Source organism: Pavona decussata, unplaced genomic scaffold (genome assembly GCF_977016875.1).
Source record: "Pavona decussata unplaced genomic scaffold, jaPavDecu1.1 SCAFFOLD_300, whole genome shotgun sequence".
Lineage (NCBI taxonomy): Eukaryota > Metazoa > Cnidaria > Anthozoa > Scleractinia > Agariciidae > Pavona > Pavona decussata.
In genome coordinates this window covers 3,482,867-3,611,561 of record NW_028145697.1, presented here as the reverse complement: position 1 = coordinate 3,611,561, position 128,695 = coordinate 3,482,867, and the positions used below count along the sequence as shown (strand labels likewise).

Below are 128,695 nucleotides of genomic sequence, written 5' to 3'. Positions count from 1 at the left end.
CAAGTTTGGCGAGAGCTAAGTTTTTGACGATGGCAATTCTGCCTAAGATCGTTAAATGTCTACTTGACCAAGTATTTAGAACTTTTTTGAGTTTGGCAAGCCTCTCGTCGAAATTGATTTTATTCCCAACCTGAACATGATAAGGAAAAGCGATTCCAAGCGCAATGACGTATTGCTTCGGCCATGAAATGCCAAAAGGTTCTTCTTTGCCTAATCGGCTTTTCAAAGGACCAAGCCAAAGACCCTCGGTTTTAGACTTATTGATTTTCAAGCCGGAAAGGTCACCGAACTGATCGAGAAGAGTTAGTAGGGACACCGCGGATGAATCGTTGCGAATGAAAGCGGTGGTGTCGTCAGCGTACATACTGAGTTTAGTGATCTTATTTCCGTTTTCAAGTCCTTTGATTGATTCATCGATTCTTATTTGGTGGGCGAGTGGCTCCACAGCTAGAACAAAGAGTAAACCTGAAAGAGGACAACCCTGTCTAACACCCCTTTGGAGAGAAAAAAATTCCGACGAGTAGCCATGTCGTAATCCTCGTCATCTGCCGGAACAGCAGTGTTCTGGGGCAGTTTACGCGCATGTGATATGTTGCGCATGAATACAGTTCCTTCGCGCTGCAGAATCAAACTCGGACCCTTACGCTCTAGCACAGTGTAGGGTTTAGGGTCGTACGTCGTCGACAGCTTGTTCTGCCTCGCCTGTCGGAGCAGCACTTTGTCACCCGACTTGATGTCTGAAGAACGTGTTCGGTTTTTCTTGTCTGCATACGCCTTTGTGCGCTGCTTGGCTTGACGGTCCTTGACCTTTGCAGACTGTAACGCGGCTGACAGAACACTAGACATTTTTGTCTCCACTTGTGGTACTTTGGTTCTGAGCTCTCGTCCCAGATGTTGAAGTGCTGGCGACGCTCCGGTAGTCGCATGAGGTGTCGCACGATAATTCAGTAGGAAGGTATACATGTCTGTGCGCCAATCCTTGCCTTCCGCGTGTGCAGTTCGGATTGCTTTTTCAATGGTCCTGTTGAATCGTTCAACTTCTGCATTGGCCTGTGGCCAGTAGGGTGTCACTTTCCGATGCTGGACACCATGCATCTTTAGGAAATTCTTAAATTCCTCCGACACCAGATTGGTACCATTGTCAGTCACCACTTTCTCCGGCAAACCATGTGCAGCGAATATCTTACGAAGATGTCCAATTATGGTTGCAGAAGTAGTCGAACGTATGATGACTACCTCTGGCCAGCGCGTACATGCATCTTCACAGACTAATAAACTTTCCCCAGACGGAAAGGGTCCACAGAGGTCTATATGTACCTCCTGCCATGGTTTGTCAGGCATTTCTGTGGGTCGAAGTGGTTCCATCGGTGACTTGCCAGCAACAGACTGACAAGATAGACACGCCTTAACCATTGTCTCCACCTGCTGCACAATGCCTGGCCACCACACTTTCTCCCTGACCATCTGCTTTGTTCGCACGATCCCTTGGTGTCCCTCGTGTGCAGTCAGTAAGGTAGAATGCCATAGGGTACTCGGCATGACAATTCGTGTCCCTCGGAGGATGACCCCATTGCTGACGCAAAGTTCAGCCTCGACCTTCTTGTACGGTCGGAGGGCTGGCAGATCTGGCCACTCAGAGCCATGTAAACAACTTTGAACTTGTTGGAGGACTGGATCCTCTGCAGTGGCCTTCGCAATCTGCTCAAGGGTTAATGCTTTTGGCACAGCATTCAATGTTACATAGTTAATGTATTCTTCAGCAATGTTCCTTTCCCGGAACGGTTGGTCGTTCAGCGGCAACCTGGACAACACATCAGCCGGATTTGTCTTTCCAGGCATGTGAACAACATTAAATGTGTAGGGCTGTAGGCGAAGAGCCCAACGTTCAATTCGAGGTGGTGGCTTGGACTTGGGACTGTAGATGATCTCGAGCGGCTTGTGGTCTGTATACAAAGTGAACGGTTTGCCGTACAGGTAAATGTGGAACCGCTCGCAAGCCCACACAACAGCCAAGGCCTCTTTCTCGGTCTGCGAGTATCGCCTCTCCACATCAGTTAACGTACGACTAGCGTAAGCGAGAGGACGAGCAGTGTCCCCGCTTCGCTGCAGTAAAATCGCACCTAGTCCGACTGGACTAGCATCCACTTTCAGTTCAGTGTCCGCTGACTGATCATAATGTGCAACAACACAGTCACTAGTGAGAATCACTCGAAGGCGATCAAATGCATCCTGTTGGGTTTTACCCCAAGTCCACTCAGTGTCGCTCCTAGTAAGCTGTCGTAGCGGCTCTGCAAGTGTCGCGAAATTCGGGATAAAACGCGCACAGGAATTCACCAACCCAAGAAAACTGCGCACTTCAGCTGGGTTCTGTGGTGTTCTCGCATTCCTCACCGCATCGACCTTCTTGTCATCCGGCGCCAGGCCATCCGCAGAAATTTTGAACCCGAAAAACACTAATTCCGAGACACTGAACACACACTTCTCTCGATTCAGTGTAAGTCCCTTGCTCTCAAGGCGTTCTAGTGTCTGTTCCAGGCTCTTGTCGTGACTTACTTGGTCAGCGCCAAACACAATAATGTCATCAGAAATGTTCCTTGCTCCGGGGATTTCCTGTAAAGTTTGCTGAATCACGTATTGGTACATTTCAGGTGCAGATGACAAGCCAAATATTAAGCGTTTGTAGCGCTTAAGTCCCTGGTGTGTAGAAAAGGTAGTAAGAACCCTGGAATCTGGATGCAGTTCGACCTGGTGATAACCCCATCGCCGGTCGAGTTTTGAGAAAACCGCGGCGCCATTAAGTGCGTGCAATGTTTCCTCAAGTGTTGGTATCGGATGTCGCTCTCTTATAACAGCTTCATTTGCTTGCCGCATATCAACACATACGCGTACATCCCCATTGGACTTTGGAACAGCAACTAAAGGCGAGACCCAACGCGTTGGGCCTTCCACATCTTCAATAATATCGAGCATTTTTAACTCCTCTAGCTTTTTCTCCACATCTGTGCGAACGTGAAATGGCACGCGACGCTGTGGTTGGGCAACTGGAGTGACCTCTGGGTCAACGTGTATTTTCAGCTGATAATCTTTCAGTTTGCCGATTCCATTAAAAACGGCATCATGTTTGTCCACAATTGCTTGGACAGATTGCACTGTAATCTGGTTCACCTCACACGGGTATTCCGGTCCAACTCTTAGCAAACCAAGCTCTGTTGCTGTTTTCTTGCCCAGAAGAGAACCCGCGTTGGAATTTTCAACAACCACAAAGTCGGCACGCGTGTGGAGTTGAGGTGTTGACACATTTGCACTGAATGATCCTTTGACAGGAAGCGGCGTTTCCGAGCCGTATGGATAAATCTTAACAGTGGAATTTCGAAGCACAATGTTCTCGTCCGTTAGTAGATTGAACGTAGCTCTATCCAGTACATTGACACTCGCACCAGAGTCAATAATCACAGGAATCAAGGTACCGGCAACAGTTATTGGAACAGTGTTGTTCTCCTTATCACCGTCAATCGCAAACAAATACTCGTCATCGAAGGTTTCAGGTTCGGTTGTCACATACCGAAGTCCATTGCGTTGTTGCGTAACATTTCTGGTATCCTTAGTAGCTGGTTTCGGAGTTCCCTTGCAAACTCCAGCAAAGTGTCCTTGCTTTCCACAATGACTGCACGTTTTTCCATTCGCAGGACACGAAGGATCTTTGGCTTTGTGACCAGGGCGGCCACAACAGAAACACACAAACAGCTTCGTGTCCTGAGTCTTAAATTTCGCATTCCTCGCATTCCGTGGTCGACAAGCAGTATTTTCCTTCGTTTGTAATTGTTGCTTTTGAGACCCGTTAGAAATCCTATTGAGTTGCTGCCTCGAAGTCCCCGGCGTAGTAGCCGCGTGTAGATCGGACGCTTCAATCGAACGCGCGATTCGTAGAATTACTTCGAATGTCAAGTCGGCGACGGCGAAGGGCATTGGACGCGCATTTATCAACCACTTGGTCCCGAATCATCTCGTCGATGTTGGCATACTCGCATGTCCTTGCAAGACTTCGTAAGCGAGTCACATAGGCATCAATGCTTTCGGCCGGCCCTTGCACGGCTTGACGGAAAGCATGTCGTTCGAACGGAATGTTCTTTTTTGGTTCAAAGTAGGCGGTCAGCGTGGCCAGCGCCGAATCGTAGTCCTCTCCCGTGTCGCTGAGAGTTTCGAAGATCGTTTGTACTTCAGCACCCGCCAAATGTAGTAGAACGGCCCGCTTCTGCTTCTTATCGGTAACATTCGAAGCCACGAGAAAGTACTCCAACCCTTTTATCCATTTAGACCAGCGCTGCCCGAGCGTCGTTTGATCTGTAGTGACCGAAAAGGGTTGAATGGCTGGGAGTTGTAAAGGAGTTGCCATCACCGCGACTGCGACTGGTTCCGCGTCCTCAGAAACCGCAACAGAATCCTCGGCACCAGGCATAAAGTTCGAGAGAGTATCCTCGTCGCCAAATTTAGTGTTTATCTAGCAAACACTAGCAGTACTGTAAAGTAATGAACCAGGCCCATTGGATTCGCATTGCAACTGCTTTATTTCACACACACCCCAAAACTATATACACATCAATCCTGTACTTTCAATCATGTCGCTTACGTCATTGTCAATATCATGTTACTGTTCGCACAAACACTAAAACTACCGCGTTGAAAATGTTATAAAACAATTGGTTCATGAGTCAGCTGTGCGTTCATAGAGATATGAAGCACACAGGAAGTTTGGAGAGCACTCAAGAAGCTAGAGTTGCTTTAGGCTACGCCTCGAGCAACTCTTACGCATCTTTCGTGCTCTCCAAACTTCCCGCGTGCTTCATATCTCGATGAACGCACGCTGACGCGTGCAAGTGAAAGGAAGGAAAGCAGCACTTATGAAACTTCTTTCCTTTTTACTGAATTATTAGTAGTTGCCAGCGAAAATGACAAGGGTTCGGATGAAATGTAATAAGTTTTAAAACAAAGAAGGCAAAATTCCAATGATGATTGAGGAAATAATGAGCTATCACCACAACATTTGAAAAACTGATCAATTACAACAAATTGAAGACTTCACGACGCTTTATAACAGTTACAGTTCTGCAACTCTGCGGCGCTTCCTGTACCCTGCGAGCAGACGCCCTTCGAGTTCCTAGATAAGTCGGACTTATCTAGGAAGATCGAAGGGCCTCTGCTCGCAGGGTACACTTCCTGAGGCAATGACATTATAATAAAGTCATTGACGTTCAACGTCTGGATTAATCAGATTTAGCTAAAAAAAATATTCAAAAATTCATAACTCAGGCTGGTAACAGATAAAATAACTGTGAACAAACCAATAACTGTACTATCACAAATCCATCAAAATGTTTCTTTCACAGGAGACATCTTCATGAGGAATTTCTCTGCAAACTCGGTCGGAAATTTGCATCAAACAGGGGAATGCCGGCTCATTTAGGATATCTGCCTTATTAAGTTTTGTTCGACAAAAATGTTAGCTTAAAATTTCGTAAAACGGAAAACCCTAAATTCCTCTCGTTTTCGGTAACGCAAATTTAGGGTGCGTATCTTTGAGAAAATCCGAATCCGGATTTTCGATCCAAGATCACTCGGATCATGGTGAATCAAAGGAACCGACGAATCCACTCTGGGTAACGATTCATCGGTTTCTTTGAGGCACCATGATCCGAGTGATCTTGGATCAAAAATCCGGATTCGGATTTTCCCCAAGAAACGCACCCTTACGTAGAAGAAGAGATTTGTTGAACAATTTAACGTTGAACTTCAACGTAATGACGTTAAGCAAACGTCGAAACGTCGTCGCTTTTTAAACTTTTAACCAAGATGGTTTTAAATTTTTTAAACTTTTCAACATTATCGCAATTTTTTATAGTTAAAACGCACCCTTAATGTCATTAAAAAATGCAAATAAGGTAAGCTGGCATTTCGTAAGGCCAACAACAGCTCGTGGATTCCGTTTCCTGAAACTTTGTTCAATTTAATTTTTCAGCTAAAGCATTCGAACATATCCATCTGTATTAGCTTACACAAATTGCTTTCTAACCCAGAAAACGAGCTGGGAATACGGGAGAACATTTATTTTGCTTAAAAGTTCTTGTTGGGCGCCCCTGGACCAATTTAACCCGAAAGATGGTTTTCTATCAGCAGTCTAAATATCAACAATTCAATCCGCAAGGCTTTCTCTCTTTTGATCGCCTGTATTCATAAATGTAAACATTAACATTAAGAAAGAGTTTGCTAAATCTTAAAATCCTCTTGCGAAGTAGTTAAGAGCGGCTGCCTAAGAATGGACCATTAAACTTGGTCTTCTTCTTCAGGTCATTGTTGTATTTTGTTATTCAGAGATAAGTGACAGATTTTCTCAGATATTAAACTTTCAGGGCAGACTGATGTCGAGCTACTTTTATGCTTTCAATCCTGTTTGTTACACCAGTTAATTAAGGGACTGGTTATTTAACCTAACCGTCTTCAAAGGGTTGGAAGGGCCGAGACAGTGCACAATCCTTTGTCTTAACGTTCACACTGCAGATGGATATCTTAACATTTAAGGCCCGTTTAACGGTTTCAGTCAACATTTGATCAACATTCGTTCAGCAAAAGCTGAACGGATGTTGGACAAATGTTGGATGAACGGAGTCTTCAAACGGTTTCAATTCAATTCAATATTTTCAAGAACAAAGAAAACATTCAATCGATGTTGAATGAAAGTTTAAACCAATTTTTAAATTGGTTTAAACACGCTTTCAACAGGCTTTCAACATTTTTGTACACTTCCAACAATGTTGAACGACCTGTTCAAATGCCCCCGACATTTGGTTCAACAACTGTGTTGAACGCATGTTGAAGCAAATGTTGAAACCTGTTTAAACAGGCCTTTACGTTTCTATTTGTCTGTTCGACCAACACATTTCAAAATCCATTGGTCTGTGCACGGTCAAGGTCGAAAATGCCAACAAAAACATATAAGAAAGAAGTTTGATTCATAACCATTTCCTAACTTGCTCAAGGAGATGTTTAGTAACAAATTGATTCAAATATGGCATTCCCATTTGATTCCAATGCCCATGTTGGGGTTGTTATACTACAACCTTGTTAAAGGGAACCTCCACTCGCAGTTGGAACCCCGCCGTTTACGGACACCCCCTTAATACGGACACCTAGTTATTATGGACAGTTGTGTTTGTCCCGATGAAAAGCTTTTACATTATCTCTTACATTAGTCCGCTTAATAGGGGCACCGGTTAATACGGACAACAGAAAAGGCGGAAACTTTTTCTTCGTCTATAGTCTGAGTGCCAGGTACCTTTTCCATACTTTGTTTGGCAAGAAAGATTAATGTTTACAACACGTGCACCGGACAAAACAAGTTAACATCTGGATGCATACGAACGCAAAATACACACGCACTTTTCCATACCCCTTGAAGAAATCCCAGACTGGCCCGCAGAACAAGCGGTTGAGCACAAAGCGCGAGGTGAAAGGACACCACGAGACAAGCGCGAAGGGAGGGAGTGAGGGCGTGTCACCCACCGTTCTGATGGATAAAAATTAATCGCTGACTGGCTGAATACATTAGCGTTTTTTATGTTACACCAGACCGTTTGAGGCGTGTCACCCGCCGTTCTGATGGATGTATATTGACCGCTGGATTGTTGTTTTAGCGTCTTTTTTATTTCACACTAGACCGTTTGAAGCGTGTCACCCACCGTTCTGACGGATGAAAATTAAGTGCTTAAATTGCTTCATTAGCGTTTTTTATGTTACACCCGGACCGTTTGAAGCGGTCGTTTGTATGGTACATCAGACCGTGTGAGGTGTGTCACCCGTCGTTCGAAGAGAAATATATTAAGCGTTGGCTGGCACTTGTGTTTTTATTTTGCATTAAATTGTATTTACGATTAGTAGTGTCCTCGGCATATTGGCTCATTATAGGTTCTGTATCATTCACAACAATTTCTTTGACGGTCGGGATCCTTGCGAATTGCACTTGCCAATACTCTTTTGTTTTATTTTTTCCACATTACAAAATACAATATAAAATGCAGGTTTTCGTGTCGAAGACAGAAAATGGCGAATAAACCTAAGAGAAACCACGAGGCTTATATAAAATTAGTTCTCCTCACAAAATACAAGATTGAATGATCAGTTACTTAAACTATGGATGAACAAGAGGAAGAAGATCTGAGAACGAATTATATATATCTGCACAGAGGATAATAGATTGGTGATAGTGGACATACGACTCTCGATACCGGTGTAGAAAAGTTTTATCCAGCGTAATAAGACCCAAACTTAAAATGTCGCAATGTTTCTCAATGAAAGACTACTCCACTCTCTCAAAGTCCACAAACAGGAGAAATTCGGGGTGTAGCCTATAATTGTTGGGAATTGCCTCCAAGATTTAAAGCCCAACACACTCACACGAAATCCCGATTTGTTTCTTTATTTTTCACCACGAAGATCTCTCCCTAAGGTCTTACAAAGGTTTTCCTTCTAATGTCTTCTATTGTCTTTCCTATCACTATCAATCATCTGGTCTTGGGTTTCAATTACAAGGTTCCAAAGTTCAAGGCTATTCGATTTCCACGCGTTGTCTGTCACTTAACACCTTCTCAAATCACATCGCTTATAATCAAAACAAAGACAAAATCACGTAATCTGCAACAAAGATCAATCCTAACGACACATCGCATAATTCCCGACATAATGTTTCGCCAGTGAAAAGGCCCTGCGGGATCTAGTGCGATCATTGTTAACTATCACTTGTGATGCTCTTTTGTAGTCGCACTGAGTTAATTAATGAAATTGGTCAACAGTTCTTTAGATAATATAATATATTCTCTTTATAATCTCTTTGGGGTATAACAGAAATGATGCCTCTTCTTTGGGCAACCGACAGCAAACCTTTTTGATACTGAGGCGTGTTAATGGCGTTGACGAAAAGTGATGAGATATCCAGAGTACTTTATAAATTCTATCGGTAGACCATCGCTTTCTGGCGATTTTCCTGGTTGTGCTTGTTTCATAGCCTTCTTGCATTCTTTGGGCTTATAACACAATCGCAGCTTAGTTTTGCTTTTTCATTTATTAACCTTAGAGATATAAATGTCTTACTGACCTCGTTTTCTAGGTCCGTCGGTACTGTAAATCACGGATCCTCGTTTTTTCCCGTTGATTTACGGTCTGTACCTTACAGTACAGTAGGTTTCCTTTTAACGAATTTGAGAGCAGAAAGGAATGAGCTTATTGCTCTATTTTTAGCTATTTTTACGAATTTGAGACCAAGAAAGGAATGAACATGTTTCTCTATTTTTGGCTGTTTTGGCCAATTTGAGACGATAAAAGATAAAGGACGATAAAGGAGTAAAACTTTTCTCGGGTTTAGGCTATTTTCCCGAATTTTGGACCAGCAAACAGTGAATCTCTCGCTCGCTCTCTGGCCATTTTTACGAATTGGTAGCAGAATGGAGTAAACCTCTGACTCGATTTTTGGCTAATTTGGCGAATTTGACACCAAAACGTACTGTACCTCTTGGTACATTTTTGAATATTTTGGCAAATTCTAGAGCGAAAAAGACCGTACCTTTTGCTCGATTTTCAACTGTTTTGGCGAATTTCTGGCCATAAAGGAGTGAACTCATTGCTGGAATTTTAGCCGTATTTTCACGAATTTGAGGCCAGAAAGGGGTCAACCTCTTGCTTCATTTTGGGTATTTTTGCCAATTTGAGATTTAAAGGAATGAATTTATCGCCCGATTTTTGGCTATTTTCACTAATTTGACACAAGAAAGCAGCAATTTCTGGCTATTGTTTACGAATTTGTGACCAGAAAAGAAAGAACTTATCGCTCGATTTTTGGCTATTTTCACGAATTTCAGACCAGAAAGGAATGAACATTTGACGGATTTATAGCTATTTTCAGGAATTTGAGGCCAGAAAGGAATGAACGTATTGCTCGATTTTTGACTGTTTTTCCGAATTTGAGAACAAAGAAGAATGAACTTATTTCCCGATAGGAGTGAACATATTGCTCGATTTTAAAGATTTTCACGAATTTTACACCAGAAAGAATCGGCCTTGTTGCTCGATTTTTGGCTGTTTTCTCGAATTTGAGACAAGAAAAATGAACTTATTTATCGTTTTTATTTGCTATTTTCACGAATTTGACACAGAAAGGAATAAACTCAGTGCTCGATTTTTGGCTATTCTCACGAATTTCTGCGAGAAAGGAATAAACTCCTTGTTTGATTTTTGGCTGTTTTCACTAATTTAAGAGCAGAAGGGACTGAGCACATTTCCCGAATTTTTTGCCATTTTCACGAATTTGAGACCCGAAAGGAATTAAATTATTGCTCTATTTTTGCCTTTAGAACATAGAGGGAAAAATTACTGAATGCTGATTGGTCGAAACAGAGGGCATTTTTTCTTATTTTTTCCTTTCATTAAGGTTCTTAACTGACTCTCAGCCTGGGTACTGTTCTTAATAGGCTTATTATTTAGTTATTCTCAGCCTCAGCGTTCTTATAAAAAAGGTTGTTATAAAAATAGAGTGTAGTATGGCTGATCGACCAAAAGTTCCGATCATTACTGCCCCGCCGGTTATTTAGCCACTTAAAGTCCTCGACATCTGTAACATTTTAATTTCTTTTTTTTTGTCGCTACTGTTATGCATTTTTATCACAGTAATCGTTTTTCTACTAGTTTTCGTAATCTCTTCACAACAGGTTCATCAGTACGAAACTCGAATTGCCTCTCCCTATAGATCATATTTTTGTACGAGTTTAACATCCTTTATCAACGGGTAAAATCTGGAATTCATTCCTCATTTCATTGATTAGTTCACCGTCCATTTCTGTTTTTTTTTTTTAACATAAACAATATCTCATTGAAAGCTGATTTCAGTGTGACATAAGCTCGATGTGTGTTTTTTTTTTATTTATTTTTGTTCACTCTGCATTAAGCTACCTTTTTTAATTTTTAATTAACTAGTCTGAGGAATTAAGTCTATTGATATAAGCTTACAGCTTCCTTAGGATTCCTTGTTAAATTTACTAATATTTTTTTAAAACACACAACAAATTTAAGTTTGTAAATCCTGTCTCGACATTGCTTTGTCATTTTTAGTTACAATAGTTCGTTGTCATTTGAATTTTCTTCATTGTACAATACCGTTAAATGTAATTACGCTAGTTGTTGCGTAACTATTATTCATATATTTGTTTATTTAGAGTTCTTATTTGCTTTACAGTATACTTATGGGATCTAAATTGTTAACGTACCAGTAGAGCGCGCGGCGTACTGTTTCTCTGCTATTTTCCCTACCATTTACTAATATGTAATTAACTACGATTTCTGTTCAACCTGTTTTATATGCTCTGTTTGTGTGGGTGACTAAACAAAATAAATAAATAAATAAATAAATAAAAAAGATTTCTAGTGATGAGAAAGTAATCTACTCTGCAGTGTAGTTTGAATCTTTTTTATCTCTATGTATAGCATTTAGGGTTTGGGTTTATGTCCATCCAAATATCAATTATATTTAGATTGTCTTTACTCTAGCAGGGATGGCGCAGTTGCATGCGAGAGGACTCGCCTCCCACCAACGTGGCCCGAGGTCGATTCCGAAGTTGATGCCTTACGAAGCTTGAGTTTGTTCCTGCTCCGAGGATTTCTTCGGGTACTCCGGTTTTCCTCCCGTCACAAAACCCAACATTTCGAAATTCCAGCGGCAACCTTGAAACATTGGACGAATAGCCACTCTGTGTATGTGTCAATGAAATTCCCACTTACTTCTTTTATTTAGTTCTTGGACGACCCTTCTATCTTCACTCGCCGACTGTCAAATAGCGATCGGCCTACAAATCACTCCAATTTATAATCAGAATATTTTATTCCAACTAGTTCCAAATAAATTGTACCACGATGTGATCAATATTTGCACTCATATTTGTCCCTTTTTGTGTCCTCTTTAATTCTTTAATTAATTTGCCTCGGGTGTTAGCAGTGCTTCCCTTAAACCGTAGTTTGAGTTGATATGACTTGATCTTCCGAAGTGGTAGTGTAAGCTTGATTAACTTTACCAAGTGACGTTTCCGTGACGTAAAACTGACGGACTTCCATTGTAACTACTATGATACAAAGGAAGACTGCGTGTTCCTTTTGTCATACTTCTGGCTAGAGTGGTAACTGGCTCTCTTGTTAGGGGCAGAGTTTTTAACGCGACCCAAAAGTCACGTTTGAAGAAGGTGTAAAGCAGAGGGTTGGTAACGGATGTCATGAATCGAATGATGCCAAATGCTTCCATAGCTGTTTCAATCGATTTCAAGTTATCTAACTTAAGATAACCTCTGACATTTACAATTAACATAATAGTGAAATACGGAAACCAGCAAATTGCATATATTGCTGCCATGGTTGCAAAGACCAAGATGCATTTCTTGTCGTTCAACTTCTTTTTTTGTAATTTTGATCTGGTGATGCTATTTGGCACCTTGGGAATTTCACGGTTGGAAATAGCTCTGAACATGACCGTATAGGCATAAACCATGAACATATATGGCACAAAGAACACCATAAGCAGGCAGATCGCAGAGTGGATAATGCTATAAATTAAAAAAGAAGGGTTCGTCCGCCACGCAAAGGGAATGAGAGCAAATCCTGCAGAAATCATCCAAACTCCCAGTAATAGCTTGTATATTGCTGATGAAGCTAGAAGGTGGTGTCTTAGCGGTTTAACAATAGCAAGGTACTTTTCTGCTGTTATGGCGAGTATATGATAACCAGCCGAGATGGACATAAGGGTATGTAAAATGAACATGAAGTAAGAGGAAACGGAGTTGTAAGGCAAAACATGGAAATTGAAGATTATGAAGTAAGGAATATTGACTGTTCCTGTTAAGAAGTCGCACACAGACAAACTAAACAGCAGGTAATTGGGTGCAGTGCGAAGGCTTTTTCTTCTGGAAAACATTACGAACACGAGTCCGTTTGTCAGGGTTATGGCGACAGCGATTGGCAGAAGTTGGCTTAACGCCTTTAAAGCAATATTGTGATACGTCTGTGTCTGATCCTCAAAAACAGTTGAAGCTGTGCTGCTGTTATCCATATCCACTCTGGGCAGAATTATTCTTTATGAAGTCTGTAAAAGAAAATTGATATATCTATATTATTATTAGTTGTAACTGAAATTAAAATTAAATTCGAGAATACCCGTAGTATTCTATAATACCGCCGACAATAAAATACTCTCCAAAAAAACATCTTGCAAACTAAAATATAATAATAGGTCTGATCAAACAAAAGAAAACGGATTATTTTGGTTCCTATCACAATACCACAATGAAAAGAATAGAATAAATAATATCACGCCGACTTATAGAGAAGCCCAAACATAGATTTTCTGTCAAAAGAGTGTCATGGAAAGTAACGCTTCTTAGCGATCCTCCCATTTTTCGACCGAAAAAAGTTTCCGTAAAAACTTTGTAACTGACATATACTGAATCATAGTTCCTAGCTTCTACCAAAACCAAATAGAACACTATCAAGCATATTATCAACAACAACATTTTCAAGCTAACACAGTTACTATGACAATCATCAGTCAGGTAGGAATTGTCTCTCTCGCTTTATTAAAAACTGGATCACTGCCAATTCCAGGGATTTGATTGGCTTAGCGGCCATGGTATATGAGCAATTATACCATGCCCAAGAAATAGTGACCATTAAATTGTCTTCTGGTTGTTCTTGCAACGCAGAATCAGTAAGATCTAACAACATTTCTCGATTGTTTTTAATAAAACAATTATTCCGCTCACGCTTGTTGGATATGAGATGAGGCGCGTAGCGCCGAGTTGGCTATATCTATCATCTCATATCCAACGCGCGCTCGTGGAATAATTGTTAATTATACAAGTTCGTTATGTAAATCGCAGTTGATATAGCAATAAAAAGATGTTAAAAATAAAATAAAAATTGACTCATCAACTGAACCCAGTCATGTTACACTGAATCTTGCGCTGAATCCACTAAATAATTAATTGGCTTTTAAGAGCGCCTGTCCGTAAAAATCAAACATATCGTGGCAAGGGTGGAAAATTCGATTTCTTTCATATGTTAATGTTAGATAGGCTAGGATATAACTAAAATCACTGTATAGTTTTTTCGGTGAAACATCCTTTTATTTCAAAGAAAAATGCAAATAACGAAAATCCGTTAAAATCGTCATTTGAGGCGCTAAATCGTTACACGGGTTTGAGAGCCTCGCGTGCGAGAACAAATCATTCTACCGCTTTTAAAACACTAAAATCTTTTCTTACTATCTTTAAATATCTGTTGGAATGATTTTGGGACAAATTGCGTCGTTCTGTGTATGCGAAATAATTTAATTTCGAAGGCAAACAATTCACTGCGGTAAAAGTACTTCGTGAATAAAATTAATTTTCACCATGTGCGAAACCTTCAAATCGATTAAGCTTCTGGTGGTTGAATGTTAGAAGGGTGGTCTATACATTCCTGTAAAAATTTCTTTGGGCAAATGATTAAGAGCGACGCGAGAGCTTTTCAAAGTCCGTACAAAATGCAAATATTTGACCCCCGGCGGTAAACTTTGAAGTCGCGGGTCAGACATAATTTTTAGTCCGTGTTCATGTCTTGACCCATATTAGGTTAAAATAAGCACATAGAAAAACATTTCGAAATATTCTAACCTTATAATATGGTAAAAGACAGGTCCAAATGCCATTTTAGCACGATTCTCTGGTCGTTCGTCGCATAAGTTTGAGCCGGCTGTTTGTATTAAACGTCCGATGTACACCACGCAAACTGGTCGAATTCAAATCTTTGATCAACTTTCGGCGCATTTCATCAAGACTGCATCTTCTTCGATGGCTAAGTCATTTGTGAAGTATTGCTTGGTTAACAGTGCACGAAAATATAACATCTGATCGCTGCTAGAATGACAAAAAATGTCGGCGCTTTCAGGATGTTCAGTCCATCTTGCATTTCAGGGATTCGTTTGTTCGTCACGGAATACCACCCCTGCCCACTTTAGGGGGGTGGAGGAGGGTAAAAATGCGAAAATGCATTAAGATAGTGATACCTTTAGTTACGTTCTTTTTTCCTTGCTAAAATCCAGATTATTTATTCATTTGCGAATTCGTTTGCGCGCGCGGGCTGGCTTGTTAGGAGCGTTCGGGGGGGGGGGGGGGGGGTAGAGGGTGGATATTACATTTTACGAAAATAGTATCAGTACTTACTGATGGAGATAACTACATCCTTAAGCTAGTTCTTTCAATTTTTCAATACAATAGATCCTAGCATGAAACCAAAAAAGGAAGAGAAAGGTCCTTTTTTTCTTCGCGCAGATGACCCCAAATAGCGCATTTCCCGTACAAATAGTTGATAAATAGCAATGAAAGAACGCACCCCTGCGAAAAATATTGCCGTTCGTTTGCTTTCCTAAGTTAGTGGAATCCTAGGAGGACATTGAATCACCCATTCTTTCATTCTTCCGTAAATAAGTCTGGGTTTGCTGTGGCTTCTGGCGTTCATTCATCTGCGTGTTACTTCGTTAGGTGTGTTGTTTTTCAAATACTATCAAATTTATGATCTCTAAATTAAACAATATTTCATTCGAAGATCTTTCTATACTTAAAAATAAAATCGCTAAAAGATTTCTGTCGCATTTAAGGCTGGTTTCCATATGATTGCAGATCGCAGATCGCAGATCGCAATAAGGTTTGCGATCGTCTGCGATCATATGGAAACCAGCCTTTAGATAGAACATGGTTCTATCTTCTGCGATCGTCTGCGATCGCGATCGCAGGATCGCAGACGATCGCAGAAGTGGTTTCCATATGATCGCAGACGATCGCAGACCTTATTGCGATCTGCGATCTGCGATCATATGGAAACCAGCCTTCATGGCTATGGCTATGGTCATTCGGCGTGAGAAAGAATCGCCAAATAGTTACCAAGTAAACAAATTCTCGTCGTGGTAGTTACTTGGCGCCGTTTGTATGTTTAGAGGGGGGCACAAGTGAATTTTTTTGAAGTCAAGTTTGTTACACAGAAAATGGAGGGTTGTAGTTCTTTTAAGGCCCTTGTTGGTGGTACAACACTACGACTACGCGGTACAAGCCACCAAACGTGTGTGAATACTACCTGAAGGGAATTATGGTGTTACGTAACGTTCGTGGGCCACAACATCATCCGTCCCGAGAGCACCCCTCCTGTCAGAAGCCCCACCCCACGCCAGCACCACATAAACATCGGTCATTATTATCAACTGAAGGATCGGAACATTTTTTTTGTGAGGGATGGGAGAGACGGTATGGGGTGCTTACTTGTTTTCAAAATTAGATAAATGGAGGAGCGGGGAGCGTATCAAATTTGAGGCCGAAACCATCATGTAGCATGATGATTGGTTTATGAATTACGCAAGGAAAGTGAAGGTATAACAGTAACTCGAAGGGAGATAGGTTATTACAGGCTGGTTTTATACCAATCTCCTCCCATGCCCTCCCCTGGTCCGTAAGTAATACGGCATTAACTAGGCCCTAAGTGTCGCCCATCAGGTTGGAAACAGAGCACTCTTTCACATTTCAGACTGCATTCATTGGTCAATATAAAGGAGTCGATTCTGTTCTTCCCTTGAGTTACATCAACAGACCGCCATAACCTGTTACTAGCCCTACAGCACACTTACCTGCAGCAGGAGCTTATGAGCTCCTGCCTGCAGCGATCAGAGTCATGTCCAGTCGATTAACCTACCACTTACAAGCTCTTATAGCAAGCTGTTTAGTTGAGGTAATTATTTTCAAGTTTTGGTGAACGGACTAGCATAACTAAGAGGAGTAAGAAAAATAAAGGCCCGAAAAGCTGTTATCAGTCTAACACTGTCTAAAAATAGTGCTAGCCTGCAACCAGTGATAACTTAATTTTGGGGCTTACCAAATATGAAGCAAGCAAGGAAAGACGAAATTCCTTAAATAAATCGGGTTTTTTTTTTATAATTTGGCAGTTTTGTGTTTCAAAGCAAGAGTATGTACTAGTTCCGGGACTAGTACCGAGTACAGCTTTCAAGCATTTTAGTCCTCGCCCATGGCCGTGACACTGAGTATGACAAACAGATGCCTGCAATGAGGGATATTTTTGGTTTCATACTAGGATCTATTGCATTTAAAGATGGAAAGAACTAGCTAAAGGATGTGTAGTGACCTTCATCAGTAAGTACTGATACTGTTTAGCAAAATCTTATCCCCCCCCCCCCCCACCCCACAACGGCAACGCTCCCAACAACCATGCCTGTGCGCGCAAACGAGTTTGCGAATACATAAATTATCTGGATTTTAGCAAGGGAAAAATAAAATAACGAAAGGTATCGCTTTTTTAATTGTTGTTGTTGTTGTTGCCTTGAGCATGTTCATGTTCAGTTATCAAGCATTCGCATTTTCACCCTCCTCCACCCCCCTAAAATATCCAAGACATTGTATTGCGTGACGAACAAACAACTCCCTGCAATGCAATAGACTGAAAGCGCCGACATTTTTTGTCATTCTAGCAGCGATCAGATGTTTTCGTGCACTGTAAACCAAGCAATACACACAAATGACTTAGCCGTCGAAGAAGATGCAGTTTTGATGATATGTGCCGAAAGTTGATCAAAGATTTGTATTCGACCAGTTTGCGTGGTGTACATCGGACGTTTAATACAAACAGCCGGCTCAAACTTATGCGACGAACGACCAGAGAATCGTGCTAAAATGGCATTTGGACCTGTCTTTTACCATATTATAAGGTTAGAACATTTCGAAATGTTTTTCTATGTGCTTATTTTAACCTAATATGGGTCAAGACATGAACACGGACTAAAAATTATGTCTGACCCGCGACTTCAAAGTTTACCGCCGGGGGTCAAATATTTGCATTTTGTACGGACTTTGAAAAGCTCTCGCGTCGCTCTTAATCATTTGCCCAAAGAAATTTTTACAGGAATGTATAGACCACCCTTCTAACATTCAACCACCAGAAGCTTAATCGATTTGAAGGTTTCGCACATGGTGAAAATTAATTTTATTCACGAAGTACTTTTACCGCAGTGAATTGTTTGCCTTCGAAATTAAATTATTTCGCATACACAGAACGACGCAATTTGTCCCAAAATCATTCCAACAGATATTTAAAGATAGTAAGAAAAGATTTTAGTGTTTTAAAAGCGGTAGAATGATTTGTTCTCGCACGCGAGGCTCTCAAACCCGTGTAACGATTTAGCGCCTCAAATGACGATTTTAACGGATTTTCGTTATTTGCATTTTTCTTTGAAATAAAAGGATATTTCACCGAAAAAACTACACAGTGATTTTAGTTATATCCTAGCCTATCTAACATTAACATATGAAAGAAATCGAATTTTCCACCCTTGCCACGAAATTTAGAATTTGTCCGATTTTTACAGACAGGCGCTCTTAAGAGTGTTTTCGTCGTGCGCGCTCTGTGGAGTGTAATACCGTCTGATCGTGCGTCTGATATTTGAACTCATTTTGGTGCAATATTTTTACTCACTCTGCAAATGTTATATCGATCGTTAATACCGACTCATGTATCTATTGACTGCCGGGAATTACCACTATATACAGTTCATGCTGTTTCCTACCGATGTACACAATTGATGACAACTTTAATTTCAGACGATGGCTCTCACTTATACACAAGTGTTTCACATATGATTAGATTTGCCATATATATTGTAGTTCCTGTGCGATGCGGATAGTTTGTGTTTACGGGTCTGTTGTTATAGTTTGAATTGAACCTTTCACTGATTAACTGACCTCACTAACCGCACAGGTCTTCTATAGTTTAGTAGTGATAGAGCATTCCAACCGGCTGGAAGGTCATGGGTTCGATCCCTCACTGGGGACTCGGAAATTCCCTTCTGCGAGTAAGACCTTGACATTTAGAACTGTTATTTATAGCTAAATACCAAGGTGTTTATAACATGAGTAACGAACAGTGGGTAACTTTTCTTTTAATCAGTACTGATATCATGGTGGAATAATCTAAAGGCTACTGGGTGATTTTCAATTGATTGCCAAACGGAGTAATTTTGTGTTTGCTTTCAGCTGATGAAGACTCTTTCAAACGCGGAAGTTGATCTTATTTATATCTTTGAATGGCCTTTAATTAAGAACACTCCTGCAGATATTTTTCTCGAATAGGAATTCTATAAATCAATAATACCGTGTAAAAAAAAAAGCGCACATAAAGCTACCCTAAGGAAGAGTGGGTTAACCTCCAGGCTAAAGTTTGGCCAGATATGCATCATATATATAAAAAAGCACTTTAGCCTGAAAAAAAAAACGGGTTCTTACATATGAAAAATTATTTAAGATCAGAAAACACTGGTGCAGACCCAAGTGGCTCAGTTTAGCTTTTTTAGCTTTCCATTGCATATTGCATACATTTATTCTACAGTATATGCAGGCTTTTACTGGGGTATCTCAGTAACCGAAATAGGGTTTTAAGATTCCTTAACTGATAATCTTATAGAAAAGGAAGAAGTAGTAAGATGGATCGTTAATTGAACTCCACAATCTTGGCGTTTGTCGATGTCAATCGAAGTACTTTATTTCATCTAAGCATCCTATATCTCTGTATCATGTGTCATGTGACGAGGAATAGCGCCTCAAAGGAAAATAAGAGTGTAGTATTGAAAATAATAAGAATGCAGTATTTGAAAGTATGACATAGTACTATGAGATTATTCCGGCTATTAATTTTTCTCCAGTCAATTTCTACCCATCAAAATTCTTAAACATTGGTCTGCAACGACATTCACACGATCTAGTGTCCACGGTCGACATAGGTAAGGACAAAGATAGCCGTGGAGTCGAGAATTTGAACTCACCGCGTCGGGGTCTTCTGAAACCGTAAATTTTGACTTCTTCTGTATCAGCTTTATGGTCTTACTCTGCTACCAACAGAGAGGACTGAAAGTGATATAAACTTACCATCAGTTATTGTATGATACTGCACAAGCGGTCGTACGTAGTATTGCAAATTGACTTCAAAGTCGGAAAGGCATGGCGTCATTGGCGAGAATTATTTATATTACAATTACCGCAGTTATCGGGTCCGACATTGTGCGATCAAACGATAAACCGTCACTTGCAACGAAAGGTACACGCTAGAAGTAATCCTGGGGGCATGGGAGCCTAATTTATTCAGAAAAGATATTTCCAGTTTCTAATTCACAAGCCCATCAAATGATTGAGGATAGACCGACCCCCAGGACTGACAGCTCGGAGGGAAATGAGTGCGGTGTGAACAGCGACTAATGCATAACTAAAGGTCTTACCACTGACGCATGAATTCACGTCGATGATGAAGATGTTGGTGTTGTGAACGCACTAGAAACCGACGGTCTGCAGAATGTTAGGAATTTTGTTTCTTGTGTAACATAATACTGTTTATGAGTAGAACTGCATTACAACACAGCTAGTAAATTCGTATAATCAAATTCAATTGCGCGCGCGTGCTTCATATACCCATTGTGCACGCTGATGACGTTGGGTGAGTGTATTGGAAAGTCTCTGGTCAACCTAGGATCAATTGGTTGAACTACTTTAGTGTTTATGTAGCAAACACTAGCAGTACTGTAAAGTAATGAACCAGGCCCATTGGATTCGCATTGCAACTGCTTTATTTCACACACACCCCAAAACTATATACACATCAATCCTGTACTTTCAATCATGTCGCTTACGTCATTGTCAATATCATGTTACTGTTCGCACAAACACTAAATCCCTCCCTTGATTAGATTTGAAAATCAGCTGTGAATCATAAGGCTATTTTCTGGCTAATAGCGAAACCAACAAAACTTTCAGTTCTATGTCTCTAGGACTCGTAAACGTAAACTCCAAGCTATATATATGTCACTAGGACTTGTAAATGGTCAGTTCACAATTGGAAATCATTGAGACGCGCAGGTGCATGTCTCACACGACTTGATCTCCGGACAACTGGATCTACTGCCTCTGGAGCATGTTGGTCCACAGCTGCCTATTGGTCATGTGTACTAGTGTCCATGTCGTAATCCTCGTCTTCTGCCGGAACAGCAGTGTTCTGGTGCAGTTTACGCGCATGTGATATGTTGCGCATGAATACAGTTCCTTCGCGCTGCAGAATCAAACTCGGACCCTTACGCTCTAGCACAGTGTAGGGTTTAGGGTCGTACGTCGTCGACAGCTTGTTCTGCCTCGCCTGTCGGAGCAGCACTTTGTCACCCGACTTGATGTCTGAAGAACGTGTTCGGTTTTTCTTGTCTGCATACGCCTTTGTGCGCTGCTTGGCTTGACGGTCCTTGACCTTTGCAGACTGTAACGCGGCTGACAGAACACTAGACATTTTTGTCTCCACTTGTGGTACTTTGGTTCTGAGCTCTCGTCCCAGATGTTGAAGTGCTGGCGACGCTCCGGTAGTCGCATGAGGTTTCGCACGATAATTCAGTAGGAAGGTATACATGTCTGTGCGCCAATCCTTGCCTTCCGCGTGTGCAGTTCGGATTGCTTTTTCAATGGTCCTGTTGAATCGTTCAACTTCTGCATTGGCCTGTGGCCAGTAGGGTGTCACTTTCCGATGCTGGACACCATGCATCTTTAGGAAATTCTTAAATTCCTCCGACACCAGATTGGCACCATTGTCAGTCACCACTTTCTCCGGCAAACCATGTGCAGCGAATATCTTACGAAGATGTCCAATTATGGTTGCAGAAGTAGTCGAACGTATGATGACTACCTCTGGCCAGCGCGTACATGCATCTTCACAGACTAATAAACTTTCCCCAGACGGAAAGGGTCCACAGAGGTCTATATGTACCTCCTGCCATGGTTTGTCAGGCATTTCTGTGGGTCGAAGTGGTTCCATCGGTGACTTGCCAGCAACAGACTGACAAGATAGACACGCCTTAACCATTGTCTCCACCTGCTGCACAATGCCTGGCCACCACACTTTCTCCCTGACCATCTGCTTTGTTCGCACGATCCCTTGGTGTCCCTCGTGTGCAGTCAGTAAGGTAGAATGCCATAGGGTACTCGGCATGACAATTCGTGTCCCTCGGAGGATGACCCCATTGCTGACGCAAAGTTCAGCCTCGACCTTCTTGTACGGTCGGAGGGCTGGCAGATCTGGCCACTCAGAGCCATGTAAACAACTTTGAACTTGTTGGAGGACTGGATCCTCTGCAGTGGCCTTCGCAATCTGCTCAAGGGTTAATGCTTTTGGCACAGCATTCAATGTTACATAGTTAATGTATTCTTCAGCAATGTTCCTTTCCCGGAACGGTTGGTCGTTCAGCGGCAACCTGGACAACACATCAGCCGGATTTGTCTTTCCAGGCATGTGAACAACATTAAATGTGTAGGGCTGTAGGCGAAGAGCCCAACGTTCAATTCGAGGTGGTGGCTTGGACTTGGGACTGTAGATGATCTCGAGCGGCTTGTGGTCTGTATACAAAGTGAACGGTTTGCCGTACAGGTAAATGTGGAACCGCTCGCAAGCCCACACAACAGCCAAGGCCTCTTTCTCGGTCTGCGAGTATCGCCTCTCCACATCAGTTAACGTACGACTAGCGTAAGCGAGAGGACGAGCAGTGTCCCCGCTTCGCTGCAGTAAAATCGCACCTAGTCCGACTGGACTAGCATCCACTTTCAGTTCAGTGTCCGCTGACTGATCATAATGTGCAACAACACAGTCACTAGTGAGAATCACTCGAAGGCGATCAAATGCATCCTGTTGGGTCTAACCCCAAGTCCACTCAGTGTCGCTCCTAGTAAGCTGTCGTAGCGGCTCTGCAAGTGTCGCGAAATTCGGGATAAAACGCGCACAGTAATTCACCAACCCAAGAAAACTGCGCACTTCAGCTGGGTTCTGTGGTGTTCTCGCATTCCTCACCGCATCGACCTTCTTGTCATCCGGCGCCAGGCCATCCGCAGAAATTATGAACCCGAAAAACACTAATTCCGAGACACTGAACACACACTTCTCTCGATTCAGTGTAAGTCCCTTGCTCTCAAGGCGTTCTAGTGTCTGTTCCAGGCTCTTGTCGTGACTTGCTTGGTCAGCGCCAAACACAATAATGTCATCAGAAATGTTCCTTGCTCCGGGGATTTCCTGTAAAGTTTGCTGAATCACGTATTGGTACATTTCAGGTGCAGATGACAAGCCAAATATTAAGCGTTTGTAGCGCTTAAGTCCCTGGTGTGTAGAAAAGGTAGTAAGAACCCTGGAATCTGGATGCAGTTCGACCTGGTGATAACCCCATCGCAGGTCGAGTTTTGAGAAAACCGCGGCGCCATTAAGTGCGTGCAATGTTTCCTCAAGTGTTGGTATCGGATGTCGCTCTCTGATAACAGCTTCATTTGCTTGCCGCATATCAACACATACGCGTACATCCCCATTGGACTTTGGAACAGCAACTAAAGGCGAGACCCAACGCGTTGGGCCTTCCACATCTTCAATAATATCGAGCATTTGTAACTCCTCTAGCTTTTTCTCCACATCTGTGCGAACGTGAAATGGCACGCGACGCTGTGGTTGGGCAACTGGAGTGACCTCTGGGTCAACGTGTATTTTCAGCTGATAATCTTTCAGTTTGCCGATTCCATTAAAAACGGCATCATGTTTGTCCACAATTGCTTGGACAGATTGCACTGTAATCTGGTTCACCTTACACGGGTATTCCGGTCCAACTCTTAGCAAACCAAGCTCTGTTGCTGTTTTCTTGCCCAGAAGAGAACCCGCGTTGGAATTTTCAACAACCACAAAGTCGGCACGCGTGTGGAGTTGAGGTGTTGACACATTTGCACTGAATGATCCTTTGACAGGAAGCGGCGTTTCCGAGCCGTATGGATAAATCTTAACAGTGGAATTTCGAAGCACAATGTTCTCGTCCGTTAGTAGATTGAACGTAGCACTATCCAGTACATTGACACTCGCACCAGAGTCAATAATCACAGGAATCAAGGTACCGGCAACAGTTATTGGAACAGTGTCGTTCTCCTTATCACCGCCAATCGCAAACAAATACTCGTCATCGAAGGTTTCAGGTTCGGTTGTCACATACCGAAGTCCATTGCGTTGTTGCGTAACATTTCTGGTATCCTTAGTAGCTGGTTTCGGAGTTCCCTTGCAAACTCCAGCAAAGTGTCCTTGCTTTCCACAATGACTGCACGTTTTTCCATTCGCAGGACACGAAGGATCTTTGGCTTTGTGACCAGGGCGGCCACAACAGAAACACACAAACAGCTTCGTGTCCTGAGTCTTAAATTTCGCATTCCTCGCATTCCGTGGTCGACAAGCAGTATTTTCCTTCGTTTGTAATTGTTGCTTTTGAGACCCGTTAGAAATCCTATTGAGTTGCTGCCTCGAAGTCCCCGGCGTAGCTGCCTCGATAGTAGCCGCGTGTAGATCGGACGCTTCAATCGAACGCGCGATCCGTAGAATTACTTCGAATGTCAAGTCGGTTTCTCGCAACAACCGACGGCGAAGGGCATTGGACGCGCATTTATCAACCACTTGGTCCCGAATCATCTCGTCGATGTTGGCATACTCGCATGTCCTTGCAAGACTTCGTAAGCGAGTCACATAGGCATCAATGCTTTCGGCCGGCCCTTGCACGGCTTGACGGAAAGCATGTCGTTCGAACGGAATGTTCTTTTTTGGTTCAAAGTAGGCGGTCAGCGTGGCCAGCGCCGAATCGTAGTCCTCTCCCGTGTCGCTGAGAGTTTCGAAGATCGTTTGTACTTCAGCACCCGCCAAATGTAGTAGAACGGCCCGCTTCTGCTTCTTATCGGTAACATTCGAAGCCACGGGAAAGTACTCCAACCCTTTTACCCATTTAGACCAGCGCTGCCCGAGCGTCGTTTGATCTGTAGTGACCGAAAAGGGTTGAATGGCTGGGAGTTGTAAAGGAGTTGCCATCACCGCGACTGCGACTGGTTCCGCGTCCTCAGAAACCGCAACGGAATCCTCGGCACCAGGCATAAAGTTCGAGAGAGTATCCTCGTCGCCAAATTTAGTGTTTATGTAGCAAACACTAGCAGTACTGTAAAGTAATGAACAAGGCCCATTGGATTCGCATTGCAACTGCTTTATTTCACACACACCCCAAAACTATATACACATCAATCCTGTACTTTCAATCATGTCGCTTACGTCATTGTCAATATCATGTTACTGTTCGCACAAACACTAAAACTACCGCGTTGAAAATGTTATAAAACAATTGGTTCATGAGTCAGCTGTGCGTTCATAGAGATATGAAGCACACAGGAAGTTTGGAGAGCACTCAAGAAGCTAGAGTTGCTTTAGGCTACGCCTCGAGCAACTCTTACGCATCTTTCGTGCTCTCCAAACTTCCCGCGTGCTTCATATCTCGATGAACGCACGCTGACGCGTGCAAGTGAAAGGAAGGAAAGCAGCACTTATGAAACTTCTTTCCTTTTTACTGAATTATTAGTAGTTGCCAGCGAAAATGACAAGGGTTCGGATGAAATGTAATAAGTTTTAAAACAAAGAAGGCAAAATTCCAATGATGATTGAGGAAATAATGAGCTATCACCACAACATTTGAAAAACTGATCAATTACAGCAAATTGAAGACTTCACGACGCTTTATAACAGTTACAGTTCTGCAACTCTACGGCGCTTCCTGTACCCTGCGAGCAGACGCCCTTCGAGTTCCTAGATAAGTCGGACTTATCTAGGAAGATCGAAGGGCCTCTGCTCGCAGGGTACACTTCCTGAGGCAATGACATTATAATAAAGTCATTGACGTTCAACGTCTGGATTAATCAGATTTAGCTAAAAAAAAATATTCAAAAATTCATAACTCAGGCTGGTAACAGATAAAATAACTGTGAACAAACCAATAACTGTACTATCACAAATCCATCAAAATGTTTCTTTCACAGGAGACATCTTCATGAGGAATTTCTCTGCAAACTCGGTTGGAAATTTGCATCAAACAGGGGAATGCCGGCTCATTTAGGATATCTGCCTTATTAAGTTTTGTTCGACAAAAATGTTAGCTTAAAATTTCGTAAAACGGAAAACCCTAAATTCCTCTCGTTTTCGGTAACGCAAATTTAGGGTGCGTATCTTTGAGAAAATCCGAATCCGGATTTTCGATCCAAGATCATTCGGATCATGGTGAATCAAAGGAACCGACGAATCCACTCTGGGTAACGATTCATCGGTTTCTTTGAGGCACCATGATCCGAGTGATCTTGGATCAAAAATCCGGATTCGGATTTTCCCCAAGAAACGCACCCTTACGTAGAAGAAGAGATTTGTTGAACAATTTAACGTTGAACTTCAACGTAATGACGTTAAGCAAACGTCGAAACGTCGTCGCTTTTTAAACTTTTAACCAAGATGGTTTTAAATTTTTTAAACTTTTCAACATTATCGCAATTTTTTATAGTTAAAACGCACCCTTAATGTCATTAAAAAATGCAAATAAGGTAAGCTGGCATTTCGTAAGGCCAACAACAGCTCGTGGATTCCGTTTCCTGAAACTTTCTTCAATTTAATTTTTCAGCTAAAGCATTCGAACATATCCATCTGTATTAGCTTACACAAATTGATCTCTAACCCAGAAAACGAGCTGGGAATACGGGAGAACATTAATTTTGCTTAAAAGTTCTTGTTGGGCGCCCCTGGACCAATTTAACCCCAAAGATGGTTTTCTATCAGCAGTCTAAATATCAACAATTCAATCCGCAAGGCTTTCTCTCTTTTGATCGCCTGTATTCATAAATGTAAACATTAACATTAAGAAAGAGTTTGCTAAATCTTAAAATCCTCTTGCGAAGTAGTTAAGAGCGGCTGCCTAAGAATGGACCATTAAACTTGGTCTTGTTCTTCAGGTCATTGTTGCATTTTGTTATTCAGAGATAAGTGACAGATTTTCTCAGATATTAAACTTTCAGGGCAGACTGATGTCGAGCTACTTTTATGCTTTCAATCCTGTTTGTTACACCAGTTAATTAAGGGACTGGTTATTTAACCTAACCGTCTTCAAAGGGTTGGAAGGGCCGAGACAGTGCACAATCCTTTGTCTTAACGTTCACACTGCAGATGGATATCTTAACATTTAAGGCCCGTTTAACGGTTTCAGTCGACATTTGATCAACATTCGTTCAGCAAAAGCTGAACGGATGTTGGACAAATGTTGGATGAACGGAGTCTTCAAACGGTTTCAATTCAATTCAATATTTTCAAGAACAAAGAAAACGTTCAATCGATGTTGAATTAAAGTTTAAACCAATTTTTAAATTGGTTTAAACACGCTTTCAACAAGCTTTCAACATTTTTGTACACTTCCAACAATGTTGAACGACCTGTTCAAATGCCCCCGACATTTGGTTCAACGACTGTGTTGAACGCATGTTGAAGCAAATGTTGAAACCGTTTAAACAGGCCTTTACGTTTCTATTTGTCTGTTCGACCAACACATTTCAAAATCCATTGGTCTGTGCACGGTCAAGGTCGAAAATGCCAACAAAAACATATAAGAAAGAAGTTTGCTTCATAACCATTTCCTTTTGTTAACTTGCTCAAGGAGATGTTTAGTAACAAATTGATTCAAATATGGCATTCCCATTTGATTCCAATGCCCATGTTGGGGTTGTTATACTACAACCTTGTTAAAGGGAACCTCCACTCGCAGTTGGAACCCCGCCGTTTACGGACACCCCCTTAATACGGACACCCAGTTATTATGGACAGTTGTGTTTGTCCCGATGAAAAGCTTTTACATTATCTCTTACATTAGTCCGCTTAATAGGGGCACTGGTTAATACGGACAACAGAAAAGGCGGAAACTTTTTCTTCGTCTATAGTCTGAGTGCCAGGTACCTTTTCCATACTTTGTTTGGCAAGAAAGATTAATGTTTACAACACGTGCACCGGACAAAACAAGTTAACATCTGGATGCATACGAACGCAAAATACACACGCACTTTTCCATACCCCTTGAAGAAACCCCAGACTGGCCCGCAGAACAAGCGGGCGAGCACAAAGCGCGAGGTGAAAGTACACCACGAGACAAGCGCGAAGGGAGGGAGTGAGGGCGTGTCACCCACCGTTCTGATGGATAAAAATTAATCGCTGACTGGCTGAATACATTAGCGTTTTTTATGTTACACCAGACCGTTTGAGGCGTGTCACCCGCCGTTCTGATGGATGTATATTGACCGCTGGATTGTTGTTTTAGCGTCTTTTTTATTTCACACTAGACCGTTTAATAATATAATATATTCTCTTTATAATCTCTTTGGGGTATAACAGAAATGATGCCTCTTCTTTGGGCAACCGACAGCAAACCTTTTTGATACTGAGGCGTGTTAATGGCGTTGACGAAAAGTGATGAGATATCATACCAGAGTACTTTATAAATTCTATCGGTAGACCATCGCTTTCTGGCGATTTTCCTGGTTGTGTTTGTTTCATAGCCTTCTTGCATTCTTCTGGGCTTATAACACAATCGCAGCTTAGTTTTTCTTTTTTATTTATTAACCTCAGAGATATAATAAATGTCTTACTGACCTCGTTTTCTAGGTCCGTCGGTACTGTAAATCACGGATCCTCGTTTTTTCCCGTTGATTTACGGTCTGTACCTTACAGTACAGTAGGTTTCCTTTTAACGAATTTGAGAGCAGAAAGGAATGAGCTTATTGCTCTATTTTTAGCTATTTTTACGAATTTGAGACCAAGAAAGGAATGAACATGTTTCTCTATTTTTGGCTGTTTTGGCCAATTTGAGACCATAAAAGATAAAGGACGATAAAGGAGTAAAACTTTTCTCGGGTATAGGCTATTTTACCGAATTTTGGACCAGCAAACAGTGAATCTCTCGCTCGCTCTCTGGCCATTTTCACGAATTTGGTAGCAGAATGGAGTAAACCTCTGGCTCGATTTTTGGATAATATCGCGAATTTGACACCAAAACGTACTGTACCTCTTGGTACATTTTTGAATATTTTGGCAAATTCTAGAGCGAAAAAGACCGTACCTTTTGCTCGATTTTCAACTGTTTTGGCGAATTTCTGGCCATAAAGGAGTGAACTCATTGCTGGAATTTTAGCCGTATTTTCACGAATTTGAGGCTAGAAAGGGGTCAACCTCTTGCTTCATTTTGGGTATTTTTGCCAATTTGAGATTTAAAGGAATGAATTTATCGCCCGATTTTTGGCTATTTTCACTAATTTGACACAAGAAAGCAGTGAACTTATAACTTGTGACCTATTTTTTTTGGCCATTTTTACGATTTTGAAACTAGAAAAGATAAACTTATTTCTCAATTTCTGGGTATTGTTTACGAATTTGTGACCAGAAAAAAATGAACTTATCGCTCGAGTTTTGGCTATTTTCACGAATTTCAGATCAGAAAGGAATGAACATTTGACGGATTTATAGCTATTTTCAGAAATTTGAAAGGAATGAAAGTATTGCTCGATTTTTGGCTATTCACCCGAATTTGAGACCAGAAACTGAATGAAGTTATTCCTCAATTTTTGACTGTTTTTCCGAATTTGAGAACAAAGAAGAATGAACTTATTTCCCGATAGGAGTGAACATATTTCTCGATTTTAAAGATTTTCACGATTTTGAGACCAGAAAGAATCGGCCTTGTTGCTCGATTTTTGGCTATTTTCTCGAATTTGAGACCAGAAAAAATGAACTTATTTATCGTTTTTATTTGCTATTTTCACGAATTTGACACAGAAAGGAATAAACTCAGTGCTCGATTTTTGGCTATTCTCACGAATTTCTGACGAGAAAGGAATGAACTCCTTGTTCGATTTTTAGCTGTTTTCACTAATTTAAGAGCAGAAGGGACTGAGCACATTTCCCGATTTTTTTGCCATTTTCACGAATTTGAGACCAGAAAGGAATTAAATTATTGCAAGAGAGGATGAAGGTGAGAGAGGTAATCCCCCATATAGGCCCTATTCCCATCGTAATCCCTCTGAAGTTATTTTTAGAAGGTATCGATTTTCTCGCGGATAATGTTACCTCGCGCGTTACGTGTCTTTCACCGTTTTTAATTTACAGCGGCTAATCACAATCATACACTTCCATAAAAGAAATTGTTTCTCGCGTTACTTCCATCCTCTCTTGATTATTGCTCTATTTTTGCCTTTAGAACATAGAGGGAAAAATTACTGAATGCTGATTGGTCGAAACAGAGGGCATTTTTTCTTATTTTTTCCTTTCATTAAGGTTCTTAACTGACTCTCAGCCTGGGTACTGTTCTTAATAGGCTTATTATTTAGTTATTCTCAGCCTCAGCGTTCTTATAAAAAAGGTGTGTTATTAAAAGAGAGTGTAGTATGGCTGATAGACCAAAAGTTCCGATCATTACTGCCCCGCCGGTTATTTAGCCACTTAAAGTCCTCGACATCTGTAACATTTTAATTTCTTTTTTTTTGTCGCTACTGTTATGCATTTTTTGATCACAGTAATCGTTTTCCTACTAGTTTTCGTAATCTCTTCACAATAGGTTCATCAGTACGAAACTCGAATTGCCTCTCCCTATAGATCAGAGTTTAACATCCTTTATCAAGGGCGTAAAATCTGGAATTCATTCCTCATTTCATTGATTAGTTCACCGTCCATTTCTGTTTTTTTTTTTAACATAAACAATATCTTATTGAAAGCTGATTTCAGAGTGTGACATAAGCTCGATGTGTGTTTTTTTTATTATTTATTTTTGCTCACTCTGCATTAAGCTACCTTTTTTTAATTTTTAATTAACTATTCTGAGGAATTAAGTCTATTGATATAAGCTTACAGCTTCCTTAGGATTCCTTGTTACATTTACTAATATTTTTTTAACACACACACCAAATTTAAGTTTGTAAATCATGTTTCGACATTGCTTTGTCATCTTCAGTGACAATAGTTCGTTGTCGTTTGAATTTTCATTGTACAATACCGTTAAATGTTATTACGCTAGTTGTTGCGTAACTATTATTCATATATTTGTTTATTTAGGGTTCTTATTTGCTTTACTGTATATAATACTTACGGGATCTAAATTGTTAACGTACCAGTAGAGCGCGCGGTGTACTGTTTCTCTGCTATTTTCCCGACCATTTACTAACATGTAATTAACTACGATTTCTGTTCAACCTGTTTTATATGCTCTGTTTGTGTGGGTGACTAAACAAAATAAATAATAAATAAAAAAGATTTCTAGTGATGAGAAAGTAATCTACTCTGCAGTGGAGTTTGGATCTTTTTTATCTCTATGTATAGCATTTAGGGTTTGGGTTTATGTCCATCCAAATATCAATTATATTTAGATTGTCTTTAATCTGGCAGGGATGGCGCAGTTGCGAGAGGACTCGCCTCCCACCAACGTGGCCCGAGGTCGATTCCGGAGTTGATGCTTTACGAAGGTTGAGTTTGTTCCTGCTCCGAGGGTTTCTTTGGGTACTCCGGTGTTCCTCCCGTCCCAAAAACCAACATTTCGAAATTCCAGCGGCAACCTGGAAACATTGGACGAAGAGCCACTCTGTGTATGTGTCAATGAAATTCCCATTTACTTCTTTTATTTAGTTCTTGGACGACTCTTCTAGCTTCACTCGCCGACTGTCAAATAGTGATCGGCCTACAAATCACTCCAATTTATAATCAGAATATTTTATTCCAACTAGTTCCAAATAAATTGTACCACGTACCAGAAAGGAACTAATATAAGGAGATCTGACGATGTGATCAATATTTGCACTCATATTTGTCCCTTTTTGTGTCCTATTTAATTCTTTAATTAATTTGCCTCGGGTGTTAGCAGTGCTTCCCTTAAACCGTAGTCTGAGTTGATATGACTTGATCTTCCGAAGTGGTAGTATAAGCTTGATTAACTTTACCAAAGCGCACTAATGTGACGTTTCCATGAAGTAAAACTGACTGACTTCCATTGTAACTACTATGATACAAAGGAAGACTGCGTGTTCCTTTTGTCATACTTCTGGCTAGAGTGGTAAGCTCTCTTGTTAGGGGCAGAGTTTTCAACGCGACCCAGAAGTCACGTTTGAAGAAGGTGTAAAGCAGAGGGTTGGTAACGGATGTCATGAATCGAATGATGCCAAATGCTTCCATAGCTGTTTCAATCGATTTCAAGTTATCTAATTTAAGATAACTTCTGACATTTATAATTAACATAATAGTGAAATACGGAAACCAGCAAATTGCATATATTGCTGCCATGGTTGCAAAGACCAAGATGCATTTCTTGTCGTTGAACTTCTTTTTTTGTAATTTTGATCTGGTGATGCTATTTGGCACCCTGGGAATTTCACGGTTGGAAATAGCTCTGAACATGACCGTATAGGCATAAACCATGAACATATATGGCACAAAGAACACCATAAGCAGGCAGATCGCAGAGTGGATAATGCTATAAATTAAAAAAGAAGGGTTCGTTCGCCACACAAAGGGAATGAGAGCAAATCCTGCAGAAATCATCCAAACTCCCAGTAATAGCTTGTATATTGCTGATGAAGCTAGAAGGTGGTGTCTTAGCGGTTTAACAATAGCAAGGTACTTTTCTGCTGTTATGGCGAGTATATGATAACCAGCCGAGATGGACATAAGGGTATGTAAAATGAACATGAAGTAAGAGGAAACGGAGTTGTAAGGTAAAACATGGAAATTGAAGATTATGAAGTAAGGAATATTGACTGTTCCTATCAAGAAGTCGCACACAGACAAACTAAACAGCAGGTAATTGGGTGCAGTGCGAAGGCTTTTTCTTCTGGAAAACATTACGAACACGAGTCCGTTTGTCAGGGTTATGGCGACAGCGATTGGCAGAAGTTGGCTTAACGCCTTTAAAGCAATATTGTGATACGTCTGTGTCTGATCCTCAAAAACAGTTGAAGCTGTGCTGCTGTTATCCATATCCACTCTGGGCAGAATTATTCTTTATGAAGTCTGTAAAAGAAAATTGATATATCTATATTATTATTAGTTGTAACTGAAATTAAAATTAAATTCGAGAATACCCGTAGTATTCTATAATACCGCCGACAATAAAATACTCTCCAAAAAAACATCTTGCAAACTAAAATGTAATAATAGCTCTGATCAAACAAAAGAAAACGGATTATTTTGGTTCCTATCACAATACCACAATGAAACGAATAGAATAAATAATATCACGCCGACTTATAGAGAAGCCCAAACATAGATTTTCTGTCAAAAGAGTGTCATGGAAAGTAACGCTTCTTAGCGATCCTCCCATTTTTCGACCGAAAAAAGTTTCCGTAAAAACTTTATAACTGACATATACTGAATCATAGTTCCTAGCTTCTACCAAAACCAAATAGAACACTATCAAGCATATTATCAACAACAACATTTTCAAGCTAACACAGTTACTATGACAATCATCAGTCAGGTAGGAATTGTCTCTCTCGCTTTATTAAAAACTGGATCACTGCCAATTCCAGGGATTTGATTGGCTTAGCGGCCATGGTATATTAGCAATTATACCATGCCCAAGAAATAGCGACCATGAAATTGTCTTCTGGTTGTTCTTGCAACGCAAAATCAGTAAGATCTAACAACATTTCTCGATTGTTTTTAATAAAACTATTATTCCACTCACGCTTGTTGGATATGAGATGAGGCGCGTAGCGCCGAGTTGGCTATCTATCATCTCATATCCAACGCGCGCTCGTGGAATAATTGTTAATTATACAAGTTCGTTATGTAAATCGTAGTTGATATAGCAATAAAAAGAGGTTTAAAATAAAATAAAAATTGACTCATCAACTGAACCCAGTCATGTTACACTGAATCTTGCGCTGAATCCACTAAATAATTAATTGGCTTTTAAGAGTGTTTTCGTCGTGCGCGCTCTGTGGAGTGTAATACCGTCTGATATTTGCACTCATTTTGGTGCAATATTTTTACTCACTCTGCAAATGTTATATCGATCGTTAATACCGACTCATGTATCTATTGACTGCTGGGAATTACCACTATATACAGTTCAAGCTGTTTCCTACCGATGCACACAATTGATGACAACTTTAATTTCAGACGATATACACAAGTGTTTCACATATGATTAGATTTGCCATATATATTGTAGTTCCTGCGCGATGCAGATAGTTTGTGTTTACGGGTCTGTTGTTATAGTTTGAATTGAACCTTTCACTGATTAACTGACCTCACTAACCGCACAGGTCTTCTATAGTTTAGTAGTGATAGAGCATTCCAACCGGCTGGAAGGTCATGGGTTCGATCCCTCACTGGGGACTCGGAAATTCCCTTCTGAGAGTAAGACCTTGACATTTAGAACTGTTATTTATAGCTAAATACCAAGGTGTTTATAACATGAGTAACGAACAGTGGGTAACTCTTCTTTTAATCAGTACTGATATCATGGTGGAATAACCTAAAGCCTACTGAGTGATTTTCAATTGATTGCCAAACGGAGTAATTTTGTGTTTGCTTTCAGCTGATGAAGACTGTTTAAAACGCAGAATTTGTTCTTATTTATATCTTTGAATGGCCTTTAATTAAGAACACTCCTGCAGATATTTTTCTCGAATAGGAAATCTGTAAATCAATAATACCGTGTAAAAAAAGAAAAAACGCATATAAAGCTATCCGAAGGAAGAGTGGGTTAACCTCCAGGCTAAAGTTTGGCCAGATATGCATCATATATTTAAAAAAACACTTTAGCCTGAAAAAAAAAAAGCGGGTTCTTACATATCAAAAATTATTTAAAATCAGAAAACACTGGTGCAGACCCAAGTGGCTCAGTTTAGCTTTTTTAGCTTTCCATTGCATATTGCATACGTTTATTCTACAGTATATGCAGGCTTTTACTGTGGTATCTCAGTAAACGAAATAGGGTTTTAAGATTCCTTAACTGATAATCTTATAGAAAAGGAAGAAGTAATAAGATGGATCGTTAATTGAACTCAACAATCTTGGCGTTTGTCGATGTCAATCGAAGTACTTTATTTCATCTAAGTATCCTATATCTCTGTATCATGTGTCATGTGATGAGGAATAGCGCCTCAAAGGAAAATAAGAGTGTAGTATTGAAAATAATAAGAATGTAGTATTTGAAAGTATGACATAGTGCTATGACATTATTCCGGCTATTAATTTTCTCCAGTCAATTTCTACCCATCAAAATTTTTAAACATTGGTCTGCAACGACATTCACACGATCTAGTGTCCACGGTCGACATAGGTAAGGACAAAGATAGCCGTGGAGTCGAGAGTTTGAACTCACCGCGCCGGGGTCTTCTGAAACCGAAAATTTTGACTCCTTCTGTATTAGCTTTGTGGTCTTACTCTGCTACCAACAGAGACGACTGAAAGTGATATAAACCCACCATCAGTTATTGTATGATATTGCACAAGCGGTCGTACGTAGTATTGCAAATTGACTTCAAAGTCGGAAAGGCATGGCGTCATTGGCGAGAATTATTTATATTACAATTACCGCAGTTCTGGGGTCCGACATTGTGCGATCAAACGATAAACCGTCACTTGCAACGAAAGGTACACGCTAGAATTAATCCTGGAGGCATGGGCGCCTAATTTATTTAGAAAATATATTTCCAGTTTCTAATTCACAAGCCCATCAATTGATTGAGGATAGACCGACCCCCAGGACTGACAGCTCGGAGGGAAATGAGTACGGTGTGAACAGCGACTAATGCATAACTAAAGGTCTTACCACTGACGCATGAATTCACGTCGATGATGAAGATGTTGGTGTTGTGAACGCACTTGAAACCTTCCGCAGAATGGTAGGAATTTTGTTTCTTGTGTAACATAATACTGTTTATGAGTAAAACTGCATTACAACACAGCTAGTAAATTCGTGTAATCAAATTCAATTGCGCGCGCGTGCTTCATATTCCCATTTTGCACGCTGATGACGTTGGGTGAGTTTATTGACAAGTCTCTGGTCAACCTAGAATCAATTGGTTAAACTACTGCGTTGAAAATGTTATAAAACAATTGGTTCATTTGTCAGCTGTGCATTCAAAAAGATATGAAGCACACAGGAAGTTTGGAGAGCACTCAAGAAGCTAGAGTTGCTTTAGGCTACGCCTCGAGCAACTCTTACGCATCTTTCGTGCTCTCCAAACTTCCCGCGTGCTTCACATCTCGATGAACGCACGCTGACGCGTGCAAGTGAAAGGAAGGAAAGCAGCACTTATGAAACTTCTTTCCTTTTTACTGAATTATTAGTAGTTGCCAGCGAAAATGACAAGGGTTCGGATGAAATGTAATAAGTTTTCAAACAAAGAAGGCAAAATTCCAATGATGATTGAGGAAATAATGAGCTATCACCACAACATTTGAAAAACTGATCAATTACAGCAAATTGAAGACTTCACGACGCTTTATAACAGTTACAGTTCTGCAACTCTGCGGCGCTTCCTGTACCCTGCGAGCAGACGCCCTTCGAGTTCCTAAATAAGTCGGACTTATCTAGGAAGATCGAAGGGCCTCTGCTCGCAGGGTACACTTCCTGAGGCAATGACATTACAATAAAGTCATTGACGTTCAACGTCTGAATTAATCAGATTTAGCTAAAAAAAATATTCAAAAATTCATAACTCAGGCTGGTAACAGATAAAATAACTGTGAACAAACCAATAACTTTACTATCACAAATCCATCAAAATGTTTCTTTCACAGGAGACATCTTCATGAGGAATTTCTCTGCAAACTCGGTCGGAAATTTGCATCAAACAGGGAAATGCCGGCTCATTTAGGATATCTGCCTTATTAAGTTTTCTTCGACAAAAATGTTAGCTTAAAATTTCGTAAAACGGAAAACCCTAAATTCCTCTCGTTTTCGGTAACGCAAATTTAGGGTGCGTATCTTTGAGAAAATCCGAATCCGGATTTTCGATCCAAGATCACTCGGATCATGGTGAATCAAAGGAACCGACGAATCCACTCTGGGTAACGATTCATCGGTTTCTTTGAGGCACCATGATCCGAGTGATCTTGGATCAAAAATCCGGATTCGGATTTTCCCCAAGAAACGCACCCTTACGTAGAAGAAGAGATTTGTTGAACAATTTAACGTTTTACAATAACTGTCCAAATTCCCGCGCGCTGATTGGTTCGTAGCTATTGTCTATCAGAGTACAGACAATAAAAAAGACGTCAGATGTAACGCGCGCGCTTTCTCAACAAAAAACATTGCCAATTTCGCTCGTACTTTTGCCATGTTATTGTAAAAAACAAATCGACGGCAGTTTTCTATGGTCTATACTCTTATAGACCATAAAATGTCCAAAACTTGGCAGTGAAACCACTCGCCTGCGGCTCGTGGTTCCACTTGAGTTTTGAACATTTTTTGACGTCATTTTATGGTCAATAAGAGTATAGACCATAGAAAACTGCCGTCGATTTGTTAATTGAACTTCAACGTAATGACGTTAAGCAAACGTCGAAACGTCGTCGCTTTTTAAACTTTTAACCAAGATGGTTTTAAATTTTTTAAACTTTTCAACATTATCGCAATTTTTTATAGTTAAAACGCACCCTTAATGTCATTAAAAAATGCAAATAAGGTAAGCTGGCATTTCGTAAGGCCAACAACAGCTCGTGGATTCCGTTTCCTGAAACTTTCTTCAATTTAATTTTTCAGCTAAAGCATTCGAACATATCCATCTGTATTAGCTTACACAAATTGATCTCTAACCCAGAAAACGAGCTGGGAATACGGGAGAACATTTATTTCACTTAAAAGTTCTTGTTGGGCGCCCCTGGACCAATTTAACCCCAAAGATGGTTTTCTATCAGCAGTCTAAATATCAACAATTCAATCCGCAAGGCTTTCTCTCTTTTGATCGCCTGTATTCATAAATGTAAACAACATTAAGAAAGAGTTTGCTAAATCTTAAAATCCTCTTGCGAAGTAGTTAAGAGCGGCTGCCTAAGAATATCGAGAACTCGCGGTCAAAACTGAAATTTCGGATTTCCTCACATTTTGTCAGAAGAATCCCTTTAGAGAACTATTTACGAAAATGACATTAAAACTTTCCAAAGATTTTTCGTTTTCGAGAATTTCGGCATAATGTGAAATGCCGTGATTGCGGCGCAGCCGGCGTTAAATTTTGACGAGATTTGGTGTATTTTCAAATCGCTCGGGAAGGAAGACGGCTTAGCGTATTAAAACGATCTTTTGAAGTTAAGTTAGGCATCCTTCTGAGAATACGGTCTTACGAAAATATTGCTGGAAGATTCTTATTTACATGCAGTTTTCAAAGTCCGAAGAATCCTATTTTCAGCATTTTTGTTGACACTTGAAATTGTGGAAACTTTGCGGACAAATATCGTGTCCTCACAGGTACATCGAAATTTGAAGCAAGTATTATACTTTAGGAAAGCTCTATTCATGTACTGCAATATATAAAAAATCCAGCTTGGGTAATTTAAAATCCAAGTGTTGACGGAAGTAAACACATAGGGAATTTTAATCTTTTTTTTTTTTCAAAAATGGCAGTGGTCACGCTTGCAAGGACAAGTTTTAAAATAAGTTTAAAATAAATTTATTGTTTATGTTTCAGTTCTGGTGGAATAAAACTAAGTTGTTATTCGGAGACAAAATCTCATGCGTTGATGGGTTTATCCCTATGAAAAATAATTTCATTCCTAGTAGGTGATCACCGATCGCAAACAAAAAAATGAAACGTTCAGGTGTTATGTCACGCTTTCCTCGGTACGCCAGCGTCAACAATGCGAAGGATACGAAACGAAATCAGTAAATATTTCATGTCAAAATGTATCTGAAACCCCCAACAGGCGATAATGTTTCATTAAATTACTAATCGACTTGCGTGAAAAACGGCTTTGGTTCAGAAAAGTTGCGCAAAAGTCGCAGTTTTTATAAATCCTAGGTTTGTCAAAGATGCATCTCATCCTCACTGTCAATAAAATGTCGTGACAGGCAGACGAGAATTCTAAAAGCTGAAGAACAAGGTATCTGTGTTTTTAATTTGCAGGTCCTAGACTATATATCATAAACAGAACTGAGATATCAGAGCCGGTAGAGAAAATCATGCTTTCACTTTAGTGCAAGGCTGGCCATAATATTATCTTTAACGGCTACACTGCGGCTATCATATATTTGAATGAGCACTTACCGTTCCAATGCCTGCAAAATAGGCATTTAATGAACCATCCCCATTAATGCGAGCAATAGTCCACCCTGCTCAGTCCGATCCGGATAGAAGAGCACCAGAAAATAACCAAGGCTGTTTGCATATCATGGCCATCACTGTGCACATAGCTATTTTAAACTTGCTATTTATAAACAATGACGCAAAATGGTTATAAATAGCTATGTGCGTTCTTGGTTTGGAGTGGATTGCTCGATACTAGAAACTGTATTTCTTCTTCCGCGATGTCATATTTTGCAGTTTTTATATATTTTCGGTTGCATTTATGGCTCCGTGCTCATTTTCGTCCTTGATAGACGACGAGTCCGGTTGCGGTCAAAGTTCGTACTATTACAGCAACCTGCGTTTCTTTGGGTGAATGCCAAAAAGATATCTCCAGTCATCCAGGTCCCAACGCCAGGAAGGTGTTTGCTGACGACAAAACTGTCAGTGAAATGTAATGAATCCTCGCGCGCGCATGTTAGTAAAGTTATCGATCATCTGATGTTGTTGGTTGAACATATGAAGTTAAGTTTACTGAGTTTACATCGATGGAATACAAACAGTGGTGATATTTCTGATCAACCTACGATGACCCAAGAACAACAGTCTTTACATTGATGGAATTTGATATTCTGAAAGGATGAGTCGAATAACAATCAGACCATCCGGCCCGCGCCGTCGAGATGTCTACGGTCTTCGTTGGCGGTAGCCTCCAACGCAGTCGTTTTTAGGGGACTCGTATTAACTCCTCCCCGAGTCCCCTCAAAACGACTGCGTGGGAGGCTACCGCCAACGACGACCGTACACATCTAGTTAAGACGTCTAGTTTAGTGGGAAGGGGCCGAGAGGGAGAAATCTGCGTGACTAGCATTCCGCAAGCGTTGCTCGTCTTCGCGCTCGCGAAACTCATATATGCCTGAATAAGCCCTAAAATCATCATCATCACCATTACCATTATCGTTATCATCATCATCATCATCATCATTGGTGAATCGAATAAAGGCCTTAGAGGTACGGCATGTTGCTTTGCTTTTTTTGTGAGCATGAGAAACCTGCAGTTACTATTAAATGACATCTGTAGTGCGGAAATACTTCGGATTATTGTTGAATACCTTTTTCGTGCAAGGGTATGTGTGTACTGAAGGAGATTCAAAATTCGTTCAAATTAAAGTAGCCACAGCGATAGAATGATTGCTGAGACCATAGCGGATTTTGAATATTATTTTCTCTCTCTTTTTTTTTTTTTTTTTTTTAAGTTTTATCAGTCACCTTTCAGAGTATTGTGTCTCTATACCACATGGTACTCTCCTCTTAGATAAAACAATAGTTTCCCCGCTTCCTCTTCTCCCCGCATTAACTTCATTCATTGTCCTCTTTTTTAAATGCCATATTCACTTAAGATTGTTTGAGGGCCGGTTGGAAAAAGCAAGCGCCTGGGATCTAGGATTATTTTCAGCAAACTTATATATCTATTAACAAGTTGAATGCGTTGTAACCAGCTTTAAATCAATGTTATTTTCTTTACTATGGAAGAAAATACTCAAAAAGACTCAGAAAATGCTGTTTAATTAGCTATGATAAAGGTCGTTTATTGACAGGCAGACAGACAAACAGACTAGTAACACGGGCTAGTTGAACTCCTCAGTGCGAAAAAGATGAAAATACCGCAACGTTTGTTTGATGGAAGTTTCGTCTTCAGTGAGCAATACCACGTGTAGGTGATCTATCTTCTACTCGAAAATATGCCAAAGCGCCGGGCAAAATGGAATTTTATCTCATATCAGCGGTATCGAAGCGGCAGGCAAATACAACTCGGATACTACACTGTAGTTGTAAAAACGTAAACATGTCATTAACCCTAGCTATCGACTGTGAGGTAGAAAATGTCGCTGTTTCGTACAGATTCATTTAAGAACTGAGCAGATTGTCACCCTTCTGTTTAGTGAAAAACGTACTAGTTGCGTGAAGTACAATAATGAAATTTGTCGATCATTCTGACGTTGCGTTATATGCCACGGCAATCGGCCTTTACGAATTTTGCTGTGGCATTAGTTATCACTCACTCTAACTGTGAATAATTTTTTGTATAGGAATATTCAGCAACGAAAAACTGTTTAGAGTATTACATTTTGTATTGTAGCGATAACTTTGTCATTCTCTCGGGAAAATATATTATACAAACTATAAACAGCTATAAAATGTATTTCAAATGTGTTAACTAGTACTTGCGTGACTGACCACTGACTGACCATTTTGTTAACACTTGACTATAATTCTGTTATACCCAAACTAGATTTCTTACATGTTGCAGTAAAATAACAGATCGTACCTCAAGCATACCTGTTGTTGTAAGTTTCGATGTACCAGGGCAAGATTTTGCCTCGAAATATTTCCTCATTTTCAAGTGTTCACATGCGAGGAGTTCAACAGTCAGCATGTTGTTGATAGGCTGTGATCTAGAAAACGTGCCTGCTTTGCACAGCTTCACAAATCCAAAAGTGATTTTGACGCCTGTAATTAGCTTTATTATTGAAACAAGTCCTTATTTAGTAAGAAATATCATAAATACTTGGTTCTAGAAGTACTTCTAGATGCACCATGTGACAATGAAAAAAAAATTGGTTGAGATCTGGACGAGCAGAAAGGTGACATGACACTTTGACCTTTTCAAATTTGGGGTTACATCTCACTCCCAAGTTACACTTATTTTATTTAAGGTATATAAAACAATTCAAAACTTATAAGATCATTAGATTTAGTTTTGGAACAAGAATTTTATAATTCTCTGGTAAAAATAACATACAAACAATAATTTATTGAAACATGTCATCTTGTCCTTGCGTGACCGCAGGAATTTTTTGAAAAAATATGTCAAAAATTCCCTATCTGTTTTATTCCGTCAAAGGCTGGCTTTTAAATTACCCAAGCTGAATTTTTGATATGTTGCAGCACAAGAATAGAGCCTTGCGTTACTGTAACTTTCATTGTAAATTTCGATGTACCAGGAAAAGAATTTTGTCCGCAAAGTTTCCACAATTTCAAGTGTCGATAAAAATACTGAAAATAGGATTCTTCGGACTTTGAAAACTGCATGTAAATAAGAATCCTCCAGCAATATTTTCGTAAGACCGTATTCTCAGAAGGATGCCTAACTTAACTTCAAAAGATCGTTTTAATACGCTGAGCCGTCTTCCTTCCCGAGCGATTTGAAAATGCACCAAATCTCGTCAAAATTTAACGCGATCACGGCATTTCACATTATGCCGGAATTCTCGAAAACGAAAAATTTTTGGAAAGTTTTAATGTCATTTTCGTAAATAGTTCTCTAAAGGATTCTTCTGACAAAATATGAGGAAATCCGAAATTTCAGTTTTGACCGCGAGTTCTCGATATTCTCAGTCAGCCGCTCGTAAATAGTTCATGCCGTTGCTGTGATAAAATATTCGGCATCTTGGCATTATAGTATTCATACTTTGAAATTTAATTGATATCTCTTGTCAAAAGAGACGATTCGCTGATAATCTCATTTTTTGGGCCATATCTTTAGAAACTATGCTCAGTTCCTAGCTCGTTGTGTCCTTTCGGACGCTGCGGAATCTGTTAAACCTATGACTTAACACAATTGACTGCAGTGACACAAAAGCATCATGCCGGCTCTATTAAAAGATTTTTTTTTTATCAAAATTTGAGAGAGACATAAAAGAGAAATGATTTACGGTTTGTATCATACTAACGGCCCCAAGCTAATGTAAAAAAACCACAATGTCAATTTGTTCAAGGCAACAGAACTAGTCTTTAGGAAAACATTTGAAAATTCAGCCTGTCAGAACTGTTGCTTCGTCACTACTGTTGAAATAAATTAACTTCACTTTGCTGGTAGTCGAAAGCCGGCCGTTCCGTCCGTGAACAATTTTTATAGAGAACTAGTCGATTGTATTTATGTCTGAGATGAGATTCATTTCAATCGTTGAGTGTCTGTTTGCTACGTCGTTCGGAAACTTGGAACTGAAAAAGATTTTTTTAACTCTACTGTTCTGTAACTACTACAACCTGCTACGAAACGAGACGCGGGTATTACATGTTAAGGCAAGAACATTTAAGAAAAATACTTGGGATGTCGCCTTTCCCTTAACACATAACACATCTGCCAGGTTCTTTAGCTTTGTGAATTTAGAAGTCACTGAAAATTTTTCGGGAACAAATTCCTAGTACTGAGTTTACGAGCTGTTGTTGGCTTTCCAAAAATTCTGGCTGGCCTTATTTCGCTCTGTTGAAGACAGTTTCGTCCCCCCGACAAGGGGAATTAATTTACCCATATTACTATATAACAGTGGCAGGCGAAAAAACATGAAACAAGGCTCATAGTTTCTCTTCACATTTCAATCTGAATTTCTAAGGCAATTCAGTTGGGCTTTCTGAACAGATATTCACCGAAATTAACCGTTGGTTGCAGCCGACGAGAGCAAAAACTAATTGCTTTAATATATTGTTCTGTTGCGCAAATTTAGCCAGTACTAACAGTCAATGAAGAGTCGAACTTGCTCTGCTTTCCTTTGCTTCTGAATGTTCGTAAGTAATTCCAGCATTTAATGAATGTTTTATATCTTTAGACTTGATTCATTGTGCTTGACGCGAATGCACGAGACGCCTGGAAGGCAAAGCCGGCTTTACAAATTTAGTTGCTTTGTCACAGTGAACAAAACGGGTTACGCCTATTTGGCGGCCATAAAATTCGGCGGTGGTCAGTCTCTGAACATTTTCTTTAACAATATGAACTCTGCTGAATCTTTTCTCACTGGGTTTCACTTCTCACTTAAGTATCATCTGCTCAGAGATAAATACTGATTTAAACGCATTATTACCTTTTACTGGTCGTACGAAAACCGACAGTTTCAGTTCCGAATACGGCAGAACTCCTGCACATATTGGCTAAATTTTTGCTACCACGAATCAGATTTATATCGAATAACCATGAATTAAATAGTGTTGTGTTGATGGAGCAACAGAGGGACGGAAAACAATGTTCTATTTTCTTTCAGCTGCAAAGTGGTACCATCTTTTTGTTACGTGCTAATGAGATGACAGCATCTTTTCAATACTAACAATGTCATTATTAGTTCCTTTGTTTTTGTCTTGTTTCAATAATCTGAATCGAAAAACGAAATTGATTGTATGGCTGAAAATGTGGTTGTGGAAGTTCAAGTTTGATCAGAATCCTCCACTCGTGTTTGAGAATAACTCCACCAAACAAAGAAATCAGGTTTGAATGTTTGTATAAAGTCTTACCTTGTGTTTAGCTTCAACACAGTTTGATACTAAGATCACCTTTTGAGTATTGTACCTAAAACAAATGGCAAGCGACTGAAACATCCGCCGCTTTAATACGTCTTTGCTTTATATTGATATCCACGCAAACGTGTTTCCTATTATAATTAACCATGTACAGTATGCCAACATTATTGACGTCTTTGTGACATCCAAAAAAAAAAAAAAAAAAAGGCGTGAGAAGTGTTTGCTATCATGTACAGTGTGCGGACATTTTTGACATTTTTGTGACATCCACGAAATCGAAGCCCTGAACAGCGTTTCCTACTATGATTGTTTCTGCTATAGGTGTTTCCTACTTTAATTAACCATGTATAGTATGCGAACATTATTATTGGCACTTAGTGTCATCCAAGAAATCAAAGGGTTGAGCAGTTATTTACACACCTGTCTTGTCTAAAGAGACGACACTCTTTAGTATATACGGATTGTTGACACTGAGTGATATTCATTCGTGTACCTTTCAGTTGATAATTTGTATGTCAGAGTATAGATTGGTTGTCGCTTAGGGCTTTTAAGACCTACGTAATACACTGAGCTATTTCAATTAACGTTGTCGGATCAAAGTATAAGGCTATAAGACAAGACCTCAAGATTCTGTGGATTTTTATGAATAAGTTCATCAAAATCAGCTATGCCTCGTCTGTCCAGTGAAGATATACGATGGCGAGCCATTTGGATGAAAGAAATGTTAGGATATCAAATGGATGAGGTGGCAGCCTCTTTGAATCTTTAAGCTTTAAGCTTTGATCTGACAAAGTTAATTGAAAAGCTGTAAACAATTCTGCCAATACGTCAGTAGAAGCGACTTCAGGCTTACCACGCAGTATTGGAAACACGTATTCAGCATTTCCAATAAAAGTTCCTTGTATCTTTTGTAGCACGTTAGGTTTAAATTTTTACATGAATAAATGTAAATGTAATATAAATGCCCTCCAGTGGGCAGCTCCGCAATTATGAATCTTCCGAGACAACTGAGCAGATGGCATTCTACTATCTTGATCATTTACCACTAAGGGGTTGTGGACAAAACATACTTATTCTTTGCCACCAGCCGGTCGGTAGAGTATTTTAATCCAGGGACTGCGAAGTGTGTCAATAAGGGGGATATGAATTATAATATTGTAGACTAACAAGTTCTAGTTAAGGAGGCTTGGCCAGTTGGCAATTTTTAGCTTCAGCAATTTCCGTAAACTTGCCTAAAATATTCAACAACATGTTATCTCAGTCTTCGTTCGGCAAAAGAAGTCACTGGAAGCTAACTGATTTTAGTAAGCCGTCTTCCACTACGGTTTCTTTGAATTAAGCCTTTGGTTTTCAGTCTACCTATTTAAACGGTGATTTATTTGTGTATCATCAGCGAATTGATCTAACTCGGTACCTCTTAGGGGTTAAAATTCGTGGTTAGGTACGATGAGGCCACTTCTTGTGGTGAAAGCTGATATTTAACATTTGCGTGGCATTCAAGTTATGTATGGAAAATCCGAATAAGAAGGAAAACAAAGTGAGTTGGGTTTAGAACGGCTAAAATGAAGAACCTTGACGAAAGTTACTGAACGAATCACAAATACTTATACTACCGTGTGTGTGAGTGATTAATACACTCGTGTCAGCTGTCGTGTACTGTCTCAGCTAACAAATTCCCTCCTGTATATGCAAAAAACCTTAGTGTAGTTTAAATTGAAATGGCCGGATACTCAACTTTAAACTGCTACGAACTTCTTTGTGAATTTCTGTTCCCTTATCACTTTGTCGAGAACATTTCCTGAAGAACGAATTCATACGTAAATCGTCGTCTTGTTGCTTGACGAAACAGCCATTTGCTGCACGAGATCTCACCGTGATGTTTACTTGTACTATAAACTAAAAAAAACGTGCCTGTTTTAACTCAGTTTATTATGACGTCTCTTTTCGGGCGTCGTAATCACGCAAGATATATACAAACGCACATACGGTTTGCTTTTGTTAGCATGAAAGGGCGCCATTTTATTATTTTCAGATAGTCGCCACTAGGTCTCACCGACTCTCAGACGAGTTTTCTTTTTTTTTTCTTTTTTTGCATTAAATAATTTATCGTTTTAATTTAAGCCGGAAAAATATGAGGCGCGTGTTCTTCTTGTGGCACGTCATCATATTCTTGTGATTTCTTCATTGAACTAAGGAGTGTTTCAGTTGATGCTCAGGTCTATAGACAGATAAACGTTATTCCGGCCCAAGATAGGAGGGTTGCTACTTTTTTACTTTTTTGTACATGTAGTCTAATGTATGCATTTGTCGCTCCACTGAGTCTAGTCAAGATCTTCATCACAAATTTAAATCATTTCTAGAGGCATGACCCTATCCCTAATTAAATTGAACAAATAGTCCGTTTATTATTTCCAAGAAATACAAACAAAAGGTAACCGGATATATTTTCAATTTTCTTTCAAACCCCGTCGGGTAAATATGCTATTTTCTTTTAGGTTTGGGATTTTTATTTTTGACAATGGAAAAAAAGGTATCCTTTTGGTCGGCCGTTGTTAATGTCAGTCACCTTGCTTCTGGTACATGATTATTTTGATCAAGGACGCTATTACTCGCGATTGGTCCAAAGCATGAGATGAATTACTTAGCCAAGCTTACAAATGACTTCCATAAATAAAGAATCAACAAATGAGTGTAACAACAAACCTGAGGACGTATTCGTCCCGAGAAACTCGTCAAACGTGGCTCCCGGGACAAATAGTTGCTAGGAGAAGAACGCACTTTAAAAAAGGAACTTCAGTGGAAGTACCTTGAAGTCACACAAGAAGTTATTGTTTCAAAAACGGCATCGATTTCAGGTGGCACGGCTGAGAAGTCCTGCAGGAGAAACGACAGTGCAGCTGACAATATTTACAACAAAAGGGTCAAGAAAGAAAGCGGAACATGTGGAAAGAGTGTTGGATCTCATCTCCCGGGGGGGGGGGGGGACTCTCATATCAAAGGGGCGGGGATGCTCGCTGGAAATTTTGAATTAAACCCCTAAAGGAGACCAATATTGTCGTGGCCCAAGCTTTTTTGACCCCTAAAAGACACCATTATAAACACACACAAATACATCTTTTTTTTAATATTTCTTCGCGTACAACCTAAACGAGACCTTCACGGCTAAATGTACTGTGGCGTTCTACCCAGAACACCATAAGTGAGACCAAAATCCGAAATTTTCACCCCTAAGCGAGACGACGGGCATCCCGCCCCTTTCATATGAGAGTCCCCTCCCCCCGCGGGCTCATCTCGCCTTTCTACAGAAATGATATCGATCTCAGTCAAAAGAAGTATGAGATTCAAAGGAAGTTCAAAAGTATGAAAGAATTGAAGATAGAAGTATCAGTATTGGAGGAGGCAGACATGACAATATCACCCCATTTGAAGCCATCATTTCATTCTTGAAATGCTACAATATTACCTCGCAGCCTAACACTATGGTTAGTCTTGCCGCGCAGGATCACGCTTCAGTTAACACGGCTGGGTTTTGATGTTAAAACAGCGTACTCTATACAAATACGTTTATCCTCACGAAATATGAATAAACTACACAATACAATCGTCCGAATAAATTTATTTTTTTACCCGGCCTCGTCATCTTATTGACAAAAAATACCTATACTCGTCATTATTGCGTACGTTATTTTCCTACCTGTCAATTCCTGTAAACAACGGACCAGTCCCTTATAGTTGCTTCGAAAAAATTTATTCGGGGTAGATAGTAAAATGCAATGAATATAGTCTACCAAATCCGCCTACGCTCACTCGCCCCAGGCTCCCACCTCCCAGCTGTTCTAACCGTAGATTGAATGAAGTTGTGCTATGATATAATCATTAGAACTTAAAGTAGCGGGTGTTCTTCAGAAAAACAATTCGTACCCATGCCGATTTTGAAGAAACCTTAACAAACTATATATCGAATATTAATATATGTAAAATTTGAAAAAATATTTATAATATAGGGGGTAACTCCACTTCGAAATCTAAGGGAGAAGATAAACGCGAAACGACCGACGATCGTTGAACGAATTTATCGGTTATCAAAAGAAGCCGCTCAACCAACGCAACTGGTAAAGCATCAATTAACAAAACGGTGTGAGACTTTCCGATATTGTGGTTGGTTATTTAGAAATCCACGTGTAAAAATCGAGGAGCTAAAAAGTCAAAACATTGGCAGGTGTTAACACTATAGTGTGCCACAGGACGAATATTTCAATTCCGATTCTGTTTTTTCTTTATTATCACAGGAATGTTTTTGGCCTAAATTTTCACAAAAATCCATCAAATCTACGTACCCTATTAATTCGCTCAAAGTCGACATATCGGCTGCGGGCAGTCAGGCTTCTGAAATTTTGCGAACTCCTCCAGTCTCCGCAGGAAGATCACCTCGTTATTCCGCAAACCAATAAAACAATCAGCTTTGCACGTGCTAACTATATTAGCTACAATGGGAAGAAATTCCCGAGAAGGCTTTGAAACATTCCAGTCACGTACTGCTTTTTCAATCTTTATTAAAACGAGTCGAGTGAATGTTATGCTACAGTTACAGAGCTTGAAACGATGTTATGCTCCAAAGTTTGTTTCAGTAAAAAAAAGTAGATTTTATTGGTCGTCTGATATTGTTGATAATGTTCCTATTGGCTTGGTTATTTACTGTCAGATATTTTTTCTCTGTTTTCTAGTCTCCTCAGTAGTGAAAGTATATCCATTTCACGCACTCGCACCGCGTTGGCTTCAGGTTCTTTGTCTCTGGCATTCACTGATGGACTGTTCAATTCCTGTATAGAAAACATAGAAATTAATGGATTGGCTTCATTACCACCAGATGATGTATATTTAGTGTAGATACGAAAGGAAGAAAAAAAGCACAAGTAAAATTATCAATGAAAATATTTTCGAGATTTTTAAGTGATAGAAGTGAAGCGTAGAGCTTTTGGCATCGTAAATCAGACAACTAACTTGGCTTCAAAAATCCAGGAAAAACTGAACAAATTGAAAGCTAGGGAAACACCAAAAAGAGTTAAAGTCTCAGTCCTCTAAAAATATAGCGTTGGCGTGGCCAAGCTGACAAGCTGTCAAGTTATGGTTACGGCAATCACCAACTAGCCGTCCATTTCATGTTTCAGGATGAAAGGAGAAGGGTCAATGTATTTTCTCTCCTCAATCGAGGATGATCTTTTAATAGCAGCATTTCGTCGGTAGCCATTCATGCGCCTGGGTGTGTCCTGTTTGCCGAGGACTTTAAGTCATGGTTGTTTGATTGACCTACGACCATTCCCCCAGCACAAAATGTCAAAGGATGTTATTTTTTTTTGGGAATGGAAAAATAGAAGCTTAGAAACATAAAACCAAATTGAATTTCAACACGAATTAGTAATGGAGCATCTGACATCTTCAGGTCTGTCGTGATGCTTAAATGACTTTAAAGCGCTACATGTCCAAGACACTTACAAATGTACAGTTCTTATAATTGTACATTTCACAACATTTTTGACATCTGAAATTTTTGTAAAAAATGACATATGCTAACTTCACTGATCTTCACAGCAAGTTTGAAACGGGATAACTGTCGGACTTCTAAAAATTATGTTGTAAACTTCTATATTTCTAATCTTGAGGGATCTTAAACCCAATACAACTCGATGTGTGCAGTACTCTCAACATAAAATTGTGGATTGACAAATACCAATGAATACTGTACCTGTTTTGTGATAAAAGAACGACCGCCAACAGGGCAAGCCATTGAACCAGGAGTACATCGAGGGCTTGCATGAGTCAATCGACAAACAAATAGAACTGCGCAAACAACAGCTACCAGAGTAACCTTGGTTGGATATTGGTTCATATTTGAAATATAAACAAGAAAGGCAGAGAACACAGCTTAAACGTCTTTGACAAATGTTCAGTTAATGTAACTCAAGTTTTGAGGAAGTGATTTCTCTTTATAGAGTTGTAAAAGGTACTGAGGCATAAGAAGATAATCAATATATATTTTACCCCCAAAATTAAAAAAAAAGTTTTTTAATTTTTTGGTAAAATATGAGTGCTAATTGTGCCTTTTTTCTTTTGAGTCTTTAATTGTACTTTTTCCTCTTATAAAAGAGTTGAATTTCCTCTGCTATATCAATAGAACAATACTTTGCTAAAAGTGTTCTCGAAGTTAAGACCAATTGGACGTTTTGCTTCTTTTGAGTCACATGGAAACTTCGTCGTTCCTGTAATTATTATAGGACAAGAAAATATATTGAATTTCCTTTTCCTCAAACTGGCCCTATTGTACTAGCTTCAACAAATTAAAAAAGTATTCACAAACGTGTTAGATGTTAGTGAGTGCTAGTGTGTGAGTGGTTGTTCATATTGGTTTAATGTCCCACAACTGTTGTTATTATGCATTAGCACTCCAAGTGATCCATGATTAATTGTTACGGAAAACGATCTTTTTTGCTTTTGTGCGCAAACTTCAATGTGAAGCCGACATCGAGTGCAGCCAGCTTTTCTCTCATCATTGCCGCAGCGACTTTTCAAATTAATTCTTTTCGACATCATTCAAAAATGTCGTGATAGACATTATTGCTTCAATTTAAAATTAAACCCTTAAAATGAACTCTTCGCCTTGAATGTGAAGGGCTTTGCGGGAGAAAAATAATGAAACTGAAAAAAACTAACTTTCCAACCACAGTTGCACTCTGAACGTACTGTAAATTTTAAATTTAATATAATATTCAGTTTGTGTTATACTTGTTTTTATTATAAATTTTGTAAACTGTTGTTGGTAGATTACACAAAAGCATGTCAGAATTCACGAACTGTTCACTATAAACTTCAAACCGTTAGGCCGCGTTCCCTGTCATCTACCTGCCATTTTCAACTTTGTCGCTAAAACTAAAAAAAAAATAAAATAAAATAAAATAAAATAAATACCAAAGCAGATGACAAACAATGGATCATAAGATCAGCCGAGAGACAATGAAATCTTCGAGCGCGGCGTAACAAGCTGCTAAACTGGGTTTTGCTTGGAGTCATGGCACTCTATCGAGTATAAATAACGAGGTCAACGAACGGAGAGAGTTCCCGCGCGCGCTTATATCCCTTCAGGACCCTTAAAGCCCGAACACTAACGAGCGGCTATCAAACCCTGATGATGGTGAACAGATGCCACCGAAAATTCAGTTTAGGCACAAATATCGGATTGAAAAATTGTTATCAGGCTTAAAATATACCGTTACAGACATAAGACGCTTTTAGCAGTTTACTTTTTCTTGATTTCATATATTTTCAGTGTATGATTATAAAGAAAAAGATGCTTCGGATGCAGTTTGATGTAGCAGGTAAAAGAACGCAAATAGCAGGAAAAGAACATCGCTTGAATGCAAGAAGTGATTCTACATCAGTGAGGATCTTCTTTTTCTTTTTTTCTTTTTTAAGCTGTCACTTTTTTAACCTCGCCGATTTATTACACTTCCTGCCAAAAGACAATCAGCAGCAATAGGGCAAAGCTTCCTTTGTTTAATTTAAAATAGCCGGCGAAATTGAAATGTTAAATGACAAATCAACGTCTTGGAGATGCATTTGAATTAATTTCCTGCTCTAAGTGTAATATTTTGTCTAGCTGTCAAGTTAAGTGTATAGGGAAGACCAAATTAAAGGAAAATAAAACGACGCCAACTCAAAACTATTAAAACTTTTATTATAACAAGTTACCGGTATACCTTTTATGGTATGAAATGAAGAAAGACCTTCACATCAATATTTCAATTAACACCGGCGAAGTGTGTGTTTCAACGTTTAAATTTATCTTCGGTAATGGCCAAAATTAAACCAGCCAGCTAAACATACAATTAAAATCGAATCGCAATCAGATTGCCTTCTTAAAGAAAATGTAAATATGTACGTGGAATTGTCATAAGCGGCAACCCACTCTAACGGAAGCGCGCCAAGAAAAAACTGAATCAACCTGATATTTAGATATACCGAGTACAAGCAGACGGGAAAACCCTGACAAGTTAGGCCTGTATACAGCAAAAGTGAAAACTCCTATTCTCCCCTTTATCTTTAAATTTTACATTCTTCTAATGGAAAGTTTAGCCGTAATTTCAAAACTCACTTGCAGTAAGCAACAGTGACGAATTGTTACTCGGATAACTGCGAGGTGACGTAAGAGGTTAACAGAAACACGCCGAATTATGCTCGCAATAAAATGTCTCCCTGATCACAGATTAAAATGAAGAATTCTTAAAGTTCAGCGTATTTAAATTGAAGTAAGTGTATTAAAACCTGTATTTCATGAGGTGTTTCTGCGTTTTGGCTGAAAACAATTAAAGCATTCGAAAAAGAATTTGAGGCTATGACGTGCAGTGTTAGAACTGTATACAGGAGGTATGAGTCCTTTAACGTGATCGGCACATGTACATAAGAGCTTCAGTGTCGGAGAAAATCTATTGAGTATGATTGAAATTTTCCTCAGATGAATTTAAACTTAACGGAACGTAAATCGGAAACTAAAAATGAAAGGACCGGAATAAAAAATTGGAATTAAAACAAGGTGGTTCTTGTCAGCCGCATTTAAACAATAACAGAATACGTGTAGCCTTTTATGTTTTTCGCTCCTGGTTCATGTAATAACTCTTAAAAACCGTTTACTTTGTGTTACCCTACATGCGGTGTAAAAGACTTTTGAAATTTTAATAAATTGGAAAAGTTCCAAAAAATTTCCTTCAATTTTCCACACTTTTACTGCCGTATATAAAATGATAAAAATGAACGTCTTGGATTCTCCAATGAGTATCAAGCATTTTAATAAGACACATTCATAAAGCAGTTGATAATCAACCTTGCTAGGGAGCCAGTGAAGCTAACGTAGATAAAATAGGAAATACAGAAAGAAACTACAGAAAAGGCGGAAATCAAAGTGAGTTTGTTTTTGAGCGTAGTAAGCCGTTATAAATAAATTTCACCCCGGAGTGATTTCTTTTCCTTTCCCTCTACTTTTTGTTTTGTGCCGACTTAAACTGCAATAAAAGGTTTCTCGGAAATTACTGTGTGATATCTCTGGTCGGTTCCTTTTAAACATGAAGTACCTCATTGCTTGTTTAAATACTAAGCAAATGGTGTCTATTATGTTGAGTTTTCCGATTAAAATGAAGTTGAAACGCCATTATATTATCAAGATAATTACACACAGGAGTACCTCACATCCATACGAAGAAAAAACTCGCTTAAAATTCAATCGAGTTTATACAATCAGTTCAATGAACACGGCTTGTGAGATCTGAAGGGTGTGTAGACCACGTATGAATTCCGGCCTGACAAAGTTCTCGTTGACGGTCGGCAAAAAGTTGTTGAAACTTAAAATCTCAATGATAGTGACTATCTATTTGCACGACAGAAATTGTCAGGTGTCAAAAATAAATAATCGCAATTAAGTCATTTTACAAACCAAACAAGCTTGACCGCAAAATCGATTGCTTTCCATTGTGGAGGCAATGCTCTTTGCTGCTGTAAGATTAAAACTTTGCTTGTTATTCATTACTTTACGTTTGATTGGATTTTCTTGATTAAAATAAAATTTTGATCAACCAACCGCCATCAATTAAAGAAGGAAAAAAAATTGAACAAAACACCTCTACTTTTCGTTGGTGTGTTTATTACTTATATGTCAAGTCTTATGCCGCCAAAGTAATTCACAATTCCCCCATTTTAGCGTGTTACCTATTAAAGCCTCGCCAAACCAAACGTTGTGCGTCATCCACCGACCTTTTAACAACATATCACAGTATTATCAAACCGTTATCGCTTTGCTGAGAAATAGTACATATATCTTGACCAGTTTGAATTGAGAAAATCTCAGCTTTAGAAAATCTCGGTAGAAAATGAACCGCAAGATAAGACTGTTTGTGTCAGCTCTGCTCCTCGCTCAAGTACTGTTTGTTCATCGTGTAGAAAGCAAGCCTTGTCGACCTGGGGTAGTAATGTGCAACCGCAATGGCAAGCGATTTCTCCCAAGCAAGGTTGGTACAACACAATTTTTTTCTTAGTTGTGAAGTGCTTTAAAACAACCCAGCAAAGCTATGTTTGAATTGCGCTTCAGGATATTCAGTCATGACAAACACAAGCACAATGCAGTGCATTCTTGTAGGTTAAACTTTTACCTGTTCCTTGAGCCTAACACTGAATCCTTCTCAAACTGTTTGCCAACTCCAACATAATCCAATTACACACCCAAAATAAGTACATTAAGTTCGTAATAACAGCAAATTCAACAAATGATACTCGTTTTGCACTTTTTTTTAATACATTTCTCGCATATAAATACGTCCTAGTAAACATCAGGGACCGCGGAGTCAGGGGAGGGGGTGATATTACCCCTCGGATAATACATTTTTAGGCGTATTCCCCATTGCCAACTTGTAGTTCATACTTGAAAACCTTCACCCGCGATTGTATTGTGCGGTAAATCGATCAAAATCTCGCGCACAACCTCTTTCCAAAAAGTCATCGACAACTTTGAAGAATTGTGAATGATTGATTTGAAACAAGACTATTGAAAATTATATTTGTGGTAAGTGCAAATAAAAACGTTGACTTTTTCTTTGGATTAAATCTGGATGACATTTTTTTCCCATTTCCCAGACAATCTATCGGAGATCTTACAGAAAGCCAGCATGTCAGCCGTTAGTGGGCAACATAATGCCAATAGAAATGATGCATGATTTGCAATTTTTTTTATCAACAGTGCTACGCAAAAAACCCCCAACAATAACAGCTTCATACTTCCATCACAGAGCCTGAAGTACCAAAAAATAAAAAAGCTCCTGCGAGATTTGGGGTTGAAAAATTGAAAAAATATGTCCCCGCCCCTACCTCTTACCCTTCCCTCGCCCATGCAGAAGGCAAGCGCCGTGAATTAACCTCCCCCCCCCCCCCCCAATCCCCAATGGAAAAAATGCTCTGCGGTCCCCGAACATAACGGCACCAAAACGTCATCCTTTCTTTTTGAATGAGAACCCCTGAGGCTGAGATTGGCCAAAACTTTAAGACTATCGCAAGCTCATGGCCAGTCTGAGAATAAGGAAGAAATTTGTATTGTGTCCACTTATTTTGAAGATTAATAAGTCTGATGTTAGTAAATGTATACAGTGCACTGTCCATTTGACCGAAATGTTAATGTACATACCGACTGAAATCACCTGAATTAAGCACGTACAGTTTCGGTTCAGCACTAGCCGAAAACGAGACTATCTTTCAAAGAGTTCAGTTAGGAGTAATGGATATTAAAAAAAAAACAACAACAAAAAAAACAGAAGACCATGATAGAAGTATTTTTTCAGTTGGTGACACAAGCATACTACTTTCCGATAAGTATAGTTTGGATGCTGATCTATAGGAGACTTGTGGGAACTAAGCCATTAAACTAGGTCCATGGGACAAACACCCTGTCCATGAATGGCATATGCGGCGTATTGAAAGAAATGTGATGTGGCATAAGCCCTTGTTTGAAAGCAGCCCCATCAGTCGCACAACGAAACACCAGCACTCAGTTTTATCCCTGGCAGGGTGTGGAGCAAAACAGTAAGGTTATCCAAATCGGAGCTGCATGACTTTTTCTCTTTCTCTTAAGAAGCTTCATTTGCGAAAATGTCGATTGTAAGTGACGTGAAACGCTCTACTTAAACCGGCTAAACGTCTAAACGGTGCAGTACAATCGATTATAATCATTCCGGAGGTAAAGCCTGGTTTACACTTGTGAGATAATTAGAGCTAACATGGCACAGGCAGTGCTTGTGATTTTCTTGTGCTTACATCATGCCGGTTCCCAGTGGTGGAACTGAGTACAGAAACAAAGCGACACACGCACACGTAGTGCTGCTTAGTTCTTATGCTTGTGCTTATCTCAACGCACCTGCTCACATTTGGTTTAAGAATAAGCATAAAGATAAGCTAGCGATTACCGAGTAACTACTAAGCATAAAGTCAGGCGAACGCGCAGAAAACTAAACCAGCTCCTCTCAAGATGGCGCACGAAACGGTTGACTGCCTTGTGCTTATGTCGCCCCTGTTTTCATTAGTGAAGACGGCGACATAAGCATAAGTAAACGCACAAGAAGAACGGACGTGTTCGTCCTTTTTGTGCTTATGCTCATGCTCATTATTGTTTCAGGTGTTCTCACTTGCTTAAGTGGCGTTTGTGCTTATGCCTATGCCTTGATGAAAACATGTCAGATTCTTGTGTTTGTGTTTGTGTGTGTAGCATTCTGCGGTAAGAATTGAATGGAAAACAAGAGACGTCGACGTCTGTTAGTGGAAATCACTTTCAGCTCTAACTTGGTCAAGTAGACCAGGCAGAATTAGAGAAATGCATTCTGTTTGGCGACAAATCCTGTTTACGTTCAGAATGAAACCTCATCCACTCGCCCTATCGTAAGTATTAAGTAGATCGAAATTCCTTGTCGATTTTACGGCATCGCTGTTTCAATCGACTGAAGAACTTACATTCATTTAGACTAAAAACGTAACACATTTGTGCTATTGAGTCTCTGTGCCGTGATGTTTACAAAGGGTAAAGGTCTTTATTGCGTTCATTTAAATCTGTCTCGACTAATGTGAAAAATTATTATCGAACAACTTATAGGTATAATAATCAGTTTTTAAACAATAATTTCGAATAATAATTTTGGCGGACGAACTACCACGGTATAACAAGTTTTATGAACTTCAAATGGATCATTGGATAGCAATTCCAGAGTTTTGATTGGTTTAGCGCTAGCGGACATGGGATATCAGCCATTATTATACCATGCCAGAATGGTAGCTTCTGTAGGTATTCTTCAAGTTTTTCTTGCAAATGAAATCAGCAAGACCTAGCAATATTTCGGGGAGCAGGGATGGCGCAGTGGTGAGAGCACTCGCCTCCCTCCATTGTCGCCCAGGTTCGATTCCAGGACTCGGCGTCATATGTGGGTTGAGTTTGTTGCTGGTTCTCGTCCTTGCTCCAAGAGGTTTTTCTCTCCTCTCAAAAATCAACATTCCCAAATTCCAATTCGATCTGAATTATTGCCAAGCACTTTATCATGAGCTCGGAAGATTGGTCAAGCACTCCCCGTGTTATATTGGCATTAAATAAATTACTTTACTTTTCAATAAAACAATTATTCCACTCTCGCTTGTTCAAGATTACAACCAATACAGCGCTATGCGCCGCGTTGGCTATCTATGATGGGGACTTTACGCAACCACGACGGCAACGCCAACAAAAGCGTCGCTTGAAAACTTAAGTTCGTGTTCCTTGTACTACTTTGCACTTATTCCAATTCGTTCAACTTATACAATGCGGCCGAACTATCCAATAACAGAACTGGTGGGAACAGTCTTCAAGTTAGCACAGAAAATGAAAATTCACTGTCATGTGCTCACGCTCTCCATAAAATTAAACCCACAGGGCGCCCACACAAACGGTGTGACTGGTACCTGTTTACAAAATTTAGAGAGTCTCTCTATATAACGCTTAGGTAAACGACGAAAGCAAAACCTTCAAAATCACCCAAATTCGCCGTTTTCAGGCAAAAGAACGACAAAGCACAACGATTGAGGTAAGTTTACATTTATTGTGACTTTTCTGATAAACAATCTCCCTAACATTTGGCTTTAATACGAACCTTATAATATTTCCATGCAAATGCTCTAAATTTTGTAAACAGTCACCAGTCACACCGTTTTGTGGGCGCCCTGTGTAAAACCTTGAATTTGGGCATTTCACGTTGTTGTTTGGCCGAAGATGGCGACGAAATGTATCAAAATTTGTAATGCACGTGCACAGCATTGTTTAGCTCATTAAGCCTTTTTTTTATTGACGTTTTCGTTGCCGTCGGCGTCGTGTTTGTGTAAAGTCCCTGATCTCATACCCAACGCGCGCTCGTCATATAAGCGTACCGTAAATTACTTGCGCAAATTCCGTATAAGGAAAAGTTAGCATGACGTGTACTCACCGTAAGTTGATTGCTAGCTACATCAGTGTCTTCACTCTGTTAAGTTTTTGTTGAAGCTCATGGACAAGAGTCGAAGTCGATGATCTCTATTAATATTTACATTCTTGTTTTCTTTATATTTTTTTTATTCTACCGTAAACGTAATGTTGAAAAACCACGTTCATCACTTAAGAAGAAATCCAACGCAATAAAAAGTTGGTAGCACAAGCTGCTGATTTTAATCTTCTGGTTGCTGAGACACATTTTTTTAAAGACGTTAGTTTTTATACCGTCATCTCTATGAAAAAATATGTTTTGGAAGTTTGAAGTCTTTATATTGTTCAACCCACACGCCATTGAATGCCACTAACACGAATTCTTAAGAATAACGGCTTTAATTATCTTATCAACTCAAAATCGTGAAATAATTTTTAATAAATATTTATTTTCAATGTGCTCTGATTTGGAAATGAATTGCTTTTTCATCAATTGAAGAGCTCCTCTATTGACATTATGAAAAACGTTTCAAAGCCGTTATTTATCATATTTCTTTCTTGATGTCGGAAAAGTGAGATAGCCTTGAAATCACCTTAACAATAGAAACATCAAATACTGTCCTTCAAAACATGTTAATTACAAAAATAAGAACAAACAGAGCTATAAGTGAATTCTACTGATTGTTTTGAGGTCCTTAAATTGTTACACAGCCGTTATTTCATCGCATAGAGTTAGAATGAGTCGCCAAATCCATTTGCGCGTTAATTACTGTTATGTGGGTTGTGTTGCTGTGTTCTGTACTGTTGGAGGTCGCATCTCCTAGATGTAAGCTTGGGTCGATGGCCTGCCGCTTTCACAGTGGTCGCAGTGTAATCCCTGATATTGTAAGTGGTAAACAGCATTCAGCAGTGTAATGTAACTAAACCTCTCTGCAGCATATGTCGACGTCTAATATCATAGTTAATTGAGGGACTGGTTATGAAACCTTGCATGACAACAGTGGTGCTGCAATTTATGTTTGAAGGGCCGCGACCGTGCACGATCCTTTGTTTTATCGTTCACACTACAGCTGAACATCTTGACAGGAACGTTTCTTTTGGTCAGTTGCTCTAACACATTTCCAAATCTATTCAGTGTTCTCTGTGCACGGTCAATGCCAAAAATGCAAACAAAAACATATAACAAAGACGTTTGACCGTTTTCATAACGATTTCCATTTATTAACCATGCTAATATGAAAACATGACAAGGATATCCTTCACCTCTGAACTGAGTAAATGACTGTTGTGTAGTACTAGTCCAAAAAGTCTACAAGTCACCTTAAGGTCAACAGAGAGCAACATTAATTTGTTATCCCTGTACTCATAAATATGGTGCTTCTACCACTCATAAAAAAGGACGTTGTGCTTACCAATAATGATTGTTTATCTTTGACTGGGAAATCGCTAAAATTCATGCAACCCTGTAAATAAAACAATAAAACCTCTGCGGTTAAGGCTAAAGCGAAATTTCTTTCCTTGTTCTTAGACAGAGAAACAAGTGCATCAAGAAAGAACATTGGCTGCAGGTGATGTTCCATTTAAGGTGAGTCACGTGACGGGCTTGAACCAGGATGTTTGTTGCAAGTCAGCCAGTCCTTGATTCGATTAACGTGCATATGCAGTCTGACAGCGTTTTTGGTCTGAGAATAGAAGTGAAAAACTGGACCAAATGTTTCACTTTGATTACTTTTGTGTTGTAAAAGTCCCTTGAAACTGGTTATGATTTGTCCTCTCTAAGCAATCTGGGTCTCTGGCATTTAAACCGATAACAACTTTTTAAGATAAAGCATACAGTATTTCCATTTGCGTTACATAATTACATCCATATGAAAACATTGACAATTTCCTAGGAAATGCTGAATTCATTTCCTTTTTTTTTTTTTTTTACTAGAAGCTCGAAGAGAAACAGTACAAATTCCAACGGAGCAGCAGATATGGAGACTGGGAAGAAAGGAATCCGACCAACCTCCAAAAATGGACTTTCTAATCTGAATCTGAGCTAAAACCAAGTCAACAATTTTAATCTTTTTCGCCACTGCAAATCTATATAAATAGTAAAACATTTCGGCAAAATGTAACATGCTAATGTCTGTAAAATGGAAAGGAGATTCCCAAACAAAGGTGAAATTATTACATCGTTAAATTAAATGTAGAGATGTCAGGCTATATTTAGAATAGGTACTTGCTGATTATAATAAAATAAAATAAAAAAAGTACGCGGTGCGGATTATTACAACAGTTTGATTTTAGTATTTCTTTCTTTCACCTCCAGCGTGCATGCAAGATAAGAACCGCGGGTGTTAACTTTTGTGGACAGACTGCACATAGATCCCGTCAATTCCATTGGTGCCCCAAAGCATTTCGCAACATAACTATCGTTTTACCAGATTGAAAACCTCAATCGTTACTAGAACAGTACAGTGAACAGTATATCTTGTTCCCCTAATCACGATCTTGGCAAAGCACACTTGTCCTCTTCCCAGCAATCACTGAATCGCCAGCTATCCCTGATGCGCCGTTACTATTACGCACTCACCAACCAACCATGAAGTGATCTCTTTTTACTATACTATACTATACTATACTATACTATACTATACTATACTATACTATACTATACTATACTATACTATACTATACTATACTATACTATACTATACTATACTATACTATACTATACTATACTACACTATACTGTACTATAGGTTTCGATCGTCGTCAGTTGCTTACGATCGCCCCATGTTTATCCAGAACCTTTCCATGCGATTGCTCAATAGACGGTCGTAATCTTTGTTGATGGTTAATTACCATGTGGACTCCAGGCGTTTAAGTCGTTTTTACCATCAATGTTGGTCCTTGACGGTTATAAGACGATAAGGGCAGCCCTCTGATATGATATCATCCGTCACCCAATTCTTTCGACGAGGCCAAAAGAATTTATAACATAGCGCGCGTGCATCCTTATCTAATTCCTATTGGCGTCATCATAGTACATTTCTCAACATACGCACGGCCGTGCGTCCATCCGATGGCGTGTGCAAGTCAGAAGGGGGAAGCATGCGTGCGCTGTGTTATTAAAAACTTTTACAGAGAGACGCCAAAAAAAATGTATATTTATAAGAACTTGAAGCTAAATGAAACGTTAAGATTAAAGCGACATGAGAAACCATTTTCGCCTTTTTTTATACAGAGAATTTTGTAATTAATCGGGAACAAAACCTGTTTTCCAGGAATCATTTACTTTATTTTCACCATGTTATAAAAGAATTGGTTTATACTTTTAGCTGTGGGTATATCGAGTTATGGATGCACTTGGGAAGTTTGCGGAGCACTCAAGAAGCTAGAGTTGCCCTTGGCTTACGCTTACGCTTCTCTCGTGCTCTCCAAACTTCTCAAGTGTATCCATAACTCGATATACGCACGCTAACATAATGATATTGAGCAGGAAGTCTTAGAATTCTTTCTAGGCTTATCTAGGAGATACCCCTTACCCCGCTTATTTATAAAAGGTACTACCCATACCATGGCTAAAATTATATTTTACAGCTAAAAGAGAGCTTTTCTATAACAGAAATAACAATACTCAGTAAGAACAAAAGTAATTGTATGAAAAGAAAACTCAGCAAGGTTTTCTCTCATGAAATTGATAAACTTGGTCTCCAGACGTCTCTCCAGTTCCTCGTCAAGTCTAAGTAATCTGATTTTTTTCTTACGTGAATACATATATGTTATTCACAGGCCTAGGTTGGTCTGTATAGGTGGTTTGCAACCAATCCCTAGAAGTCCAAAAGACAACGGTATGGCAGCCATGCTGGATGACAGAACCTTTTTATTCTATCATCCAACATGGCCGCCATGCCATTGTCTTTTGGATCTCCAGGGATTGGTTGCAAACCACCTATTGAGAAAAACTGTGCCCTCTCTTCCTCTCTCTTGAGTACTCAAGTACTCAAGAGAGAAGGCACAGTTTTTCCCCAATATAGACCGACCTTGACCGGTGAATAACGCTTTTATTTTTTTTTCTGCAAGAACAAAAGGTTCTTGCAACCAATCACAGAATCAATCAATCAGACAATCTTTCAGCCTCCAGTATAGAGCGTTTTCATTCACGTTCCTACCGGCCATATTGGTTTACTGAAACAAAAGAAATCATTTGCATAAAAATAGAGTTCAATTCCCAGAGGTTTAGCTTGTGACACCAACATGGCCGCCATTTCTTTGTTTTGGGACACCAACATGGCCGCCGTGACGTCATGTGAAAACACTCTATACTGGTCGTCTGAATGGGTTATTCACTAAATAGTGCATCACAAGAAAATTACATAAGACTAATTTTGACTTATGACTAATGACTAATGAGTAATTTTCAAACCTACTTTCGGTCTTTATTTCACTCTATAAAGACTTAGGGATTTCATTTACCTTTATACTCAACACGCCTGGAACTAGCATAGAAAGTGTTTCTTTGCCTTGAGGCCGTTTTACGTTTCTTGGCCGCGCTAAAGCGAAAACCCCTTTCTAGCACGCCAAAGAAACATGGGAAGCTCTTGCAGTTGACCCTCTGTACTCAGTAAAAACTTATAGTAGTTGTGTATAATCAGAAGCCATAATCAGTGATGGAGACTGTAACGAGGTGCCATTTTGACTTGTGGGCTTGTCCCCATGTGTTGTACCAAAATATCTATTTTAAAAAAAAATTGCGCCATACGCGCTCGACGCGCAAGCGTGTAAATGGTGAGGATCGCGCGTGGAGAATTGAAATTTTTCCCATCAGTTCAAAATGGCGTTCAATATTTTTAAAATTTTGCCAATGAAGAGATCTCATCGGTGCCTACATTTAAGGACTAAGACTCTCACAACGAAAAGGTGACAACTGAAAGAAGACGCGAAAAGTTGGAATAAAAGCATAATGATCACATGACTCTCACAGTAAAGTCAAAAAGGCGCCAAAACGGTGGCACTGCGTGCGTCGCTATGGTTTAATGAATGAAAAAAGCTTACACTCTACGGACATGTACTCAGTGACTTAACTTTAGTGATTTTTTTCTCCGCTGCTTCCTGTCGCTTTCACCAGTATGATATGGTTCAAACAGTAGCCGAAAAATGTCTAAAGTTCAGTTATTTGTTGTTGGAGAAAAGCTAAACAGTTGTGGAAAGTTATGATGCTGCAAAGTTGTTACGCTTTCACTGTTTTCTTGCTCGTGTTGAACTGGAAAAACAGTTTTTGCTGCAAAGAAGAAGCAAAACAACGACCGGCTAGGTGGATGGACTTTCGAACCAAGAAAAAAATTACGCTAAGAAAATTATATCAGCTTTATACCTACTCACATTCGTAAAACCGCAGCCGGTTTCTTAGCTATAAGCAAAGCTTATTACTGATGCCGGGATAAAAAGAAAACAGCGGGGTATGCATTTGACTGTGACCGAAACCGAGTTGAAACATTTGGATTGGTTCTGGGTTTTAGTCAAGATATGTACTTCAAAATAAGGCAAAAAATCTCTACTGCCGTTTTAGCTTATGTTTTCACTCCCGCGGAAAACTTGTCGTTTGTCTGCTAGTAGTTTTGCGTTTTCACCTCTTCAGTTCGTAAATTCTGCCGGAGTCATTCTGTGAATTATTAGCTGATATTTTGGTCGCTCGAGCTTTGATCAGTGTTTTAACCCCCTTGCTTGTGGTAAGTATAAGCGCCCAGGAGCCTGTTTCTCGAACGTCCCTTAAACAGTCAGGGCCCGAAAACTACTTTATGAGCAGAATAATAATCTTTTATAAGTACTCCCTCAACATGGAACCAATTTTGGATGATTTTGAAATCTCGAGTTTCAAATATTTATTTTATGGAACAAGTTGGACAAATTTTCAGTAAAAAATACCACTAATCGACAAAAACGAACTGGAAAAAAATTTTATTGCCTGACTTTTCGAGAAACGAGCTCCAGGGCGCATCTTTTTTTCTGTCCCTTTTTAAAACATCAACGTTGTCGTTTGAATTTAACGTCTTTTTATGACAAGCGGTAGGCGGTTTAACCAGTCTTTCGAACCCTAAGCGCTGATTTAAGAGAGACCGCGGTGTGCGCTCAATCAAGGTAATTCAATGTTATGGAAAACGGCAAACAAATTGATTCTTAATTATATTTCAATTCGATTTTAAACGGAGGCAATATATAAACAATTACACCGTAATTTGCGACGGCATTTCAGCTCTTATGATGTTACCTGCAGGTAAAAACTGATGGATAAAGGTAAATTATTTCACATCAAATCCTTACTAAAAGCTGTTTATTTCAACACGGAGTTTCTTAAATTACAAATGAATTGTTTTCCGAGAAAGCTGTGTACAACTTGAACATCGATGCAGCATATAGTCAAAAAAATGTTTGAGAATAAAAGTAAAATGTGTGTACGAACTCTGGTGGTCCGAGTAAACGTAAGTTTTCCTGAATGATTCCAGGGAATGCTCTGCCTTTGCTTTAAGAGTAAGAGAATTCCATAATTGGTAACAAGATAAGAAAACTCTTTTTAAGTCAGTATTCAGTATTAGGTTTCTGGCTGGAGGGCCAAATTATGACTAGAATTGGTTGTAGGCAGTGCGGTCGCGAATCAGTCGATTCAGGGTAGATGTTTCGTTAATCTGGAGCCTCCTTATTTAGGATTTATGCATCATAACTGCATAACTCCAAGGGTGTCCCACTTCAGCATTTTTAAGATATCAGTTGATCTTGTTTCCAAAGTCACTATGAGTAATGATCCGAGCTGCTCGATTATGGAGTCTATCTAGTCTATCAGAGAGGCCTCCGACCCAAACCACAACACAGTGGTTAAATAAAGGAACAAAATAACGATTTATACATAATGAGTAAAGTTTCCATACGGACAAAAAGTCTAACCTGTTTTAAACCAACAAGGTCCTTAGCTAGCTCGTAAATGTGGATCGATCAGGACAGATTCTCGTCAATATAAATACCTAGAGATTAGTAGTCAGACGAATACAATTTTAGTAAAGAAACTGGAAGTGTGTTCTAGAAGTTTTTTTTTTATAAAACAAACCGTCTTTAACAAACAAAAGCAGCAATCAAGGTTTCCCTTAAAATAAATGTCCTTCTAGAAGTTTTCTTTTCATAAACCAAACCGTCTTTCACAAACAAAAGCAGCAATCAAGGTTCCGCTTAAAATACATGTCCCTAATTTAACACCGGTTTCTTTTGACTTTTATTTCAATTTTCTGTTTTAATGGCATGAGTGGTACGGACGAGATTATACTGCAACCTCTTTGTAATTCTAATGAAGGCTGATTTTAAGTGAAACATGGTGTATTAAAGAATTTACCACGGGTAAAACTGAGAGACAAACCTCAGTTTCTATAACCTCTTCAGGAAAAATTCTTCAGGACACACCGCAGGTCCTGGTTACGATTTTTTTTAAGAAACGTGTTTGCGTCGTCAGCAAGTACAGATTCCAACGTTCTGAAGGCGTTTTCCAGTATTTTGTCCCGTTCGCTTATGACATAAATTAACTTAAATAAAATGCAAATAAACGTTTACTTTGATGAACTGATTAATGCCGACACCGATTTCTTTTTTAAATGAATTTTAGTTTAATTTTTATGGCGACCTATTTGTAATTTCAGAGAAAATTGTTAATAAATAAAATGTTAAAACATGTCTTTTTTTTCGTGTGTAAAACTGCATGATAAACCTTCGTTTCAATGATCTCTTCAAAGAAAATAATCCAAGAGACACTACAGATCCTAGTTATAGATGTTTCAACGAAAGCGTTTGCGCCTTTTAAGGGGGCAATTAACCTAAATTTGAATGAAATTTAAAGAGGTTTTAAGAAGGGATGGAAGAAAAAAAATGATTTTTGGAACACCAACAGACAGTTGATACCCACGCAAGAGCACCCCGGGTTGTTAGTGGGCTAACTTGGTAGTCGTCTATTAATTATTAAATACAAATTCTAATTTAAAACTTCACTAAATCTTCAATATTTCTTATTTCTCTTAATTTAACCAATCCTTCTCAAAAAAACTACTCCTCCCAAATATATCCAAAAATCACCCAAAAATTCACAAAATACCCCACAACACAGATTCACGGGATAATGATAGGGTTTTTGGATGGCTTGAAACGTGAATGAGAAATTTCCATTAAAGCCATGTCAAGTGGCAGAAAAATGGCGTTTAGGTGAATTGCCTCCTTAATTTAATACAGATTTAAGAGGCGTTCTAAAGTGTTCTGTCCTTCTTGTTTATAGCTTGAACTAATTGACTTAAAATATAAAAACGTTCGCTTTGAAGTACTGATTAACGCCGCAGAAACTCGTTTTCAAACAGTAAGTAGACATCAAAGGCTTATTCACTGTATGCTGTTGATGACTATTACGAGTTTGCTTAATTGGCACTTCTTGAAGTAAAAGGCTTTAATCACCTGCAATTACAGAACCGGTAGCCGGATATAAACATTTAGAGAATTGATTAAAAATCTGAAGATTTCCGTATGACTGCCGGTCAAAGTAATTGAAATTATCCGCCCCCGGTGCGTTTGAACGCGACATTTCCTACGTCTACAAATAACGAAGGTACTTCTCAAGACGTTTCATCAATACTCGTGCTCTTATATAAAAGTAGCATTTCTCAAGCATCCTGCAAAGTCTTCAACCTGTTAAGCTGAATTCCAAAAACCAAGGCAGAGTATTTAAAGGGGAAAAATGAAACTCAGAGTCTATGTTTGTAGCGTTGTACTTGCTTTGTTTCTAGAGATTTTATGTACAAAGTTGGTGGAGTCCGCCGAGACTAGTCAAGAGTTCAACGGAAGATGTCGCCCTGGTGCAGCCCACTGTAACCTTCGCCTCTACTCCACAAATAAGGTATGACAAGATCATATAACTGATAATTTAGTTTGTACGAAGCTCTAAGAATTAAACCGAGTTGACAATGGCCACTGGATTAAAACTGTTGGTTTTTTTTTTAACCAAACCGACAAAGAGTACCCGGTAGGAAACCCATGTCTGAAACTTCAATCAAGCATTTAACTTACTCGAACGTATTCTACCTAATTTTTACTTCAAATGTTTAGCTGAGTATTCTTTTATGATATGAACGGAGTTTGCTACTAAATGGCTTGACTGTCTCTAAACAAGAATGTTTTAAGCTGCATCTTTTGTGATGTAACAAACGACACTAAATTAAGCCGTGAAAATAAACTATTTTTTCTTTTATCCTGGGGCCGGAATAGCTAAATCGGGACAACTTGGCATGAAGTCGGAAATAAAAATTCAAGGTATAAGGTTAAACACGATATTTTATTCTAAAGGTCCATTTATTATCCTAGCCACCTCTTTCCCGAATGTGTACGTACTTCTTCCTTCTCAGCCAATCAGAATCCATTGGAAACTAATCCTTCGATGCCATCCTTGATGTCCCTTCCTTTCACGACAGTATTCATGACAGCTGCCAATAATACCATGCAGACGAGTAAAGCCAACCATTTCTTAAAACGGTTAAAAGTGCCTTACGCTTATTGTTTTATTGTTGCTAGGTTTATTTTGCAAAGCCTAAATAGATGGGGCAATTTAAAATAATTTAACTTTTTTCCTAGTTCGTATTCAAGGACCAAGACTCAATGAGATCTAGAGCGCCAGAAAAACGGATCAGACGAAAACACAAGAAACCAAATGACCAATGGATGAGCCGTGTGTACTAGTGGGGTCCACAAATATCACTTCTTTTCAGTATTACATTGGAGCGCAAGTTTTCTTCGCATTGTGGAAATTATGTCGATTAAATTCTGGTCTGTATAGTTCCTTGAATAAAGAAACAGTGAAGGTCAAACGTTCATGTTGGTGTTTTTCCTATAAACGAGTTTTGGTAGTCTAAAATGTCAGCCGTCTCCTCAGGGGGAGGAGACGGCTGACATTTCAGACTAGAGTTTTGGCTGTTTGCTATACTTTCAAAGAAGTCCTCATAAAAAAGTTTGCCTCGCTCGCCAAACTCGCAAGGACGATTTGTGAAAAGTCTAGCTGTTTGCGTCCGGGTTTACTTTGACATTCTGCCTGTATAGGAATTAACTGGTTCGCCAGTAAAGACGTTTAGACGAATGGGATTTTACTTTTTCCACAACACAATAAATATGGACAGTCCCCAAACAATTTAACTATCCGAGTACATCATGTTCTCAAAAATAAATATAACCTTTGATTCAATCTCTGTTGTTTTTTCCTTTAAATTCTCACTTTCTTTCTAAAGCGCCTCCAACTTGCCTTCAACTGGTCTCTCATCCTCAAAATGTTCCTTGCCAAGCCAACCGTCAACCGATGTAATCAGCCCTGTTTAGGAATCTTCGCCCATATCTTGTGATGTTTCAGTTCTCGACATTTCCAGGATCGGAGTTCGTTTATACTTCTATTAAATGCACTAACTTTGTCGTAATGTAACGTCGGTCAGTACTGCAGCTAAACAGACATTGAACATAACACATCAGTCCCTCATATACAGTGGAACCTCGATTCAACGAACCTCTGTATATAAACGGACGATATTCTCCAGCCCGGCTTTTTAAAATGTATAGAACAGAACCTCTATATAACGAAGTCCTCGGTATGACGAACAATATTCTTCAGGCCGGCCAAAGTTACAGTTCCTTTTTTCTTCCTCTCGCATTTTTCGACTCAATACCCTAAAAGGTACCACCACACCTCTGACGGAAGTCATTTTAGATTTTAGCACCCTGAGAGGTACCAAAGAAATTTTAACCCCTAAAAGGTACAAAGATCACCCCCGTTACTTTTATGTGGGAGTCCTCCCCATCCCCCGGGCTATATACAGTGTACTGTAGCTTCATACAGACATTTAATCCACAAATGTTCAATATTTAATCGTTCAGATCCGGAAATCCTGGGTGGTGCAACATAATACCGGAACGAAACAACTGATTAACTATACCCCGATATAACGAACATTTTAGTTGTTTTTCCGGAGATTCGTTATAACGAGGTTTTCAATACAACGAACCACTTTGTTTTGTTTTGTTGTTTTTTTAGTTTCATAATTCTAGTTATGTAGATAGATAGTTAGTTGATAATGATAATTATGTAGTTGATGGAAATACCGTATAAATTAAGTTATCCTATCCTAATTTCCCTAGTTCCGTTGCACATCGTTAAATCGAGGTTCGACTGTAAAACAAGAAATCCAAAGGATAAAGATCTGACACGATTACGTAAAGATGGCCGCCGAATTGCCGTAACGCTCTCGCTTGATCAAGCTCTTAGCGAACACTGTTTCGGTTTCCACCTTTTCCCATCCACCGACAGTCGTAATTTCTTTGCTTGTTTTATGTGTAATTATTTCTTTATTTCTGGGTCTTAGTTCTATGTATTTGCCATGCTTGTAATTGCAAAGGGGATGTATAGAGATGTAGTGGTTTTCGTGTAACTCCCCTAACACAGACTACAAACTCTATTTCACCATTTTCTTCAATCTCCTTAGTAAAACTGTATGTCAGCGTTTTTCCTGCGAGAATGATTTGCATATAATAACGATTTCTGCTGCAACGCTTACAGACAGGAGTCGGCAAAGTATGGAGATCAAAATTAGTTGCATTTGTAATTTTGTAATTTGTCGCATTTGCAATTGCTTTGTAAAAATAATGTAAAATCCCTTGACTTGAAAAAAAATAAAATAAAAAAAAAAAAATAAAAAAAAGTATGGAGATCAAACCATTCTGAAAATCTCGTAATGTTAACTGAATAAAATTTAACACAGCTAGCGTTTAGTTAGGGTTAAATCTGCGAGATGCCTGTGGCATTTTGTGTTTGTTCCTGGTATGGTACTGTATCGTTACCTTTTTGGTGTTCTAACGCAGTGCTTTGATGTATTAACATGTAGGACTCAGATAATGCATAGCAATACAAGTAAAACACGCATAGATCACCTACATGACGTTCAAAGTTACCTTATTGTAGAAAATAAACGCGAATTTAAGTCGCTTTTATTTTTTTTAACGTTAAATTTCCTCGTCGTTAGTCTATTGCATGAGACTGCTAGTGATCTGAATTCCATATCTGGTTTCCTGCAATCTGACAACGCTGCTCTAGCAGATCGAAAATAACATCTTATGTTACGTAACAACATAATGACGAACCTTGGAGTTGTCCCCAGCCTGTGTCAGTCTTTATCCCAAAAAGAAACCATCTTGGAATGCCCAAAACGAAAACACCGAGACCGAGGTTCACAACTACCGTTCAAGCAAACATTTCACTTTCAAAGTGTTGACTTTTAAATAAAAATTAATGCAGTGAAAGCTATGGTTTTTTTGTTTTTGCACTCCTGGTAACACTAGTCAGTAGAGATGAATGTGAGTGCAGTCCCTCAAGTTTTTCAGTTCCTTGCTTGATCTTTTTATTTTGTTTTAGCTTCTTTTCCTTTTCTTATCTAACTTATCCAGGAGTTCGATGTGGACTGACTTAGAAGAGACTCAGCCATACAGTATATGTAAATCAATCGTTACATCTTGTTCACGATCCTTCTTGATGTGTTGTAGAGATCGCTTGCCTGTATGCCTCATATATAATTATTGCCCCCGCCATTGCTGCACTCAAACTATCCATTTTGCTTGCCATTGGTACATGAACAATTTGTCCATTGTTTTCGTAAGCTAAGTTCTTGACAGTTTCCCCCAGGCCTGTAGTCTCTCCACCAACTATGAGAACGCTGGGTCCTAGTGTCCATTCTATTTGATAGTGCTTTGATGATGGAATGTTTTGCTCTCCTGCAGCTGGAAACATAACGAAGTAATATTAGTATTGAACCACAAGAAGGTATTACAAGCGTACATGAGGCCAGGTAATTGAACACAACAAAGCCTACGTCAGGTACACGAGCCCGATGCAAGCATGACCACAGGTATAATACGCACACAAAGAAAAGGAAATCTCTCCTTATATTTCTTGTCCTAATGCTTGTGCTTGGGTTTTAGTATCAGATTAGTAATTAAACCGGGAATTAATGCTAACATAAGCACTACCATAATGCACAGGTGATCAAAATTCAAAGGCACTGAACCTGTGTACAGGATGTCACCTGTGACCGTACAAGTAAACAAACTTGTGCACGCTTATGCTTGCACTTATCTTGCATCATGCATGCAAAACAGACTCTATGTGGCAACTCTTTTAAGTTACTATACACTCGATTGAAACATTGTCATGTAATTACCGTAAAAGGTATAAGCCATGAACGATAAGACCCAACACCTTTCTATGAGCTTAACTGCATTCTTCTAGATAGAACAAAGGCACGCGCGGCTTTTAGGACTGAAAAAATTACCTACTTCTAGCGGACAAAGAGTCAAAACCGAGAAATACGCACATGCTAATTTGATCACCCCACAATAAGTCATTTCCTTGTTGTTTTGAACCTCATTATGAAACAGAGGCTAAGTTTTTATTATGAAAATTTGTTGTCATTCAAATGCAAACAAAACTAAATTTGAGAATGATGTGTTACTCAGTGAGTGACACAGGCGTACTCGGAAAAAAGGAAATCCGAGTCGGTTTCTATCAGAAGTCGAAAATAAGACCTTCTGATTACTAGTTCGGATGCTCTACCACTGAGCTACAGGAGACTCGTGGGAGCTAGGGCCATTAAACTAGGTTTATGGGACAAACATCCTGCATACTGCTAGGATTTGAATGCCAATGTGTGGCATATGCCGGCGCAGAGGAATAAAAGTAAAAAGGTTGACCCAGACAGTTCTACACGCTGTTGAAAGGTTCTTTAAAAGGAAAGGTTCTTTGGATGGTACAACTTTTGCTTGCAACTGCCCTATACAACTAACCGGCATAGGATGCTCTCGGTTGGTTAATGTTAAAAGTCGTATAGAAATCTCATCATTCATAACTGCCTACGCCTAGAATGATCATACCGCAGGATTTTACAGTGCAACGAACTCAACTGGGCCCACCAAAAAAACCGACACTTGGAAATTTAAAGAAATGCTCTCGTTTTTTATTTGTTTACAAACTACCAAAGCCAAACTCCTTTGTTGTAAACGTGACCTGTGATTGGCTGATCAATGTTGGGTGGCCCCAGTTGAGTTCGTTGCAATGTAAAACATGTTTCAAATTCCAACAAGAGTTTACATGTCATACACGACAAGTTGTAGGTTTAGTTTATTTATTACTAAATTTGTTGTCAGCATATGTCGCATACAGCAAAGTTCTCTGCATACTGTCTACAGTGTAAATAAGCATGTAAGCAACTACAATGCGTTGCGAAGCTCTCAGTCCTAATCCTAAGGATAGGGCTACAAATAATTTGGAATCCTTTCTTGAAAAGGACTTGAGTCCAACTAAATCACTATGATTGTCAAACAAAACATTATTCTCAAGATGCATGTAGATTTTTATTTAGTTGCAGATGTCATTCTTAAACTGGTTTTTTAAACAGTTACAACTGATCCGCACACAATAGAGTCCGGAGTAAAGTAAAGTGAAAAAAACATTCTACATTATGCCCCCAAACATCAGTGATAACTAACTATAATAGGACACAGTTTTCAGCGTTTTCCACAGAGGAGCGTTGATTGCTGTCAACTGAGTCGTGCTCAAAAGTGATCTTCAAACTGTTATTTTAATCACACACTCTTTTTTACAAGAACCTTTTACATAAGAACCTTGACGCTGAGATTGATTAAGAACATACTTAGAACATTACCCAGGCTGAGACTCAATTAAGAACAGTTTTATCTTGGATCAAATGTTTTCAAAATGAACAGTATAAAATACGGATAAAACAATACATGTAAAAGTTCAATCCATACATCTTGTACCCAGGACTAGAGTTCATGCAAGCCGCACAACAGAGCCTGTCACAAGCAACTTGACATCACATTGTGGTACATAACTATTGCTCTTTGATTGGTGTCTTGGTCAATTGTCCGCATAGATTTATTGAAATGCTATGACAGGTAACTTAAGAACATCTTGAGAACTTTTTCAGGTTCGAATTGCCAAAAAAAAAAAAAATGAGAAGAACGTACAGCCTCAGCTCAAAAATTACACGTTCTTTAAAATTCCTCCTTATTAGTATCCTCCTTATTATCAGCTGATAAAACACTCCTCATTAGTTCGCGGTGTTTTTTTCGTATGCTAATTTCCAACGTTCGAAAAAGCATAATTGTTATGAACTCTATTGACACTCGTTTTTCCATGAATGTTTTTTAAGCCGTTCAAAAAAGTCGCAGCACGTGTTTTATCGGGTCTAAAACCACTTGGCTGCGCCTCGCGGTTTTAAATCCGATAAAAGACTCCTGCTTATTTTTTAACATTACAAAAAAGACTGTAATACCTTTTAAGAAGTTAACAAATTTCCACATACCAGAGGTGTTGCTGTCTGCAAGAAATATCCTTTTGTTGGCAATAAGCTTCTTAATTTCTTCCCAACTCAAATTGTAGTAAATTGGAACATGAAAGTGTCCACCAGCAGCACAACGCAAGACTTTAGGATCCCACACATCTACACAGCCAGTGGAGGTTATAAATGATTCACACCCTGCTGCTGCACATACACGCACTAATGTACCTTTAGTAATAAAATACATGAGATGAGTAGTATCACGCTTACTTCAATAACCATTAATAAAAGGCAATGGTTATGAAGCCTGACAAATTTCTTTGTCATAAGTTTTTTTTAGAATTTGTGGCCTTGACCGTGCACAGACAACAAAAGATTTTGAAATGTGTTGAAGCAACTGACCAATAGAAACGTTCGTGTTAAGATATTTAACTTTAGTGTTAAAACGTTAAAACAAAGGATTAAGCATGGCTGCGACTCTTCCAATATAAATTGCAGCACCATTGTTTTCATGGCTAGGTTTGATAACCAGTCCCTCAATTAACTATGAATAAACGACCCTCTGAAAACAACACCCAAATCTCAAACGGACTCTCTAAATAGAAGATTAAAACCTCTGAATGTTGAACTTAGAAACATCCACACAAGACAAAAGATACACTTTGTGGCCGGCAATACATATTTAAAAAAATAACTAAGCAAATAAATGAATAGCTACAAAAATAAATAAATAAATAAATAAATAAATAAATAGAACACCAGCTAAATAAATATTAAATAAATCAGTAATTAGTTCAAACATCTCCCCAATCTCTCCATAACCTATTACGTAATACCTCAAATAAATAAACTGAAAAGGAAAGGTGTTATTAGCTGTGGGGATGGAAGGGGGGGGGGGGGGGGGGCATTTATGTGGAACACACCCGGGGAAATATAATGTAAAGTGGCAGTGTGTGGAACAAAGAAAGGCAATGAAGGTTAAGCCCCTGGCCCCAAAATTATAAAAACATACAATCATAAGACCGGCACATTATTAACATCTATACCATACAAGACCTGCATATATATCCTGACTGTAAGCACATCCTTTAGTGGCTGTACAAAACAGTACCTACAGGTATACTGTGGCTTACTATGGCAAAGTACAGCACATTCTCCAAAGCAGTTACAGGTCAGTGGTTGTACATGTATTCTTGCCTTCTGTTATTCCTGGTCTATTCTATTCCTATGCCTAGTATCTAGATCTGTTTCCTACCCACAGTTATGGTGTAACAGCTCTTAACAAGAAATGCACAATTAAAGGTAAGGTTAAATTGTCTACGATTAAGCAGTTGGCCAGGGGACCAACCAGATTTTGCACGTTGTTAATAACAGAGCCCTGTGCACTAACAGCTGACCAACAGTGTACACAAGGCAGCAGTGATCATGGCAGTTATGTCCTCATGCAACCATTCAATTAATCAATGCTAAAGAGAGCAAGAAGGACTTGCTACAGAGACTGTCTTGTTTTGTACAAGAATGCAAATGCTCCTTGAGTGATAAATAATTCAAACAGATGATCACGCTAAGGGGGCGAGATAGATTCATCTACAGTAAGTGCTATCAGATGGTTTAGATCCCTCAACCCATTTTCGGTGCTCTGCTTTTGGAGAATAAGACAGGTAGGCAATATGCTAATAATTAACATTCACTGAAATTATTTCAGTATCTTGGGGAAAAAGCTCCATTCCTTAGTAGTTGAATTACTTATGCTAAAATATAAGCTTTGCCGGACTGGTGGAGTAGAAACGCTTCTATATTTTTTCAGGCAAAAGAACAATTTAATCAGTTCATCTAAACAGCATTTAAAAGCTGGATGCGAAGCTTCGAACAGTGTTTCATGGTATGTATCGATTTAATGAATATTGACCAAGAATGCATGATGTGTGACTCAATTTACTGAAGCCTGTAGCAAATAATATTTAATCTATGATGTCTATTTAGCATGAAAAATTCTATGCCACAGGGACTTTACTTGCACTGGCTGTAATGGCAGCAACACTGGTGAGACCAGTCCATGTGCAACTGTACTCAGACAATTAAACTCATACACTATAAAACATTATGAAAGGTGTTTGTCACTGTGGTTTTAAATAATAGCTCGGTTGAATAGCTCACGATTGAGTCACATAGATGTGGATTGCAACGTTTCAACCGCTATACTGCTGATTTTCATCAGGTGATGGTGTCGACTGATTGCGACTGCGTAACAGTATACTTAGCACCTTGGTTTGTATTGATTGGTGCGTTTTGATCCTCTCTTAGGGTGTTGTTGATTGAAGGAGTTCAATCCTCGTTGTTTTGACTAGAAATTGTTCCCTCGGCAGTTCGCCTTGGACCAACTTGAAAAACCTTGAAACATCTTGAAAATTCAGTAATTTGTTGTACTACATGTTTCTCAGATTGCTTTACTGTAAAATTACTCTGCTAATAACTAATTATCAACTTAAACTGAAGGACGCAATGCACTTCAAGTAGAAAAAGCCTATGCTTGATAAACAAGTTAAACCACAGGTAGCCCAAGCTGTGAGCGATGATCATCTGCTTGCATAATACTTTGTTGATTTGAGGCCATTTTTAAGTGAGTTATCACTTCCCAGGTTTGCTATTCAATAGCGGTAAGTGAGTAATCACTTCCTAGCAAACTTAGGAAGTGATTACTTACTTAAATGGCCTCAAATCAACAAAAAAGCAGACAATAAGCAATACATCGTAGAAATAAGTTGTGTCATTATATTAAGCAATTTCCAGTATTTCTCCCCGCTAAATCTGATCGTAAATATTCCCACACAAAATCTTATATCTTACACTGTGACCGCTATTATGCAAGATAATCATCACTCACAGCTTGAGCTTGGGCTGCCTGTGGTTATATATAAACATGGTAATCTGTTGTTGTCTGTACACTGTATGTATCCTTAATGTTAATTAATGTTAGTCAATTAGTAATAAATACATAATTTTTATTATCCCTTTAGCCCCCAAGAGTGCCAATTGGCACATAATTTCATAACTCTTTCAATATTTGACAGATTTCTATAAATTTTTGACACGGAGATGATCTTGTGAAGATCTACTCATTAAAAGGATAAAAACTTAACCCCCTCCCATATGTGATATGTTGACCACCCCCATAACTTTTCAACTTTTTTCCCCTAGGCGTTGTGGGTCTTAAGACAGCTCTCATATTAATGAACATGTTGAGAACTGCAAAATGAGCTATAGTTTGGAGGTATACCTAATATACACAAGGATTGGGACGTTTTTGAACTTTAAAATTTTTACGTTTTAAGGTCATTTATCTCAAAGCCATAACTTTTCTCGTCCATAATTATATCAGTTATGAACTACACTCATGAGTAGCTTTAAAATGGTATATCATACATGCACATTGAGTCTGTAGTCTTGAATCTGGAGAAAAAGTCGTTTTGCCTTGGGGGTTAAAGGGTTATTGAACATTATAATATTGTCATTTAAGTACTTAATGTCAATCAACCTATCACTCCCTGAGATATACATGTATAAGCACAGTTTTAGTGCACTCATTGCAACTGACAATAGTATTTGAACGTTCCAAAAAACATTTTGCAAATTAATTAAAAAACATCACTTCCTATTCACTTTTTGTAAGAACAAGAAATCAGCAAAACAGTAATTAAAATCAGACAGTGCATCTGGTGAAGATTTGAAACATAGCATGCGGTGCCTTTATTAACCTTCTCCAAAATCCTCCTTTTAAATATGTTATATGTTGAAACAGTTCCTCAATAATGTTCAACGTCTCCTGTTTAACTGTTCCCACTAACATTAGTAATCTCTTCAATAAAGCTAATGAAAAGCATAATCATGAGACCAGGTTCTCTTCCTCCGACAATTTTTATATTAACCCATCGAGACTGAATCAAAACCAAGGTTCTGTTGCTAGGTTCCGTGCTAAGCTTTGGAATTCCATTTGCGATGAACTTCGTCAACTCCCCAAGAGGGCTTTCAAAAAACATATCAACGACATGTTATTCTGGTTACTAGAGGCCGAGGACGATTATGATGGATCGCCCATACTGCTTCAAAAAATTGCGAACTATCGGACAGACACACAGTTTAATTTATAACGTCGATACTGAAAATCTTATTTAGTTTACAATGTAGTTTCAAGAAAAAATTAGTTAAGTTTTACAATTTACTTGTTAAAAGTGGCTGATTTTGTAAATGTTATTTATTTACGTTTGTATATGTTATTTGTTTACGTTATTACTGACTGCTGTTCCCCTTTCTCCACCTGCCTTGACTAGTACCTGCTATTTGTGGGTGGAAATGTTTTGCTATGTAAATAACTGTTGTAAACTGTCTTAAAACAACAAAAATGACCATACCTATGTTTGTTGGATCTTTCAAGCCATCACATAGCACTGTCAAAGGATTAACTGCTGATGTATAGTTGCTGTGGTTTAATGTCCCTCCTTCTCCTTGCTTCGGCCGCTTAAACATTCCTACCATACCAGGAGGTGTGGTAGCATTTGAAAGGCCTTCCATTGTGCTTTTGCTCACTTCAGCCAGACAGTTTTTTGGCAATTTGAAAGTATTAAGGTGATCCAGTAGTCTAGAATCAGTGTAAAATATGGCTACTGGCTTTGCTTTAGCCACCAAAGCCTCAGTGATAAGACGCCATCCTTCAAGGATGATACGATGATGTCTTTCTCTGTGTTTCTTGTTATTAAGAGATGCTGCCATTCTGTGTGGAGATGGCAGATAACAAATTACCTTTGGTTGTCCTGAAAGTAGAATCCGAACACCAGAGAAAAAGACTGTTCAAGAAAGTTAAAAACAGCAGCAGTCCAAATTACTGTACAATTTAGTACTTTATCCAGACGAAATGGGTATTGCCATATTTTCTTGAATTTTTCTTTTATTTTTTATCCAATGATGCTCTTGAACCATTACCCCTATGAAACTCTCCCAAAAGAAATAACAGCATTCTGTATTATGTTTACAGAGTGGGGGGAAGTAATTGAATTTTTTGGATACAAAAAAATAATAATATGAAGTCAACCAACTTATTCTCTCTCCATCGTATAGGCCTTTTCAGAAACTCATGGAAAATAGAGAAAATGAAAGAAAAAAAACATGAGGTGGAGGATTTTCTCACCTCAAATTTTGTCCATTTAAGTATTCCAAGAGAAAAACAGAGATGCAAACTTACTCACAGCTGTCAGTTTTAGATGACACTTGTATGTGACCTGAACACACATTCAAATATATACCTGCTACTGTTTCAGGCGAGTTTGCATGGCATTAAAACTCGATAAAAAATTAGGCATCAATATTCCCTTGAAAACGGTCAAAAGTTACAATAAAGTCTGAAAAAGCTTACCCGGTGTGTTTTGCTGTGTTTTCAAGGGACACGGCTATTCCGCAGCAAAAATGGCACCCAATTTGAATTCAACTTTGTTGTCAACAAAGGGTGGTGTCTCAATAAATGAACTTCTCCGAAAATGAGTAGCTCAGGTAGGACTGCATATCATCTTTCTTGGCATATGGTGAGGTAGGTTGAGGGATAAACTGCTCAAAATTTGCTCAAGCATTTGGAAGCTCTGAGAAGCCATGAAAGCACAGCAAAACACACCAGATAAGCTTTTTCAGACTTTATCATAATTTTTGTGGGCTTGAATTTTAACACCATACAAACTCTTATATTATGCTTTGGCTGCCTGTGTTTTAAACAAGTTATGTATGTGTGAATGAAAATAATCAATCAATAAAAATAACATGAAAAATGCTGTTCGTTCTTGTTATCGTATAAACAAACGCCTCCAAAATTAATCCCCTAAAAAATAAATGCATGTCACAGTTCCACAATATATCTGATGACCATTTCACTAGTAAAGTTCATGCAGAAAATAAATAACACTGATATTTTTAATCTCCAGTGTCCCTGCAAATTAAACAAATCAAACAACAATAACTTTAAAAGTAAAGAAAAGTATGCAATTTCAAAAGAGTTAAAAAGGTAGCTAACTAAAATAGACAGATATTTTAAAGAAGCACTGAAACACCCACAAAATGGTTTTCACCCAGCCGTACCTGAGCCTCGGGGTGCCACTTTCAAGCACATTGTTCGTGTTTGTTTCATCTACATACTTTCCATGTTTTTCAGTCCTTGTTGATTTGTTCGCTTGAACTGTCATCGAAGAAAACTTCGCCGCTATTCTGGCTTGTTTCACGAGATCTAACCTATGAATAATCGTATTCATACTTACAAGAAAGTAACAAACCTGCAAAAGAAAAATTTTGCTAGGCGTTCGTCGATGGTTGGTAGAGACTGGAGACATTCTCGTCCCCAGAGCCCTTCGAATCAGCGGTCAAACGTAAAAAAAAAAAAAAAGAGAGAAAGTTATGCTAAGTCATTCCATGATTTAGACCAGTAAACTTACAGTCGACTCGCATAAAACATCAATTTGAGCTCTCAAAGCAAAATTGACGGCCTCGTGATTTTCAAATCAGTCATTTGTGATAATCACGAAGGAGGACTGAAAACGATAATGAGAAATAAGGCTTATCGATTATCTGATACTTTGCTTGGCCTGAATTGACTTTCATTAGAATAATGGCAAGCCCAGAGATGAAAAAATCAACTTAGTTTCTTCGCTGTACCGCGGGAAATTTGAAAACTGTTAGAAATTACTGATGCATAAGGCTCATTCATATTACAAAATAAGATTCTCCTCCAACAAAATTCAGTGCTGTCTAGAACACAGACGATTAGAATTACTGTTGTCCCCGTGCTTATTAGTGGTGGATAGCACAATCCGCTCAGGAATTCAGCATTGCCAGTGATACGAGTCTCTTTTTTTTTTTCTAACATTGTTTTTACAAAGTCGAGATTTTATTAATATTTTTCATTACTTTATTTAGTTATCAATTTTTGTTTTGGTGCCGTAACGTAAATATCCGTGGTGCCCCGTTGAGTGAGGATATTTTTTTATCAGCAAAGTCATTTTTGCACGTCGTGTTAGGCTTTTTTCTTCTTTTTATTACAAGGTATAGCTTACCATCATGACATTTTGGTACTCGAATACCAGACCACTTTGACCGATTAACAACAATTACTTTGACAACCGGGGGGCCGTAGCTCCCCCGCCTCGTTCACTTGTGCCATTCTATCTTTGTTGACCAATCCAACAATGTTGGATATTTTTGTTGGATGAAACAAATTTTGGGGCGTAAAACATTTCCCATTTCTTCTGAGCGCGCGGAAAGCAGAGACGATTCTTCTTTCTGCTCAAATGGAAAACGTCTGCGCGCAAGTTTCATCCACAGGACTGTCAACAGTGTGGGCGTTTTTTTTATATACCCAGTTTTTTCAGATTTTAGAAATGGCTAGCCTGACAAAAATTTCTGGCGTTAAGCCTATTGCCGTAGCAAGACCGCGCGTGAGGTTTAGTCAGGAAATTTAATAAACGCAAATTTTTATTAAACCTTTCTTCGTTTTTCTCTACTCGACCTCGGTGACAAAAAAATCCTTAATTCAAGCTCGGGTCACTACATGAGGAACACCCATAGTGAATTAACTTTTACAATCAGAAAAAGAAGAAATATACAAGTAAAGGTCCGTTTAAACGGTGTCAACATTTGACCAACATTCGTTCAACAAAAGTTGAACGAATGTTGGGCAAATGGTGAATGAACGGAGTGTTCAAACGGTTCCAACGCAGTCCAACATTTTCAAGAACAACCGAGGACGAGTACCATCCATTCGGGTAGTTTCGCTGGATGGACATGTCCCGTGATCAACTTAAACTAATCGGAATAGGAGAACATTTAGCCAGTAGTCAACTACAATAGTCCATAGTACAATCAGTGTCAAGTTGTTCGTCAAAGTCTTGTAGCTACCGTCAAATGAGAAGCGATCAAGCGTCGAACATTGCTGCCTGGGCCGGGCTCTAAAAGTGGTGTTGTTGATGGGACCAGTAACTGTGGGCAACATTCAAGGCCACTGAGTTACTTTGCGTATGATAAGGACTTGTAATGTAATGTGATGAAAGTTCCATTCCTTACTGAAAGGCAGCGTCGTCACATTGAACGGGGCCACAGGTATACCATGTCTTGAAAACCATGACTTTAAGGGTAATAATGGTGATGCAGCCACTTTTGTTGTTACTCAAATCTTGCACTCTAAAATAACCATACTAGTATTCAACAGGCTATGAAGAAGGAATGTCTGTCCAGCATGATAAAGTAATCCCCACCATTCTCCTTAGGTAAATCACGCACATTATGGGTCTTGAAGTTTTCAACCCCAGTATAAGAATCATGTAGGACATCACTATCTTGGGTCGATTTCGTTTTCCATGCATGCATGCTTGACCCAGGATATCAGACAACAACATGGTGGTTCCTTCCCGGCCTGTGTTCCACAAAGATGACATAGTTCAACAAACGTAGTCACATGCGTTGGAAAAAAAATGGTTTTCAGTGGTTTGAAGTCTGCCGCCTGGACAACGTCATAGCATAAACTCCCGGTTATTAAGACATCACACTGGATGACATTGGCTGACTGACATCATAGGAGGCGATTACAAGTGCAGTAATAGTGACAGAGCCTCGTGGTATAGTCTCGGTATGAGTGTGTAACAGTACCATTCGGCAACAACCTCTTCGCTGAGTTTTCTCAAGACTTCTCTTTCCTTTAACCAATTAACCCCCTTTTAGTCTGGTTGCAATTTCTAAGGTTGTTGGCATTGGGAAATGTTCACGCTTTATTGGAACATTCAGATCCTTGGGAGACAAACAGATGCGTATCGTGGCCTACCCATTAGCTTCAGAAGATCGATTTCTCACTACTGACGTACTGGATATAATCAGTAGGTTGCTTGACCTTTGCGACAATGTCTCAAGCTCTACAGGCTGGAAAGACTTGGCAATCACATTGGTGGATAGCCTCCCACGCAGTCGTTTTTAGGCGACCCGTAGTCCTTCCTCCCCACAAAAAGGAGAAGGTAATACAAGTCGCCAAAAAACGATTGGTGGACTGCCCATCCAAAATTTTCCATGCCCTCCAAATACATCTTTGCACTCTTCTAGTAATGGGTCTGTGTATGTCCTCAGTACATCACAATCACAATCAAGGATCTTTATTAGGATACTGAATTCTAGCAAAGTTTGTTTAGACACTATTGGCTCATAGCTATACCCTTTAGCTACATTGGTTGGCTTACAAGTGTGTTATGGTCTGCTATGTGACTGGCATTTACAGGAAGCCGTACATCGTTGTCTTGCGGCTCTATGGGTTGCTCATATCCATTTCAAAAATCAGTAATGACTTGTCTCTAGCATTCGGAGAACCCAAATCAGATAACCAGTTGCCTCCTTGCAGACATTCAGAGGCACCTTCATGGCCTGTGAGAGCAATTAGCACGTCGTACATTGCTTGTAGAGCCTGAAGTGTTTAGTAGAACCGTTCTTGAACAGTGGGCACCTTACTTTCTGCTGGACACAGAAAAAAAAGTATTTTTTCTTCTCACAGTAAGCAAAGATCTGACCAAATCCAGGACAAATGCGTCTTAAGTAGGCGGTTTTAACACACTGTAGCTCGTTTATCCTGCTCTTTCTCTGCGATTTTCTTAGCATCCTCTAGCGTGTCCAATGTGAACGCGCGAACATGTTGTTTGCTTTGAATGGTGAGTCGCCACTTGGCGTTCTTCTTCTTATGTCACTGTTCACACTGTGTGCAAACTTTTGATCAGCCAGTCTTTCCGTCGCCCATATCTTAAAACTTTGTATGTTCAATAGGCCCTTGGATTGTAAGACAGCTTTGTGCATGGTTCTTGAAGATCTCGGCGAAAGTTCAGGCATGAGATGAACTAATCAGTGATGCTCGGTTGGAGAGCTTTCTAGTTAATTCTTCGTGCGGTTTCTTTAAGTGGCATTCTTCTGACCGCGATATTGTCGTGTTCACTCCACTGAAAAGACCGCCGGTTATCGTCATTCCAGTGTGGTTTTCTGTTTCATCTTTGAAAATCAACCCAGATTAATGAAAAAACGTCGACGTCGACAATTTCCATTTGCCAAAACTCCGTTTGAATTTTAATGCGATATTTCAGTTTCAAAGGACTCCAGCAAAACGTTTAAGATTTTTGTTACAACTAACAGAGCGCGCGCCAATATATCCTACAGAACGTGCATCGTTCGGGGTAATTCACAGTTTCGTGTACAGACCTCAAAAACATCCGGTGTTTATCCTATCATTTATCCAGTGATCACGTAATAATTTACAGCCCTAGGACATGAAGACTGTTCGATAACATGTATTGTAACTGAAGGTATAAACAAGGTATACTTATAGTAATAATAATAATTATAAAAGTAATATGCAATTACAATAGTTTAAAGAAAACGACGAAACCTTTTAAGTTTACAAAACATGTTTCGACAGAGACTTCTGTCATCTTCAGTCAGTTTTAAAATGTACAAAGAGTTGGAAGTTGAATTTATAATAAGTAGACAAACATGCTAATTATGATAAATGGTGACAATAAATTAAAATGAACATGAAACGTGACAATGACGGTGAGAATTAAAAGGATAATTTTAGATGTAAATGGCGTAATTGTTGATTCAAGGAAGAATGTGCTCTTTGAATATGGAACGCCACTTTTTTCCTAAGTTGGAAAATGGTACAGAGGCGTGATCTAAAATGTGGAAACAATCTAATAAACATAAGGCTCGACAATGTTCAGAATTCTGCAGATGTTTGAAAATGTGTGGAAAAATGCCGGGCTGTTTCGTCGACATAACAGGCATTACAGCCCTCACATGCAAACTTATACACCACAGGCGAACGGAGCCCGTCAGCGACAGGGTCTTTAATTATAATAATAAAAACGAAGTGAAAATGAAGCCGGTCTAACCAGCACATTCGGAGTTTAGTGAAGTATCGTTTCAGCTGACAACCGGCTCAACTGTCTTTAAATAGAATACGACTGCACATCGTTGCATATTACCAGTTATATAATGCTGCAAAAAGTAACTGTAAACCAATATTTATTCTGCCAATTTTATCCGTACCTAGCCAGACGCTGATACTTCACATGGATCAGGAGCGTAATTCTTTTACATAAAGATTTTATTTCCCATTTGAATCTGATGTTAATGAGAGCAAACAAGCTAACACTTAGCTAAAACGGTGCATTGGGTATTTCTCCCCTGCAAGAAGTCCATTTGGATATTTTCGGTAATGACGGCAGATCTTGAAGGTCGTCGATCAGCTTGTACCCGTTTAGAATTAGCATCTCCCTTCAATTTCAGTAATTTTAAGACAGCTTTTCTAATGCCCCTGTTCCTCCAACAATAAATACCCGGGTTGACTGAAGAGTTGAGAAAAACAAGCGTGTCCGACCAAAGGTAGACAGTTTTTAAGTTAGCAGTGTAACCGACAATTGTATATGCTATCATCACTGCTAAAGTAGGTAAATAACACATGAAGAAAATGAACGTCACCCAGGCCACGTTCCGTGCGTGGCCAGCTTCTTGGGCATGTCTTTGTAAAGCTTGGGTACTTGCAATCTGTTTTCGATGGCGTTGAACAACACGATGAATTCCAATTGAAATAAGAAGAAAAGTCGCTAAGCTTACAACAATGATGGTGCACGATATAACATAGAAGACTACGTTGCTGAGGCCATAAAAACGCGATGAGACAATCGACAGTGCTAACAACCACATAAAGAGTGAAATGTTGAGCACTCTCCGTGTGGTTACCAGAGTGTTATACCTGAGCGGAGTGAAGATAGCAATGCCTCTCTCACAGTTCAATGCTGTCAATGTCAAGAATGATACACCGGAGCAAAGCCAAGCGCTCGTCGCAAACAGTGCATGCACCGGACAAGAATGCTTCCCCAACAGTTCTCCGATTTTATAAATGACGAAAAGAGGTTGCACCATTCCTCCAACCAATAAATCCGATAAAACCAGGTTTCCAAGGAATAAGTTCGAGCAAGTCCGTAGAGCTGTTGTCCTAATTAGGACCAATAAAATTATGCTGTTTCCAACGATAGCAAAAACTAAGAATATAGCATTAATGACTGCTGTAAGAACTGTTGTGATGTACAAAGGTCGATCAGTGGCTTCAAACAATATAACCTCAAGAAAAAAACATGTTTTGTTTCCCGGTAGGATTGTTCCATTTGACATACTGGATGCCGTTGGGCAAGCACATAATACTAAACTTCTTAATACCGTTTGCTTTCTGTTTAAGTAAAAAGCGAAATTTTTCAGTTTCCTCTTCCACAATGTCAAACGATGTTCTATGAAAATATCATTATGCTATATTTGCTTTCAAACCGTAAACCCCTCCGGCATTGTATGCTAAACACTCTCGAAACTAAAATTTTGACGTTATATTTCGTCATGAAACCGCAGCAGAAATATCCTGAAATTACTGCATGACTCAGTATCAAACTCGAGATTTTTAAAGCTGAAATAAAAGGAGTGACGGTGAACCTAGAGTATTTTGTTCTAAGACTGGCATTTTAATAGCTTTACCAAGGAATTTTAATAAATTTCTTGCCAAAGGAGTATGGCTTCAACCAACCTTACTAATCGGTGTGCGCTCACAGATTGCTGTGAAACCCAAACAGAAAAAACTCTTACTGAGACGAACCCTGAAACGTACCATAATCACTTTCTGTTGGTGGGGCCCAAATTAACCTTCACCCCTAGTCTTAACAGAAACCAATTCAATCTGACAGGTGGGCCCCGTCATACTTTTCAAACTGAATAAAAACGCTTTATATAATGGTACATTCACACACCTAAAAATAACGGTGAACACAACCGTGGGTACGAAGGCGGACGCCCACATGAAAGCCAGCGAAGCTGGGCCGAAGTGTTTCCGTAGGGTTCCGTGGAGTCTTCGTCAAATCCTCCTGCAACTACTTGGATTTGTATCCCACTCAGTGCTCAAATCCTCGCCTGGACCACGCTTGTAAAAAGCCATTTGGTCAGTCTCCTCAGTTGAGAATTCTAGAAATATTTATGTGCCAGTTCTTTTCCTCTTTTTTAGCGTTCCCAGGTAGAACTGCCGTGTTAAGTACCCCGACACATAAATAAAGTTATAATTTTATTGTTACCATTTTAACTGAAAACGTTTAATCAGGTTAGAATTCGGCGTCGAGGAGAGACTTGGTAACTTTTAGCTCGAAAGTTGTTACGTACTAAACGACTGCGTTGTGGCTGCCGGAATTTTCTGTCTAGAAAACAAATCCTCTCCTAATTCACTTAAGAAGGTTTATCAGTTTGGAAACCGAAATATCGCGCTACTTTGGGGAACCTCGCTACAACGTCCAACCTTTCACAGCATTTTCCGTTCGTTTGGGAGTTAGGCGTGATGGGGAGGTTTTCAATTATTGGGCTTTGTGTGAAAGAGTTAACTAGCTAGACGTTAGAAGAGCGTTAAATGGAAATTTAAACTACAGTAGAAATCCAAATAACTGGCAGCCCTTCTATCCTCTGTTTCCTGATCGAATTCAAGATACCACATGTAGTTTCTGCTTTCGTCTTTGTTTGCTTGCGGTATGGATCAGACGTGCCGTTTATTTTTGGTCTTCCTACAACTCCGTCCCCAGGGTGGCCGCTGTAGAGAGATTTGATTGTCCTGGATTGCAAGCAGTCTCTCTTTTGCTTGATAAACGCGGCAAGAACCCAAACAACTGGGCGAGCACGAAATTCAAAGCGCGAGCGGCAAAGCCGCGAGTAGCGTGCTTGTTTTTCCCCGCGGAATTTCGACTGCTCGAAGTCTACGACTGTACGTCCGTGATTGACAATAATTGTTTATATAAAGGAACTTAATCGTGGATTTTCTTATAGGAAGTCGAGATATTTAGCACAACAGAGGAATTAAATTCCATCACCTCGAACCCGCCTGCCTCTCGCACACCTCTTTGGTCTATCTATCTACCATTAATTTGCCTCCAATCGCCTATCTCCTAATGATCTCAATTTAAGAATAAGAGCATAAAAGCAAGCTAATGCGATTTACCGCCCTTTCCCCTGAGTCTATGATTGACTGGCATGGTGTCAACGTAAGCGGATTTTGAAAGGACAACACAGGCACGAATTTACTATGGTGAACGTGACGTTAACAATGCAAGCTAAGGAAAGTGAAGTAATTTGAATGTCGCAGAACATGAAGTGCGTCATCGCGAAGTTAGGCTCGATATCCGCCGCTTACTCGGGTCCGAACAGCGGCTGCTAATCGAGTCTATCAAGTGTAGACAGCAGACGGAAATATGATACGTCTGTGTTGGGGCAAAGGGCGAAAAGCCTTAGTCTAAACGTCTTTTTCACTGTTTACCCGCCCATGTTAACCGACATTTTCAATCGACAGACTCTTGCCTGCGAGATCGCTAGATCTTTACCAAAGGTTTCAAACCACACTGTACTATATGTTGGATTTTGATGAACACACTAACAGCAAGAATCACACACATACTTGTAAGCTGGAGGAGACCAAACATGTTATCCATTAAATCAAACAGTTCGTGTTATGACTAATTTTTTAGTTGACTGGATGTCTCTGACCCGGCTCACGCAAGAGAAAAATCTTATAACAACCTGTTAAGTTCTCATTCAAACGCTGCATTTTGAACCTCAATTAAGCAGCACGCTCGTAAACGATCGCCACCGCCATTAAAAGTAAGAGAGGATGAACTTTTTCCATCGTTCCATCCCTGCTCAAGGAACTTCTCCAAACCAGGATTTTGGCTATTGATATTACAGTACAGCTGACAAATAAGCTTTTTTCTAAAAAAAATATCATAGCACCACTTGTAGTGTGGGGTAATTTTAACTTAGAATTTATTTGCACCAATGCATTCGTGCAAATGGATCTCGGCACAAAGGGGCGTGGTCTGTGCTGATCTCTAAGGTGTTGCTTACATCAACAGTGACGTTTCATTCGAATCACGAAACAATAAAACCTGTTATTACTACATTTCTTCAGCAAGTAAATGCTATTACGGCACTGGCTTCTAATCAGTACTGATCCGGAACTTATACAACCCATTGCACGCAACCACAACAGGAAGGAAACAAACAAGGACTGAATGACGTCACGAGCTACTAAATCGCTACTGCCGTTCCGTTCTTCCCAACACGTTTCAGAAGCGGAAGCTGTATCAGTTCCTTGTTTCTTGTTTCTGATACAAGAGAAATTTCATGCTGAAGAAATTGAATTTAGTATACATGAATATAGATTTGTAAGTGATTAGTTATGGAAATATAAACACTTGTTCCCAATTTAAAAATAATACAAACGAAATTTATCAACACAACCAGCCGTGTGCGATCATGCGCACTGTTTAGTCAGGGAATGTCTTTTGCGTCTTCTTTGTAATACTTTGTTTCGAGATGCTTGGTCTGTAATTGCATAACGGTTACTGTTTTATGGCAACTGTCAAAAAGAAATTCGTTCACTTTCAGGATTTCACCATCACTCGCTCTACACCTAATCGGCTGCTGACAAGGATCTAACATCTTACAGATCTTCTCCTCTTTTCAGCTGAAAGTTACACCCACTGATACCTGCAGGGTAATTTGATATTTTGATAGTCAATAACGATCAAATAAAAATCGTTAGTCGTCGAAGATTGATATTAAAATATAGATTGATACCGAGTGGTCGGCGTGCTAGGAATTTTAAACAAACAAAACAAAAGCAACACTTTCGAAAGTCAGCTAATATTTTTTTACCTTTGAATAAATACTCAAGGTATGATTTTACACTGACACCAGGCCACTCTAAAGTTACATGATTCTTGCATCCTTCCCCGTGTTCACACAGTCGATGAAAGAAGTTGAAACAAGTACTACCACGCTCCGTGGTACGTGGACTTATTGGTGGGTCAACTGTATTGCCTTATCTTGGTTTTCACCAACGTCAATTTGATTAAAATCTATATGACGTCCCTTTAGTTCCTCATACTTTGTTGAACTACCATCATTAGATTTAATCAAATTGACATTCGGTGAAAACCAAGATAAGGCAATACAGTCGAACCTCCATGTGCGATCATCCGCACCTCTCGTAAGCGACCACCTATTCAAAACACCAAATCTTTCCCGGTCAAAACGCTATAGCTTCGCTTACCGGTGGAACCTCTTCTTACAGACACTTTTCTATTTCAGACAGTTCACTTGGTCCCTGAGAGATCGAAATCGATATCACGAAGCCTACTTCTCTAAAACGGACATCTCTATAATACGGACACTTACTCCTGTCCCCTTGGTGTCCGTGAAAATGTTAAATCATAAGTTAAATTGCATAAGATAGTCGCACATTTAAATGTGTAAACAACATTCTTCATCTTTGTCAATGTTGCGCCACTTACACTCTGCTATTTCGACTAGAAATAGTTTTCCGTACACTCCATGCAAATGGTGTAGGTCACTGGACTCTCGGTCAGTGGCCATTCACCTACCACCGTGATCATCAACAAATTAATGAAATTATTTGGAATCATTTGTCCGCTTTGTGGCTTTTTGTGGATCAATGTGTTTCGCTAAATTATACCCGTCTCAGAGGGTTGATATGATTCTTGTTCTCGGTTCAATCAAGTTCTGTTTTAGTGGTAATAAAGTGGCTTTGTCTCCTTGATCTCCAGTCCAACCTGTATTAAGCGGTAATACAAGTTAACCGCATAATACAGGTTGCACAGAATACATGTTAACACGGAAATGAAGGGACATTTTATAACATTTGATAACTTAGTCTACAGTTTACACACCAAAGCGCTCCCAAAATCACCTACTTGGTTAAGGAACTACAGCGATGAAATGGTATGATAAAGGAGAACATGGTATAGAAACGGACCGATAAAAAATAACGCCAAGATCGTACAGTAAGTACAAGAAATTCAACTTGATTGCCTTGCTCCTGTCTGCCGCTACTTGTGACTTTGTAATTACTGTATGTCCAGCTATGTTACTATATTTAAGTGGTTTCATTTTACAAAGTGACCGTTTAAAACAGGTCAAGATCTGATAGAAACAGCTTGCTGGGACTTAGTAAAGGGTGACAGCGACCGCTTAATAGAGGTGACCGTTTAATAGAGGTCAGAATTACAGTAATTAAGGGAAGTAATTTTCGGGACTGACAACTGACAGCTTAATTATCATTCAGCCTACGGAGCAGGTGCTGCAAGGGGAGGAAAACATGGGTTCCAGAGTTCTTGAGTGTGAGCACGAGACGCGAGCGTGGAGCTCCCTTCAGCGCCTGACAACTGTAATCAATGCCTATGTACTAAATAGATCTAAACAGATTACGTAACACCCGGCTAACCATCACCACACCGATGATAAAGGGAAAACATAAACGCCAAGATCGTAGAGTCAGTATTAGAAATTCAACTTGGTTGCCTGGCACGCTATTTGTGGCTGTTTATGTTACTATATTTAAGTGGTTTCATTTTACAAAGTAGCAAAGTGACCGTTTAAAACAGGTCGAGACCTGATAGAAACAGCTCGATGGGACTTAGTAAAAGGTGACCACGACCGATTAATAGAGGTGACCGTTTAATAAAGGTCAGAATTACAGTAATTAAGGGAAGTAATTTTCGGGACTGACAACTGACAGCTTAATTATCATTCAGCCTACAGAGCAGGTGCTGCAAGGGGAGGAAAACATGGGTTCCAGAGTTCTTGAGCGTGAGCACGAGACGCGAGCGTGGAGCTCCCTTCAGCGCCTGACAACATTACTGTAATCAATGCCTGTGTACTAAATAGATCTAAATAGGCAACAATAATGGTAAGCTACTGTTACGTAACACCTGGTTAACCTTCACCAGTCAGGCTGATAAAATAAAATTATACTAAGTTTTCTTGTGAAAGTAAATGCTGGAATTAGAGCTGGAAGAAAATACTTACAGTACAATATTAAATGAGGTAAAGTTAGCTGATAGTAAATGACTGAAAGTATTTAAAATTGAAATGGTACAGCGGCGAGCTGCCCGCTTTGTAGTCAGGAATTACAATCGTCTGGCGAGCGTAGGAGTTTTACCACACCAGCTGGGATGGAATTCACTTTAACGCAGAAGGAAAGCAATGAGTCCCTGCATGTTGTAAGTTGCACCATCGCCTAGTGGTAGCAGATGGAATGCCGCAGTTAATCCTAATGTGACGGGCCAGCACTGAGTAGCAGAATTCAAATGCGTACGAAGTACCATATTTAAGAACTAACTATCGCAAGTACTCGTTTTTCCCGTGCATAATAAGGAAATGGAACTTACTAGTACCTACCCGAAGATTTTGCCACCCTGCCAAACTTGGACTCTTTCAAAAAAGCACTAGTTTCATGACCGCATCCGTTTGTGTGTTTTGCTTATCTATTTATATTTATTTATTTATTTATTTATTTATTTATTTATTTATTTATTTATTTGCATATTGTTAGCCAATTTATTTAATTTATTCACTTATTTACTTTTAACGACCCCACACAAGAATCTTCAAGAAGACTGAAAAAATTTGGTCAAATCCAGGCGAAAAAGTAGGGACATCGGATTTTGTTCGAGTAAGCGGGGGCTATTAAGAGTTAACCTAGTTCGAGTTAGCGAGGTTTTATTCGTATTCGGAAAGAAAACATCGTATACTGCTTACCCAGGAAATTTCAAAAACGGTTTAAATATAAAACTGAAAAACTCAGTGATAATCGTTTTCTTCAATCTCAAGTCAGATGAATATGATCTCTCCAAACAAAACTACAAGGTTACATGCTAATTAAAGGGAATATGTCATCAGGGGGGCGGTGAACGGAAATTTCGTAGAAAAAAATCATAAACTGTCGCTGTTATCTCATGTATACTTGACATTTAGACATTTAAAGTTGATTTGTTAATCCCCTATAAGTATTCTTTTTTTTAGTCTGCGATACACTCTTTTTTTATATATATAAGAACGTCTAATTTGGGGCTGAGGCTGAACCTTCTTATTATTTTTGGCAAATTTGACTGAGCCTGAAAAGTTCTTAAGATGTTCTCAGTTATCTGTTATAGTATTTCAATAAATCTATGCGGACGTGACCAAGACACCTATTATTTGGGTTAATTGGACAATATAGACTGAATTTTTGCGTGCATTATTTTATCCGTATTTATACTGTTCATTTTAAAAACATTTGGTCGAAATAAAAGTGTTCTAAACTGACTCTCAGCCTGGGTAATGTTCGTAGTATGTTCTTAAACCCTACGAAACTGCTCGAACCAAATCGAACGTTTCATTTATCGAACTCAATCGAGCTTAATCGAACGATTGGGTTGATTGAGTTCGACAATCGAACTCTCACAAAAAAATTGGAGCAATCGAACCCAATCGAACTTTGATTAAGTTCGATTAGGTTCGATGGCCGAAGTTTCCATATACTCGATTAAAAATGATAACAGTAGTGGATCATAAAATGATGTTTCAGCAAAGCTACACGAATCTATTGTTCGTTTCACCTTATTCTTTGTTGTTCTTGCGTGCTAAGAAAGACTTTTCAAAATTCTTGTCTATTTCCACTGCAGGCTCACAACGTTCAATTAAGTTCGATTGGGTTCGGAAATCGAACGCAATCGACCTCTCACACAATTTTTTTTAGTTTAGATTGTGTTGATTACCGAACTCAATCGAACCCTGAATCGTTCGGTGATTTGATTCGATTAAGTTACCGAACTGTTCGAGGAGTAGTTTCGTCGGGTCTTAAATTTTAGTTAATCTCAGCCTCAACGTTCTTATAAAAAAGGTCCTTATCTAAAAAAGTGTGTTTACAAATTTGGGATCGGCGATCTTCCGTCAGAGGCTGTTATTGCGAAATCCTTATCTCATTTTCAAACTCTCGTGTTGATGTTACCGACCGCATGTATAAGAGCATTAACCGTCCATTTCCATGCTATTTGGCAGTTATCCTGATTAAAGATTAAAGATTAACGGGTGCATCACGCCACTGGGAAGGCCGAGTGCAAGGCGGACAAATGCTTCAATCGAAACAACAAAAGTATATACAAAAATAACAACCCATTTCTCCTCCTTCAGTCAGCTGTTTCTTGAACATTAGTTAACAACAATCTAATCCTCCCCCTCCACCCCGCCTTGCTCATCACTTCTCAAACACTCCAACTCAAATTCCCACTGGAACTCGAACTCGAATCCAAACTCGATGATTCAGGGATAGCCTGCAGAACAGGCGTTATTGTTTTGGCGCATTTTCAGGCGAGCGGAGACAAGCAGGATACGAGCGCGGAGCGCGAATCACGCGCAACGGAAGGGGCGCCCCTCCCATCGCGCGAGACTCATGCTCCGCGCTCGCCTCGTGCTTGCCTCCGCTTGCCTGAAAAACGCAAAAAGTAACGCCTGTTCAACAGGCTAATTTAGGAACTACAATCACGAGTTCCTCTATTCGTATTGACTTTGTCGGAAATATCACTTGCCGGTAGGAAACGCTTTATCCCTCACGTCTTCATGACACCGCGCGATTTAAACTCTTTTATGGAACCTAAGGGGAGACAGGTCTTTGAAAAGTTAAATGTCAACCGTTACCGTCACGGAACGTTTGATCTTCAATTCTTTACACATAGCTTACGCAATGCCGATCATGTGCCGTACTTTTTTAGTGTTTCATCTTTGCGGCATCGGCGAAGTCAGTAACTCAAAGGTTGAAACGACCAGCCTTGACAGCAAACCTAATTGGACATCAGGTTGAACCACATTTCTGTTGAAGGCCATATACATTTTATCGTACCCGGAAATCACAGTTTTGTACGTGTTTGAATATCTAAGAAAAGGAAGTATAACGGACCAAGGTCAGTGAAAGCTCCCGCAGAAAAAAGAATGAAAACGATGAAACAGTGATCGGCCGTCTTGAAAACGAATCCGGCCTGTAATTAAAGGGCGAAAAACTACAAATTTAACTACTTAGGTCTTCGTAGATATCCTGTGCAATTTAAAACATGCCAATGGTAAGATGTCAGTTGTGCTTAGAACTGATTTCTTAACCCTGATGAGCGGCTTGACTAATCTGTTCGCTAATTACACCTTCTCAATTCAATACCGCAACTCCATATGGGGTAAACACAGTCAGCGGTTTTCACGAAGCGGTTGAATAAACCGGCTCATAACACGAACGCTTCATTTCCACAACAGCTTAGCTGCATCCGCACAGTGAAAGTGGATCACGAATAACATTGGAAAAGTTTCTACCACGATTTTAAGGTAAGATGTGCTTATTTTTGTTCACTGTAAATCTCATAACACGTGTTGCGAGCTGAATATTCGGAAGTTGGATACATGTTTCTGGGGATATTAAGAGATCAGCGTGTGTACAGTGAATTTCCTTCAGCTTTTTTGCTAGATCGCTTTTCAGGGATGTAGAATTCATAGATCACTCGTAAAAATTCATTAAGATATTGAAACTCTTGAATAGTTAAATGATTGTGAAAGCCATGCCATGTACTTTGCAATACTTCACTAATTAAAAACGGTGGTATATGTACTCATTCCTCCGTTGTTTATGATAAGAAGTTAGTGTTACCTGCCTGTGTGGCTAATCAGCTGTTTTTCTTTGGTAAGCAAACAATTCACTGTCAAATGGTAAGCACCGCTTATTGACTTTCAAAATATCACGCGGCCCACGCCATTCTCTTTATGCGTGCCCGGGAGAAACCCGCTTGACTTCTTCACTTTCCCATCCCAACTATTTCTTTCTATCAACAGGAGAAAATACTCACGACCTCTTAAAAAATACTCATTTTATTTTCTTGGTAATACTCTTGAAATATATTTTTGTGTGAACTTTTGTGTCGTCTGAATTCTGTCTCGGACCTTGGCAATTAAATATCCAATTGTGAGCACGCCGGAATAGGTTTGAAACATACAAAACAGACTTTGGACGTTTTCCATTCACATCATCCCCCTGAATTAATCAAAAAGGCATGGTAGATCTTTTTTGCTTCTCGTTGTTTGAGTGCAATATTGACTCTGTGGTGCTTTCCTCGTGATAAACTGAGAACTCACGAAGCAAAGAGTTTTTGTCATCACATATGTATCCCGGTCAACCGCTGCAAAATATAAAACACTGGAACAGTCTGGTACGTGTCTTTCATTGGATACCACCGTTGTTCTTAAACACCTTGAGGTCGGTCACGTTCTCTCCCTTTGAATACCTGATGACTCCACGTGCATGTGTGAATGGCGTTTTTTTTAACCTCAAACGAATCCATTACGTAAACCTGTTTGTGGTCCTTGAACTTAAAAGAAAAAGCAAGAAAACGAGGAAAACTTTGTCATCGTCGACTGTTGAATATTTGGCGACAAGACATGTCCTCGCTAAGGTGATAAAGCTAAGCTAAAATTGCAGTAAAGTGTACCGTTCAGAGACTACAACCAATGACCGTCCGGCCCATACAGGTGCAACTGTGTTACACTACTGAATATTTTGAGCATGGTTCATGTTATATCGGTAGGAGAATAAAATGATCACAAACTTAAACGGCGGATGAACTAAATCCTCGTAATGATTTTAGAAACTTCACCGTCTTTCTAAAGAAAGACATTTTATAGCTATAGGCTTTCTCTCAAACTGCAATTTGTGGCCTATTTTTCCGACATTCGGATTGAAAGATGTCATCAACTGTGCGCGCCTGGTACCTCTAGTCATCACACAGGCGTCTTTCGGTAATAGACAAGACTTCTTCATGATGAAGAATTCTTCAGTTCTTTTTCACTTTAGATAAATCGTTATCACAGGTGAATGTTACTTTGCAAACACACAAACAAATTAGCGAAAGAGGCAAAACTATTTACAGAAAATATGGTAGCCACTCCTCAAATGTTTATTTCTCATCTCAAATTCCAATAGAGAGGTGATGACTTGAACAACCCCTACCCCACCTTACGAAAGTGGTTCCTTCTCGAACACACTTTTCAATTGCTCTTCTTCATATTAAAATAGCGGAAAAGGAAATTATTATAAATAAATCATTTCCGGGAAAAGGAAATTATCCGCTTGTTAGCCCACTGAGTCAATGATGAAGACAGTGCAACAGTGCTGTCCACTTTCTCCCAGGATTCGGTTAAATAGCGGGTACGCATGCACAAACTTGTGAGCATCTCAATAGAGTCTCGGTAGATTGAACTTAGATGACAACTCGATCAGTATCAACTGTCAGAACAAGATGACATTGCGCTCATTTCCACACACGCCTTAAGGGAGGTCCGTGGGGGGGCGGAATGAAAGAGGACTTATATTTATTAGTCTACTTTTATCCCTTAAGCTAAGGTGATAATGACATCTTAATGCGAAGTCTTAGCGGTTCTTCTAAATAAGATTTATAGAACAAAAGCTCTTACAATTTGTCCGGCAGACTTTAGTCTTGAATGTTCTGTCTTGTCTCGCTTGAAGGTATTCAGTGGAAATTGAGTGCATAGCGGGACACCGGACATCTTTTACTCGATCACCAGGGACTTGATGTTTTGAATGTTTAGTTGGTACGGTGAATATAGATGTTGTCTCAGTGAAACAACGATATGTTGATTTTCCGTTTATTTGTGAACAAATCGTTCTTTTTCACATGTTTATTGTTTCCTGGGGAAGTGAAGGGACATCCGGCACCCTGGAGGGTGTGGTTTTTCGCCGTTTGGTCTCTGTGGCCTGAGATTGGATATTTTTACCGGATATTTTTTTCTTGCCAAACGGAAATAGTGTATGGTTTTTGCGCAGTTTTGGCCGCGGATGTAGTGTTTAATCGTTTGGTTGTGTTTCCCGCTACAATACTGTAGAATAACAGTGATTTCAAAGAATGCCTAACACGGTGAAATAACCTTACACCAGTTTTACACTCAGTTTTTTTCATTTTATTGAATGAAAGTTAAAAGTTCGGAAGTAACAATATTTTATTCCCCATACAAAGTCTCATAACGCGTTCAAATTCTCAACGCAATTCTGTAACCCAACAGCGCTTACACTCAAAGGTCATCGCCTCACTAGTAATTCAAAATTATTACTCTAGTGACACAAACTTTCAGCTGCCTGTGCCTTCGGTCTTCGGTCTTCGGTCCTCGGTCTTCGGTTTGTAGACACCCCTGTGCGTAGGCGGAAAATTATTCAGGTCCTTAGGGAATACTCCGTTTCGACAAGATCGGAGGGAAAAAAGAACAACAAAGCTTAAAATTCTTTCTAGTCACCAAAGAGAATTTTCAAAAGAAAAAAGAACACAAACCTTTCTGTTCTTTTTTTCTTTTAACTAAATGATTGCTCAAGTTTCTTTTAAAACCAGTGAACTGTCCTAGAAGAACCTTTTTATAGGCGTAAAAAAAAGCAACAACACCGATATGTTTCTAGGCATCAACATGTTGGTAATAGAATCCGCAAAACAGTAATCAAAGACATTTACTTCGGCTTCTCTTTTACCACCGAGTCGGCACCAGTAAAGGAAGAATATTAAACGGCCACTTTATCATATAACAGTGCTATCGATAAAATGAAGGGGAAAAAGTGACGACTTACATCTCATCGGCCAGACAAGACTAGGAAACGTTAATTACAATGTTTGAACTGATAACAATCCACGTCCACCTCTTTAGAGAAAATTCTGATAAACGAAGGCCTAGGTTAAGTGAAAAGAAAAATTTTAAGTTAAAACTTTTTGTAAAGCGAAATAAAAAACGATTAGAGAGCGTATGGTAGGTTCAATATATGATAGCTTTTCAGTCTTCTAAAAACGATCAGGAAAGCCCAGTGGTTTATAGTAAGTGAGATACCCCTTAAATTCGTAGGAGCTTGAAAGGAATTACGAAGACCGTTTCTTCTTTTTTTGACAGCGCGAGTAACCTTTAAAACCTATCTGTTTTAGAATTCGACCTAAGTGCAGTTTCGGTGCACTTTAATACCACTACAACCACACAACTGGTCACTACTGGTTTAGTCATTTTGCTTATTCTAGCAATTCACTATGTTCTTTTAAATTGGTTTTGGTCCACTTTATGTAAAACGAACCCGAAGGCTGCAATTGGCGGCAGCCAAACCCGGCCTACTGAAAAATGACTTTGCTGAAAAAGCAAGGTTGCTTCATTTGTGTTCCCGCCACGTGCTGACTGAAAAGAAAGCAGCTGGTTGAAACGACGCTGCGCAGATAATTTCATGCTGAGCCTCAAGGTGGAGCTGGTCTGTCCTTTTGCAAGATGAATTAGTTATAGTTCCTCCTTTTTTATATATTTTGTCGCCGAACGAGTAGACATATAATATAGACTTTATGCAATAAAAAAAATGACCAACTTATGTAATTTGAGGTCATTCGTGTTTGCTAAATAGGATTTTTACTGACTATTTAATGCCCTTTGTTATCCAATAACTGTAGAGTATTTGTTGTCCTAACAAATATTGATCTTGGGAAGCATTAAAATAATATCCAGAAATTTCACGTGAGGGTTTTTAGTCCTAAAATTCGATCAATTTCCGGAGTCATCAAGAGCCACCGACAGCTCATAAATAACTTTAACTTTCAGTAATGCTTTGTCGATGTAGTGTAGGTTTTCAGGGTTTCAACATATCACATAGGTCAACGATTGATGGCCTGGATTGATGGGTCAACGCTATGCAGCAGATACGGTTGATTTGGTTTGCGTCAAGGTTTGACGCGCACTGAAAGCAAGACACGTGATAGGGTCTTCCATCATCAGTATGAAATCCGGCGAGTTATTTCGGGTTATTTCACGGGAAGGGAAAATAAACGAATTAAATCTGGTAATGTCCGCAAGCAAAACGCTCCGTAGATTTCCTCTTGATGGATTTCCCTGGATTATATCCGATCTCGTGATCTTATTATGATAACAAGCATATCACGGGAAGTATACTTTGCCAGATAATGTGTGGCTTTAGAAGAGCGTTGTATGACCACTAACCCGGAGGGGCTGGGGCAACTCCTCGTAACATCCGGTGGAGGTGTACCAAGGGAGTCACGCGTTTCTAAGAGTCGAAGTATTTTGCGTTATTTCTCATAGTTTTCTCTATTTCCTTTAAAAATCGAGACGAAAAACAGAAGATTAAATGTAAACTTTTATTTATTTTTATTTATCAACTTAATAGGTTTTGTCAAGAGAGGGTTTTGTCGAGTATATTAGAGCCCCAGCGAAAACCTCCCTGAAGGCCTCGCTTAAGTCAATATTTCATTCACCCCCCGAACGGTATTTGGCCACTTAATTAAGAAGGAATCATTCTAATTGCATTTCCGCTCTTTGACCATTGAAAACGAGGCCGGTGGGATAGATTTAAAACAATCGTCACCCTACAGAAGACAGTCATTTGAGGTCGAGGATTTGTATCGTTGTCGCCAATAGTAGACGGGCATCTTAGCATAATTCACCTTGAAATACAGGAATTTACGAGTGTATTTGCCAGGTAACTAAATTTTTAGCATTTTCAGTTCGCAGGCGTCTTAAGTTATAAGTTAACAAATTACAGAGTAATAGATTTGCCATGGTAACAATTTTGCTTTGCTATTAATATCTACTACAGGATCAACTTTCCATTAAAAATGAAGTTGTCTTTGTTAGTCTGAATCGTTTGTGAAATTGATCAAAGCTCAGTGAAATTAGTGCGCAGATTTCGTACAAAATATTCTATTCTTATGTTACAATTTGTGATTTAAAGCAAAAGGATTACGTACTTTATAATCTTTACAATTCAATCGAACAGCCTTCATGTGGTAGATTTACGGGTGTGTATTCGCATGACGCATGAGTACATAACTTATATTATAAAACTCAGTTTTTTCACAAAGTTCAGTTGTTGCAGTGTGATTTAAAGTGTGATGAATTGATGAGTGGTATTATCATATTACTTTCTACTGATTTTCAGTGAATTATATTCTTTTCATAAAACACGACGTCTTCTCACTTAGCTACTGATCTCTTAATTCCCCTTTGAATTGTCATCAAAGTTATGTTTCTTATCGTTTGTTTGTTTTACCTTTTTCTTTCTACAGTTAATTGGAAAGATAAAGAATGACGATTTCAAGAACTTTCTGGATGAAATTTCTCAGTGTCGTGCTGATAATTATCGTTGTTCTTGAGAATACTGAGACCAGGGTAAGCATTGCAGTATCTCTGTATCGTGTCACTGCCTGTGGTCCCTTCAACTTATCAAAAAATGACTTCATCTCCTTCTTAGACAGAAACATAATATTGCTAAGGAGTTTAATGGTTGCTAAAATATGGGAATCTCACACACACACGTTGGGAAGCACTGATCTCCGAGAGAAACCGGAAGAAATGTGCGAAGCTAAGTCAAATGAAACATTAGCACTGCTAAATGTCACATTGTAATCCCGCCAGCCTTTCGGTCCGACAAGATTTTTAAAAAATGCCAGGATATGGGTCCTTGGAAATATTAACTGTTCTCAAGAACAATGCAAAGCTAAACACTTAGTCCGCGTAAGTGTTATATTGCACCCCCACGGAACAATCAAACAAAAAACGGGAGCATGCTATGTCGTTTAATACAACTATGAAATGCCAAGTATGTCTGCTGTGGAAAAAAAATCTTTATCATTTTCAACACCAGTAAGGCCAAGGTAGCTCTGAATATTCGTTTGCTGCATGCGGAAGTGAGTAGAGGCCCATAAAACATAAGGAAACTAGTGGTGCAATAAGGGAGTCCGGTGATAAATTGGAATGAATTCAAACTACCTACGCTTTACTGAATATTAACCCAAAATTAAATCGCCACCAACTTCAGTACAAGATCTTGCAGAACGTTTTCAAAGTCGACACCACCGCAGACTATAATTCAGTATACCCAAAACCTTATTGCAGCTTTTTCTAACGTGGTATTTGTCGACTGTCTCACCGACTCGCTTAGTTAATTCTTTAAATAAAAAAATATACATTTGTACCTGTCTGTATAGCTAAGTGCTTAAACTACAATTTCAGTTCTTTAACCTTTCATGAACTTTGATAGACGTGTCTGCATATTCCGACCTACATTTGAGTTTGCCAAAAAAAAAACGAAATTCTCTGGTTTCGTGCCAAGAAATCAAGGAAAACTTTAAATATGTTTCCTCTTAGGACACTAAATCAATGCGAATTCAATCACGTATGAAAAAACGTAATAAATAGGAGGCGATTACCTTTCGTTCGTCAAGCAACCTTATAAAATTCCAACACGTTGGTATTCACGGGTGATTTTTGGTCAATTCAATCTGGTGAGCCTCTAAGTTTCTCGTTTTTCGTGTCACTCTACGTTTTTCTTTGCATTGTTTGTTTCTGAGTTCGTTTGTTTCTTTGTTTAATATTGAAATAAAGTGTGACAATTACATGGACTTTCGCAGAAACCAGCATTATCTTGAATCAGAGGAACTTTTGTGCCGGCCGGTCGATGACATAAGGCTTGTTGGGGCACTTACTCTTTGATATTTCCGCCAATTACGGAACAATGAAACAAACGGATAAATTACCTAGAAACGGAAACCAGGGAGCAAGATGTTGGCCTACCAAACTGTACACCTTTATGTATTAGTTGTGGAAGACCTGTATTTCCCGGGCGGATGAACTAGTTATAACAAACTGAATAACTTTCGTTCATTTACCATCTTCTTTCAGCAAAGGTGGTTATAGTCAAATTTCTTCTGTTATTTTGAAAATCGCAGCTTCAAACCACAGAAAGCACTAAAAAGGCAGGATGATTCCGGGAATAAATGGATTATTTGTTCGCACGTTGAGGGGCGTTTCCGTTCTATATTAAGAGATCCGGAGTTGTGACCATAGGTTAAGGTTAAGGTTTTAATATGTGGCTAAGTAGATGCAAGCTTTATTTGATTCGCAGTTCATTGTAATCTGCAACCAGTGACTTGGATTTCACAGACGTTAAATGATCAGTTGTTTCAGTTATTTTCTTGGAATGGATGTAATCAAACTACACCCTGCAGTCCGCATGTCATCATTACTTCAAGGATTAATCTAAAGTGTAAGCTTGTACAGTCGTGAAGGATTATCCCTTCGTGTACATACCCACAGGGATTACATCCGGTGCACGATAATGTTATAATTAATTGGCAAACTACATGTGAACCTCTTTTTTAATTTTCGGCTCTGCGGTAGAAACATCAAGGCAACTTTCTGAAAAACATTTAACATTCATCAAGCAATATTGCATGGGTTGCATGTAAAATGAAAATCAAATACAATTTTTATTGCTGAGGAAAGTAGCATGCTTGTGTCCCCACCATATACGAACATCTACAAAAATGTGCATTTTTGCTTCCTTTAAAACAATATAACCGCAAACATGGCATAGCTTTGTTGTGGTATTTCTGCCTGCAACAGCATCAAAAAAAAAAAACTGCACCGAAACGTTATGCCGAGGGCACTAAGCATATGACAAAAAACGCATCATATATATCCATTAAAAGATAATATTTCTTATTGAGACAATCTGTCAACATGGATTCAAGTCTTATCCAACAGTTAATTCTAACTGGGAGCATGAACGCGAACAGTTTATTCGCTTGCTCAGCTGCAGGTTTAATGTTCAGAACTGTAAAAAGGTTTCTTGATTTTTATCTTGTGGAGTATTTTGGGGATTTCTTTGCAAGTTTCAAGAAACCAAGTTTGTCCGATTTTTATGAGCGGAACAAAGAGCAACAAATTTTGCATTGCTGTTATTGTTCTACCTTTTTGTAAAGTAAAATAAAGAGAACTTACTCATGTGCGCAGTGCTTAGGCAGCTTAGCTGGCGTCATCATGGTACATTTCTCAACATACGCACGGCTGTGCGTCCATGACGTGTGCAAATCAGACAAACTCGGGTTTCCGTCGCTTTATAGTTTTTACATAGTTCCCCCAGCAATGAACGAAAGTAGTGAAGAACAACCTGATTTTTTTCTTGGAATTGAGTCTTCTCTATCTGTATCCTGCACAACGTAAACATCGCGATGAATCGACACCCTAGTTCAAACCTTTATTTTTGATTTGAACATTTGAGTACTTAAACCGATTATATGGGCTTGGACACTCGTTTGTCTACATTTTCATTGACTTTAAACTAATTCAAAGAAGTAAATTTTCATGTTCATTGAAAATTTACAACTTTACAATTTTAGATGAATCATTTTCGTTCAGACCATACCATTGTGACGTGTTTGTAACTAACCAATAAGAACCTTTATTTTTCTGTACAACACATTGAGAGAATTTTCCGTGCACCACTTTGTTGTCACCATGTTATAAAAGAATTGGTTCATGCTTTTAGCTGTGCATCTATCTAGTTATGGATGCACTTGGGAGGTTTGGAGAGCACTCAAAAAGCTTGAGTTGCTTACGGCTACGCCTAGAGCAGCTCTTACGCTTCTCTCGTGCTCTCCCAACTTCCCGCGCGCATCCATAACTCGATATACGCACGCTAAGCATGAACCAATTCTTAATTAGTTGAGACTTTCTTTAGATGCTCAACGGATTTTCTTTTCTTTTTTTAGACACAGCTACGTGCGCTAAAATTTTATTTCTAGCGCCAATTTTACAAAAAGCCGAAAAATATTTGGCTTCTGGAAAGCGCATACAGCGAACTGTTCGCAAAATTTATGAGTCAAACAAGAGAATAAAAACGCGAGGATAAAAGTCCCCAAGTGGCTTATAAATTTACATCGTAGAAAACAGGTCTCAAAATAAAAAAAAAAGTATTCAGAATTTTGTTATGCCATCGCTTTAGCAAGCGCACAGGTAGTAGGCAAAATTCGTCAGCCGGCACCCACCGACAAATAGTGAATGTGATGGGATGCTTAATTCGCCAATCATTTTGCGCGCTTTTCCAAAGTTGCGCTTTAATCTTATTTCTTGCCTGTGTAACTGCTAATGCTGTTCGCTGCAAGACAGGCACGAAAACTAGGAAGAAAAAATTCTCAAAATTATCCTCCCTAAATTCCTTTTGCAACTCGTGTTCACGTGCCCGTCATTCAGACTTTGCCTATGCACAAAAAACACCCCAGCAACACAGGTTATTCTCTGGAATAAAACAACTCATAAAGCCACGTGATTTTGACAGATATTTTTTTCTTTCAGCCGTTTAAGAAGGCAAAAAGAAAAAATCACCCGAGTCATTTAAAACATTGTGGAACAACAGGCCATCCTTGTCAACCGGGTTCAAGAAAGGTAAGGTTTTATAAAAGATATTCTCTTCCAAAATTAGAATCGACATTGTCATACTTGTTTGCAAAAGGGTAGTTGACATCAGTGTCATTCAGTTGGAAGCCTATTTTCAGGCTACCCATTTGTTTCGTTGTGGGCTTGCCTCTCTTTCAAATGTCCCTGTACAGGGGGGAAGGGGAATTGCAAAGGCCACTCCAACTACTGTCGTAATAGCAATATTTTGTTGATTGAGGTTTGCAACTACTTCAGTCAGTTTATCCTGACACTGTGCAGTCTTCATCAGTTTCAAAACAGTTATGGTAGGGCTTGAAAATGATCATTTTGAGAGATTCCTAGTCTGAGCTGCGTAATTAATAAGGCGGCAAGACGTGTTAGTACACTACTACCAGTACTCAGCAGAATGATTGTTAATTTTTGTCAAAAGAAAAAATGGCAGAACCCTAAGGAAGAGACAGCTCGCCATGCTCGTCCAAAAACTCGATGGATCATCTTTTTCTCTCGTAATCGTAGCAACAAAGAAAGCCGGTTTCTTTATAAATGCATGCTCAGGTTAAAAGCGCATTTAAATTATTCACTGAAAAAATGCGCAGTGCAATCTCATTTTTGAACCCTTACCTTTTGCCAAGAGCAGGACGACTCTGGGTGCAAAGTGTTCCGTTCTCTACAGTGTATTCCCCGAGTGTGGGTTGCCAATTTGTCAATACAGCTTCCTAGTCGCCTGAAGACCTAACAAAGTCGTTTGCCAAGAAACTAACCCTTTCTTCTCTTATTCCTGTCTAGTTATGCTGCGTCACGGGATACACTTGTAAAGTAACTGAAATTGCCTTAAATTTGACAAAGCCGCAGAAGAAAAGAAAGCAAAACATCGGAGCTTGTCAACCAGTTTTACCGAGACCAAACAAAGAAAAAGAGATGGAAGAGCGTCATCCAACTCCAACTCCACAAGTGAAGGCCAAACCAAAGGTTCATTCCAATTCAGAAGTGCGTTCTAATCATTCTATTCCATTAATGCTTTGAAGAAAAGAGTGTTGGTTTTGTTTTGTGGAGACTTGAAGATCACCATTGCTGACTCCAAAGAGAACAAAAAGGATATCCGAGGGAACTACAAAGGAACGTTTGATTACTACCTTGATTAACTGCCCGAAACAGAGTTTAAAAACTGTCTAAGTTATACTGAAAGGTTTTAGTCTTCCTATTTCAGCATTATTTATATCTAGGAAGTTTATTTATCCCCCTAGCAGCAGTTGTTTGAGCCAAGAAAAGCATGGAAAAGCCAGAGAGAAAAAACCAGAACAAACAAGGCTTATGAAAACAATAAAGAAAATAAGAATAATGGAAAGAAAAACATTAAGGATTGACTTCTTTGGTCTTTCAATGTAGTCCAGGATAACGGCGATGATAGATTTATTAGAATATTATTCATGTCAGTTTTGCAGTCAAGGCAGATACATCCTTTTACCAAACCATTAAGTTTGGACTTTTTTAATTCCATCAGTAAGGAATTTTTAAGGCAAGCTCCCTGTTATTTATCTTTTTAAAGAATTGTGCAAGTTATTCGCCATAAAATTAATAGGTATTGTTTGACTTGGATACCATACTTCAGAGTGGTTTAGCAGTTATTATTCCTCCACCCACTCGATCCTGGATCCTTTTCTCTTTTGACAGCGCACAAGGTCTATAGGTTGAAGACTAATTAAACATAAGTGTGCTACTCAAATTCCATTGTAAGGGTCAGACATCAAGATTTAATCCATACGCTCATTGTGTATTGTTTTTGAGAATGAGAAGGCTTAAATTTCTTACTTTTAAATGTCTAATTTCTTGCATACAACAAAGTACCATATTTGGCTGTGCAGCTGCCATAGTAGATTACACTGATTTAGAATTGTTAGTTTAAGTGTAGCGTTTAACACGTTTCTGTTAAAGGGAACTCAAGTTAGCCTTATTTATAAAGAACTATGTTACTGTTCCCATATTGGGACTTGTGTGTTTTTAGATGCACTGATACGAAAAGTTTAAAATTCAATAGATTGTAAAGTAAAAACGAGTGTGTTATGTCGAATAATAAATTCATTTCACGGATTCATGTATTTGATTCATGCCCCAACAGCTAAAGAGCGTTTTCGTTACTGATTTAGTAAATGAGTTGCTCCAACAACGAGTATGAAGAAGTAAGAAGGAACTGCAGAAATACAATCACACATTGTTATAAATTAATTAAACATCCCGGTGTACTTGAATAAACAGGATTATGTTTTAAAAAACTGGACTGTCGCCTCGAATAATTAACTTATCTGAGCTTAATTCTCCGAAATAATCATCATTTGGTTTATACCTGGTTTCAATAAAGCATACAACCACATAACACTCAAAAGGTGAAAATAAACAGACGAACCTAACAACGGGATTTTGTTTCGATAGCAATTAACCTTAACTATGCCCCTTGCCCTTGTCACCAGTCTTCGCACCTGCACGCAATCGCCGTTACGTAGCTGCCTCTGCAGCACCCGCCCCCATATTACCTGCAAGCGCCTCTTTGTTTCAATCTTTCGGCTGTGAAGCTACTTGCGAAACCATGGAGAGTCAATTTTTTTGGTATAATGCATCGGCTTCGAAGAGACTTCAGTACTCTAGTCGCTTTCTGGGTGTGTTTTTTTTTTTTTTAATTTCCTTATTGAGTATATATTTGACTTCGTTTTGTTTTGGTTTTTTTGTTGTTGTTGTTGTTGTTTTTTTTTAAATAAATTACAATGAATTAAGGGCGTTTTTGTTTTGTTTTGTTTATTTGTTTGGTTTTGGGCGGGGGGGGGAGAGGGGGCATCTTCCGGAAATTCTACAATCAGAATAATAATAATAATAGTAGTAATCAGAATTCTTTAACAAATGCCAGAAGAAACATGCCTAGAGTCATACGTTTGGACTTACAATTTCATATAACTAACTACCATAAAAAAGAACTAATCACAAACTATTGACAATTGTGCAAAGACAGCTAGATAAAATTAAAAAGGCATCTATTCACAAAACAGCGTTTATGGCGTTTAGTTCTGACACGTGGCAGGGTGTAAGGGTGTCCCTTTTCCTAAGGCTTCTTGATCTCTGGGTTGGAAGCAGTTCATGAATGGGATGAGTATTATCAGCAGTTATCGTATCTCATAGTAGCCTATCTTTGATAGTGATTACATCAGTTATAGGTGTATATTTGCTGAATATATTAAATATATTCTTCTTTGAAAACATTAATAAGAATTCGATTCTTCTACTTTGACCATTTTGATATCTTTCGTTATCGGGAAATAGATACAACATATATTTTTCACTGCATTCCTTTTTTCAGAATACACAGAATTTGTCAAAGTCTAGGAAACCGGCGGCGAGTCTCTCCTGACTGAAGAACTCAACGGTGATGAAGACCCCTCTCGATGTCATTGTCATCATCATCATCATCATCATCATCATATCATTATTATTATTATTATTATTATTATTATTATTATTATTATTATTATTATTATTATCCTGGGTCAAGCTTTCCCTCTAAACAACCATACCTTTTCAAACGTCTCCGATTCAGTCGCCCTAAAGAGTAAGAACAACTAGCACGTTTTACTCGTCCATACTGATCTTCATTATTATCCGCACTTAAACGATTACAGCTGGAACAGCTTACGTCACAGAGTGAAACTTGAAGACAATCCTGTTAACACCACTACTTAGTTTTCGCGCCAAAAATCTCATGCAATCACTGTCTTATATGAAGAACCCCGTTTAACGGTGTCCAACCGTAAAACGGACATGAAGCCAGTGTAGAGTTCATTCATTCTCTCTGTGATACGACCGAAAAGGTTTAGTTTTCAGCATCTCAAGCAGTTTTTAAAAGGACTGGGCTTGAAGGGTATTCCGAAGTTATAAACGATCCCCTATATCTTCGTTGATTCTGGATTCAATTTCCCCTGAATATAGAAGTCGATGTTTTCTTTTGTCTTAACGCATAAGTTTGATCACATCACGTGACCAAAAGATGAAAATTTCATATATCGGCGATACGGTAGTGAATTTTCTTTTTCACACAAAGGTTAAATTTTGGACTAAGAAATAACCTTTGTTCCGAGAAATTTTTTTAGAGAACAATGGACGATCATTCCAAACATGAAGGGCTGCAGATATTTAATCTTTATCAGAAAAGCGTTTTTGTTTGATGTTTTTACCTAAAACCGTCGCTAACTTGTTAAATCATCTATAGCACTACTTATGCTTAGAAATGTTAAGGATAAGAAGACCTTTCTATCTGCCAAATTTCAGTTCAGTGTCATTCAATTTGTTAAAGTTATCTCGAATAAACCATTTCTCCTTATAAAAGCCCTTAACCCAGGCCTGCTTGAGATGGTTTGGTCAGTTTTGTACGCAACAGCTGGCAGATCCTCAACAGAAACAGTATGAATATGAATGGAAAAGACAAGAAATCCAATACGGAGGATGCGACTCGGCAACGGCAAAGGAATGCACGGAATGTCTTTTTAACCATAAATAATTGGCTTAACCAATTAATCTGCAGCGTTCTGATTGGTCGAAATCCTTTGGTTTACAATTTTCCCACGATATTCACCGATTTCATCCTCGTGGGCGTCGAAAACTGAAAGAAAACGCCACGAAGCATTGTTATGTGTGTTCGTGAAAAAATCGTATTAAAATGTATCAATGGAACAGAGCCCGCAATGCATTGTTCTGTTATTGTATTTATTAATCTAGGACCATCACCCTACAATAAATAGTCTGCTTTCATAACGTAACAGATGAACACCACACAGTGGTGGGATTTCCAAGAGAGTGCATCTCTTTCTAATTACTACAACTAATGCATTGCTGTAAAAATTTTTCGCCAGGCTAGCTAGGCGTTATGTGATTTTGTTGCACAGTAATTTCCAAAGAGTTCAAATGACTGCTGAAATGAAGTGAACTGAATTACATACAAAGGTTAAAATTATCGCAAAATGAAACCTTAAAAAACTTGAGCATCTAAGTGTTAAAATAACTTTTGAAAATTACTGTGTTGGTTAAATGGAAAATGAAACACTTCTGTTGCGCAAGATTTCAATAAAAAACCGTTGTCTTCTCAATTTTGAAACTGACAGGTTTTTCAAGTAATATTTATTTACATGTACGTTTAGGATATGTAACTAACGCTATAACCAGAAATGTCCATTTCTAATTCGAACGAAGCCTGTTCTTTATAAGTTATTTCTAAAACATTCTTTCGTGGCAAAAATTATCAAACATTCGAATAGGGAAACGTTTTACAAGTAGGACCATAAGATCCAAAACTTGCTTGATTGATTTAAGGTACGTGAATATTTACTTTTACCGGAATGATTCGGTTTAGTCCTTTCAGTATTAAGTAACACTTAACAATAGCCACTCAGTGTCCTCACATTTTTCAAATAAACAACTCTATTGCAATAAACGACCCCACCAATAAACGCCCTAGCTTGCACATAGACGTTTTTTATTTCCTCCGTGAGGGAAAGGAAGGAAACATGAAACGTCTGTTCGCAGCTCGCTAACGACTGTAAGTTCCCCTGACCAAAAGTGACCCCTGCCTGAGAGATTTGTGATTGATGTAAAGTTCTGACGTACAAAAGCCAATGTGATCTGAGATTATCCTCAAATGAACGTACTTTACTGAGAATATACTGTATTTTTCATGAAACAGTTCCTGATAATGTATATAATTATTTTCTATTTTCTGTCAAAGCAGAAAGAAACACTGTGTCTTCCTTATAAGGGGCGCTGGCCTAATTAGCTCACCGCGCGCAAAATTGCATCTTTACCTTGCATTAAATGTCACGAAAGACAGGCTTTTCAACTAGTGTGCGAGTGAGAAATGAACATAGCTGTTACATGTCATTGAATCAATTCTTTTGGTGAAATGTATTTTTGCAACTTTCCTGCACTTGCAAACCCAAAAAAAACACTATTTCACAAACCACACCTTTCTCTGCTTATAAAAGACACCAGGTCTTTCTTCATTATCATTAACAATGAAAGTCGAGAATAAAGTCTATGTAATATCCAAATCCAAAACCATGCATTACCTGCAGCATTTTGGCCATTGGCATTACTTTACGGGTGTCAAATGATGCCTAAACTGTTATTTTGTAATTGAGTGCTGTGCCTCTCCCGAGAGGTGTGACATAATTTCCTATTTATCTTGTTCTGTGAAATCCACACTCGGCCAAGGACTTCAGGCAATGTTTTGGATTGTCTATGAATTCGGCCAAATTTAGTAAAGCGATACCGTTTGTAGTCCGCCCACTGAGTAACGAAGCTCCCACATTAGATTATTTTTCCATTCTATAATAGTTTAAGGTCAAACTTTAAGTAGCTCTTACGACCAGAAAGACACAACGCAAGCATAACTGTATGAAAGCGCAAAGCATAAACAATGCAAAAGCAATAAATATAATCTTCCTTTGCTAGTAAACTGGGCTAAGCAAACGTGTGCACAAGCACAGCAGTATAAAATGAACTGTCCACCATGTTGGACTCCCTTCTTATTGTAGTTGACTAATCAAAGGTTTAATATAGACACTGCTCTCCCGTATATCACTTTTGTTTATACCCATCGCAGGTGTGTACACGCTTGTAATTATCTTCCCACTTGCGTTTATTCTTGCATCGTAAGTGTAAATTAATGTAAGGAAGTAGTGTAACGGGAAAAGCGTCCGCAACAGTGCAGCGCAGTTTTTTCGTATGCTAGCCGAAGCAAGAATTTACTCCACTTGTCAAATATACAGCCAAACAAATTTACGTTACAATAATTTTAACCAAACTGTAGCTTTGAATAGCGGTGTAAGGACTTAAACAAAATTTGCAGCTTAATTTTGCTACATGTTTCTACAAAATACAGCTCGTTCTTGGACTCCCTCATCTGTCATTTGGTGGCGTAAGTCCATTTGATGGTGTTTTCAAATCGACCCATGACATGGCAAGTCACATGGCTTTGAGAGGGTGAAGACCAGTTCTCGAAATGTTTCAGTCCAAATAACTCTGTTTAACTCGTGCTTTCTTAATGTGATCCACTCCACAGGACGCTGAAATCTCAATTTGAAGTCTTCTTTCCGCCTTGTTAAATTTATCTGCAATCCAGTGGAATTTAAATATACCTCTGATCCACTTCGTCCTCAGGCTGTTTTAAGAGTTCGCATCTGTGTTTTTTTATGCCCCATTTTGTTGTCTTATACCGGGTACATGTGAGACCTTGGTCACATGGACAATCTCGAAGACCAGGCTGGATATAAACAACAACAAAATAACAAATTAACAAATCATTAGTTGTTGAAGAGCGTCAGCGCGGCAGCACACTATTCTTTACGATAACGAAAAAAATCCAAAATTTGTCGAATGTAAGGTCGGAAGTATGCGCAGTTGGTAGATTGTCTTGCACTATTTGACGCTGAATGTTATTCGGAATGCGTTTGTTTTGACGAAAGATGGCTAGCGATTTCAGAACATGTTAAAGCTTCATTGTTGTGTCATTTACAGCATAAAATATGGAAACGCCGACAGACCTAGGGTTAACCGTTTCATGAATACGGATGACACCTGTTATTTTTCATTTCTCGTGTACTTTTTCTCTTCTTTATTTCATTTCACATTGTATTGTCAGTATTTTTTCCAGCGCTAATGCCAGCACTTACTTTCACATTGAAACTCCTAGTTTATATAATTTATATGTTGCCTGTTCCGGCAACATACAAGAACTCTCTTGCTTTTCACGCTTAAATTTATTTGAGGGAAATGGTTAAAATCAGTACCATGGATTTTCAATAATCGCTTTTCTATTGATACTATGGAGATAACAGATGCTGATGAATCTTTTATCCGTTTGTGCGCTACTTTGGCGTTCTGAGATATCTGGCACAAGCTGACAGGGCATACTTTTCTATCTATCTATCTATCTATCTATCTATCTATCTATCTATCTATCTATCTATCTATCTATGTATCTATCTATCTATCTATCTATCTATCTATCTATCTGTCTGTCTGTCTGTCTGTCTGTCTGTCTATCTATCTATCTATCTATCTATCTATCTATCTATCTATCTATCTTTTCTGAAATGACAACCAGGTTTGGATGATCCTTACCCAAAAGGTGGGTGTTAATTAGCGTGGAAATGGGAGTAGGAGATAAATTTAGACGTATCTTTATTGTTAATTTATTAGTAGCCTGAGGCAGGTATTCCGAGAAGCTTCCAACATCACGATATGATGAAAATCTACCTGAAGCTGAAATTAAATTCCGCGAATTTGCATCAGTGAAGTATAAATATTTACTCACCAACAGAATAGGTTTACATCTGTCCCCTTTTTGCGGTCTCCTCTTGCAAAATGCTTTGGTGCTACTGTATCTTATACAACATTCGTCCTTTTTGCAATCACTCCAGTTTCTACATTTTCTTTTTGGGTACGACTGATGATGCTGCAATGTCAAATGAGTTAAATAAAGAATCAGCAAGGGGTGAATGCTCAATGCTAGTACACCACACACAAAAATTACTGCCAGGATGAAAAAAAAAAAAAGCAAAGCAATCCAGCCGACTGGTGGAAACGTCTGGCGAAAATTAAATCAAAGTTCAAAAATAGTCTTCTATGGTCCTCACAAACCTTCATGCATTGTTAAATATTATTTTTTTAAACAGTTCGTTTCCTGTCTGGCAACCGAAAACAAATATGAAAAATATTAAGAAATTTCTTGTATTCTTTAAACTTATTATGCTTTTGTAGCGCCAAAAGCAGCCCAGTCGTAGTATGTAGATCGTAGTGATGTGAATAATTCAAAATAGAATGTATTTGTCTTTACTTGGATGGTTTCCTCAGTCACGCGGCCCTGCGGACTTGAGAGCCAAATGTCTGGGTATTTACACGTAAAATTCTTAGACGATTGAGTGGAATTGTAGTGGTTACAATAAGCCATACTATTGAGATTCTCGCAGGACTGAGTCGCCAGAGAAAAACTGAAAATAATATGAAATAAAGCCTAGAAAATGACTATTTTATTGTGGATAGTACCTCAGGTGAAAAAAAATCGACAAAATAGCGTTTAAACCATCTAGGACACACCAAGAGATAACCATAAAGTAAAGATAAATACATTTTATTTTGAATTACTCTTGATATATATCACTACGATCTGTGAATAAGTTTGTTTCACATACTAAGTGGGTCCCCTGTGGTAGCGCTAGAGTTGGGCAAAATTTCACCTACAGGTGATCAAACAAGCAATGGGATTTGTCATTAATATCCGGCGGTGTGTTTCAAAGACGTTTCAGTGTGAAATTATTATGAATCAGAAAGCCGTGAACGCTTTTCATAAACTTTGAAATGACAACTTTTTCAGCTGAGCATGGAATAAGGTCTTAAACGTTGGGAAACGCATTGACAAAGGCGATATCAGTTTTGGAAACAATTCGTCTTCTAAGTTCAAGAAAGTGTTTGTTCATTTATCTTTGCCTGAATGTAGCGAAGCGTAATGAAACAAAAGATAAATGGTTTCTTGAATTCCCAAGCACAAGTGCATTTGTCGGCAGTGTGTTTTAAGTGCCGGCGTGAGATTATGGGGAAAAAAAAGTGTGATATGTAAACTAGCAAGTATATATTCGCTGAACAGTAAACAACTTTCATTGTGGATTTTTACAAGCGGACAGTTAAATTTGTTCTTTTTATTTTTTTTGGTTGGAATCCTGTAATCCATTTCCTCGTAACGATTTTCAGTTGTGCTTTCCTGATGATTGACAGTCATTATAAGTGGTTTTGTTTATTCAATTTACTTTGGCCGCATCGAACGTATAGAGTTTGTTTAATTTTTTGGTGTCTAAACAGTGTAAACAGTTGTTTTTGTCTTGTGATTAGTTGGTTAGTTCAATAAATGGGCTAAGAATTGTCTGCTTATCCCGCACCGCATTTCTGGTTGTCAGTTTTTTGGGTGCGGGGAATTCAAGAATTAAGGTTTTTGGATTCGCACTGTAAATCTAACGTAAAGAGTATTGTTTTTTGTGAGTAAAGCCGAGTTGTATTTACTCTCCAGTCAATATTATAGGGCTCTTGAAGCCCTTGTCTTGCCTGAAATAACTTCTGGTAAATATAGTACCAAAAGACGCTATTTTAAGTGTTCACTTAGGCTTAATGACCCTGGGCCTGTTTATTTCGCAAAAGACATAAATATTCCGTTATCACTCTCAAAAACATGACCAAATCTATTTTTGCTGCATTTTGGAACCTCTTCATTCTTGTCGCATCTTCTTCCAAATTAGGCACTCATTCCTGTAACGCAGTCATAAATTCATGACCTGCCAAAAGTACTTTCCATGCCAACCACCCAAGGAATGTTTCAAAAATTAAACAAGTCTACCTCAAATTAGAGCCGGCTTTTAACACGCTATCCATTGAAGCATTACCCAGATATAATTATCGATACTGGCGTGAGAACTTCAAGAGATCTAAAACAGCTAAAAGTGGTTATAGAAGTCCGAAAGTGATACCCCTAAAATGACGCGTGCAAACCCTTCACGCTTATGAAAAGCTCTCTTAAATAGTTAGTCTGCAAAACTTGTACTTATACTTGAAAAGATAGTTGAGTTTCTACGTCCGCTCGGTTCTTCTTCAGTTCCTTTTCTTCTCATCTGTCAATTTACCGATAAAGACGATAAATCTATCTATCGATCGATCGACCTATTGATATAAACAGATAGATCGGTCATGTGTGATGTATTATTGTTTTGTTTTGTTTCGTACTTCGTTTTTTCTTTCCTTACACTTAATCGTCATTTTTCTGACACGAAAATTTAGAAATTTTAGTTGTGAATTAACAAAGTAAATCTCGTGGTCGGTTACTATGGAGGTTGGTGAAGCGTTCACAACATTAATCGGAAGTTCAAAGTGAATGATGTTTGAATTTTGTTTGTGTTCAACAACTTACAACCACAATCGTCATTTGCATTCGGTTTCCTTTGAAACTGGATATGTGTCTTCCACGCCTCGACAATTTTCCACATTAGCAAATTAACGCCTTTTATTTTATCGTAGAATCTCTGCTATAAAAGCGACAGAACCGGATATAGTTAATGATCCATTGCAACAAGTACCTCTAGCACCCGGGCTCTAGCACTAAACATCAGAAAAGGTATCTTACCCAGGAGTGTACAAAATGAAAATGCTGTTATGAAACTGCTAGGATTTGATAATTGCAGAGTAAACGTGTTATTAAAACAGTTATTCTGTATGGTAACTATCCCTTTGGCATTTTCTAATTAATTTCGCCCTGTGATCCTTCGCGTGGGAGTCAGACAAGTAAGATTAATTAGCATAAGTCCTCGTTTAGAAAGGGAACTCGTGCAGATTAATCTAGTACGGTGCTGACCGGCCACGTCACGATAAAAAACCTCTTTGTGTCGCTTTTCTGCGATTTTAATTCGTGTAAGGTGACCGTTACATTAAAAGTGTTTAATAGGTTAAGCTCCTGGTTAGGCTTGTGACCTTATATGATTGCTAACAAAAAAAAAATATGCGGACGGTGGGACCCAGTTTGAGACATGATGCGACTGCTACAGTTAAGGAAATGAAAGCTCACCGAAGAGTTTCAATAACTTTCGGCCTCAGTAGTTGTAGCAATGCTTTTATCTTGATTAGTTCTTTTATCGCTTGTATTTTAATTCGCTGAAAGTCAGTGTAAAAAGGACGGGTGATTTTTAGTTCAGGTCTGTCTACACAGACAATTTTTAATGCATATTTCCTTTCGATTTTTCTCGTGCAACTTCAATAAGTTACCAGCTACAATATGCAGTGCGATTTGGAGTTAATTCAGTTCGACATCGATGCAATTTTAACGAAACGTGGTAATCCTGAGTAGAGTGCCTCCAAAATTGCCTTAACATGAAATAATCTTCGTGATCCATTATGAGCCATATATCGAGATTATGTGGAGAATATGGAACGCCTCTATATAGTCCCCTACCTTGACTTTCTACTCTATTTTAGCGCCTGCGCCTGCGAAAGCTATTAATAACTCAAAAACATTCAATAGACCACCAGCCGAGTTGTTATTTTTTCATATCAATGTTTGTATTGGAAGTGCGTAAAAACAAATTCAAGGTAACTGAAACGAAACGAGGAATGTGATGCGTCACCCCCAGTTTTAGAAGGCAAAATGCTTACTTTACACGTACGGGCAAGGTTATCATCATGTCTGTTTGCAAATGTGACTCTAGTCCTTTGATGAAAGGCCTAAGGGGGCGTTAAAGGCAGGTGGACAATACCAGTTATCAAGAAGAATTTGAAGTACTCTGACCCCACTTAATGTTAAATGATCCGTCAAAAAATACATCTCACATGAGATCTGTTTTTCATCTATTTCATCTACGCCAACAGTTTATTGAGACTCGCAATTATCTCGTTCAATTTAAAGTTTCAGCTTAAAAGCAAGAGCAAACCGCGAAGACGAGGCAAATGAGCAATTAACTGTTGAAAACAACCCAAACAGCGGGAGTTTCCGGTATAATTGAACGTGCCAATTAGTTTGGAAATGCCTCCACAAGGAGCACTAGTGAACGCTCGCGAACATGTAATTGGATCTGTTAACGTGAGTTGATTTTGTTGTGCAAAGCACGGCCTCATACACCGCGTTTAAAAAAATGTGGTTAGAAAGAGTTTTCCACCAGAGTAAACAATTCATTAAGATTTGTGAATAATTACTTACCCCCACGCGACTTAATGATTTAATGTCATCTTGCATTTTCTTCATCAACTTTTTCATGTTGTGCCTCCTTCTCTTTCTTCTCCTTTTCTTATCGTCTCGAATTTTCTCGCCTGGATAATGGACCGAAGTCATTCTTGTTTCTTCTTCTTGTGAGCTACCTTTCATGCTCACGACCACCACGGGCGCGACGTTTGGTAAGGTCTGATTCACGCCGTGTGTGTCAAATAAAGTAGACCTCCCTCTCTTGTTCGCCACGTGCCGTCCATGAGGCTTTGCAGAAATCTTTTTCCTCTGTGGGCAAAAGCTTTGAGTTACTCCACTCGAATACAGTTCACAAACCAACTGATGCTTTTTCTTATTAGTGAATTTTCTCTGGCATGCTTGGTAAATTAACTATCTTAGCTTAACACAAAATTTGCTTGACATTGGCATGCAAATAGAATAATAAAACGGCGTTTTATTGTATTGTTTTCATTGACGCGCAAATGCATAATAAGAACCAGGTTGATTGAACGTTGTTGCAATTACGCGCGTGCTGATTTATCAATAATGATGAAATATTGAACTCAAGACAGGATAAGTAACAAAGTCTTCGTCATGTGGAAGTTTTTTTGAAGGCTTTTTTGATTCTTATGAAGTTAAGAAGCCTGCTAACAAATACAAACGTCACTAAATCGGATAACTTATCTAATCCTATGGAAACAATTGGCATGCCGTCATGCTAAGAAGTTTTCATCCATTAGTTTTAACAAACTGTGAAAGCAAGTCCATTATTTTAGGTTGATAACAGCATTAATAAGCATTGTTTAGAAGCGATCAGCTCTAGATCTGATGGATTTCAAACATTCCAACCATCAATCCGTGTTTAAAAAATCACCGAAAGTCTTAAACTGAGCTAAATTAAGGACGGTTACAATTCCACGTGCCATTACGCATCGGTCGCGACCAAGCAACAAGACAAAAAAAGTCCTAGAAAACTAACTTCGCCGACTGATAAAATTCACTTACTTTAACAGAAGTTACATTAACGTGGCTGTAGAACGTTGAAAGATGTAAGACGCAAATAAACAGGAGGTACTTGGTAATTTCCATTTGGCAGTGTGGTCTCAACTTGGTAACAGAGCTCTTGACAGACTTGCGTTGGTCGATCTGCAACAGTGAAGAAGTAACGCATGTTAATATATCAGAGGGCCAGCTCGTCACAGTTAATTCACAGCTTTGGTCACGTGCCCTGTACATGTCATTCACCTTAAAAACCCAATGACAAAACAGATTTAGCTTGTCTTGCGGTTTTGTGGATTGTTTAATCCTCGCATGCGGCCTTTTGTTTAAGACGGTGTTGTTTGCCCTTCTTAGCAAACGGCCTCTTTTAATCAAACTAACGCAAACACAGCGGTAAAATACAACCTTTGTATCTTCCCTGCCGCTCCAGAGCCGGGCTGTGTTTGTGATATTTTTAACCACATCCCTTAACGGCTGATTTGCTACAAGTTAAATGCGAAAATATCGACGAGAGCAAGCCCACACTTCAGTAAAATGGCCGCTCGTCAAGTTGGTTACGAGTGCCTTGGAAACTAACCGAGGCTTCAACAAAGAAAATTAATTATCATTAGAAGCAGAGAAATATCAAGTTAAAACGAGAAGCGTGTGCTGTGAAAGAATGTGAACAATACAGAAAAATGCAAAATATTTCAGTGATACAATTGGATGTAATGCTTGACTTGCAGACTGATAAAAGAACACCTGGCTTAGGATCTAATTACCCCAATCAAGCTAATTTTAAATCTCGTCATGCAGCTCTGTGCTTAATTCCCCGTTTATGGCTTACTTTTCCACAGTTGTTTACCTATTTCTCATTCCATCTCAATGTTGAAAGCGGTAACAATTACATCGGAGATGAAAGATCATAATTTTTGTCGCACGCGAGTGCGCGTGGCAGGTTTGGATAAATGCTAATTAATGACCGCCAACTCATGCGATTGAACCACTGATAAACACATTAAGAAAACATGGCATTCGGTCAAAAGGGAAAGGTCTCACTTTCGACAACCGCACAGCGTTCCCCGCTACTTACTTGTCGAAGCCTTGGAACTGCCGCCGCCTAAACAAGAGAGTTGATACTAACCGGAAAAGAAAGTTGATATCAACCGAACAAGAGAATTGATACCAGTTGGACAAGAGAGTTGATAGCAAACCGGATAAGAGAGTTGATGGGAACTGAATAAGAGAGTTGATAGCAACCGGGGAAAAGAGTTGATAGCAACTGAATAAGAGAGTTGACAGCAACCGGAGAGGAGAGTGGATACCAACTAAACAAGAGAGTTGATACCAACCGAACAAGAGAGTTGATACCAACCGGACAAGAGAGTTGATATCAAGTTGATACCAACCGAACAAGAGAGTTGATATCAACCGAACAAGAGAGTTGATACCAACTGAACAAGTGAGTTGATATCAACCGGACAGAGAGAGTTGATACCAACTGAACAAGAGAGTTGATACCAACCGGACAGAGAGAGTTGATACCAACCGGAGAAGAGAGTTGATACCAACCGAACAAGAGAGTTGATACCAACCGGACAGAGAGAGTTGATATCAACCGAACAAGAGAGTTGATACCAACCGAACAAGAGAGTATACCAACTGGAGAAGAGAGTTGATACCAACCGGACAGAGAGAGTTGATACCAACCGAACAAGAGGGTTGATGTCAACCGGACAAGAGAGTTGATACCAACCGGAGAAGCGAGTTGATACCAACCGAACAAGAGAGTTGATACCAACCGGACAAGAGAGTTATAAATATAAATAAATATAAATCAACTTTGTTTAACGAGGGTGACACTTAACAGTCTGACGACTGACAAACCTGTGGCCCTCGGATTCCAGATCGAATTGGAATTTGGAAAAGCTGGTTTTTGTGGAGGGAGGAAAACCGGAGAACCCGGAGAAAAACCCTCGGAGCAAGGACGAGAACCAATAACAAACTCAACCCACATATGACGTCGAGTCCGGGAATCAAACCCGAGCCACATTGGTGGGAGGCAAGTGCTCTCACCACTGTGCCATCCCTGAGAAACAGAAATTCACCTGAGGTCCATAGTACCAAACAAGCCAGTTGAAGGAAGATGTTAACAGTATGACCCTCTCACAAATTTCCGACAGCAAAGCACACTCTATTTAAGCCGGCAGTTTATACCAAAACTGTAGGCAAGACATCCAGGAAGAAATTTCACTTTTAGCTGAACATTTTTCCAAGCCACAGTTCAGTGAGTAAATTTGTGGAGCCCTCTGTCTTAGCTATCCGTATAGAAAAGACCGCTCAAGCAATAAGAATGCCGATCTTTACTGTGAACGGTTCAACAAATTTAGTGACACGACAATAGGAATTTGTATTCACTGAAAAAGTTCAGTTCTAGTGTGCATAGGCGTTAACATAGAGCATGAGCTTAACCGGCATTTTGTTAACTATGATTAATTTTTCAGTATTCAGTAACTTTGTCAACCTTGTTATTTAGCAAAACGATGTAAGGCATATGGGTAAAATGTCATGCCCGAGTTGGACTTACCGTACTGATATCGATGCCAAAAATATATTAAACACGACTGAAACGTTCCTGAAAACGTGCCTTTCCTATGAATTCTCAGGTAAAAGGAATTCATCGCCAATACGTCTGAAACGCCGTGGGGCCTTAGTTTATAGAAAAATCAAATAAATAAGATTTTCCTGAAGACGTTTGTCGACTTCCTGTTCAGTCGTCTGCGATAGCAACCTTCCAACGTAATTGCTCACAATAAGTCAAGTCGTAATTACTCACAATAAGTAAAAAAGAACCCTTTGTTTTGAAAATCCCTTACTGGTCCTTTCTGGATTAATGGCGCAATAGAGTTCTTTGAAGAAATGACAAGCTAAATAGAAATAAAAGATAACAGAGGTTGAATACGTAAGCGAGGTCTTATTATGCAATTTCCACTAGAGGTGATTGTCATTTCATGACGTCCTATTTAAAGTTTGCCGACAGCTGCTGAACAAACTAATACTTCTGAAAGTCCACTGAGAGCCATTAATCCGATAAGAGTAAACATAAAGTGTTTTTATTTTTTCTTTTATTTTCTTTTTTGTTTGCAGTGTTTCCTAAGGTCAAATCCCAGAGAGAATTGAAGGAATTTGAAATCAAAATAGCGTCTCAGAACGTTCTAGACGGCCGACCAAACACGAGCTTATCAAAGAGTTACCAAAAGGCCAACGTTAGCAACTTATTATGATGAAAAAAACCGGCGTGATTTAAGACCGAAAAGAAAAGTACATGTTAAGTTTCTCTGAAAAAATTAAAAGCCAAAAGGCAAGCAAACTTTGGGGATTGTAATATAAAGTTTGGCTGAATTTGACAGTGTAGACTGTTGTCATAAGCATCTTCATAGAGATGGAGCCTGGGTAGGCATAGTTTATCCAGTTCAATGGCTAACGTTCGAGTAACTTTTAACTCAATCATATTTGAGGATCATTTTGTTATTCAAATTAACACTAGTAATAATCATTTAAAAAGAACAGAAGGAAGAGAAACGAGTGTATGTCTTTGGTTGAGTTATGGCTGAATAAAGAGTATGAACTGCAAATTACAAGGCATGTAAGATGAACCAAATAAAGAAAGAAATTCAAGTGCCTCACGCAAGCTAATACTAATCTATGTTTTGGTCCTTATGACGGGCAAGTTTGACCTAATGCCAAAACAAACAGTTAAAAACAATGATTTTCTTTTTGCAGCTTCTTAGGAAAATGTTACGGTGTACGTTTTAACTGAACAAAGTTTATTCAGCTCGATGCCTTTTCACCAGAAACAGGTTCTCTATTTAAGGTCGGTCTGAAAGTTGCATGCTCAATGATGGCCGCCTTGACTTAATCCTTGAATATAGTTTCAATTAAACGGCTTGCGTATTTGATGTGACAACACAGCACAATTTATTTGGATGTCCCGGGAGTTGGGGGGAAGGGACGCGGTTCAGGCACCCCACCTTTCAAATCCAAGCTCGTCCATTTGATTTCAGTCTCGCCTTGATTCGTATCTCGCCCTGATTCGTAACAATATAACCTTACATGAGACAGCTATCATACAACTTTGTCTGTTTGTCTCTTTTCTTTAAGAATTATATATGCAGTAATCTGAAATTGGAGGTCTGTCTTCGACAAGATTTTTCATGTGAATGTAATTCAGGTACTTTATATGTGGTTCACGCCTTGTTGAAGGAAAAGTTTCACCCCTACTTGAAACTAATTTGTACTAAACCGTAGTAGTTCCTGATAAGTTAAACTAGAATCTTTGAAGGAGAATCTCACCCCCGAAAACCTTCCACGGGATAATTATAAATCATAACCACTTCTCGTCCTTTAATCAGTTTCGGAATTGATTTACATTAGATAATTTAAATACATTCCCATCTTTACCTTGTTAAAGGGTGAAGTGATCGGGTGGATTTGCAAATTAAAATGAGAGAAAGCTAAACTACTTTAATGATTATATGCTTATGCCCTCCTTTGGGAACTAATAAGTCAATAAAAACAGCTATTTCAATAAACTCTCTTATAAAGCGTTAGTGTCCCTTTCCTGCCACTTTACGATATAGCAGCTATTGACATGGAACAGCGCGTGTATTCTAGGATTCGCTTTACAATTTCACCATAGTCAGCCTGTAAGAGTTGCTATTACTGCTTATATTTCATTGAAGTTTTTTATACAAGTTTAGAAGTTTACCGTATGGAAGCATTTGTTTTGGAGGGTTTTAGTTTTTGATTTTTTTATATGTTTGTGTTCTTTGTGTGTCGTTTGCAAATTGAAAATATTGGTGTTTTCGGTGGCAAACTAATTTTTCCGATACCCAGCAAGATAACAAATACGGTCAGGAGACACAAACGTAAACTTATAGAAATTGAACCAGCAAGTAAGTTCATGTGTTCTTTTGACTTCTATAGTCTTGTTTTAAAAGGAAAGAGAAGCTTAAGCTAATATATACAAAGGCCCTTTTGTGTCAGAAGGTGCCTGAGTAAATTTTTGTGGAAAAAATTTTCGCGGGAATCTATTTTGCGAACGAAAATCGTTTTATTTGTGCAACAGATGGGTGCATGTCTTGGCTTACGTCTAGTCGCTTAAGAAAATAACGAAAGCGATATTTAAGAAAAAATGATTCATATGAAGGTCGTCGTTTCAGACGACCAAATTTCGCTAATCCAGTCTTGTCACAATATAAGCGGAAACCGGCCTTAACAGGTTTATACAGTGTTTACTATTTATACTCTTAAGGCCAACAGGTAAAAAAGTTTAAATTTTTTCTTCTTTGTTGCGTTTTAAACAATATATTGTCATCCAGGCCGTTAATTTAACCGGACAGTAATTTGAGCTATAAAAGGCAGTGTTTTAAAACTCAAAATAACATATTTTACCCACTGTTAAAAGAAGTTATTATCATTCATTATCATACCAATGTTTTGTCTATCAAGATGTGGTTCACAACCCAAGGCCAGACAACGCCAGTTAACGGGAACAGTGAAAAATTTTAAGCTGTCATAAAAATAAATTATGACGTTCAGTTGTAAACATGTTTTAACAGAATTTCCCAAACACCGTATTGATTCAAACATTCGCTTGTTGTTTCACCAAAGTAAAAAGAATTATAGAACAAGGAGGGAAAACTGAAGAGTCTTTTCCCTGCATGATAAACCACTGTAATTGGCTTACTGCTGATACGGTATCCCTGCCTAATTTAGCATTTATTATACTTATTCCTTAAATTTTCGGTATCATGTAATAGGCGAAGCTAATAAAGTACAATGAACTGAATTTTCGCCGTAATTTTTGGGCGGCAAATCTAGAGCAACTTAGTAAAGTGTCTGCATATTAAATAATCTGAACACGAATTCCGCACGTACATCAACAACAACTTATTCTCTGGCGAGGTTGATTTCTGGTCGGGAAAAAACTTTAGAATGTCTCATAAATTCAGCAATACCATACAAACAAAACAGTATACTACAAACTACATGTCTGCAGGCCGACAGAGATTATGGAAGGTAAATTTACGGAGATGGGTCAACAACAGAGACCTTGTACGTGACGAACACATGTCGATGGCGAGTGCCATCTACTGTAAGCATATCAAACAAAAGCCGCAGAAAAACAGACTCAAATTAAAGCTGCTCGGGGATTCCGGTCAAAACAGATATTACTTCAATATAGATGTATATATATTACTCATCAGATATACGGTTGAGACCTGTTGAACAGAAGCGCTCAGTCTACTGAGATCAAGACTTAGGTCATAAAAATTCATCAATTCGGTGATGAAATTAAAACCTCTATATCAACAAACAGACTGTACTTTCAACGAAAAGGAAGCCTTACGACCCCTGCAACATTAACATTTTCAAAGAATTGTTTTTTAGCCTTTGCAACAGCCAGTGATTCTAAGGTTTTAACAAAGTTAACACACAAACGTGAAGTTTGCATGCAATTTTCACCTATTTACCTCCGGAAGCTTATAGTCTAAAATTTCGCTCTAAAGCACCATGCCAGATAGACTATAAACCATTTTGCGTCATCAAAGCTTGCCTATTAAAATAGATTGCAGAGTCAAAGGCGATGTAATTTCAATTCTCAGCTTAAAACGCAACGATCGAATCTATTATTTTCTCACCTCTTTTAGAACGCGCCCTCAGCGTTTTTCTTTTTTGTAGCGGAGTCACTGCTGCTTTAGGCAATGGAAGAGATATTATAAAAACAATCTAACTGGCAGACCTACTCTTGGGAATTTCCGTTAATGCTAACCAGTCACTTGGGTTTCTGCCATGAAAATAGCTTCTTATCGCCAAGAGCTGATTAGCAGTGTTTATCTAGAACTTAACAGCTCTGGGAGATATAAAGGTGGAAAGAGTTTTAAGATGGGCTCAATTGATCCTTGAGACAGTTTAAAATGTAAAGAGATTGCAGATGACAGATGCTTTAACCTGTTTGTTCTTGTTTTTGCTTCTTTTTCTTGAAACCAGTAAAGTGAAAGTAACAAAAAAGAGTAAAAGGAATGGACTGATCAAGAGCGTTCTTATCTTCAACTGTTTCGACACTTTAAAACTTGGTCCTGGTCGTGGATTGACCTCTATCATTGTAGGGGGTAAGATAACGAATTTATTACATGATCCCTTGTGGTATTTGAAGGGCACGGACGAAGCAGACATAACACAAACGAATGAGCAAGAGTATATATATATATATTCACCTACCGCATTTGTTACAATGTTAAACTGAAATGTGGCAACCTTCAAACATCAACAGCGGTCAGGGAGAAGTGACCAAACTCGCACGCTTGAGAGGAATTCTTACGATTCAAAAATCTGCTTAGACGTAAAATAATCCAGTTACATGAGGGATCATTTCAGTGTTTTCTTTCCCAAGATCTTTTAAAATTATTTCTTTGATCCAGTAACTGTCCTCGATCAAAGTACGTCCGTTAGTCTTATTTGGTCCCTTTATGAGTTATTGGCTGTGCGACAAGCCAGTAGGCAACAGACATGGCGCCATCCAGGAGGCATGTTTAAAGTTGTTTTTCTTGTCATTAAAGCGCATTATTCTGTAATCAGTTTGAGATTTTATCGAACAATAAAACCAGTATGGGTTTCTTTTAACATCTAAAAAATGTGATGTGTAGGCTTTGATGTCTAACGGAAATAAGACACGCCCGCACATGAACAGGAAAATATCATAAGAGACAATTAGGAGTTGAACAGTGTGCCATAATGATGATTTCTTGCCGGTTTCTTGCGATAAATAGGTTGAAGTGAGTCGGGCTGTTGTTGTCACGGTTTTGTTTGTTTGCCTAGATTAATTCGGATGTATGTAATGCCTAAATTAATTTGGATGGTATACAAACAGCTCGCTTTACCATATGTAGGCCAATAAAGGTTCTTTCGCCGGGCGATAAAGGTTGATAAATAGTTTGTTTTAGCGTGTTTGTTGCTTCCGGATTTAATCTTCCTCTGTCATTAAAATCTAATTTCAGTGTGTGATCAATTTCACGGAAAATGTTGTTTTTCTATTTCCTAAATGGTTTAGGAAATCGGCACGCCATTGTTCCTGGGCGTACATTCAGGGCTAACTTTACGTCCATCGACTAGACACCACATAACCGAATAAATTACCTCACACAAACATTGCACTCTAACCTGTAGGTAACCACAATACTCTTTGTAAAAGGATGAAACTGTTTATCATCTCGAAAGAGTCACTGTGACTTAAAGACTTGTGAGTTGCTACAATCCAAATATCTAATAGTTATTCAGACCATTGTGGTCAACTGTGTAGCTTACAACTCGGCCACCTGGACAAAAGGTTTTGTCGTTTTGCGGGCAGGGAAAACTCTTTTGCTTGAAAAGCTTCAAGCAACGATATTTTATAGTGATATTCTATAGTGATAAGCTATTTAGGGCCTCTTAGTTTTACTTACTCTCTAAGGCGTTCCTCTTTTAAGCTTCCAAATTCAGTGAGTTTACTCACTGGCAGTTAATTTGAACAGCTTCACTGCAGGGCAAGTGCCAGTCCTATGTTCAAAGTTTTAAGCTCCTGGCAATGAGTTTCTATGATTGTCCAAAGACAGATAGCACAGTGCTGAGTAGGTACTTTAATTTGAATTAGCAAAATGTTATTTGGTTTTAATTTCACCACGTTTGATCGCGAAGGTTAATGACTGCATACAAGCATGGTGTCCTATGACGCATAAGTACTTAATGACCCCTACCGCGCAGTGACAGTCCTGACTCTTCTTAAGCGCTATTTTTACTGATTCAGCTTAAGTTACATTGTGCTTGTAAAGATAACATAGAAAGTAAATTTCTTGTAATAACCAAAGATTTAATGGTTATAACAATGTTCTCAAATATTTACGAATTTGATTTCAACTTTTTTCATCCAGTTCGTACTGCTTTTAGCTACACAGTTTAAGGTGGTTTCCCGTACCATCATGTGTTTTAGACTCAATTTTTTTACTCCTTTAATCCGCGATTACTGTTAGTCTTACACAATGGAGTAATTGTGTCTTATTTAGAGCTTACACAGACCCCAATAAAGTGGACTGAGAAGCTATCATGTTGATTTCATTTTCGTTTGCTCATCTTTTATTTTGACAAACATCACCATGGAGCAATTCGTGTGGTTAACCATCGATTAGAATGTTAGCGAACGTTAATACATATTAAGAAAGGTACTGTTTTATATACGCTTGGTATGAAATTCTGGCAACATTCCAATCATTTTTTGGGATAGGATTTGCTGCTAACTATAACTTGAAACCAATGAAAGCGAACCATGGTAGCTGTCATTGGTACTATCCAATTCATGCTTACGATCACGGCCTGCCCTTTCGTCTTCACGTCATCAAATTCGAGATTCCCACAAATGAAAGACAGCGACGTTGGAGGTCCAGGATATTTGTGATTCCATCGGTTCTTACAGTCAAAATAGAACACCGCTGAGAGCGAATGACGTCAGAGTGTGAGTAACGATTTTGGCAGTACATACTCATATCAGTTTTACTTCAAAATCCTTAAACAAAAAACGTTTAACCTCGGTATAACAGCCATTTTTGTCCAAGTCGTCTGGCTAAACGCTCTTACTGAAAATGTTAATCCGTTAACAGTTTGGAGGTTCTTTTTAAATGCATGATCCAACTGATTGTAATAACTAAATCCGATTGATATTCAGAGGTACCGCTAGGTACCGCTCCTAACCAGTCATATCACATGACTCCTTCTATGGCTAAATGCCCAA

The 128,695-nt window shown here is 38.9% G+C and overlaps 6 protein-coding genes and 2 long non-coding RNA genes across 22 annotated transcripts; 2 read left to right on the top strand and 6 right to left on the bottom strand.

Moving 5' to 3' along the window:
* Positions 1-12,100: 12,100 nt before the first annotated feature.
* On the bottom strand, positions 12,101-20,448 carry LOC146454688 (histamine H2 receptor-like). The gene is made up of 2 exons (XM_085095347.1): positions 19,928-20,448; positions 12,101-13,162 (listed from the first exon to the last, which is right to left on the bottom strand). The coding sequence occupies exon 2, from the start codon at positions 13,127-13,129 to the stop codon at positions 12,101-12,103; it is 1,029 nt and encodes a 342-aa protein (XP_084951473.1). The 5' UTR covers positions 13,130-13,162; positions 19,928-20,448.
* A 10,218-nt stretch (positions 20,449-30,666) lies between these two features.
* Positions 30,667-48,411, bottom strand: LOC146454687 (5-hydroxytryptamine receptor 2A-like). 6 transcript variants are annotated; one of them, XM_085095057.1, is made up of 4 exons: positions 44,541-46,811; positions 35,801-35,852; positions 35,351-35,432; positions 30,667-33,027 (listed from the first exon to the last, which is right to left on the bottom strand). In XM_085095057.1, exon 4 carries the CDS (start codon positions 32,992-32,994, stop codon positions 31,894-31,896), a length of 1,101 nt encoding a protein of 366 aa, XP_084951183.1. In that variant the 5' UTR covers positions 32,995-33,027; positions 35,351-35,432; positions 35,801-35,852; positions 44,541-46,811; the 3' UTR covers positions 30,667-31,893. The 6 variants fall into 6 exon arrangements, with proteins under 6 accessions (XP_084951183.1, XP_084951184.1, XP_084951182.1 ...); XM_085095058.1 differs by lacking the exon at positions 35,801-35,852; XM_085095056.1 differs by lacking the exon at positions 44,541-46,811 and having other exon boundaries at positions 35,801-36,271.
* A 454-nt stretch (positions 48,412-48,865) lies between these two features.
* On the bottom strand, positions 48,866-50,521 carry LOC146454686 (uncharacterized). Its single transcript, XR_014859244.1, has 2 exons — positions 50,290-50,521; positions 48,866-49,366 (listed from the first exon to the last, which is right to left on the bottom strand). It is a non-coding gene; the product is annotated as an uncharacterized LOC146454686 (long non-coding RNA).
* A 3,789-nt stretch (positions 50,522-54,310) lies between these two features.
* LOC146454685 (uncharacterized) lies at positions 54,311-60,823 on the top strand. The gene is made up of 3 exons (XR_014859182.1): positions 54,311-54,595; positions 60,074-60,130; positions 60,479-60,823. It is a non-coding gene; the product is annotated as an uncharacterized LOC146454685 (long non-coding RNA).
* A 9,718-nt stretch (positions 60,824-70,541) lies between these two features.
* LOC146454684 (rRNA methyltransferase 3, mitochondrial-like) lies at positions 70,542-80,259 on the bottom strand. Its single transcript, XM_085095152.1, has 4 exons — positions 80,055-80,259; positions 78,347-78,705; positions 73,962-74,165; positions 70,542-71,358 (listed from the first exon to the last, which is right to left on the bottom strand). Exons 1-4 carry the CDS (start codon positions 80,222-80,224, stop codon positions 71,099-71,101), a joined length of 993 nt encoding a protein of 330 aa, XP_084951278.1. The 5' UTR covers positions 80,225-80,259; the 3' UTR covers positions 70,542-71,098.
* Positions 80,260-85,077: 4,818 nt separating this feature from the next.
* Positions 85,078-86,321, bottom strand: LOC146454683 (adenosine receptor A2b-like). Its single transcript, XM_085095094.1, has one exon. It carries the CDS (start codon positions 86,160-86,162, stop codon positions 85,137-85,139), a length of 1,026 nt encoding a protein of 341 aa, XP_084951220.1. The 5' UTR covers positions 86,163-86,321; the 3' UTR covers positions 85,078-85,136.
* Positions 86,322-94,694: 8,373 nt separating this feature from the next.
* On the top strand, positions 94,695-107,401 carry LOC146454682 (uncharacterized). 4 transcript variants are annotated; one of them, XM_085095235.1, is made up of 5 exons: positions 94,695-94,804; positions 95,145-95,213; positions 100,982-101,084; positions 105,051-105,140; positions 105,918-107,401. In XM_085095235.1, the coding sequence occupies exons 3-5, from the start codon at positions 101,001-101,003 to the stop codon at positions 106,152-106,154; spliced, it is 411 nt and encodes a 136-aa protein (XP_084951361.1). In that variant the 5' UTR covers positions 94,695-94,804; positions 95,145-95,213; positions 100,982-101,000; the 3' UTR covers positions 106,155-107,401. The 4 variants fall into 4 exon arrangements, with proteins under 4 accessions (XP_084951361.1, XP_084951360.1, XP_084951359.1 ...); XM_085095234.1 differs by lacking the exon at positions 94,695-94,804 and adding an exon at positions 94,822-94,960; XM_085095233.1 differs by lacking the exon at positions 94,695-94,804 and having other exon boundaries at positions 95,002-95,213.
* A 2,458-nt stretch (positions 107,402-109,859) lies between these two features.
* LOC146454681 (uncharacterized) lies at positions 109,860-127,510 on the bottom strand. 7 transcript variants are annotated; one of them, XM_085095155.1, is made up of 5 exons: positions 127,377-127,510; positions 118,900-119,040; positions 117,892-118,182; positions 113,479-113,619; positions 109,860-112,425 (listed from the first exon to the last, which is right to left on the bottom strand). In XM_085095155.1, the coding sequence occupies exons 2-5, from the start codon at positions 118,981-118,983 to the stop codon at positions 112,291-112,293; spliced, it is 651 nt and encodes a 216-aa protein (XP_084951281.1). In that variant the 5' UTR covers positions 118,984-119,040; positions 127,377-127,510; the 3' UTR covers positions 109,860-112,290. The 7 variants fall into 7 exon arrangements, with proteins under 7 accessions (XP_084951281.1, XP_084951280.1, XP_084951285.1 ...); XM_085095154.1 differs by lacking the exon at positions 127,377-127,510 and adding an exon at positions 125,577-125,674; XM_085095159.1 differs by lacking the exon at positions 127,377-127,510 and adding an exon at positions 125,577-125,674 and having other exon boundaries at positions 113,479-113,610.
* Between the last annotated feature and the right edge of the window lie 1,185 nt (positions 127,511-128,695).

What these genes read in the sequence shown, in the direction of transcription:
- LOC146454681 (XM_085095155.1), bottom strand. Translation starts at nt 118,983, where the DNA reads ATGGAAATTACCAAGTACCTCCTGTTTATTTGCGTCTTACATCTTTCA. An exon ending in TTAATGTAACTTCTGTTAAA is followed by an intron (nt 118,183 to 118,899) that starts GTAAGTGAATTT and finishes TTTTGCCCACAG; the next exon opens with AGGAAAAAGATTTCTGCAAA. An exon ending in AATCATTAAGTCGCGTGGGG is followed by an intron (nt 113,620 to 117,891) that starts GTAAGTAATTAT and finishes TTGACATTGCAG; the next exon opens with CATCATCAGTCGTACCCAAA.
- LOC146454684 (XM_085095152.1), bottom strand. Translation starts at nt 80,224, where the DNA reads ATGAATACGATTATTCATAGGTTAGATCTCGTGAAACAAGCCAGAATA. An exon ending in GAAAGATCCAACAAACATAG is followed by an intron (nt 74,166 to 78,346) that starts GTATGGTCATTT and finishes TTATTACTAAAG; the next exon opens with GTACATTAGTGCGTGTATGT. An exon ending in TGCAGACAGCAACACCTCTG is followed by an intron (nt 71,359 to 73,961) that starts GTATGTGGAAAT and finishes TTATGTTTCCAG; the next exon opens with CTGCAGGAGAGCAAAACATT.
- LOC146454688 (XM_085095347.1), bottom strand. Translation starts at nt 13,129, where the DNA reads ATGGATAACAGCAGCACAGCTTCAACTGTTTTTGAGGATCAGACACAG.
- LOC146454687 (XM_085095061.1), bottom strand. Translation starts at nt 32,994, where the DNA reads ATGGATAACAGCAGCACAGCTTCAACTGTTTTTGAGGATCAGACACAG.
- LOC146454682 (XM_085095235.1), top strand. Translation starts at nt 101,001, where the DNA reads ATGACGATTTCAAGAACTTTCTGGATGAAATTTCTCAGTGTCGTGCTG. An exon ending in TTGAGAATACTGAGACCAGG is followed by an intron (nt 101,085 to 105,050) that starts GTAAGCATTGCA and finishes TTTTTCTTTCAG; the next exon opens with CCGTTTAAGAAGGCAAAAAG. An exon ending in GTCAACCGGGTTCAAGAAAG is followed by an intron (nt 105,141 to 105,917) that starts GTAAGGTTTTAT and finishes ATTCCTGTCTAG; the next exon opens with TTATGCTGCGTCACGGGATA.
- LOC146454683 (XM_085095094.1), bottom strand. Translation starts at nt 86,162, where the DNA reads ATGTCAAATGGAACAATCCTACCGGGAAACAAAACATGTTTTTTTCTT.